General features: G+C 38.0%; 6 protein-coding genes across 15 annotated transcripts in view; 3 read left to right on the top strand and 3 right to left on the bottom strand.

Moving 5' to 3' along the window:
- Positions 1-3803, top strand: part of vps13a (vacuolar protein sorting 13 homolog A) — a 37793-nt gene extending 33990 nt beyond the window's left edge. For 4 of the 5 annotated variants that reach the window (XM_067520748.1, XM_067520749.1, XM_067520747.1 and 1 more), the window contains 4 exons: positions 1908-1993; positions 2165-2288; positions 2366-2440; positions 2566-3803. In XM_067520748.1, coding sequence (XP_067376849.1) covers positions 1908-1993; positions 2165-2288; positions 2366-2440; positions 2566-2616 — 336 coding nt within the window. In that variant the 3' untranslated portion in view covers positions 2617-3803. Of the gene's footprint in view, positions 1-668; positions 1871-1907; positions 1994-2164; positions 2289-2365; positions 2441-2565 lie in introns of those variants that run through there. The other variant, XM_067520751.1, reaches the window with a different exon arrangement.
- Positions 3804-3951: 148 nt separating this feature from the next.
- gna14a (guanine nucleotide binding protein (G protein), alpha 14a) lies at positions 3952-13085 on the bottom strand. Of its 2 annotated transcripts, none has more exons than XM_067520760.1 (7): positions 12688-13085; positions 6978-7162; positions 6379-6533; positions 5966-6094; positions 5734-5863; positions 5495-5648; positions 3952-5247 (listed from the first exon to the last, which is right to left on the bottom strand). In XM_067520760.1, the coding sequence occupies exons 1-7, from the start codon at positions 12809-12811 to the stop codon at positions 5057-5059; spliced, it is 1068 nt and encodes a 355-aa protein (XP_067376861.1). In that variant the 5' UTR covers positions 12812-13085; the 3' UTR covers positions 3952-5056. The 2 variants fall into 2 exon arrangements, with proteins under 2 accessions (XP_067376861.1, XP_067376862.1); XM_067520761.1 differs by having other exon boundaries at positions 12655-12776.
- A 1541-nt stretch (positions 13086-14626) lies between these two features.
- LOC137135924 (guanine nucleotide-binding protein G(q) subunit alpha) lies at positions 14627-37537 on the bottom strand. The gene is made up of 7 exons (XM_067520754.1): positions 37118-37537; positions 28077-28261; positions 25166-25320; positions 24467-24595; positions 21007-21136; positions 20053-20206; positions 14627-19058 (listed from the first exon to the last, which is right to left on the bottom strand). Exons 1-7 carry the CDS (start codon positions 37251-37253, stop codon positions 18868-18870), a joined length of 1080 nt encoding a protein of 359 aa, XP_067376855.1. The 5' UTR covers positions 37254-37537; the 3' UTR covers positions 14627-18867.
- Positions 37536-48989, top strand: wdr31 (WD repeat domain 31). 4 transcript variants are annotated; one of them, XM_067520758.1, is made up of 11 exons: positions 37536-38398; positions 40350-40430; positions 41841-41912; positions 42385-42517; positions 42799-42873; positions 42982-43126; positions 43506-43606; positions 43787-43854; positions 45447-45588; positions 46425-46587; positions 46724-48989. In XM_067520758.1, exons 3-11 carry the CDS (start codon positions 41866-41868, stop codon positions 46924-46926), a joined length of 1077 nt encoding a protein of 358 aa, XP_067376859.1. In that variant the 5' UTR covers positions 37536-38398; positions 40350-40430; positions 41841-41865; the 3' UTR covers positions 46927-48989. The 4 variants fall into 4 exon arrangements, with proteins under 4 accessions (XP_067376859.1, XP_067376857.1, XP_067376858.1 ...); XM_067520756.1 differs by having other exon boundaries at positions 40342-40430; XM_067520757.1 differs by lacking the exon at positions 40350-40430.
- Positions 48984-54722, bottom strand: bri3bp (bri3 binding protein). The gene is made up of 3 exons (XM_067520762.1): positions 54375-54722; positions 52486-52588; positions 48984-52374 (listed from the first exon to the last, which is right to left on the bottom strand). Exons 1-3 carry the CDS (start codon positions 54549-54551, stop codon positions 51953-51955), a joined length of 702 nt encoding a protein of 233 aa, XP_067376863.1. The 5' UTR covers positions 54552-54722; the 3' UTR covers positions 48984-51952.
- Positions 54723-55316: 594 nt separating this feature from the next.
- On the top strand, positions 55317-117653 carry stpg2 (sperm-tail PG-rich repeat containing 2). Of its 2 annotated transcripts, none has more exons than XM_067520753.1 (14): positions 55317-55406; positions 57001-57101; positions 57566-57733; positions 59562-59729; positions 63314-63429; positions 64231-64342; positions 68690-68797; positions 74704-74863; positions 76321-76484; positions 76739-76831; positions 105732-105897; positions 108012-108127; positions 114076-114267; positions 114601-117653. In XM_067520753.1, exons 2-13 carry the CDS (start codon positions 57063-57065, stop codon positions 114232-114234), a joined length of 1569 nt encoding a protein of 522 aa, XP_067376854.1. In that variant the 5' UTR covers positions 55317-55406; positions 57001-57062; the 3' UTR covers positions 114235-114267; positions 114601-117653. The 2 variants fall into 2 exon arrangements, with proteins under 2 accessions (XP_067376854.1, XP_067376853.1); XM_067520752.1 differs by having other exon boundaries at positions 55318-56595.
- The last annotated feature ends 26526 nt before the right edge of the window (positions 117654-144179 follow it).

Below are 144179 nucleotides of genomic sequence, written 5' to 3'. Positions count from 1 at the left end.
TCAAAGCCTTTGCAATACATTGAGAGAGATTTTTGTGAAATTTTTCCACAATTTTTAGACGCTGGTTGTCACAGATTGGTGAACCTCTGCCCATCTTTGATGCCAGTTAACCTAAATAGTTGTCAAATGCTCCACCATTTTTTTTTATTCGCACCGCTTACTTTTCCAGCCTTTTGTTGCCCCTGTTCCATTGTTTTTGAGATGTGTTGCTGCCATCAAAATCAAAATGAGCTAACATTTTGCATGAAATGGTAAAATATCTGTTTCAAAATCTGATATGTTGTTTCTGTTCTTTAGTGAATAAAATATGGTTTGATGAGATTTGAAAATCATTGCATTCTGTTTTCATTTACGTTTTACACATTTTCTCAACTTCTTTTGAATTAGGGTTCCAGGGCATTTTGACTTATTGTTTGGTAACGTCATGTTTAACCTTAAAACTTGGATGCATTCACGGATTTGACCCACTCAATTATAATGACATTGAGAAAAATTAAAGAAAGGTAACTGACTGATGTAGTCAAGTGAGGTTTAAAAAAAATAACGTTTGCACGTTTGACTGTGACTGACCTCCCTTTACATCAGAGTGAGCCTGTGCCACCAGAGTAGAATCAGAAATTGGATCTCTCTGCTCTGACCTTGACTCTTCTCTTTTGTCATATCCACAGAGGAGATTGGCCTACAGTGAATGGCGTAAAACTGGCTCAGAGGATGAGCGTGATGAGGAAAGCAGCTAGAAGTGAAAGCTGTAGTGTAGCCTTGGTGTTTGTCAGTAGTGTGGGCTGCAGTTTGTTTTCTGTCTGCTGTCTGTCTGTTAGGGGGCCGCTTATTGACTATTTAAACAAACCAAAAAAAAAAGATCTTTGAGTCATTTGTTTTTAGGTGTTTTAGTGATAGAGTAACTTTGTTTTCTCTTTTATTTAACTCCATCTCTCTCTCTTTTTGCCATACCTCTTTCATATGTTTCTCTCAAGCACAAAGAAACATTATTCATATATTCATTTAGACATGTTCTGTTTTCTTCATTAATCAATGTTTCATTTATCATTCTGCTAATCACTGCCATTTTGTTCTCAATAAACTGTTCACACACAAAAAACCCTTTGTCTTTGTTTCATCCCATCTTCCTTCCCCACACCACAGCATCCACTTTCATTACAGTAACATGGCAGCTCATATTTATTTACACTTACAAGCCACTTTATTAAGTAAACCCGTTAAATTGCTTGTTAATGCAAATATCCAATCAGTGCATTTAGGTATGTAGCATGGTCAGTACAATCTGCTTCAGTTCAAAGCAGCAAGAAAACTAGAAAAATGTTGCAAGGTCTGATGAATCTCCATCACTGATGAGACATTAGCATGGAAGGATTAGAATTTGGCTTAAACATAAAGGCATGATCCACCCTGCCTTGTATCAAAAGTTCAAGCTGCTGGTGGTGGTTTAATGGTGTGAGGGATATTTTCTTGATAAACTTTGGTATCAATTGAATGTCATTTATATGCCACAGCCTACCTAAATATTGTTGCTGACAATGTCCATCCCTTTATGACCACAGTGTACCCATCTTCTCATGGCTACTTCCAGTGGGATAATTTGCCATGTCACAAATCTAAAATCGTCTCAAACTGTCTTTTTTTTTCAACATGACAATGATTTTACTGTACCAAAGTTTCTAAGGAATGTTTCCAGCAACTTGATGAATCTATGCCACACAGGCAGTTCTGATAACGAAAGGGAGGTCAAACAATATTAGCAAGGTTTACCTAATAAAATGGCCAGAAATTGGACATTAGCGATTGAAAACAACTTTTCTCTGAACATTGAAATTTGGGGATTCATGTTTCAGTTTAATTTAGAAATAGTTTTGTTGTGTATAAATATTCACCCCTTTACGTTCTTTCAGAAAATTGAGAATGGACGTTTTGCCAAGTACAGATACTTCGCTCATGCCAAGGTCAATGATTCAGACTTCCTTATGATCACCAAGAGGTGAGTTTTTTTGGTTTTGTGCACTGATATTTGAAATAAAACTTTTTTTTTTCTTTTTTTACAATGTCAGAGTTTTTATCTAACTTACTGTATACTATATCCTATACTGTACTTATCAGGTCTCAATGTTCATTTGCTCATTTTAACCCTTCGTTGTGATTTCTGCTGCAGGGGGATATTTTTCGTGACCAAAGGCACATTTGGCCAGCTGACGTGTGAATGGCAGTATCTTTTTGAAGAGTTCACCAAGGATCCCATGATTGTAGAAGGCCGGCGACTTCGCATTGAGGCCAAGGTTTGAAGTCATAATACATAAAAAAACAAACATAATTTGGCAAATTAATGCACTAAATCTTGTCGTGTTGTTTGCAGGAGAGAGTAAAATCAGTCTTCCATGCAAAGGAATTTGGGAAAATCATAAATTTCAGAACCCCTGAGATAGCCAAAGTATGTTCCAGACATTTACTTTTTATTTATCCACATCTTTATTGATGATAAATTTAAGAAATGCCAAACTGTGAGCTGTTCTATAGTCAATGATTATTCTAACTTTGGTCTTTATTTTATTTCAGTGGGTTCTCACCAAATTGGAGGATGCAATGGAGAATTTACCTAAATACTAACTCATCAAGAAGAGTGAGAAATTATAACAAAAAAAAAACAGACACAGTCTGTGTGTCAGTGCCTTTGTTCTTCACTGCATGCTTATTTTGTTTACCTATATGTGTGAGTCTCTCTGAAAACACACAACTCATGCTAGACGTTGACTGATGGTGTGTTTGTCTGGCAGTGTAAGAGTGAGTGAGTACTTTATATGTGTGCATGTTAACAGAAGTGCTATGAATAAATGGCTGATTTAAATTAATTTACCACAGACACACTCAGAAGGCACTGAACCAAATATTCTCACTCTCTTTGCTCTGATTGCACTCAATTGTGCATATGTATAATGAATTTATTTTATGAAAAACAATGCTAAGCCTTTGAGTTCACATCTTGTAATGTCTGTTTGTGTCTGAAGTGCTGGTGACATTAGAGCATTTTCAAATTCTTAAACCTGTAAGTATCCATACTATGGCTCTGTTTTCCACACATTAAGTCACTAATTTCATTCTCTCTAATTGACCATATCTGAAGTTGTATTTGGCTGCACAAACAACAATTAATGTACACTGTACTCTTGATAGAAAACAGCCTGAACAACATTAAGGTCAAATTAACTACAGTTGCTGTTGCACATTTAATGGTGAACACTGTTTATTCTAGCAGATTATGTAAAAGGGAAACTAATTTAAAAAGTTTATAATACACATTCAAAATGTGCACACTTAAAACTGTTGTTTCATTTTTTTTATACATAAGACTGTTCAGTATATAATTTAGAGACGCATGCTATTTTTATACTGTACCTATATGTAACAATCTGCTGTATATTAATCTCATACAGTATTCCATCTGTACATATGCATCTTCTCTCAAGGGTCTGTATTAAGGCATTAAAGAATTCTGTGATTTTTATGTTTTTATACCACACGTATGCAATGAATGCTGAGTCGATGAATTATACTGAGAAAGTTAAATTTAAAAGAAATGAATGCTAGTTATGAATGTTGATTATGTTTAGTCGCTGTTTACTTGACTTACATTTTAAAGGTTTGCTCTTGGTTTGAGGTACAAATGAGTTAATTATAACTAAATATTAAAGTTCTATCCATATTTATCGTCTATGTTTTGGGGGAGCAAAATATTAATAGCTGAGGCTTAATTTTCTCCCAGCTGTTTCCAAAAAAATAAAATATTTCAGTTTTCATTGCTATGTTTTATTTCTCGTATCCAGAAATTTTTAAGAACACAAATTGCACTCTTTACTATTTAACTACAATTGTTACAGGTTACATTAAATAAATATAATTTCCATTTCTCCTGAGGAAAAAAAAAACTTGCATAGGATTTCTTTAAAGCATGCCTCACATTATTTACATCTACAGTAACAAGATGAGCTCAGTGAGTGTGCTGCTTGTCCTGAGGAAAGACGGGCAGGGCAGGGAAAGGAAGGAAGAAGTGAAACATTAAGTCATTTCTACATCATATGATATCACAAAACATGGCTAATGGTAAGGTTTAACAGCTATTGCCTTTTATATTGGTTATCACTCAAAATAGACAGAAATGGGATCTAAAATGTAATAAAATAAGTAGTCTACACAATGTATTTATGATGCAATCTCACATTGTCACCTCTACTGGGTAGTTACATTCACAGCACATCTCTATATAATTTAAAAACTACATTATAAACTACAAACTGAAAAAAAAAGTTGCATTTTAGACAGCAACTGACAGATCAGCAGTTTCTCTTTTGTCATGTTCGTGTACTCTTTGGTTGGATTGTGCAGATACAGTTGGGTGCAAAAGTTTGCACTATTATTTTAAAAGTATTTTAAAAGGTCCAAAAGGGTTAAAAAAAAAAGTGTTTTCATTAACATAAGATTTTCACATTGTACAAATGTTTTTCCATCCGAAATTAAAGTCAATTTTTAAATATTTTTCAAGGGAGGAGCAAACTTTTGCACCAATGTAGTTTATTATTATTATTTTACTATACTTGTCTTTTTAAACAGTCTGATATTATTTTGTTTGCACAATTAAGTTAAGTTTGCATCCCTGCACAGTGAAGTTGCATGTAGGGGGAAGCAAACTTAACCATAAACCTAACATATCAATAATGCACATACTGTGCAGCTAGTACAGCTGTTCTTTCATCATCAAAAGTAACGAAAATGCTCAAGGAGAGAAAATTACAATAGCGCAAAAGTTTGCATCCCGCTTTATGAATTACAAATCAACCATTTCTGATTAGGAAACTTTTGTATTAGCTTGATGTGTATTAAATATGTATATGATTAAAAAAAAACTCAGACATTTCAAAATAAGGGGATACAAATTTTTCCGCCCAACTGTAATAAACCAGAAATCTTTGAATGTGTGTGTGTCTCATGTAATTCAGTTTTGGCTTTACTCGTGTCTTCCCTTCTACCCTCCTATCGTCCTCCTCCTTTTTTGTTACACCAGATTGAACTCCTTCAGGTTGTGTCTAAGGATGGTGTCTTTAACTGCCACGAAGACGAAGCGGATGTTTTCTGTGTCTGTGGCACAGGTGAAGTGAGAGTACAGCGTCTTGTCCCTGTCCGGGTTTTGTTCTTGGTACATTTTCAGGATAAACTCTTGGGCTGCTTCAATATCCTGCTGAGGGCCTGCAATTCAGGGTCATTATTATTTCACTGTGTTATCAATGAGTTTAAATTAATTGTATAATCTAAATTAATTATAATAATCTACGACCAAAAGTTGCAGCTCTTGCAGCTGAGGTGGGAAAATGTGCAAAGGCTGATTACTTATGATTGAACAGAGCATCCAAACATCTGTACACTGACATATGACCTAAGTCATACCCACATATGGATTTAAGATGATTCCTGACTAACAAACTAACAAACTAACCTGTGAATTCAGGGAAGTAGGTGACTATGTGAGAGTACATTATCTTCTCCTTGAGAATGTCGGTCTTGTTGAGGAAAAGTATGACCGATGAGCGCTGGAACCAGGGGTAGGTGATGATGGTTTTGAACAGAGCTTTGCTCTCCTCCATGCGGTTCTGAAATAAAGTGGCAGAATAGAAAGATCAAAACACATCTTAAGGGCTTAAAGTCTGCTAAGCTGCTGTTAAACTGAGTTCTCACCTCGTTGTCGCACTCAGCCAGGACCTGGTCGTACTCACTAAGTGCCACCAGGAAGATGATGGAGGTGACATTTTCAAAGCAGTGGATCCACTTCCTCCGCTCTGACCTCTGACCCCCCACATCCACCATTCTGACGTACCACAATAGTACGCTGTAAGTCACTGTACCTAACGCTGATTCTAATGTCAAATATTTGAGCTGTTAAAGACTATGTTGGTATTTTGTCTCTCACCTGAAGATGACATTCTCCATGTCAAAGGGGTACTCAATGATGCCCGTGGTCGGCACTCGGACTCTAAGGATGTCCTGAAGGTCGGGGATGTAGGAGGGCTGTGAAATCCGATCCAGGTTGGTGAGATAACTGAGATGTAAAATAGCAACAAGATTGAAGAGAAAATAACAGAATTAAATGATTTTTGTGTATATTTAAACTGATAAACATCCAAACAGGCAGTGAAATTAAGAGGCACGTGTGAAATGCATGTAGTCTGCTGTGCCCTGCGAATGTAGTGGCTACTGACATTACATTTCTGATTGTGGGATCAATAAGTCAGTTATAGAAGGGAAGAGAAATCCAAAAGGAAATCATCTGGCTACATTACAGTAGTTCCCATATTAGAAAAAAAAAGTGCATCTAACTCTCACTATTTGGTGGAGTCGGACAACTGGTACTCCCTGCGTCTGTCGTAGGACTCCTGTATTCCTCCATCGTCCCACAGACTCCTAACAGCCATTGCAAGGCTTTGATCGAACTCCTCCACCTTATCCACCTCCACCTCCAGTAATGCATTTGCATGGCTCTGTGAACATACAGACAATAGGATAAAATGTGCTACCTTCTCTTTGTGGAAACAGATCATGCATCCACCCTGTCTCTTAGAAATTACATTTATATTGTGGGGAAAATAAATAATGTCTCTTGATGATTTGGACTTTTAAAAAACCCTCTGTTTCGTTTTATTCCCAGTATAATGACATTAATTTAGTCACATATCATATAGAGACGAGCTGAGAAAAAAGTATCTCATTAATGTTTGTAGACTATAAAGCATTTTTAAAATGATAAAAATACATTAATAATTATTTATATTTCCCATAATCAACAGATTTCTACTGTATTAAGCTGGGAAAATAAGGAGATGAATACTGTGTTAATCCTGACAGAAACAAGAATGATCCATGACTCCAGGGTCAAAAATAAGTTTGCACCTAACGCAGCAGAATCAGGTGGTTTCTGTCTGTACCTGGTTCTGGGTATCACAGAAAGCTATGTTGAGTGTCTCCATGGCGCGGATCATTGCCTGCATGGACATGCAGATGTTCTGGTAGACCAGTTTGGCGTAGCTCTTCTTGTCCTCATCCGTGTATCCACCTCCATGTATAATCCGCATTTGTTTGATAAACGTGCTCTTTCCACTTTCCCCAGTACCTGTTTGATACAGCAACAGTTAAATACAACACATACAAGAGAATTTATCCCATGCTTTTTACATAATGTGGAAGGAAAGCATGTGCTGGATTTGTGGAGACAGGAATGGAGTGTTCAGGTTGAACTATGAAAAGACTGATTGCCTTAATGGATGGTGACAGACAGACTATTATATTTTATTTGTCTGCTGTTTGGAATAAATGATGGTAATATCATGGGCTATTTGTTGGCAGCATGGGTCAAGAGCTTAGAAAAAAAAATCATGTTTACAACCACAGGAGGAAAAAAATACTTTGTTATCTTAATAATTAATCAAATTATCTTAATTTTAATTATTTTAGTTTATCACACAAATCTTACAATATCTGGAACTGAACGTATTTTAAAAATACTAGTAGAGAGCCTACATTAAAAGTAAAAGCTACTTTATGTAAAAAAAGTACTTACTTTATAAGCACAATATTTTAGAATTATAGTACTCATATGTAATGTGTGACACTTCAATATACAGCATATCAAGTTATTTATATACCTATACTTGAAGTTTGAGCAGAACGATGAGACATATTTTATAAAATTGATTTCTACGTATAATGGTAATCTGCAAATTAGTGGATATGTGTACAAGGCCCTTAAATGTGTAAAGTAGAAGTATGGGGTATCGTAAAATGCCAAACGTACTGTAAACTACCAATATGAAAATGATAATGATATGACATGAAAGTGCAGTATTTGAATAAATGTCACCACTGCTCATATACATATGAGTGAGTTAAAAGTTCACTTGCAGCTTTATTGAAACACTAATCTGTCTGTTTCTTCTTGTTTCTGAGAGTCAATTTGACATAAATACTAAGTAAGCAAACTAGTGCCGGGACAACTCCTGATAGCTAACTTGTCCGTGCCGGGACACACAAGCAAACTGAGCGATTTGAATGTATATTTGACTGCCAAAAAGACGTAAATATCTGGGCACAGTAAGTGAATGAATGACATTCTTCCTGTTTCACTTAGTTTAAACTTAAGCATCAGAAATTGAGCCCATACAGAGATTAAAACCTCAGAATCCAATAGCAATCAAAAGACAGAAATTACAAGTGATACTTTTCCTGCACTATAAACGTACTGCTGTGCACTGCAAGTAGGTAAAAAACTACTGTATGTGTAGCAAAGAAGAGTAAACTTTCACTCCCACCATTTTTATGGCTGTTCACTTATTCCAACTGTGTGTGGCCACCACAACCACTTTAACATCATTAACATCATTCAGATCTTTGGCTCAATGTGGGGCTTTTAGTACAAGCTACTTTTGTGTTCAAAAGCAGAGGAAATAATCCACAATGCTGCTCTGGTGCAACTGAGAATAACGATGCCTGTGTATGATTATTTGTTTGTGTTGGGCCGTGCACGCACTTACACTCAGTTGTCAGTTTAATGGTGGAAAATACAGAAACCTGTTGTTTCAGAATGCATTCACCTTCTAATGAGGACTTGTTTATATATATTATTTATATATATTTTTCATCTAAGATCAGCTTTTCCATAATTACCTAGTTAACAAACGTCTGCTCCCCCTAGTTCCTATTAGGGCACCATCACCCTCAGACACACACAACTGCACATGAACAAACACATACATGCACACATACACATACAGTCATGCGCATGCAGTCTCTGTCATGTTCCTCTTCAGTTCTGACAGCACAAGCTCCTAACTTTCTCAGTCAAACCACATCATGCTGAATCTATTTGTTTAACAAATGTGTGTTTGTTAACAGACCTTAATATTGGAAGTTGCCATGTTTCCGTGCACGAGCCGTGAGTGTGTGTGTGTGTGTGTGTGTGTGTGTGTGTGTGTGTGTGTGTGTGTAAGACAGTGTGTGCTAAAGCGTGCTAAAGCTGTGTGATGATTCTCAGTGGAGCCTTCGGTTTTATGGGTTCCTGGCTGTTTTGCATGGCATTATGAATACTTGAGGCTTTACATCTTAGCAAACAAGGCTTAGACAAATTGTCTGCATTTGAATGTAGCTTGTTTACAAGTCAAGTTTCTTGGAGATGAGGTGGAGTTGAGCAAGACAGGAAGATAAACACTGTGATGGAGGCAAATCATGATTCTGCACGTTGTTGGTTTTACTTATTCAGAGACAGATCGTCCACCTTAAAGGACAGGTTCATAACTTTAGGTCTGTCCTGAAACAACTGTGAACACTTAAACAAGTGTTTTGCTGGAATCCTTAATATTATTAATGAATATGTAATATGTTTATTTACTGGCAATAAGAGGCTTCAACCTTGCAAATGAATCACGTATGACTCAATTAATATCATCCATCCTTTTTTAGTACAAAATTCACTTGCTTTGTTTATTTTCTTCACCTTAAAAGACAAAACATCTAACTGACTTGAACTTTTTGTAGATACATACTAAACTTAACAAAGTCAATCTGTTTAAGGCTTATATTGATTTTAGACACGCGTGAACATGTTTTTACACAGAACAAGTGTGAATGTTCCCCCATTGCTACCATTGACGGGGCTTCGGGAAGAGATCAGTCGAAGAACAGTACGAACACACACAGTGTGTTTATGTGGGCACATGACTGTTGTTTTAAGACAGAACTAAACATTCTTGAACTTGTTCATTAAATGAGGTCAGAGGTCTTTAAGTTTCACATTTCAGGTCTCAGACAGACAGTTACCATTGACTCATAATAACATATTGATGATATAAAAAGTTGGACATGAGTATATGAAGCAGCCAGTATAATGTTTAAAAATATGTAAGCCACACAAAAAGAAAAGCTACCAGCTGAATATGAACACAAAGTAATAACATAGCTCTGTTAGCGAACCACATTAAAGGACGTGGTGCATAAATTTTACTGCATTAAATGCCAATGTTTATTCTTTGAAAATGTATGAATGAATTATAAATGAATGAATGTTTGGACGTTTTTCATTGTTTGGTATCTTAAACTGGGAGTTTAAAATACCTTTTCCCAGACTTTTAAGTTGCATCATGTAGTAACAAGTATTTCAGCCCTTGCTCTATAAGTTGTGTTCATTGTCGTAGACGTTTAGTAGCACAGTAATAAAACGTTGTGTAAAACACTGTAGCTGTGCTAAAACACACGGTGTTAGAAATTCTTGTTTCTGTTGCATTTTGCCAGCAAGTGTGGTTAAAGTGGATGTTTCTGTTCAAATTGTTTTGTTTACCTGCATTTGTGTCTTTGTGCCCCTCTGCACAACTGCAGTGTGGGGTTTCGCACTGGAGGTGATGAGTGCTGAGCATACACACAGTTACAATCTGAGTGGACATGAAATCTTCATACTACAAATACAGATTTGACCACAAACACAACCTCACTTTTACACCTGCTTCCTTTTTGATGATGTGATGTATGAATGAATGTGGTGTTATAGTCTGTGAGATAAGAGCTACTATCACATGTTACACACCGTCATCCCCCTTCTTTTTGCAGCTGAAATAATAAGTGAATGTGAATGAGATGATCTTTTCTTTCGGTTTCACTCCCACGGATTCTCTCCTTGGACCTGCCTGTGACCATCCTAATAAAAATCCACTGAGATCTCAAGTCAATCTGATCTGAGAAAAACATCTCATTGTCAACGATTACAGATTACTCAAAATCTCTGTGTAACGATTCATTGGAGTTACCTGCACACGTCGTTCTAAATATTCAGCAACACATACAGTGTAGTTTGGACCAAATTATTCCTAGCAATAATTACCTCCTGTCGTCTTATTGTAAGAATTCATCTTTGTTGCCTAAATATTTAGGTTTGATAACTTAGTGATCGTTTTTTTAGTTACACCTGTTCCTGCCAACCACCTGAGTTTATCAGTTCAGCCTCTGTTTAATTCTACCACCATATTGTTTCTGTGTTCACTTTACATTCCCAGCAGCTCTTACTGGGCAGCAGAGAACTGCATCACTATACACTGCACCTCAATCTACACAATGTTCAATTATAGTGTCCGTTTCTAATTATAGTGTCTGTTATCACACCCATGATTTTGGTACAATGAGCCCAGAAAAGACTATTCAGAACAAACAAAATGGGATTTATAATGAATATTTGTAAAGCCACCGCGGCCAGCAAACTGATCCTCTCTTTGGCTAGAAAGTCCCTTTTGAGAAAGCGGTGAAGGCAAACCTACAGCCCTTATCCTGCTCAGGGATGAATTTGCATTATTTTTGCATGAGGCACGTCCGCAGCAGCTAGTTATGGCTTTCCAGCACACCTCTGACCAAGGCCTAACAGTGACTCGTGTCCCTACACTGCTACAGTAAAACAGGTGTCCAAAGCACTGACAGACGCTCTTTGGATGACATGATGCAACTCCCAGTTTCCACTTTCCCCTAATCTCTCAGCATGTTTCCAAAGTGAACAGAGATCATAGCACTGGGTTCAAACTTTAAAGTCTATCATCAAAGCTCTTAAAAAGTCCTTGAGCAAGACAGTGACCTCAAGGAGGGGAGTTTAAACTGTTTAAACATCTCCACAGGACTAGTGCAAAATAAAATGCTCGGACACTGACACTCAGCTGCACTTATATAATTGACACACTCATTCTTCTTTATTATTTCTTCCCCTTTCCCGTCTTCCTAGTTGTGACGTTATAGTTTGTCAGAGAGGACGAGAAAACGCCCACATTTCCCCTTTTGGTCATAATTCAAAACACAAAAATCCTCCAACAAGACTGTGAGAATTTATCTGGAAATTCATATGTTGTCTTCTGTATCCGTTTAGACTAGAGGGGAAGTGCCCCTGTAACACATCAACATAAATCTACCTGTATGGGATTGCTTTTAGTATTCATGTAAAAAGTAAAAACTAAACTAGTCCAGCAGAAATATGAATCAAGGATGCACAGTCATCACAGTGCGTAAAACCAATGTCACCACTACTGAGCGCAGCCACGCAAACGTTGAATGTTCGAGCTTAGTCGCCTCATCCGGAGCCTGGAAAGAGGAGTGAGGAGGAAGGAAACGCAAGGAACAGCTAGATATAAAACACATGTCTAACCACACTCGCCTCTATGGATATGACAGCCAGTCCTTTCACCTATAAAGTGTAACTTTAGTACGAAATCTTGAACATTCTAGTTTATAACGGACGCAGCTGTGTGTTTTCATCACCTGCTGTAATGCCTGCATGTCCAGGTGTGGTCAGGAAGCAGCGAAGTGCAAATTCAAAGCCATCTTTGATGACTCGCTGCCCCCCTACTATTACCACACGGGGGGGGGGGGGGGAATCGTTTATTCGTTTATCCCACATAACAGGAAAATGGCATGAATTTTTGTTTTCCAATCAGACTTTTTTATGAGCTTAGAAAAATGATCTGTGGGGAAAAGGTAAAGAATGTGCACACACTATGTGCACACAATCATTACCTCTGACACTTTCCTACTTACTCTGGGGCCACTAAGAATGGGCCAGTCTGGTTTGTTACAAACTCAGGTTACCTTTCAGACTTGATCCCGGTCAGTGATGCTCACCTAACAGCAGCAGCTTCAGCTCTCTGCGAGAGTCCTTCTTGTCCCTCCGCAACTGCTTCTCGATCTCCTCGTTGATCCTCTGGTTCTCTCTCTCTTCCGCCGATATACAACATCCAGCCATCATTCAAAGCGACCACCGCGCTCCCCAGCGAGCCCCCTGCTGTCGAAGTGGAAATCCTGTAGCCGGTGGAGACGTCTGTAGCGCTTCTTCTCCACTATCCCACCCCCCGCCCCCCCCACTCACACCGCGCGATTTCAAAAGGAAAATGCGCAAAGCATCTTTAAAAGTGATGCCTCCTTTTTCCTCTTAAGTCCTAATGGGAAAAGCAGTTTCTTGAGAAGTTAAGAGAAAGTTATCAAGAGACCTTGACCCTCTGTGATCGGGCGCTGCGTGTGGTCTGAGGCTTTAGGAGACTTGTTGAACTTTATCCAACCACCCATGAGGGCGTGGCGCCAGCTGCAAATAGAAAGGAATAAAATGGGAAGTGAACCTCCGCAGCAGACAGAGCGTGTCACTTTACACCAGACAGACGCCGGGCAGAAATAATGAGCAAAAAGTATGAATGGTGAAGCTAGGATGCTACGTAGATTTAATAACAGAAAGATTAAAGGGTGGGGGGAAGAGGTATGTCTCTTTTAGAAATCAACTGGTGCTTGTAACATGATTTTCACCTGCTCATAGCGGGTGAGGTTCAGTTTTTACGCATGGGATATGTACAACAGGTGGTAAGGGGTGGAAAACCCTCCACTGTTCAGATCGTCTACAGAGAGGAAGTTAAATGTGCGCCTTTAGTGCGTCCTCTCACACTGGCGTGTCCTTAATCAACCACTAGGGGTCAGGAAGGCAAAGTGTGAGTGAATAAAGGAGTATCTGAGTTATAACCTACTGACGAGGAACTTTACATCTTTAATACAATTGGGTTTGAAGGGGATGAAAGCCATGTAGTCAGGTTTGGTTGCAGTTAGATAATTCAACGGAGATATTAGTAAAACCGTGACACACATGAGTCTGTGAAGTGTGTTTGAGTTTAATAGATTCGTGCTTGGAATCAAGTCAAAAAAAAGATCAAATAGAAGTGAGATTAGTACATACAAGCAGACTAGTATCAAGTGATGAGAGAGGTGTTCGGAGATGTAAGGAAAGCTCACGGTTATGAAGCTACTCACAATTACAACTAATGACCCTCTAGGAATAATACATAAATGTGACTGTGGAGCTGAAATGTGTCACACACTGAGGATGTGTGAATGATAAAACACTACAGTAAGTGTGAATGTGTGTGAGCTCTGACAACGACCAGTCTTACTTATTCGCATTTTAAAAGGTGTAAATTAATTACAACGGTGGAATATGGGTTATAGCTAATCTTCACAAAACAACTAGAGGCAGTGTTTGGCTTATTATATAGCTGCTTTGTGCAGTTTGGGCTGTTTTCATGTCAACACATTGAGATTGTAGCACTCCATCAGCTTAAGGTAAAATACACCCATTTCAAATGGATAATGTGCCTTTTATCACTTCTTTTCATTGCATTGATGTACACATTCAAAGGTCACCTTTGAATGTGTACATCAATGCTCCAGATATGTATAAGCAGCACATTTCTGAGGTGTTGTTATTTTTCTTGAAGTTGTTGACTTGAATTACATTCAAAGGTTACGTCTACTGTAATACACTTCAATTATGGGGCTAGTTTCAACCAGTAAAAACCACTAAAGCCAGCTGTCCTGCCCTGTTTTCTTTTTTAAGGGAGCTAGTGTTTTTTTTTTTTTAAGAGCTAAAAACTTCAGTCTGATGTGCTCGGGTTCTTAACTTGTTAAATGTTGCAGTAGTAATAGACCTGAATAAATGAACTCAGCAATAATATAAAGGCAATAAATCAACCATATTACATAAATCATACTAATACTGTAGGAAATAAAATAATCAGAGTCGACATACTGTTGAAAAGAAACATGTTGCTTCATTCAGAAACATGTTGAAGGAGTGTGAGTTTATGGATACATGAAACATTTTACACCATAATATTTGGAGATCTTCATAATAACACCATTTCAAAATTAGTCGATAAACTTCGTATCTTCAGGATTTGGAGGCAAAGAAATCCATAAGGTAGGCGAGCTGAAAGCAATCAAATGATGTGTCTGAGACTTGAGTAGAAGAGCAGTTCATGGAGTTGTTTTCTCACAATCTTGGCCCGACATTTCTTCAATATACTGTGTGCAACACTGTGCAGCTCTCGAACATACTGCATGAAATCTGAACAGCAGCAGAGGTTTCCAACAATGTGTGTCAGCAAGTCAACACCAGCTGGGAAAGGGAAAATCCAGCCTGAATATAACCCATATGTGCTCCCTCACGCTAGTGTTGTGAGCATGAAAAAAAATCACCCACGAAGCTTGGGAACAGTCATCTTTGGCTCATATTTAGACGACAAAACAGTTTAGTTTTAAGAACATCAGATTTGGTTGGCACTCAACATTTTGTCATTTTTCATCCATGTTCATGAAGCCTCTGCTCTGCTGGGTTGAATGCAGTAAGTAAACGGTTTAAACCAGGATTTTCCCTTTAAGTAACAAGGACAGTGTAAATAGACCCTTTACAACAGCAGGGACACAAGTTACTTATTACTGCAAGTGATCCGCAACACTGATAAGCTAAAACTATAGTCCAGCTTCATAGAATCTTCTCTGGCAACAAGCAGAATTACATTAACACCGTTTGGACATTCAGTGAAATATGTGATGACAAATTGGCCTCAAGTTTTCCTAATAGCCCCTGCTGCCGATAAGTGGTTATTGCAAGATCTTCATTTACTTCAAGTACACCATTAATTAGACTGGAACCTAGGTAAAAGTGGTTGCTGCCTTCAAAAAATACAAAATAATAATAGTTTTAAAAAATTCTTCCATCCTTCTAAGCATTTTCACCAGCCAGCTGAAATAAAAACACCAGGACTTCCAAGTGAGGGTTGGTCACCTGCCAAAGTGGCTGCCAGACCTTAGCCAAATGTGGCAAAAACAATCCACAGGTGGCTGGTGGTGGTTTTGAGTCAAGATTGTGACATCTTGCAAGCGCATTGTGCCCATCCTGATGTGTAGGAGCACTGCTATTTAATCACAGTCACAACAGACGGTCCAATGCATTATCTAATGCACTGTGGTGTGGGGTTTAAGACATTAATCTGATGTGACAACATTATGAAATCAATAGAAAGTGTGTTCTGGTTACAATTCACTCACTATGTGCTTATGATGTCCTGTATTGATGTCATACTGGCTACAGTACATGAGCTACACTTCCAAGCTGTTCCCAGGGCTTCTCATAGCACAGAATAACAGAGAGAGAGAGAGGGAACACCAAGCCAAAGCCAGACTATCCTCCAGCTGCACAATGGGGCATTATTGGCTGCACTAGCTTCACTGCTCATAAAACACAGGTGCCTTACATGGGACTTCAGAGGCACAGCTTATTCAATAAGGCAATATGTACATGTGAACTGTTGTGTATATTCACCTATGTTGTTATGTCATAAATAAGTTCCAAGTAATACTATACATTCTGATGGTGTGGTGGCAATCAAGATGGAAATTAAGTAAAAAAAGTAATTTTAAAAAAGCACCTGTAAATGTACCATGCCAATTAGGCCAAATAAGTGGGGTTTTTTTTGTACATTTGTGTATACAGGTGAGTCACTGACACAGACTCACTCTGCAAATCTAAGTTTCTCTCAGGGTGGAGGCTCATTTCAGATGGGTATAAAGGGCGATGGTGTGCACATCAATTAGAACAAGCAATCAGATGATTACAGCTCCCTGTAAAACGATTAACAAAACTCTACCTGCCATTAAACTTAGTCTAACACTACTGTTTAAATACAACTTGTTGCCTACAAAAGTGGTCGGTGGTGTGTTGGGAAGTGTTCAGGATCACAAGGTGTGTGGTAGAGTAAAAAATGTTTAATATAATCAATACTTATCGTGAAGCTGTGCAGTGAAGTTAAATATAAAGTATTAAGAATCAGTAAGCGATGTGATAACAGTGCTCTGTTCCTGAAGCCATTTAAAGAACTAAACTATTACAATTAGCCCTGTTGACTGGGTTCAGTCTGTAATTTTTCATATAAAAGTTAATTTTGCAAAACGCCTACTGTAAGTATTGGCATATCAATCAATCTGTAGTTGGGTAATAGTATTTCTCGTTATGCAGGGCTGAAGCTGAACAATGTTTCTTTGCTGAAAAAGTTAACTAGTGAAACACAAAATTTACATTCTCCTCTTTAAAAAAAAAGAAAACAAACAAAAACATGTAAATAAAAAAAATTTTCTTCCAAAAACAAATTAGACATACAATACAATTACATAGATACATACTTCCAATACCGCACATTCAATCTGCCAAAAAAAATAATGATTACAAAGCCAACAAAGATGCTGCCATATAGAGAGAGAGAGAGAGGTAGAGAGAGAGAGAGAGAGAGGTAGAGGGAGAGAGAGGTAGAGAGAGAGAGAGGGAGATAGAGGTAGAGAGAGAGGGAGAGAGAGAGAGAGAGAGAGAGAGAGAGAGAGAGAGGTAGATAGAGGTAGAGAGAGAGGGAGAGAGAGAGAGAGGTAGATAGAGGTAGAGAGAGAGAGAGAGAATGTACAATGATTATAGCATTCATAATTGCACTATGCCTCAATAAATGTAAATTACAGGCTTATGTTGTAGAGAATTGGGGCAAAAAAAAATACTCAAAGTAACTTCATAAACAAGAAGGGCTTACTTTGGTACAAACTGAACATCAACACTTTTCCCTTCCACACAGGGATTAGCCAAACTTCATTCTCCACCGCTAGTGAACTACAACAGTCAAGACAGCCGGGCTCTGGGGCGGAGCGGGGCGGTGGGAAGCTGACTTTGAATACTTCAAACTTGCAAGAATCAGTTGGTCAATCAACAAGTCAGTCAGTCTGCTCCTTCAGCAGCCGGCAACACTTTTCATTTCATTAAAGTAGTAAACAGCGCAAAGCGGAGTCTGGTGCTTCAGTTTTGGCATTGGCAATAAATACACATATTACCATAATAAAAAAAGATTAATGTGGCACAGTTGAACATAATTATTTAACACCATTGTCTCATAAATTATTACCTTCTCAGCTTCCTTCACTGTGGGTAAATTGACCACCAATGTCATGATTCACCGTGACATGCCTGAGCTGAGGTCTCTGTGCGCCTCCTCGCCTTGTCGTTCAAAGCTCAGATAACACTTTTAAAGCCAAACACTCTCACACCTTTGAACTATAGGGTTAAGTCAATGGTAGAGAACCGTCATGTGACCACTGCTCAAAAACACATGAGGTGGGCTATTCCCCCAAAATGTAGCCATGTGCTTCCATGGCCACACATGGTACGGCTCGTCAGATGGTACCAAAGTTAATGCAATGTAATAATTATTACTAATTAAAGTGAATCAATATGAAATAATTAAAAGAAAAAAAATCACAGTTCATGTCTACTCATCACTTGCCAATCAGTCCTTTGAAGAAAATGAAAGCTGTTAATTAGACCTCTGTCACATCATTTATCGTTGGGCAAAAAGGTGAACGCCGATGACCAAGCTTCATAATAAACGGACAGATAAGGAGGGAGGCTCAAAAAAGGGAACAAAATCTTTTTTTTCCCTGTCTTATTTATAAAAAGGCAGGTGGGAGGGAGCACATGGCATTTGTTCCAGCTCAGATGTATTAGACTGATGGACAAAACAAGCCTGCAAACCTCGAGTGCACAAAGTAGTTTCGTTCTTCCAAAGAAAATTAAAATAAAAAGAAAGAAAGAAAAACAAAACGTCACAATGCGCAAAGCCTATAAATGAGGATTGTTGCTGTACATATTCAACAACAACAATTCCCCCCCAATGTTTCATGAACTCCTTAAATAGCAAGATAACATTTACTTTGCTCTCCTCTTGGGACCAAGAGATGAACAAATGGTAAATAAATTAGTAGTATGCAACCATTAGATTTTTTTTCTCTTATTTCTTTTCCCGTGTGTGTGTGTGTGTGTGTGTGTGTGTGTGTGTGTGTGTGTGTGTGTGTGTGTGTGTGTGTGTGTGTGTGTGTGTGTGCATGATCCATCTTTTCACAGATTGTGTCAGTCAGTGTGTGTTGGGGGCCGACAGCTGGCACCCATTCTTCGCTCTACACCAGGTTGTACTCCTTTAGGTTGAGCTGCAGGATGGTGTCTTTGACGGCAGCGAAGACAAAACGGATGTTCTCTGTGTCGGTGGCGCAGGTGAAGTGAGAGTAGATGATCTTATCGCTGTCTGGATTCAGGTCCACAAACATCTTGAGGATAAACTCCCGCCCAGCTTGGGCATCCCTCTGTGGACCTAGAGGAGGGAAATTTTGCTTCTTCAATATGTACCTGACACAGAATAAAAGGAGTTCTTTTGATCACAAGCTTTTACTTAGGTGGTATAATGTCCTGTGTGTCTGGAGATGGCGATTAACTAAATACATTTACTCAAGTACTGTATTTAAGTACTGGAGTACTTCCATTTCATGCTACTTGTATTCCAAATGCTTTTCTTTTATAGCTTTATTAACTTACTTTTTGCAGATGATTAATGAATTTAAAATCGACTTAAAGCATTTTGATGCATTGTTTCAGATCTGCTTGAACTTTATCAGCTGTGCCAGTATTTTCCCCACAGGTAACTTTGGCCCTTTTTTTTTTTTTTTATTAAATCCTTTGACTTCTCTTTAGCCTAGTGTTCACCTCATGGAGTGCAACTAATGTAAATTCATGTTATCAACAGCATCAAATTCAGTACTATATAAAACATGATGTTTTGATAATTGTACTTTCGCAGTCCAAGTATATTTTAGTGCATGCACATTTGTACTTTAGCATTATGGAGGAACTGAAATAGCACTTCCTTGCACTTTTACTTGAGTATTGTTATTCTATCCCCCCTGCCTTTGTTCCCTTTCTCCATGTGGTCACTAGACTCCAACTCAGATCCCTGGTGCAGATGTGGACATTTACACAATGCCATTTTAGCACTCGTCCTGATCTGTAATGCGCTCCACTATTTCCTGCATCCAGTCAAAGAGACGAGCATGCAGGACTTGAAAATTGTGATGCAATTGTGTGGGGGTTTTTTTGTTTGTGTTTTGATGTTTCACCATATAATTCATTGGGTTTTTTTGAAACAAATATGTATGGTGAGAATGTAGTGAGTACCGATACTCACACCACTGATGTCAGTTATAGTGTCCCTAAGAGATTTGTTCTAGTGTGTAAACTAGCAGCTAAAACAATATTGGTGCTTGATTCAAATGTTTGAACTTTGCATTATTCACAGTTCTGCTTATACTAACCATCATACTCTGGGAAGTAGTCAACCAGATGAGAGTACATAATCTTCTCCTCCAGCAGGTCTTTCTTGTTAAGGAACAGAATGACTGAGGAGTTTTGGAACCATGGGTACGTGATTATTGTCCTAAACAGAGCTTTGCTCTCCTCCATCCGGTTCTACAGAGACAGTGTTTGTGTGTGAGGAGAGAGAAACGGGGTGGAGAAAGACAGAGAGAGGGAAAAGAATGAGAGAGAGACTTAATCACTTAATTAAACACAGTCTTTCATACTCATTAAGTACAGATTTTAATAAACGTTTTGCTGCACCAGAGGGAGAGCAGTAAAGATGAGAGAGAAGGACGGCCGTGTCGCCTTTGAGGGTTTAATTGGTCCCTTGCGCTTGATTTCAGCGTTTAATTGAACAAAACAACTGTCCTGAAAGCAAGCTTTAGATGTCACATAACCAGCGCTGCAGTGTGAAACAGAACATCTCCTGTGTTTTATTAAAAAGAAACGCTTATGACAGAACACAGAGGACGTGCAGCTGGTCAGTAGTCTCTTTCTTCTATTGGAGTAACAAAGGAAAACATATGGACATGGACATAAAGACAAACAAACACTCATAAGAACACACACCTGCTCATTAAAACGCGTCAAGAAACTGACACACATGCTAGAAGAGATGAGGCCAGAAGCAGTATTCAAAACAGCTGGTTGATCATTTACTGCTTTCCAAGGGAACAAGAGGTGGAGCATTGCCAGGCAGGAGAAGAATTGGAATTCTATTGTTTTAAATAAGGAAGAGCTTTTCATCAGAGCCAATACATCTCTCGCATCCCAAGAAATAATGATGCATTTTAAAAGGCAAAACTGACTTTAAAAACATGAAACTAAACATTACTTAAATATAACCAATAAGTAGAGTAGTTTGACACTAAACAAGTTGCTCGTTCTTTGCTATTTGTGTACTCATTCACCTCATTATCTGATTCCACCAAAACCTGGTCGTACTCGCTGAGTGCTACAAGGAACATGATGGACGTCACGTTCTCAAAGCAGTGGATCCACTTCCTCCTCTCTGACCTCTGACCCCCAACATCCACCATCCTGTCATGAAAGAGAAAAAAAACATTATTTACTGCAAATGTTTGCAGGCCTGTTTGACATAGCATCAATTATAACTCATTTGAGAGTCTTACTCTTAGCCTTTCACACGCAAACTGGAAAACTCAAAAACCACTATTATTTGTTATCGTGTACCGTCCTCCAGTCCCTTATTCAGAGTTTTTGATAGAATTTTCTGATTTTCTATCTGATTTAGTGCTTAGTACAGATAAAGTCATTATAGTGGGTGACTTTAACATTCATGTAGATGCTGACAGTAACTGTCTGAGCACTGCGTTTAATTCATTACTAGATTCAATTGGTTTTTCCCAAAATGTAAATAAACCCACTCACTGTTTTAGTCACACATTGGACCTTGTACTTACATATGGCATTGAAACTGATAATTTAATAGTATTTCCTCATAATTCTCTTCTGTCTGACCATTTTCTAATAACATTTGAATTTACAATAACGGACTATACAGCAGTTAGGAAAAAATTCCACTACAGCAGATGTTTATCTGAAAATGCTGTGAATATTTTTAAAGAAATTATCTCTTCATCTTTTTCACCACCATGTGTCAATACTATGGTGAGTAGCCATCTTACTCCTGTAGAAATTGATTACTTAGTTGACAATTCTGCAGCCTCATTGCGTATGATACTAGATACAGTTGCCCCTCTGAAAAAAAAGGCAGTGAATCAGAGGAGCCGACCTCCATGGTACAATTCACAAATGCACAGCTTAAAGCAGGCGTCACGAAAATTAGAGAGGAAGTGGCGTTCCACTAATTTAGAAGAATCCCGGTTAGCCTGGAAAAACAGTTTAAAAATGTACAAAAAAGCTCTCCGTGATGCCAGAACAGCATATTATTCCGCACTAATAGAGGAAAACAAGAACAACCCCCGGTTTCTGTTCAGCACTGTAGCCAGGCTGACTAAGAGCCATAGTTCTGTTGAGCCTAGTATACCCTTAACTTTGAGCAGCAATGACTTTATGACTTTCTTTACTGATAAAATTGCAGCCATTAGGGAAAAGATTCACCAGATCCTCCCTACAAATATTACAGATAGATCTTCATGTACAACAGCTCTAGAATCATCAATAAGGCCCCAATCCATCTTAGACTGTTTTTCACCCATAGATCTCACTGAGCTAAGTTCAACTATCGCCTCCTCAAAACTAACAACATGTCTTTTAGACCCTGTTCCAACCAAATTGCTTAAAGATGTTCTACCTTTAATAGACACTTTCATATTAGATTTGATTAACCTATCTTTAGAAACTGGCTATGTACCAAAGGCTTATAAAGTTGCTGTAATCAAACCATTACTTAAAAAACCCTGTCTTGATCCAGGTGATTTAGCCAACTATAGACCAATATCAAATCTCCCGTTTATCTCTAAAATCCTGGAAAAAGTAGTTGCAAAACAATTATGTGATCACCTTTACAGGAATAATTTGTATGAAGACTTTCAGTCAGGATATAGAGCTCATCACAGTACAGAAACAGCACTGGTAAAAGTCTCCAATGATCTTCTCCTCGCTTCAGATAACGGACTTGTGTCCGTACTCGTCTTACTAGACCTTAGTGCCGCATTTGACACCATTGACCACAACATTTTATTACAGAGACTAGAACATGGATTTGGGATTAAAGGAACCACATTACATTGGTTTAAATCTTATCTGTCAGACAGATTCCAACTTGTTCATGTTAATGATGACTCTTCTTTATGCACCAAAGTTAGCTATGGAGTTCCACAGGGCTCTGTGTTAGGACCAATACTTTTTAATCTGTACATGTCACCTTTAGGCAAAATTATTAGGAAACATTCCATAAACTTCCACTGCTATGCAGATGATACCCAGCTCTATTTATCTGTGAAACCAGAAGATACTAACCAATTAGTCAAACTTGAAGCATGTCTAAAAGACATAAAGACCTGGATGTCCTACAATTTCCTACTTCTAAATTCAGACAAAACTGAAATCATCCTCTTTGGGCCTAAAAACATGAGAAATATGCTGTCTAACAATATAGTTACTTTAGATGACATAACTTTGGCCTCCAGTACTGCGGTGAGGAACCTTGGAGTTATTTTTGACCAGGATTTGGCATTTACGTCACATATAAGACAAATCTCTAGAACAGCCTTCTTCCACCTACGGAACATTGCTAAAATTAGAAGCATCCTGTCTCAAAGTGATGCCGAAAAACTGGTCCATGCATTTGTTACTTCTAGGTTGGACTACTGTAATTCCCTACTTCTGGGGTGTCCTAATAACTCCCTAAAAAGCCTTCAATTAATCCAAAATGCTGCAGCAAGAGTGCTGACTGGATTAGGAAAGAGAGATCATATTTCACCTTCACTAGCTTCTCTTCATTGGCTTCCCATAAAATCTAGAATAGAGTTCAAAACCCTCCTCCTTACATACAAAGCTCTTAATGGTCAAGCTCCATCATATTTAAAAGATCTCATAGTTCTGTATCGCCCGATTAGACCACTTCGATCCCAAAATACAGGCCTACTTGTGGTTCCCAGAGTTTGCAAAAGTAGAATGGGAGGCAGAGCCTTTAGCTATCAAGCTCCTCTCCTGTGGAACCAGCTTCCAATCCAAATTCGGGGAGCAGACACCCTCTCTACTTTTAAGACTAGGCTTAAAACCTTCCTTTTTGATAAAGCTTATAGTTAAACTGCTCACTCAACCTGAACTAGCTTTTCTCTATACATTTACTTGTCACCACTGTATACCATTAATTCTATATCCTACAACCTGTACGATGCTTTGTTGTTGCTTTTTTGTTGTTTTGTTGTTGCTTTTTTGTTGTTTTGTTGTTGCTTTTCTTGTTGTTTTGTTGTTGCTTTTTGTTGTTGCTTTTCGTTGCTCTTTTCTTTCTCCACTTTCCACTCACCCCAACCGGTCAAGGCAGATGGCCACCCACCCTGAGCCTGGTTCTGCTGGAGGTTTCTCCCATTAAAGGGAGTTTTTCCTCTCCACTGTTGCGTAGGGCTTGCTCAAGGGGGATTTGTTGGGTTGCTTCTACATACTTGTGTAGTCTGGACTTTATTCTGTAAAGTGCCTTGAGATGACTTTGTTGTAAATTGGCGCTATATAAATAAAGTTGAATTGAATTGAATTGAATTGAATTGAATTCAAACGTGCATTTTCACTTTTTCATTTGTTCAGTAAAATGAAAATTTTCTGTAAATTAGCCACAGTGTAAACATATTATATTAAATATTATCTGCAGCGTGATATTTTATTTATATGTAATCAGCATATTGTATGTGTGCTTTATTCTCATATCCAGAACTGATATCCTACCTGAATATGACACTCTGCAGGTCGAATGGGTATTCAATGATACCCGTTGTTGGGACTCGAACCCGTAACACATCCTGCTGAGTGGGAAGGTAGGATGGTTCAGCAATCCGGTCCAACGCGTTCAGGTAACTACCGAGGCAGAGAAATAAGATGGCCTAATGAGGTTTTGTTTGTCATTAGAGACACTTCACTGCCTCATTTACATTTAGTAATTTGGTAAATATGAAATTGGAATATGGAATATCCATCAATCCTATTTGAGTTGCAGAAGGGGTTGGAGCCTATCCCAGGAGTCATTGGGCAAGAGGAGACCTATCCACCCAGGACCACCCGAGTCTCTCTCTCTCTCTCACAGAGACATAGACAGACAACCATTCACGATCACATTCACACCTACGGGCAATTTTAGAATCACCAACTACATGCATGTGTTTGGACTGTGGGAAGACCAGAGCACCCAGAGGAAACCCAAACAAGCACAGGGAAACAAGCAAACTCCACACAGAAAGAACACGGCTGACCGTGGCATGAGCACACTACCTTATACCTGTGAGGCGCTAACCACTCCACCACCATGCAGTTCAAATACGGAATTAAAAAAAAAGAAAGTTTTCTAGTTTCTGAATCTGGGTTCAATTTATTCTCCTCCTTTAGGAGTTTAAAATCTGCATTTATTGGGAGGGGTTTCATTCTGCTCACTATTTAGTGGAGTCTGAGAGCTGGTATTCCCTCCTTCGATCGTAACTCTCCTGGATTCCTGGGTCATTCCATAAGCTCTTGATTGCATCTACGTAGGGATTCTCGAATGTGGTGACCTTTTCAACGTCCACCTCTCTGACAATGTTGGCGTTACCCTGGTGGAAAGAAAAAAGAGAGAGAGAAAAAAGTGCTGTAATTCACTGAGTCTTACAAACAAAAGCCAAACCTGATTTATCACCAATTCATCATGGATTTCTGCTGATCTGAAAACTGTGACAGACAATCAGCACACAACTTAAGTGCCACTAATTATCAATGGTTTATTTTTTCACTCACGTATTCTATATCAAGTCATTTCATTGCACCCCCAGGCCAAGCATGGACTTAATATCTGAACCTCAAATCCCATTGGGCCTTTTTAAAAAGGGGAAGGTTTTGGCGCTCCAGATTCCCATTAAATCATTCCTCTGCCCCAGGACTAGAAATTAACCTGTGCCTGAGTACTGAAACTGTAAGAATGCTTTTGCATTGCTGCTCTATATACCTCATGTTTTTTAGGTTTTCTTTTTCTTTTTTTTTTGCAGTAGCATTCTGGGGGAGGGGAAAAATCAAAATCAAAATCAATCATTAGCTTATTTATCATTACGCAGGGCACCTTTAGCTATTTCCATCTTACTTCTTATGGTTCTAATTGGGGGTAAATGAATGGTGCTGGTGCTACCCTGATATTAAAATATTCTTCTCCCAGATACAGTAATCTGTAGGGATACTTATCCAGACAATGTCTTCTGGAGTACGTGGGGATGTAAAACATGTCATTGTAAAATATTTAAATGTATGTATCATTCTTTTTCTACATACAATTAGATTGAAATTAGATTTTTTATTTTGTAAAAAATGCCAAATGTACAGAAGCTGACAGGTGCTAAATCAAACTTGAATTGATTAATTTTAAATTCATTGTGATAGCATAAAGAGGCAAAAATGCAGAAATTGTGTCAATCTTCAAACACATATGTACCAAACTATAAATGTAGAATTCATGTATTAAAAAAATAAAACAAAACAACCATCTCATTCACAACTTGACATATTGAAACCATATGAGCTGAGAAAGCAAGAGCTATTTATGACTTTATGAGTGAGCTATTTTTATAGATGAGCTTGATAAACCTACTATCCTTAAACAGTGACATTTATGATACATGCCCAGAAAGACAGTGTAAACAAGATCAACTGGTTTCAATTTCACTTCCTTTGTGATCTCGTGAACTCCTTTGTTAAAAAGGTAAATACTTCCTATTTAGTCTTTTATGAATATGAGAGCACAGGGATGTTGGGTACAAAATGAGGCAAGCAGTAACTCTGTTGCAACTATTCATGATACAGTTTTGTAGGACAACGCTAGTGCTGTTGTTATGAAGTGCGAAAGAGCTGGTGGCAAACGGAAATTACTCTACAGTAAAGTGTAGGGATGGGGAAAACTAATTTAAATAACTGTTAAAAACGAAATGATTAGGTTAAATATCAATGCACTTGATGTTTATTGTGTTTAAAGTGGGTAAAGCAATAATGAAAATGCTGGGCTGAAACAGCACATTCATTTCCACTCTTAATGAACATGCACTCATTGGATGGGAAGTGAAAGCAAGCAGACAGTAAGAGACCTGAGGAGTGCATGCCAAGTCAAATGCCATTTTAAAGCTGTTTACACAGTTATCTGATGCACATATGGCAGAAAGGCATTTGACTGGCTGTTTAAGTTTCTGTGTCTTGCATACAGATGTGATGTGTTTACATTACCAATTCCATGTTTGATACTGGTCCATGGCCTAAATGTTGTATTTCTAATTAACAATTTTTCAACCTTCTCTTCCCCACAATCTCCTAGTTTCAAAGATAAAGCCAGCTATACACTGGTATAAATAAAGGCCAATAGCGTGGCTCTATCTGCACATCTGCCTCTGCTTGATAAATAAATTGCAGCAATTGCAACTACATGCTACTGTGTATTAACAGAAAGTAAAATGTCAAAGGATCAACGGCTATTGACTTGTCCCTTCAGGGGTCGCCACACCAGAACGTGTTCTGCAAGGTGATTTGGCAGGAGTTTCTCTTTTTTATCCTTTACATAGGATATCCTTCCTGCTGCCACCCTTCTATTTTATCTGGGATCAGGACTGGCACCTAAGTAGCCGACGCACCTGGTGGGGTGGGATTCGACCCTGTGGCCTTCTGCATACCAACCCGATGCTTTACGCACTGACCCACAAGGCCCCCTAGTTTATTAAAATGCGATTACCTAAAAACATTCTTAACAGAGTCACAATATCAACAGTATTAAAAGGTGTTATGTTCATATTACCAACAATATTACATTTTTATCCACTTTTCTGTGTATTATTACATCGGCCCTGGCGGCTCAGTGGTAATACACTTTCACCTGAAATGGTCAGTTAAAATGGATTGCAGGGGAGACGACTGCTACAATCCACTTCTAATAGTTCCCAAAGCTGTGCCAATACAAGGGCAACACGTACAAGAAAAAAAAAAAGTCAAATTGATGGAAAGCAAGGTCATCTTTGGATGAGTAGTATAGTACAGGTCAGTCTCTTGTGTATTTATGAAATGTGCATACTGTATAAGCACACACAGGTTGGACTGCATGGAACCACATAAGCAAACAGACACACACAGAGAGTGACAATGTTCGAGTGCTTTAAGGACACAGGAAGTGTCAAAAAAGACAGGAAACAATTTTGGATGGCTGTTCCAAATAAGATAGACAGTCGTCCAAAAATATACAAGTACACTGTCGCCACTTCATTGCATCTTTCTCTAAAGCTATGCAAGTCTTCATTACAGTTGTCATTTCAACATGGGAAATTGTAGTAAAAAGGATTTAATTTACCTTGTTGTGCTCATACTTGTAGGGGATCTTGAGGGTCTCCATGGCCCGGATCATGGCCTGCATGGCTGTGAAGATGTTCTGATAAACCAGTTTGGTGAAACCCCTTTTGTCCTCATCAGAGTAACCAGCACCGTGGATGATCCTCATCTGTTTGATGAATGTGCTTTTCCCACTTTCCCCAGTGCCTGAGATAGTAGACCGGGATACAACTTTATTTATTTTGTAGGTTTGTACAGGGCTTAATTTAACCAGACAGCACAGCATCTACACTCCTAAAAAAACATCTAGTCCTTTACAACTTTCCTGAACCTCTATGGGCAAAACAAAATTACAGCAACAATCTTGTTTTCACATTGAAGCAATGAGTAAATTAAATGAACTTGCGCAGCTAGTGGACATCTATAAGAGTTTCATCAGAGGTCTAGCTGGTCCCCCTTTCACAAACCAGGTGCCAAATATTGTACAAGAAAGCAGCTCTTTCTGCAAACATCATCTATAAAGGAAGCTGTAAGAAGTCGTGATGTAAAAGTTACCAAACGAAAACATTAATTCTAAAATCAGCTAAAAGGCTCAATAGAGCTGACAAAATCTGCAGAATTGGATGATTCTCTATAGAGTCCTTCAATCCTTCTCACATAACACAATCAGTTAATATTGAAATACTGAGTAGTGCAGCTTTAATGTTGTGTAAAATCAAAGCAATACAAAATCTTAGAGTATGTTTTAATGTATTTGACAATTAAAGCCCTTTCACCGAAGCCCTTTTGTAAGATCCTCTCTCAGAAGACACACATGCACACAGGTATGTACACAGATGTACAATACCAGAACACAACATACCATATGTACTCATTCACTCATGCACTCAGTCTAACACGCTCACACTCACACACAGTTATGCACTGGCTACTTTCCTCCGAGCCCGTTTGCTTGGCCTGGTGACAGATCAAGAACAACAACAACTCTCTCCTCTCAGTAGTGATAGGAAGTAGCTGGGGGTGTAGTTTCTCTTTAGTTCATTGAGAATCTTGGCAGACTAATCAAACAGTTTAACTTTACCTCACTGCAAACTCTTGAAATATGTTTTGACAGCAAGAAGCGTACATGTGTGTTTAGCATGTCATCAGCTAAGAGACGTGAGCTGCATTCCCCAGCCTGGGTTATGAACGCGTTGATGTGTTACACTACTTTGTACTATAGAATATAACGTAATTAAGCCAAAAAGTAAATTAGCCACATAATAATACACACTGAGCACTTGAAAAGCTACAGACTTTGCTCTTTTCAAAGGCTGCAATGCACAGAATGCAATGAGTAAACTGGAGTTAGCACAATTACCCTTGAATTGACCCTCTGCTAGGCATCGAACCTTTACTTGGAAAATACTTCAAAATTCATGTTAAAAGCATTAAGCAATGAGGAAATGGAAAAACACACTGTGCAGACAAGCATTTAAATATTTGTAGTCTTTATGGAAAGTTTTAATTTTCAGCTTTTTAATAAGATTGTGGAGTATAATTTTACTATGTGTATTAAATGGTGTTACAAACATGATTTGACTTAAAAACACACTAATAACTATAGTTTATAGAGTATACGCAGTATGGATTTCTTTTAGACAGATCAAGGCAGTTTAAATATACTAACTCTACTAAATGTCTTGAATGTCAGTTGCTCCATACACACCAATGCTACAGACACTGTGAGTGAGTGAGTGAGTGAGTGAGTGAGTGAGTGAGTGAGTGGGTTGGATTTGTCACCACCTGTTTACCACCTACCCACTCACACTCTGTCCACCTATAATTAACTATTACATTAACCTCAATGACAATTGGTAGCTAGCAGACCACAAATAGTGGTGCAAGAGAATTAATGCCTTACGGCCTGCACCCTAAAAATAGAGAGATTCAATTTTTTAAAACAGGCAAAGTGGAACAGTGAGTAATCTCAAAAAACTTAAATTAGTTTTGGATTTGTAAAGGCACAAAGGATCTGGGTTGCTCTGTGTGGAACAGTTCTAAGCTCCTCATAGCTGTTTAAACCCAGAAAACTGGCTAATTATTCAAGACAACAAATTTCTCCAAAATAATTCAGTCTAGATGGACCACATCTGAGTCTTAATGGACCATCTTTAATAAGCTATGCCAGCAAGAGACACTGAAAAAGAAAGATGAGTGAGTGTTGGCCATTAGAGGCTGCTGAGTCACTTTTCAATCCAATGCAGTGACCCAGGACTAACCAGTGTTTGAGGTCTATGTAAATGGATCGACATTACATCTGAAGTGAGTGCATCTGATTTAGCCCCATGTCCGGAAACCAAGCCCCAGGACGGCTGGACACAGAGTCAGATGAGGGAGAAATGAAAAGACGAAAAAGAAACTAGGCTTCTTCTCATTTCGCTGTTTGTGTGGTGCATTCATTTACTCATGTGATACTCAGGACATCTTAAACTGTCAGATAGCAAACATTCACAACCTATGCCATCACAAACTTAACACAATGAATTGTGGGAATCAAAAAGGATCATGTGCCTTTAGTAGCTTTTGCTCTTAAAAGGCTTGTTCTCTGTCCACCCAATAAGACTTGGAAGGTGTGCATTTCCACAGCCACTGAGTGTACCACAGCATCATTTTCAGCTAAATACAGATACAACCAGAGCAGAGTTTTTAATCCAAATGGGATAAAGGATGCAAGAATGCCAATATGGTGCTTGAACATCATAAAAAATGCATTAGTGAAGAATAGGAAATGAATTCACTGCCAAAAGCTTAGCAGCACCTCAACAAGGGAGATAACACACAGGGCCGTGGGATACCACCATATTCACTTTTACAAATGCATTAGTGTAAACAGCAATGCATTTCCATCCACAGTCTTTAGTGCCTGTACAGTGGTTGGATGTGAGAACATATTATATTCGAAACATCAGACTGACCCCATGTCCTTATACATTGCCAGATCTTCTACCTCACTTTCAAGTTAAATGTAAAGTGTAAAATTCTGCAGTAAGCACTTTAAGTTTAAAACCGTGTGCAAATAATTGTAATATACAAGTCCAAGTATAAATCCGTGGCTAGGCAGACATGTTTTAGGTACTTTTTTCAGACCAGGGATTGACTCATGTTAAAAACTCTTTATTGCAATCAAAAAAATCAAGTAGAATAATTTTGAACTTCATCTTTTATGGAGCAGTTGCAACTTTTCATTATTACTTTCATAAAGAAAGTCACTCCTGTAGGTGTCAAATCTATTCAATGCTATTGGCAGGTCACCTGAAGCCAGCAAATATCTAAGAAAAACACGAGACCACAAGACAGAGATGTGAACTCAATTACAAAATGCTGCAGTGTGCTCACATAACCAACTAAGCAGCATGCTGAAGTCCTCAACCAGGGATCACACTACAAATACCCATGTTTTAGTGGGATTTCTTTTAGCTTAGGACAATTAGATGTCAATAATGCACATAAGTGTGACGACGATTTTATTCCAACAATGCCATTGTATCCTGTTACTGCTGATACTGTGACAAGTGTTTGACAAAATGATGTATTATGACCCTGTGTAGTGAAACTGGATCATATCGTAATATTATAAGAATGTTTTAAGTTTACCTTCCCATTCCTGAACTTTCTATTGCTGCACTGTTGTCTAGACTGCATTAATACAAGTATCATATGACATCTTTATTGCGCCCTCCAATCATTACAGCAACGTTTTTGTTAAGAGCTTGTTAAACGCTGCAGTGGACTTCAATTCAGTTGCAGCCTTGAAAAGTTCCCACAGTTTTCTATGTGTGCGATAAGAGTGAGTAGGTTTGCTTTAGACAGATATTTTGTAATATCTGTCTTACAGCCAAATATGCAGAGGCACTTTGTAATGCTGCAATGATTGTAGAAGCAATGCAAAACTTGAATACTTTTTTTTTTAAGCAATCATCCCATTTTATTCTCTTCTGTGTATGCAAGTATGTAAATGTGTAAAGGGGGACAGGCATTATAAACTAGATCCAATGGTGTCATGAGGATTGGAGCTGGGCTGTGCCACTTTTGTAATTGAGCAATTGTAACTTAATTTAGTAAATGGAGACAAGCCTAATAATTATTCTGATTTAACCTCTTTGATTGCCAACAGATGTTTGAGACCTAAATGCTAAATACGTGAAAGCAGATAACTCTGAATTGCACTCTCTCTCCTATGAGGGTAAAATTTAGGCCACCAACTACTGATGTTTTTTGAATTTCGGATTAATATACAAATTATTTACTTGATTAATCATTTTGAATATAAAAATTAGATGTCTGTTACAAAAACACACCAGGTGCCACTCCTGTTGGCTAAGAACAGGAAACTGAGGCTCAATTCACAAGAGCTCACCAAAATAGACAATAAAACATTGCGTGGTCTGATTCTCAATCACTGATGCGACATTCCCACGGCAGTGTCGAAATTCAGCGTAAACAACTTGAAAGCATCAAACCATCCTGCTTTGCATCAATGGTTCAGGCTGCTGCTGGTGTAATTGTCTGAGGGATATTTTCTTGGCACACTTTGGGCCTTTGAGTATCAATTGAGCATCATTTAAATGCCACAGTCTACGTGAGTATTGTTGCTGGTCATGTCCATCACTTTATGCTTCACTTTAAGCTAAAACCTCGAAATGGTTACTTAACATCACAATGATTTCACTGTACTTAAATGGCCTCCACAGTCAGATGACCTCAATCTAATAGAGCACCTTTGTGGTAGAATAGGAGATTTGCACGATGGATGTGCAGCTGACAAATCTGCGGCAACTGCGTGATGCGACCATGTCAATGTGGACAAAAATCTATAAGAATCGTTTTCAGCCCCTTTTTGAATCTGTCACAGTGAATTAAGGCAGTTCTAAAGGCAAAAGGGGGTCCTATACCATGCTAACAGAAAGGTGTACTGAATAAAGTGGTTGGTGGGTGTATATCAAAGGAAGGCATAAAGTCTACTTTCAAAAAATTGTTGGGTTAATGTAAAATAAGCTACTAAAATATGTGATTGTCCTAAGAGGCCTGTGCATGTGATCTTTTAGTTGTTTCACTTCAGTGTGTCCTGTATATACAGTAAACATGTCCCATGAGGCAAAACTTTGTCGCTACAAGTATTGTATTCATGATCCACACAAAGATTAAGCAAACATGGACGTCATGCAAAAGATCATGGGAATGTGGTTAGTTGATCATAGAAATTAAACAACAAAGTTTCTGTTACTACAGCTGACTTTGGAGTCAGCGCATCCTTTAACACCGACAAGTTTCAAAACATCCATGGTAACAGATATATTATCTTGCTTCGATTTTTAAAAGAATGCAGTTTTCAATGTCATCTTGTAGATCCTGTTGTGCTTTGATCTCAACAAATAAGTTCCGATCACTTCTGTGGTAATACCAATAAAAATTCACTGTTATGCTTCTTCCCTCTTGGCTTCCTAAGAACTCATACTGTTCACACTGAACTTCTCATGACTCCTCAAGTCTGGAATCCCAGCTAATGTTACAGAGCCTCTTTTCTACCCAAGATCAATGGCCCTATGTTAAAATATTTCTCTGCTTCTAGCTGAAAAACTCCTCCAGATGACATCACAGAGGAGTTTTTTATTATTAGCATCATAATAATAATATCATCTAGGGCAACTCTGGAAAAGGAGGTTGAACACCATTATAAACTCCATAGCATGAGCAACAAAATGCCTAAACTCAACTTAAGGTTCCTCCAAATTATGTCACCAGGAGGCATTTTTTAGCTAGAGGTAGAGATATTAGGATATCCTAATGGGAAGTATAATGGCAAAAACTCAAAGTCGGTGAAGGCGTCCTTTATTCTGTCTATAGTGATATGTATCATATTAATATCTAAAAAGTAATACCTCTCCAACAAGGCCTAACTATCAAACATACACTGCTTTAAGAGAATGTCCCCAGGTCCTAAAGTCAACCGTAGTTACATAGTGATTGGAGGTTTTAATTTCAGAACACATGACAAGTGAAAGAGAAGCGTTCTGCTTTATGTCAACAAAAAGTTAAGCTCCTTTTAAGCATTGTCTGTGGCTCGCAGCAGTTCAATCAGCTGAGAATTCACGTGTGCCAAATTTTGTCCTACAAGACATCCGAAAGACCCACACTTCACCTACTCAATTTGTTCTGGGTTAGCAGTGACTGGTCTCAGATCAATTCTCTGTGTTAACTGTCTAATTTCTCTGTCGGAAATATGAAGATGAAGATGTTATCCAGCTCTTCATATTTAGAATGCCCCACTTTATTCATGTTGTGAAACTATATTTTAAGCCTTACCATGTGTCTATCAATCTTTGTCAAAAGTCTTTTAGGTCTTGCAAGCATTCGGAGCATGCACGTTTTTTTTTAGTTTTCTTTCCAAAAATTACCTTGACATAGACTTCTTTAGTAATGCAACAATAAAGATTATTATTAGCTTTGTCCGTGCTTAATTTAGCATGTCCACTTTGGAAAAGGCCTGGTACATTCGGTAACATTGTATGTTAACATATAACCTATAATGTATAATAACATGTAACCTTTGTAAGTATGGCATGAATTGCTAAATATTTAATGCTGATACAGTCAGTTTTGGGGCAGTACACTGTGTGGTTAATCATTGAATGCCAAAGGAACTAGACATTAGGTAGTTGTTGAGATGCCCCTACTAGCATTTTTACTAGTTAGACAAACATCAGTTGTAACAAGACATTTCCTATCTTTGCAAGGTCTTTTATATGGCTGACTCATTAACTAACATTCATTCACTCACTCATTACCTTGACACCTTCTAATCGTAACACTATCAAACCTCCTCCCATCTACAGTGTCACTAGTACAGATCCTGGTCATTAGTCCTGGTTTAAATGAGTCTTCATTTCAGTATTCCTCCCTTATAATTTTACGATGCCTTTACTGTATGGATATTAGATATTGGAGGAGGGATTACAAGCTTGCAATGTTTTCTAAACTGGTTTATTCATTGTCTGTGTTTCATAGTTCACACTCCCTGTGGAAACAAAGCAATTAGTGGGTTTGAAAGATTAGAAGTGAAGTTTAAAAAGCCATGAAGATTTGCAAGAAACCAAGTGATCGACAATTTGAACGATTAAAAAAAACTTGGCTGGAGAATTTTCTGCTCAGGTCCCACAAGACATAAAGCAATTAGTGAGTTTGAAAACCCACAAAACACTGAAAGCATATGGGTTAATGGAGCCATGTAGAGAGCACACACACACACCCACCCACACACAAACATTTGGTTAACTCAACCAGTAGAAGTGGGAGTGATGGCATCTATGTGTTACATACACAAATTTACAATTTCACTGGGATCATAGAGGCTTATTAAAATATTCAGTAAGTTCCAAGTCCCACATACAAACTGGTTAATTTAGCCAAAACTGTTTTAGAAGCTTGTGTGTATGCTGGTCTACAATGTACAGTATAAGCAATCTCTTCTGTTCACAAGGATACCGTACTATACCAGGCTAGTCTTGACAAGTTTCATATCCCTTTTCCTGTTTATGTGACATAATTTCTACAAAAGACAAAGCAAACAACTAAACCTCTCTCCAAAACCTATTTATGAATGGTGGACCAAGTAGTTCTCATTCCCTGCAAATCATCTGACATCAATTGATGAAAAGTCTCATTATTTTTGTGGGGTGTTCTAATCAGCCCTTCAACTCCACATGCAAAGATATTAATTATAAACAGTTTGTCAGGGGTGTGCTGCCAAACCACTGTGACATATAATAGCCCATATTGCTAAAAATATGCATAATTATTGCAAATTCTTTAGATGGGCCATCAAATGTTTTGTAGCATGTAATAAAAGTGACTAATAATTGAATAAATTGATTTATACTTTCTTATGAGAGAACAGCAAAACACTTAATTTTAACAATAAACTGTTTAAATAAGCTGTCTGAATAATGAGCAACCTGTTGGGTATTAACCAAGATTATGGGGCAACAACAACACAATTATTCATCCTACCACAAAAAAACAAAAACAAAAAATCTCTCATGAGGTAAAACTAGAATCTAAGGGTCCAATCTGCTTTACACCATCTCCATTGATTTTCGTAGGAACTTCGTGAGGAGGACAGCGGACGAGGAAGAGAAGGTTCTTGCACCACTCTCCACACCACAGCCATCACATCTAATGGACTTTTCATTGAAAATCTAATTAAAAAGGGATGGTGAGTAGATGACTTGTCTTCCTCAAATTTCTCTAGTATGACTAATACTTTAAGACAAAGAACCCCCATTTCACAACTTCACATTGACTACATGCACAGATACCAAAATAATTGGAATTGTTCTAATATAGCATTGCACTGTACTACATGGTTAGGTCCTAAAAAATAAGTACAAGATCAAAACATCAAATTGCTGCTAATCTTAAATGATCTTAATAAGCATTAAAGTAAACGAATGCATCACTTAATGACTGATACATGAGCATATTGTCACACATATATTACAGGGCTGCATGCTCTGAGCCTCGATCAACAGACTGACACCTGTAGCAGTCATTGCGAGGTTAAGTGTTAAGCCGCAATACTGTCTTTGATTGCTCCCAATAAAACGCTAGACTTTGGCCCAACCAATATTTGACACCCATAAGCACAGCACCTGGACGGCCTCTGTAGGCCTGGCTGCACAGGTCGCCGTCAGGCTTCATAAAGAGATGGAAAAGCACGGCACATAGTTGCTGGTCAGCATTTGTTTCCACGATATTAACCGGTCACAGTTATTCAAATCAGGTGGTTTCTACTCTGGGAGCCATACAGGCCTGGCTGGGCAGCATCTCCTCCCTCCTCACAGACATGCCAATCTGTGCAACCGACTCACAACAACGAGATATTTCACCCATTCCTAAACGTCACTCAGGTGGGGAGATCCCCTCCGCTACCGACCCCACAAAGGTACCAATGTTGAGAGGAATTTGCGCTTTGCACCGCTCAGCCCACACTCTCCCTCCCCATGTTTCCCCAGCCAAGCTTACCGAGGAGCAACAGTTTCAGCTCCCGGCGTGCGTCCCTCTTATCCCGGCGGAGCTGCCTTTCGATCTCGTCGTTGATCCGTCTGGCTTCTTTCGCCTCCTCGCTGAGGCAACACGCCATTATGGATTCCAGGGTCATTCTCTTTCCTTTCCTGAAACACGCACTGTTCCGCGTCCTCCCCCCTGTGTCTCACTATTCCATCCAGATTTCAGATCCGTCAGAGTAGAAACCACCCCCCCCCACCCACCCCCCACAGAGGCCTGTGAATGCTAAAAAAAACGTCCTCATACAGTCCTGCGCGTGGGGAAATAACGCGTGGACGCCTTAACAATGAGTCTGAACAGCGCACAGATTGTGGTGGAAAGGAAAATTAGACATTTAAAAATAATTGACCCCCCCTCCCCCCGTTTCGGTTTGCTTTCTGTGGCTTCCCGACAGTTTCCAAACAGTGATCGAGGCGATTTGACTTGGATATCTGTGCAATCGTTAATCGTAATCTGCTTTTCCTTCTCAATATGATCAACAGATCCTTTTAAGACACATCCTCCGTGCTGCTCTGGGTGATCTCGTTAAGCTTTGCCATCCGTGCCCGGCCACCCTCTCTTGAAAGTCTGCAATGTTGTTATTTTTAAATACCCCCCACCCCTTTTTTTTGTGTTCAAGTTATGGTCCACGGATGAGGACAAGCGGAGAAACACATGAATAAAGCTGCCCCCTTATTTTCCAGTGGCTCGAGTCCCGGGCGTGGTAAGGTAGAATATGGCGGAGTTTCACTCCAATACGCTAAGCTTGGATACTGTACAGTTATCTCTCTCTCTGTCTGCTCATAAAACCAAGAAAGCCACACGGAACATAGCATTTCACTCGGATCTCTTGACTGTCGCCGCAAAAACGACGTCCCGGTCTGTTCTAAAAGGAGTCCAGGTCCATAGCTCAGGAGCTGGATGAGAAGAAAGCAATAAGCGCCGTGTTGTTGTCTTCTCCCCCAACAAATCTTTTCCTTTTCCTCAATTCTCTTCATGTATTTTTATTACAGAGGCCATCCACTCCTCCGCTGGCAGGCTGACGTCGGCCTCCCGTCGACTAGGGGGTGTGTGTGTGTCACGTCAAGTAAACGCCACACAAGTGTTTTTTATCGCAACCTGTGGAACAGAAAATGTGCATGAATGGGACACGCTCACCCTCCGTGGGCATGGACGTGACTGGCGGCACTTCAGTTTTTGTGCTGAATTTGTGAGTGAATTGGGGCCTTGAGAAGAACCATCGCAGTTTCTGGAAATATGGTGTGTTATGAGGGAAGGCGGTTTATGATTTACTTTTCAGAAAATGCATTTTTGTAGATGTCAGTGGTCGCACGATGAGGTCAGTCTGGTGGCGCGCAGTGTGGAGTGAACACAGAAATATGTATATTTTCCAGCTGTGAAGGTCATTGTGTATATTTATTTATATTTGTTTGATTTCTTTCAGAGACTTTTTTAAATTAAAAGCTTACTTATAAGCTTACTTATAAGCTAATGTACTGACTGTACTGTTGGTTTACATCTCAGTCCTAAAAATGAACTTGTTGTGTTGATTATTCACTGACCATCTAGTTGTATGAATCAGAGAGGTGTGGCAGTTGTTCCTGGTTACTTCATTTTTTAGTATTTTAGTACTTGAATGATGACCATCTAGTGGAGGTCATGCTCACACATGCTCTGATGCTGCAGGCATGGTGTACACCTGGAGTCCTGTAAATCTTCCCTTTGTCAATGTAATCTTCTGTCTCTTTAGATTTGCAAATTTGCAAATTGGAGTTTTATTGTGTGGATTTTGGACCGGGACTGTGTAATTGTCACATGTAGATCATTCCGGTCACATTCCAAACCCGAGATTTATACAGTGTTTTTTTTAGTGACATTATTCCCAAAATACACTTACACACTTAAAGACTGAGGAAAATGAAAATGTATAAATGGAAACAGGTAATATCACGTGCCCACACTTGTTCCATTATATTCCATTTCCATATTACTTGTTCCATTATATCATATTACCATATTGTGTCAACACAATATTGTGTGAACTGGTATGGGCATTTAAGCAGGTCTTGAACCTGCAGTGGACTCAGACCTGATCTATGAGAACAGTAATGAGCTTGGGTACCAAGCAACACAATGATTAAGTTTCAAATCTATGACTGTAGAATAGATGTTGACATGCTTTATAGGTCAGTTTTGGTTTAGAAGCTTTTTTTGTGTTTAAGGCCCGCCTGGAACCATACCACTTTTGTTTTTTGGTCAGTGCTGTGTTCCACATGTAATAATGATTCAATCAATGATTGTTTCTTTACACTACTGTGCTTTAGCCTCTTACTTTGAGAAATAGCAACACACCAAAAAAATTGGCAGTCGCAGAGCAAAGTTTACTGCTTTTTAGCGGCGTCAAAAAAGATCTGATATATGCCTCATCTCAGTGAGCTCAGCCATGTGTGACATACAGTACATCTCTGGGTCTATAGGTCCTCATGGCAGTGTCGGTGAGGCAAACAGATCTTGTACTATTAGGTCTGACATGGGATGAAGTGAGAACACTTATATAGTAAAGTAAGTCAAGTACTGCACATGTAAAGTGAAGGAATCAAGTCAAGGGGAATTATTCCAATAAACCCCAAACATTTTATTTTTTATTATTCTTCAACAGACTAACTTAAGGTGATGTATTCCTAGCTTTATAACTGGACAGGTTTGACATGTGCAACAGTTGATGTAATGTATTTACAAAGCAAATGGGCAAGTATATTTGGATTAGCCATATATAGTCATCTTTGTTTACTTTTGAACATTTAAATAACACTGTTTATTTGTAATTGCACTATGTATTTACAGTCAACCTTAGCATGCAGTAAAATGCCCAACAGTATAAACAGATTTTAACTGTAGTCATACTCACTTTAACAATTTGCTGGATGGAAAAAGTTAGAATTGAGGCCATCTCACATAGGTATTGAACAGTGTTGATTGTAACCTAACTAAGTGGCCCATTTACACCACTTAAACGGGGGCGTCCCAGTGACTCCCTGCTTAATTGCATTTAATGTACGTGTTTTAGTTAGCTTACAGTGTCGAAACTGGTCTTATTTTTCTGATTGTATCTACCAAGCAGTCAAAATCAGAACTACAGTGAAGAAAAAAACATGATATGAGAGAGCAAATTGTTAAAAGTGTTTAAGAAGAATTAATGTTAGTTGTCCAGGGACCTATCTGACTCGTCCCAGATTTGCAGCCTTGGGAGCCATTGAACCAGCCAGCTCTCTAGATGGAAAGACAGTCACAGGTCAGTAACATTTCAACCTATCGAGTTGTTCAGTAAAGCCTTGTTTAAAGTAGCGCTTCCCCTTTAAACAAATCTTTCATGCCTTAGGCGGTATGATTCCATCACTATAGCTTATATTTTTTATCAACTAAAAGCATGCAAATTTCAAATTATATAATATTTTCTTGGTTGGCATTGAACAAACATGCTATCCTCAGTCATATGTGTTATACATATGTGTAAGTAGTTGGACTCCCACATCTTCTATTCAAAAAACCCAAAGTTACTGTGTAATAGATTGTTTGTGGTTCTTTTACTAGTGTATTTGTGATTTTTCTTAATTATTTTTCTGAAATTAAGATTAAAGAACTGAAATATACAATTTTAGTTAAACAGGCTAGCATTGGATTGCTCCCTGTAGTGCCCTCATGCAGGTTACAATCATACATGAAGCTCAAAAGGTAAAAAAGTCCATTTGGACTGTTTAATTATTTGTAACAATATTCAGATTTGAATAACTCTGCATATTTGCAGAGTATAATATAAGAGTATAATATAATATATAATATTAACTAGTAAAGTCGACTTTTATTTTGTACAACCTGTCGTCAGACTACTTCCGTCTCCGCGTCACGTGTCACGTCTCCTCACCTAGATACGAGAAAGCGTCGCTCCGGATTGAGAGTATGTTGTTGTTAAAAGACAAGTTTGTGCCATGCGGTTAAAGCAACATCCTGTCATGGCAGTTTGTTGGAAATGCTTTTTGGTCGCCTGGACAACGGTTCTGCCAAGCGTTGACCTTTGTACATCTTTGGTTTTGGTGTTAGTAATGTAGTGATCTAGCAAGAATTGGATATCTTGGCTTGGCAGACACAGATTATTTAGCATGCTAGCGTGTTAGCGACTCAGCCACATCATCTCACCACGACCACGTCTGCTTTTGGCAGGTAAGAAACATTGCTACACTTCTTTACAAGAGTCGGGGTCATCAACCAATTTTTTTACGGGTTCGGATCTAGGGCTAAAATTATTTTGTGCTGTTACACAATGATCGCCAGCACAGTTCGTGGCAGGTGTTTTCCAGTGACTAATTCTATGTGACAGTAATGATGCGGCGCTAATAGGATTTGAGCCCGCTCCTTCCTGTAGTTGGTCTGAGTAGAACGCCAGGATAACTAAGGAGGAGCTTAGAAGCGTCAGTGAGTGGGGTACTGTTGTTTTTCTTTAGAAAATTTAACTTTCTTTGATTATTACAAATCATGAATAGAGTATAATATAATGAGCTTTTGAACTGAATTTGTTGGGTTGCAACAAGATTTTTGGCATCTCCCCTCATCCCTCCTTACAGACAAGAATAATAGACATAGCTGCAATGGAGGTCATGATTTGTCAGACTGTAATACTATTTCTTTCTGTGTGCTGTAATCTCAGTGTGGCTGCAGGTTTCTAAGCAGCCATGGGCAAACTTCAGAGCAAGTTTCGCAAGAGATCTGAGCTCTACAGGTGAGACGTGTATCTTATTGAAACACTTATATAACCAGGATTTAATTACATAGTCAGTTTACACTTGAGAAGAACAAAAAGTACAAAAGAACATGTCAGTATACATACTGAAGAAAATTAAATAAATTGTAAACAGAAGAGCCATATACATACCACTGTAGGTAGTAAGTCTATTTAGGAAGTGTCACACACAAATGTGGCAACAAAGTAATTTGCTGGGCATTGGTTTTATGTCAATATATCTTGAGCAGATTTACCAGTGCAGCCCATAGAGGATGTGGGGATAATACAGAGATGCTATGTTTGAGGCTGAAATCAATTACTTTTACTTGCACTGATTGTAAAAAAAAAACAAAAAAAACCAAATACACATTTTTCAATAATAACAATATTTAAAGCAAGTTTTGATTAAAAACATATTGTAAATGTCCGGTATGATAATAATGAACCAATATTGGTGTTTTCTATTCAGGGCATCTCAGGGGGAGAAGGCAGAAAATGCCTTTGACAGTCAAGTGGTGCAGTATGACCCTGCCCATCAAGGGTCCACCAACACTGTCACAAATCTCAGCCCAGATCTGTGTGTATCTGGTGGGAGTGACCAGGTAAATTACATTTGTGTCATTCGAACATTATTCAACTAAATTCTGTACAATCATTTTATTGACTGTATTTATTATTAATTTGCAAACTTTTGCCTATTATTTAGAAGGTTTTAGTTGTTTTAAAACAATTAGAGTTTTGCAACAAAGGCCCTGGCTTATTCAACTGACATACATATCGGGTGTTAATCCTCAAACATATATCAATAGGTGCACAAATGTTTGTGTGTATATGCATGTATATGTATATATAAAAACATATTGTATATTTTATGCTCCTATAGGCTGTGGTGGTGTATGACTGGCAACATGGCCGGATGTGTCAGTCATTCCAGGGTCACAACCGGGAGGTTACCAAGGTAACATCAGTATTGCATATGTGAAGCTCCCCAGAGCTGTCACAGATTTCACACGTACATATCTTCTTGTCTTGTCTCCCCTTAATTCTGCTTCCATCTCTCTGCCAGGTGGTGTGTTACCCAGGCAGTACATGGATCTTTAGTGCTTCGCGGGACAAGACTGTCCTAATGTGGGACCTAAACCAAGGGGATGAGCCTATTCAGGAATTTTGTGGTCATGAATTGGTGGTCAATGGACTTGCTATCAGTCCTGGTATACAAACACACATACACACTTACACACACACCTACACATACACACACACACACACACACACACACACACACACACACACAGATTTGTGTAAAATGAGTAAATGTGAGTAAAAGTGTCATTTATTAGGTAAAGTTGTCAATCTACAATTCATATATAAAGCTTACATAAAATTCAAATAACAAAAAATGCCACTACTTTCACCTGCCCAATGCTGATAAATATTTTGACTGGGGTATTTGTTCATCTAGATATTTTCATTGCAAAGAAACTTAGTACCAGTAGCTGAAGATATGAGGTAATGTATTCCTAAACAGACTGACTTCTATCAAAGATTATTGATGTTCACATATCACACTGTTTTGACTGTGGTTTGTAGATGGGAGGAAGTTGTGCACCGGTTCTCGTGACAACTGGATGTGCCTGTGGGATATAGAATCTGCAAAATGTGAACACAGACACAACATCTCTAGAAACCTGGTGAGAATATTAGTGTGTTTAGGTGCACACATTGGTGTACTAAGAATTCTTTTAAGCATGTTGACTTGCCTCTGGTGTGTACCAGCACATTAAAGAAAAATAATTTAATTAATTAGATTTTTACTTCCTGAGTTCAGGCCCTGCAGGGTTGAAATGTTTCCACTTTCTTCTCTTGTCTAGGTGACTCATGTATGTTGGGTGCCAGGCAATTCCTCTATTGTCCAGACATCTGAGGATAAGACCATAAGGTACTGAAAGATTTGCTTCTGCAACTATATTGTGTACTGTAGCAGATGGACATGTGCCATCTGTAACATATTAGAAAATTGCACTGATGCCACTCAATTACACTAAACTGAAGGAATGTTCCTTATTTGATAAAAAAAATTACAATCATAACTAGAAGTATAAGATAAAAGCATAACTTAATGACAGCTTTAAGCTTTTGTTGTGCATTGTTGTGATATAATGGTAGAAGAGATGGAGTTTGTTCTGTCCTCCCTATTTCGTATGCCACAGAGAGTGGCAGATTAAATCCCATACAATCCCAACAGTTCCTGTAACAGTTCAGTCAAAGGTGAGTTCAAGTCCCAATCTGGCTGAAACATTTGGACTGAGAAATCATTTCACTTAGTTCCTGTCTGTAGCACTCTCTGTAGTAGTCCCTGTTACCCTGACCTGACCCATCTCAAAATTATTGCTAAAATTCCAACATTATAATAATTCAAAAATAGGTTATAGTTTAATTTCTTCCTTGCAATATGTTTGGGGTTCACATGCTTTCTGTCATCTATTTTTGTCTGTATCTTACAATATCTTACAGTATACTCCCCTATACATCAAGACATTACATAAAATCATTAACTTAAGCAACAGTTTACAGTTTAGCCAATTATTTATTGTTAAGTCAATAAATAATTGCCCTAAAGTGTTAAATAGCCCTAAAGTGTTAAAAACAGGAGTGAGGGGCTGGCTTGTGCAGGTGAAGAGAAACTGAGCTTGATCAGAGATTAGAATTGCGATTCATACATACAACGTATGATAAAACGTATAAGAATTTAGTGAAAAAAATTTTTTGTGGAGAGGACACCAGCTATTTTTTTTAACCATCTCACAGCCTGGTGAATGTAATACCACTTATCAAATCTTGATTCTTCATTCAGCCTTTTGGAATGAATCATATGAAACTGTTCCTGTGTCTCTAAATAGGTGATCATATTTATATGATATTTAGATTTTAAGGTAGATTTTTCATCCAGCTATATTAAAATAGGTGTACAATAACTTGGGTGTAATTAGTTTGTTGTCTAAAGAATATGCTGGAGATCAAAATTTGCAATTTATGTTATTGCAATATTGTACATGGTCCTCTGAGGGTCGTAGAGTGGCCTCCATACAGTCCACACTTGAATATTATAGTAGACATATGGGATCACCTAAACAGAGGCAGACATAAATGACAGCCTCAGTCTAAAAAAGGACTCTGGGAAGTGCAGAAGAAAATATATTAGAGCTTTACTTGTGATTTCTCCCCAAAAGAAGTTAAAATGGGCTAAGTGCAAAGGGAGGTCATAGTAAATACTGACTGTTCTCTGTAGAAGCCACTTTGTTCTTCTGTTAATATTGTGTAAATATGTACTGTATTTTCTGTTTGGATCTTAGTGAAGAGACCTAGAATGAAATATGGATTGTTATTGCAACTTTGGTAAAACCACATAGCTGATGGTGGCTGAAGACTTTTGCACAGTGTTGTCATAAAGTGACTTTAATGTTTACAGCATATTCGCATATATACGTTGTGTATGCTTATTGTAATGTGTTTGTTTGTGTATGCCTACAGAGTGTGGGACAGCCGTACCTGGCAGGTGATAAACACTTTTCCAGCAAAGCAATACATCCAGACCCACTGTGACGTCTCTTCAAATGGAAACTACTTGGTGTCCAGCAGTAACGGCTTTGGAGGACAGGGTTGTGAAGCCACGGTAAGACCATTGAAGGTGTTTGTAGCTTCTGGATGGTGGATATAATTGAGGCTTCTCAGTAGGTTTCCTATTGTTTGGGTTTGTGGGTTAAGTGGAATGAAAAGTATTGGTTTGTGGCTCGGTTGTTGTGAAACCAGGCACTGATGAAGCAGAAAGGCTGGTTGCTACAGTTGTTTTTCATATTTCTTAAACAAAACTGTGATTAGACATTGCCCTTGTGCAGATGGTTTTTCCCTTGTGGGGTTTGGATTAAACTAGTTTCCTGTCTAATCTGTCTTTAATAAGAGACAAGAGTCAAAGATGGAAAACATTGATCTGGTCCAAGAGCACCTACTGTATTTGGGTAACCATGAAAATTGAAGTTCTGAAGTCTAGACCAGTAAAAAGTTAATCATTATAAGATGTTTTTTTAGAAAAAGTGATGTGCATTATTAGACTTTACTACACATAATGTCTATCATTTCACACGGTGTTACTTCTCATTGTAGAAATTCAGAGTTTATGTGAAAAAGGAACAGCCTTCACCTGTCTAAAACACAAATTTAATCCAAGTGGGAACAAGCAGAGCTTATACTTTTGGCGTTTTTCATCCTGCATTTGATTAATATTTGCTTATTTATTAATACTAAAGGAAGCTTTGTTCTAAAATCGAAGACCCAAAGGCCTAGAGAGAGCAAATTTAGTTTTATGAAACCAGATTTCCAGTAGTTCTCTTGCTCGATAAAATTTTAAGTTGACTTTGTCATGTCACAATCTCTACTCTGTTCACTTATGTAGATATTTTTGAATCTTCTGACAAAACCATTTGTTCTCAGTAGACTTGTCTGTGTTATTAGCTCTGGGACCTGCGTCAGCCTGGCTGTAAGGTTGTGGAGTACAGAGGCCATCTCCAAACCACGGCTTGCTGTATGTTTCTGCCTACACCACCTGGTGGCACAGCTCGGGTAGCAACATCCTCCCATGACAGCTCTGTCAAAATTTGGGACCAGAATACAGCAGGTAATCGCCCATTAATAAAATAAAATAAACACAGAAAAAAATACACACATATGGGCACATGCACTGACACTCTTTCAAAGTTTGGTGTCTTTACACTAACTCGCCCCCAACCCTGCTGTTGCTATATTCTATTCAGCTTGTTTAGGGACGTTGTCTGTAGATGGTGCTGGTCCACTAGTTTCTCTGGCTCCAAGTGACTTCAGTAATTTGCTCTGTGCAAGCTTCAACGCCGGCCTCCATCATATCCAAGTGGGCCAGGGTTCACACCAGCCTCAGGGCTCGGGGGAAGGTTTGGGTAGAGTGGGTTCACTGGACATTAGAGTTGTGGCACGTTTCTGACAGTCTAGAAGAGCCTCATGTGACTCATAACACTGCTGAACAGTGAAAAGCCAGTGATTCAAAAAGCATTATCTCTGGAAAAGGACATCATTTTAGTTTGTTTTTTCTTTTAGAATTTTACATATTTCTGTAGATATTTTTGACTGCCATTTTGACTGAGATCAATGATGAAATGACGACAATATGGAGAATGTACCTTTTGTCCTACAGAGCCATTAGTTAATGATCATATCTGATGGATAACCAGTGTTATACACTGCTTCTGCTAGGTGGAGCTGGTTTTGTATTGTTATGTGTTAGAAAATTGGATGCACTAGTTAAGAATGAAAATCAGCTATTTGGTCAAATACAATTTCATAATAGTTTCATATACTTTTTTCCTAGATTAAATTTTGTGGTTGCAGTAAGACTTGCAGTCTTGTCAAACATTTTATGGAAAATAGTTTGTAATGTAGCTTCAATCTATGAAGTGTTGGACTAAGTGAAGATTTAAGGCAATGAATAAACATGGATTGTTTTAAAGTAGATTTGAACTAAAATCATTTTTGAAGATAGAGAATGGGATATTTTAAACTGAAGGCAATGTTTTATGCTGATATTTATTAAGTTGTATATTTCAAATTGAAAAGTACTATGCAAAATACTAGATTAATTCCCTTTTTAAAAATATATTGTTTAATGGACAAAGGGGAATAAAAAAATATTTCAGGTACAAATGAAAGCTGCTCTGTGACCTGTCACTGTTAAACCATCAACCAGTTTCTTTCGAGTATTATTTCTTTAATTGATTGAGGTTTTAGGAGATTTATTTGTGTATTTATGTACAATGTACAATTTAAATGTCATATTACCAAGCCACTGGCCGTTATCACTGGAACACACTGACCAAGGCATTCCATGTAAAGGGTGGACTTTCCCTACCCAGGATTTTCCCGTTTATATTGTTCAGTTCACTGTAATAACAATGTTCTTTCCTGTTCCTCTGGTCAAAGTGTAACTTTGTTGGTAGGTTCTTGTGTTTTTCTTAGCACACTTTCTTTTATTATGAGAATCAGTGTGGGAAAAAAATTCAACCCTTCTCTTGAGTTTTGTTTGTACCTCACATTAAAATGTACAAGAGAAGACTTGCAACAGTATTTAAGCTTCTTAAAGGTGTCCCGAGTCACAAGATATTTCAGGAAAAACATCCGAGAAATTGCAAGCTTGTCTCACCTAAATAAATACAATAACGTTCTGCCTCAACACACTCGGGGACCCTTAAACCTTTCTGAGAATAATCTATGGACTGTCACAAGTTAAATCAATTGAAAGACAGTTCATCTGGTGTAAACAAAACACAGAATTCCACAAAAACACCACCAGACCTGTGGTTAAGCACAACTGTGATAGTGTGGGAATGCTTAATCTGGGCAATTTGCTAAAATGAGGGAAACATGAATACCGCTATCTAACTGGAAATCCTTAAGAACATCCAGTCATAAGTCTGTGTTGAAGGTCAGTTTTAACTACGTAATGGTTTAAGATATTCCACAGCGTATGAGTAAGTCAACCTAAAAAAAACTGAACTTGGTTTTAAGTTCATTGGGCAGCTACTTTTTCACATTGATTATTTAAGCAATTATTATTCCAAACTTATCTTTATTTAATGATACATTTTGTGTGAAGACCTGAGACTATTATAAGATACACAGAAAAGGTGATGAAAGGATGGAGTCAAAGCACATTTATTGATTTGACTAATATATATGTACGCAGAAAGGCATGTGAACTAGAAAAAGTTAGCTTCTATTCCATAGTCACATTTCTGGGCTTCCAGCAGACGAATGGCACTCGGAAGCCCATAAATATGATGACTCACTGGTAATCTTTTGCCAAGTTAAGTGAAAACTAACTTGTATTAGTTACATTGGATTCCTCTGACGTGTAAATGGTGACTGACACATTTTTAGTCTTGTAATAATTTAGATGCTTACATAAAAAACATAAATACAAAGTACACACACTTTAAAGAAAATCAAATATGCATTGAAATACAAATAAATCACGAAGTGAAAGACTTTCAATCATACTCTGGTGTTTAATTTATTCAAATGTGGACCTCATTTTCACTCCGACACAAATTAGAACCACTTCATCAACAGGTTTTCATAAAGACACACACACACAAAGTAGACATCAGCAGACAGGCAACAGTTTAACAGTTGCCACATCTTTGAAGTACAGAAATAGATAGAAAATGTCTAAAAACTTTAACTAGTGAAATGAAAAACAATCTGCATCTACTCCAAATTAAAGTTACAAAGAAATAAAAAAATATACATTATTGGCACGTTATGAAAGGCAAGCTACATGGAATAAGATGATGCAGTACATTAAATTAATGGAATGAAATCATTCAGAGTATCCTTTTAACAGACAATAAACATACAGTTTTATAGATATAGTAAGCACATATAGCATATACTGAAAGGGGCTAACAGAAACATCTAGTGCCATCTTTCAGGATTTAAGTGGTAACAAGTGATACACAGGTAGGTCTATGCTGTATATTTAAAAGGATGGCCAAAGGCTCTGAGAGGACCAAATCCTTGTCTTTTTTTCACAGTATAAATTATAAAATGTAATAAACACCACTCCAAATCCTGAATCTTAAGTACTTTTTGTGTTTTGATTACAAATAATGATTGAGAGCAAAACCTAATAAGATCACTTGACTCCAATTACTTCAGTGTCATGATCCATTTGGGAAACTGAGTAAAAGCATCTTGCATCAACACCTACATACAATTAGACATGCTGTGATTAGTGAAACAAACAGGACACTAGCTACACACTGTAGGGGCAAAATACATGCTATGAGCCACTGGAATACAGCCTTTTTTTTAAAAAAAAAAAAAACTGCTTACATTGCAAATGATGAAAAAAAAAAGTTCCATCTTACACACTTCCATCTTACACAAATTTTCTAGCATGCCAGACCATAAGATAAACAAAAGGGTCTGAGTGTGAACAGCCCAACAGCCCTTGTGCACAGGTTAATTGCAAAGGTACCAAAAAACACATAATACAAATCTTTGACTTAATTAAGTTATTGTTAATTTATTACATCATACATCACATGTTGAAAATGTTCTCTACTTAGGCAGTCAAAAAAAAAAAAAAAAACACTGCATGCTAAAAAAAGCCCAGAATTCTTCTTTAGGCTGCCTAGGATGGATTTGCTGCAGTGGACAAATGCGGGGCGACTGGGCAAAAATAAGATCTTTTAAAACTCTCAGACTTACAAACAACTGATACACATTTAACAAAGCCTGAATTCAAACTATGTCCAACATTAAGGCATCAAGCCTTAATGTCAAAGACAGAGATGAAAGGCAAGACAAAAAGCCTAATGAGAACCTCAACTAAGCCACTGCACTGAACAAGTGAAAAACCAACATGTACTGTAATTCTCAAAAATTGCTGGGGACAGGTTGAGCCTTTGTGTGTGTTCCTGTTATTACAATAATGCAACACCTTCCCTTTTGCCCAAGAACACTGACCCCTTACTATCACTAACACTCTTATCTGAGAGTCAACAGTGAAAACACCGGTTGTTCATTTTGGCTTCTGTGATGTCCAGCAACATTAGTTACTAAATTGTGTCTCTCTCTGTCAAAAGGTTTGGGGAAAAAATATCAGATGTGAATCAAATGTCCATGATTTGCATGTTACATCAGAAACATTAACCAACAAAAACAAAAGATTTGTCAGAGTCTATAATAAATAATGACTTGAAATATATTGTGACAATTATTCATTTACTAATACTATAATTGAATTACTGAGAGAAATACTAACATGACCAAAGCTAGTACAACAGTTTCAACGTAAGCATGATCAAATAGAGTTGTAAATTACATACTGTATTCCAGTCCCAATGACAAAATTTCTAAAAATTAATGTGCACTATAAGTGAAATTTGAAAGAACTCCTTTTGATGTTTGGGGATAATTTGTGCTTTTACACAATTTTCCCAATTCAATTTTTGGACCAGTAGTAACAAGTCCCACCCTTACAATAATTTTATGTTTATATCAAAATGACAAGTATGCACTTTTAACATGATGGTAAGATTCTGACATTGATTTCCAACTATATCTGAAGACCTGTTAAGTGACTGAGATCAAGACATGAGTTTAAAATACTTTCGGGTGTGATATCTGTGGTGGCTGGGTCCCTGAGATATTGCTGCCTGTCTGCTATTTCTCCCAGTCTGATGGTGAGTGTTTAATACAGTACGTTTCCACTTCACAAGTCTTACACACACATACATGCATATGCACACACTTTCACACACATGAAGAAGAGGTCCTGATGTCAAACTATTGTCACTATGGAAAGTGACTTGATGAAACTACAATATTTCAACATTTTGGATAGAAATGGAATAAATACTTACTATGGAGAACTACCCAACAAATGGATAATTTTTAATTATCAAAAAAAAAATTATGTTTGTCCCTGTCCCCTGGATCACGGTTTCTACGCCTCTCTTACTCGAACAGTTCAAAATAGGGAAATATATAGGTGGACAAATGTGTGAGAATTACAAAAATCCAAGGAGACATAAGCCAAACATAAATAAAATATACTTATTCATTAATATTATCCAAATACAATTCATTCAAACCAACTTGGGAGGTTCTCAAAAACAGCTGAGGTGTGAAATTGGGCTATCATTAAGAAAACTTTGGATATTTCTCATCTCCCGACAGATGTAGCCTTAAGAAAACACAAAACGTTGGTTGACTTGTGTAAGCTCCAAGTCATCTCCCCACAGGATTTTTAGGTACCTTGTAACTAAAATCAATTCATGCTGTTAAAATGCTGTTTTCATTTTTTTTTTCAAAATCTGTTCTGTTTTCAAATCTAGTTGTGTTCCCCATCTGAAAATAGTGCTGCAGGAAGGAGCACCCTGATGTCAAATGTACCCATTTCTACAATAACCCCCCTCCCTCCCCCTAATCCTAGCTGCCACCTAAGTCTACTGCTCTCCAGTGTGCTCCAGGCTGTCTATAACGCGGCTCAGCCTGATGTTAAGCAGCCTGATTTGAGTGTCCAGGTGATCAATTTTCTCTTCCAGTGAACCTGCCCCACCTCCACGACGCCAGTAGGCTCCCACAGGCCCCGTCATGAAGTACACAGCCATGATGAAGCAGAGTGGTAGCACAGCACGCTCAGGGTCACCCTCAAACTTCTGCAGGATGTACAGGCAGGACAGGGCGAAGAGGGTGACACGTGCAAGCCAGAAGAAGCGTCCAAACACAGCATGCAACAGGTAGAAGAAACCCCCCAGGAACATGGAGAGGAACCAGTAGGCCAAAAGGACAGCAGCTACCAGGAGCAGTGCACGTGCCGGAGAGTGGGTGAGAGATGTGGGGCTAAAGTAGTGGGTAAGGTTTGAGGCTACAGAGGAAGGAGAGAAAACAGGAAGTTAACACCAAGTTAATTATTAAAAAAACAACTTGTGACTTGCTTTACATAAGTTTCCACCGATTTTAACATTCAAGGACTTACAGTCAATGCCCATCACATCAAGCAGATCTGACCAGATCTTCCAGATAGTGTCTAAAAACGAGTCCACTCCATGGACAAATCGCTCTGTTGTTTTGGAAAAAAACTATGGAATGAAAAAGAAGAAATAAGCATGTTTAACAGCAAGACTGTTACCTACACATCAGAAACTCAGTCTGTTTACTGAATGAAATGAATAATCATTTAAAGTGAAACTCTCACTGTAAAACACTTATGGGAAAGAACATCACTCTTTATGCCAGCCAACATCTGTTTAAAAACATTTAAATTAAAGCCCCAGTATGAGCCAATAAGGGGTTTGCTCTGCGTTTGTTCGGTTTTTCTGTAGTTATTGTGTTTTGAAAGGTTAGGTAGATGAAGAAGTGTATGTATAAGTGTACTGATGATGTCTTTAACGACATCACATGGCTGCCTTTGATATGTTTTGTGCTTGAAGTTTGCCTAACCAGTTGTCAGGGAAACAATGCTTTGTTTACATCTGCTGGAGCTAACGGACAGACATGGACTACAAGTTAGTAGTGGAGGGCAACAAGGCAGTATTGAAAAGTTGAGTGTGTAGCTATGGAAGTACACGGTTTCTTACCGTGTTCTGTGGAACTATTTTAAGAAACGTTTTCCGTGAAATGACTTGTTATCTGCTCATCTGGAACATGGGACTCAATAAATGTTCAGTATTTGTCATACAACGATCTCTGGAGTGGATAATTTTTGGACCACTGGGAAAGAAGCCTGCTTCTACAGCCCCGTAACTGTAAAAATTGGTCTGATGGTACAAAGAAGAGAGGTCAACCTAACATTAAGAAGACTGCAGTGTCCTAACAATACAGTTTTGCTATAATGACAATGACCAGGTTATCCTCCCATCTATTGTGCTATATTTAGTATTTTTAAATGATTAAGGAAAGCAGGCCTTCATTACTGTGTCGCTATAGCTGCTAAATCTGGTCTGCTGTATTCTGAATCTTACGGTGTGGAAAGGAACTGTCAAATTTTAGGAGGTTATGTACCAGCTACCAAACCTCTGAAAGAAATATAAAGTCTCTCATATCTATCTCTCTATCTATCTATCGATATAGGTAGATAGAGAGATAGATATAGATATCGATAGATATATAGATATGACTTTTGTAGATATGTCAAACAACTCCTCCTCCTAGCAAGAAATACTCATATTTCAAAATATGGACATATAAGTAAGATATAGATACGTGATAAGTTAAAAAATGACAGTTGCAATGTTGTACTCCTTGAAACATACAGTACATGCAGACATATTTTTTTGTGTCTTGTTCTATTTTTTTAACCAGTTTCTTCTACTAGCTTCTGTGCAGCCAGAGCAAACATCAAGCACGTCCCTTAGGTTCGCTTTGGCGGGTACTAACAGGAAACACCACCAGACCTCAAATCACAAGGAAGTACTGCTGGACCAATGATACAAACTAAATAGTTTCTTTAGGACCAACTTCCTAATAATCTAAAAAATAAAGTCGATATACAGAAACAGTTGTTATGACCTAAATCATCTGTGCAATGACATTAGATAACAATGTCATATATTGACCGACTGAATACAATGAATGAGACTGGTTCCGCATTACCACGCGTTGATAAAAGGACTACATCTACTAAAATATTCCATACTTTTAGACTCACAGTAACGCCACACTCCTTGACATATACAGTATATTTATGAAATGTGTGATAATAGCTAATTTTTCAAAATGGCATCAATAAAACCTGGTGACAAGGCCGCGGCGGGCTTGTTTCCTGTTGGCCAGGCTCAGACCAAAAACCCTTTCTGGCTAATAGCTACCAGCTAGCCGTTGAAACAAACCGAGATGCTACTCTGACAAAACAAGCCCCACACTGACCTTGTACAAGCCTCTAATGTTGTCCTCTCCGAAAACAGTGCTCAGAGTCTGGTAGACGCCGTTAGCTGCCCGTCGGAAGCTGTTTTGGTTGCTGGTTCTGCTCCTGCCCGCTTCGGCTGTGCACAGCAGAGACGAGAAAAGCACCAAGAAAACAACAAAAAACCTAATTCCCTTCATGGCACAAAAGATGCAAGGAAATCAACTAGAGGACTGTTTAAAAATGGCTCAATTGAACGAAGAGTAAAACGGATAGCTGCCTAAAGTAACACCGTTTTGGTCGGGTGATGACAGATGCTGGCTGTGATGGTGGCGATAACCCGTGTTGCCTCCACGGAATCCTCGTAAATCCTAATTTTTGAACCTTAGTTTTTCTTTTTGTTCTTTTGTACAGTATTTCTAGATTTATAAGAATGTCGACGATATAATAGTAGTATGCATTTGTTTGCTGCAATATGTTGTGTCTGGGGCTTCACCAAACGTATTATCTTATTTTCGGATTGTACCTGAAGGCACCCCTCGTCCTCGTTTGAATATGAGTAAGGCCAGATTCATCTAAGGCTTGCTGCTGCCCTCTACTGGTACACTGTCTACAAAGTCAAACAGTCAAATTAGGCTACTAGAAACAAAAGATTTGTCAGTTTTAGTGTAATCCAAGTCTTCATGTTTAAACATTTCTAGTCACAAATCATTTTGAAAGCACATCTCCCTGGAGTTCACCTTTATAACCTGCTCTGTGTTTTGGGAATATGGAAAGAGTACTTTGAAGAGTTGATGAATGAGGAAAAATGAAAGACAATGGAGAGTGGAAGAGGTGACTAGTGTGGAGCAGGAACTAGCAAAGATAAGTAAGAGGGAAGTGAGGAGGGCGTTGAAGAGGATTAAGAGTGGAAAGTCAGTTGGTCCTGATGACATACCTGTGAAGGTAAGGAAGTGTCTACGATCTTGGAGAGTGAGAGGATGCCTTAGGAATGGAGCCGTACTGGTGCTAAGATCAAGGGAGATGTGCAGAGCTACTACAGAGGAATAAAGCTGGTGAGCCATACAATTAATTTGTGGGAAAGAGTAGTGGAAGCTAGGCTAAGGGCAGAGGGGAGCATTTGTGAGCAGCAGTATGGTTTTATGCTTTGAAAGAGTCAAACAGATGCAACATTTGCTTTGAGGATGCTGCAGGAGAAGTACAGAGGAGGTCATAAGGAGCTGCATGTGTTTTCGTAGATTTAAAAAAAGCGTATGACAGAGGGTGCAGAGAGGAGCTGTAAGACTGTGGTGAGGTGTGCTACCTTCTGCTTACAAGACATGAAGAAAAAAGTTTCTACATAAAGATGTAGATTACTGTTACTTCAAAGAAATACTTGCTTCTGAGGTTGCTTTCTCCTGAGTTCCCAGTATCCAAATCATAACAACATTGTGTGGAGCATTCTAACAGTGCAGGAGGGAATAGTTTAGGTCGGAAAATGGTGAAAAGAGCTGTGGTGACAGGAGTGTTACATACACTTTTAAAACTATTCATCTTAGATAAATGAGCAAAATTGCTAAAATGTGTTTAAAAGAATGAAAAAGAAATATGTAAATAGCAGGTGGTGTTTTTAATTACAAGTTCCATTCCCATTTTGTTCACCCACTAGATGGTAGGATTGGACTATGTATTTTGCACCTTGACACCACTAAGCATTATAATGACATTAATATTAATACTATAGCCTTGAAAACATTCTAAATTATCAACACCTGATGAAGTGAAATTGTACTGTAAAAGCAGTAATGGTAATATGTCAATGTTTATTAGACTTACAAAAAGTGATAGAAGTGACACTGCAGGCCTAAATTTTGGTTCCCAATTCTAATTTAATCCCTTAATCTTTTGTTTGACCTTAGTCGCTGTGTAACTGCGGCCTGTAACGATTCGCGGTATCCAAGCAACGACGCACGCAAAGTAACGTGGAGTAAATTGATCCAGTACTGAGAGTACAGCGGTAAAGCAAAGTCTTATCCTCGGCACGGAATACATTTAGTACAAGGCAGTGCTTCAGCTTTGGTCCGACTATAGTGAGTGTCTGTAGTGTAGAAGTGAACTTTATTGAAGCTACCAAGCTATTTTAGACAGGTTGAGTTAAGATGCACGGACGAGCTCCTAGAGTGACCCTCCTGACAGCAACCAGCACTTCTCCTACAGTTGGCCCCGGATCGTACGACGTCACCCTCGGCAATTATAAAATAGCAGGTAACCGTAGGAGACACAGGTACAGCCCGAAAATATTATAGACTGGTCGATGTAGCTTAAAATACACGTGCTTTCTATTGTCCTCTAGAGAAAATGTTTACAAAATGTAAATTAACCAAACCATAAAAATTAAGATAACTAGCTACTCTAGGTAGCTGTATTTTAGCCAATTACTTATGCTAACGTTACCTGTAAAAAAGTTAGCGTTTGTTAGCCAATTTAGACCGATGGTGTATGGAGTCAAAACTGTATTGTTCTATTCATTTTCAGAAAATTACAGAGAAACATTATTGTGTTTATGTATTTTTTTCTGCCCACAATACTATTTATATAATTACGTGAATAGAATAGAATATAAAATAAAGCTAGGAGCTGTTTCCCAATGAACCCTTTTATTTATTGCAGATGGCTATGCACCTTTCCTGTCCCTGACCAGTAGACAGTCAATATTCGAGTCCACTGATAGGATGCCTGGACCTGGACAATATGAAGCCTCACCTACTAAGGTAACATAGGTTGAAGTCAACCGTTTTATGCAAAAACCAAAAAAAAGTCAAGACCTTGGGTGGACTAGTGATGAAAGAAAACGAAAATCGTTGTAAATTAATTTCAAGTGGGAATGTGCATGAAAAGAAACATAAATAAAAGTCAAAATGCTCTTAAGAAGGATAAAAGTGGTGTTGTTAGTTATTTTTGTTATACCTCTGTAACAAGAAAGATGCCAGCTGAGGAGATGTACCCTGACAGGAGTGTTTGTGGATCAACCAATTTGACCAAAAATAATTTGATAGTTTCTCTTATAACATATAAAACAATCAATACACCATTTTAGGATTGCATGAGACAAAATGAAGATGAAGATTATTATAGATGGTTTAAATACTTATTAACAAAAGTACTTTATAGCGTTGAACAAAGATTTGTCATTTCCTCTCTTTGCTTGTTTTCCTTCTGAACCCTAAACTCTAAGCTAAACATCCACGGTGGCTGCAGCCTTCAGAGCCGATCGAAGCGTTTTGATGAGGTGATGTCTAAGGTTCCTGGTCCAGGGGCCTACAATGTGCAGACTGCTCCAGGAAATATGCCCAGGGCAGTGACAGCTGATCCAAGACAGACTGAGAAACTTGGCAGAAAAATGGTAGGCATATGGGTAAAGATACAGTACATAGGCAAAAAAAAGTTCTGAAGTTAATGACATGCATTTGGAATAGTTTAGATCTTTTTGTGCCATTACTTTCATCTACATTAGGCTAGAGTTTGCACATTGTGTATCCTGTATATAAAGTTTATATGAAAAATTGCACCGCTACCCTTCTGTTGCTCGCTGTGAGTTGCTCTTCCAGCCCTGTTACCCATACACAGACAAACCCACAAACATTTATATAAGTAACTGTTAACAATAAAAGGAAGTAACAATAAAAACACAATAACTTGTAAAAGTCTTCTTACCATCGTAATGTTCTTTTTCTCTGCCATTTGTCAAACAGACTGTGGTGACTGCCAGTAACCTAAAGATAGTTCCTTGTCAGTAACTTAGCTCCTATCTTTTGAAGTTATACCATCCGCTGACTGCTCAACACCAACCTATGGGAATTACAGGCTGCTATTTCAAAACCTTTCATGGAAAAACTTTCTCCACACTGGTAAAATAGTTAAGGCGCTTCCTTTGGAAAACACCATCTGCTGTATTTGCTGTAACGTTTGAAAACTTTCTGGGTTTAGTAACACATTTAATATATCAGGTGAAACAAGGGCAAATACTGTGAATACAATGACATACAATATGTCATTCATTGTCATAATAATATTCTGTCACATTTTGCAATATAAAGCTTTAATATGCACAGCAGTAATTTATCATATGCGAGATAGGCTTTGTAACCTTGATCATTGTGGAGATGCGAACATACAAAGCCATAAGAGAGTCTTGAAACAATCTGCCACTTGACTTTAACTGTTAAGGTAACATTTTCTATGTGACCCATAATGTGTTCATAAACACAGACATTTTAATTATCAGCAGGGATCAGGAAGTTAAGTTTCAAACCTGTGCTGTTTCCACTTTATGTTCTGCAGTTGTACTGTTAACACCTGTGAGGGGTGGGTGTAGGCTGGTTGGTAGGGCAAGTGTTCATGGGTCAGTGGGTAAACTTCCAGCCCTTCCCATGTGTCAACATGCACATGTCCAAGTCGCTCCCTGTGGGTTGTATGAACTCTGTGTGAGTGTGAAAAGCAACATTGTAAAGTGATATTTATATAAGCACACCATTTACCAACATTTAGAGGTGTCATCGGAAGCAGTAAGAGAGACTGACATTATTCTGTGTAGAGACTGACACACAGTTTAAGACAAAGTATCTAAAAAGCAAGAAAACCTCATTTTGCACATCAGTGTTGTTGCACGTTGTTTGAACTTTGGAGAAAAGGTGTTGAGTTCTGAATAGTGTAACCTGTCTAGCCTCATCAGCACTAAGACTGTATTAATAAAATACACTGAGATCATTAAGTTCTATTCTGCTACTATGTCCATACATATATAAATGCAGACAAGCTGCAAGTTTATCTTTATTTGATTAAAACCAAAACCATTGGTTAGCCAATTTCTTATGGAGAAACTTTCACCTTCACACCTGATCAGAGTCAGAGATAAGTCTCAGTGCTCACAAGCTTCTACCTTCTATGTTGTATATAGTAGTTTTCATGAAAAGATAGCTGACCCCTAAGCAGATATTTTGCTATTCTTCCACTTTAGTTTATTTATTCCCACTTTCTCTTTTGTCCTTTTGTTTCTTATAATCTACCTCCCCTCACTTCTTCTTTCTCTGTCTCTGTCCTTACCTCAGTCTCACAGTCTATATGCCCCAGGCAGTGCTCAGCTACTTTGTAAGTTGGGCATAATCTCCATCACAAACCGTAACTTCTCTCCTTGTCCTCCCTGACTTTCTTCTGCTTTTTTCTCCATGGAGTGGCTGCAGGCTAAAAGTCTCCAACTCGTTCATCAGTCAGATATCCCATCCATACCTTCCCCGGGCCAGGCCTATGGCTATGAGAAGGACGCCTTGGGTGTGCTCCGCAAGCAGCAGCCCCCTCCTAGAGACACAACCATGGGGCCAGCCTACTACACTCCACTGCTGGTAAGAAAGAAAACACACATACATGCTCACTCCCATTGAAGTTTGAATGTACATTCATCAGAGAATGTGAAGTGGTCATTTGTGCATGCATGTGCTCTTTCATTAGTCTGGGAGTGTGTGTCTGAGTGTACTTATTCTGCCTGCGAGGCAAGGTCCATTAGTGTTAGGCAGATCTAATGCACCACTGAACCCCCACCCCACCTCAATCAGTTGGCTCAAAACGCATTTCCATAGCTAATGAATGCAGCTGCACTTTAAAAAAGCCACAGCGCACCATTGCTCATCCATTTTACATGCCAACAAAGAGAGCTATTAGTAATTATTCTTCAAGCTATATTACAATATTCACTTAAAATAATGCACATGCCTGCTGGTCTGGCTCTCAATTAAGTCGTTTTTCATCTGTTAATGACCAGAGGAAGTCAACAGCGTCCTTGAGTGTTGGCCGAGGTTGTGTCAACACACCGGCACAGGCACAGAGGCGTGCTGTGATTTAGGGCTATCAACAGTGCATCCATCCGCTGCTCTTTCATTTTGTCTCAACTTCTGTTGCTCTCCCTTTGAAAGTTCAACCCCCGTTTCTGTCTGTCTCATTCCCTCTGTCTCCCCATCTGACACACTCATTTCTTTAAGCTCAAACACTTCTCCCACCCTCCATTCAGCCTGAGTTCAAAAGTGTGGAAAGGCGGATTTAAGTGGTTGACTGAGGACAAAACTTCAAAGTTGCGAGAGCAACTGTGAATAAAAAGACATCAGACAGAAATCATATCAACACAATTTGTTTTTTGTCTGAATCTGAGAAATTCCTCTGACCCTATACGTATCAGTCATGTATTAACAATTATATTACATCTTACTACAGATACAACTTAGTACAAAAAATGTAGAGACAGGTATATCAGTGTTATAAGCTATATTGGTACAGGCACATGCCATTGCTATGAAAAAATACTGTGCATAATAAAAGCACTGGGACTAAATTAGACATAGGAACACTATTGGATATTTAGTTTGTTAAGATTATCTTGTACTAGATCTGGCAGATGATGATAACACAACTAGGCAGATGGTAAAATGGAACAAATACTGCGTTACTGCAAAAATGTCAAAAGACTCAGAAATGGAATAACTTATTTATATAAATATTTTACTGTCTGGACAGTCAATTAGTTCCTCCAGGAATTTGAAAATGTCACAATAACAACAATTATTTTATTCCATGGTAAAATCTGCGTCACCTTATAATTTAAAACATCACTGAAACATGCATTACAATTTTTTAGAAAGCTGTAATAGAATCAGACATTTTTGGCTGCCACAATTACAGAAATATTTTCAATGTTTATCTTGTAAATTACCTGGGGGCAGCAGTGGCTCAGTCAGGAGAGTGGCCGCCTACCGACCATAGGGTCAGAGGTTCACCCCCCCGCTCTTCCCGACCACATGTCGAAGTGTCCTTGCGCAACACACTGAATCCCCCAACAGCCCATTCCAATCCCCAGCTTTACAGTGCCAGTCCTAAGTGGTCCTGCTAAAAATTGTGGAGGGTTGCTTTAGGAAGGCCATCTGTTGTAAAAGCTGGGCCAAATCAACATGTGGACAAATGATCCTCCTTGGTGACCCTGAACTCAAAAACAAACAAAAAAAATCTGAAAATGTGCTGGCCCCAGAAATCAGTACTCTACATAAAACTGTTATTTGGTGTGAAGATGTCAGATTTTGGAAAGACTGCCCTCCTAACTGAGTCTGAATTCCAGACCAGTCCAGATTCAGACTGCAAGAGCAGCAGTTTCAGCCTGCAGGATCCTTCCCACACACGACCCTACACCAAAAACACCGTCTTTTTTATTCAGCTTTTTTATTCTCATTTAAATAATAAGTAGCCTGCCATTTCATCTTATCAAAGCTGAATGGATATGTTCATCCCCACTAGCTGTGTTTTTGTTTTGCTTTTGAAAAGCTCTCCTTGACATAAATAGGCGATTTGTGCTTGTGAACTCAGTGCCAGTTGCGTTACAATCACAGTGCTTCTGTGTGTTTGTGTGCAATGCAGAACAGTAATGTGTCTCTCTTTAAGCATGTGAATATTCTTTTTTCCTATCTCCTCTCCTCAAAACTGGATTGAAGGTTCACAAGGGAGAGAACCACAGATCTTGTCCTTCAGTCACTGTTGAAGTTGAGATAAGTAGACAGATACCATATGCAGTTAGAAACTTTTTGAGAGTCTCTATTAGTCCTCCTATAACCTTTCTTACAAGGTAGACAGTTTGGTCAAGGAAAAGTTAGAAACAAAACCAAAGAATTTTATGTGCTTTGGTTTTTGATTCAGTTTTGTTATTTCATTACTGGTTAATTTTAGTACAAGTGTTTTATAACATGAGGGACAAGCAACAGACCTTTGTTAGCATCAGGAACTGCATGTAATCTAACTGTAAGCGTTTTATGAAAAAATGACTTTTTATAACAGTAACAAACAAATTACAAGTCTCACACATCAAAGTGCCAGGTTTTCTTCACATATCAGATTTATCAATTCTAATACAATGGAAGCTGTGTGCATAGCAGTGGGAATAGCTACAGTATATCAGTAGGTTCACTTATGATATTCAAGATTTTAGTGATCCCCTGACTTTTCCTCTAGTGCAATTTTTAGGGTTAACTGTTTTATTGTGATTGTTAGTATTATTATATTTTTAATCAAAATATTTTAACAATATGGATGTATTTTTGTGAAATTTTGAATGAATTGTAATGACTTTGGTAATCCATTGACTATCCTTACTGCCAATAGCAGTTCAAAGTTTTTAGATATCCTGTGAGTTATCTCGACAGCTACTGAATTAATTAGCTTTATCCTAATGACTTGACTTCTGTCATTATGGTATAGCCATACTTTTTTGTTAAGACCTTTATTGATTCATTAATACCTACAAAACACAGTTGCATCATATTTGTCTGTTGAACAAAGTTATCTATAGGTTACTCAAGCATTTAGGTCAAAGCACTGAGTACATGTCTAGGAGAGTGCATGCTTCAGAGAGTGATTAGTTAGTCTCTATTTGTTAGTCTTAAATAAATGACACACTTCGAAGAATTTAAGACCCCGTAGTGGCATTTATTTTTAAAATGTTTTTTGCAGCAATCTGAGATATACTTTTAAGTCACACATACAGTATCTCTAAAATGTGTAAAATGTGCTGGCCAGCTCATTTCCAGACATAGCCTCTCTTGGTTGTTAAGCTTTGGCTAGAGGCAGAGGAAGCAGGCTGTAAAACTCAGAGATAAGAAAGGACTGAGGGTCCCCCCTAGATCTCTGACATATGCTGGCATTTGGCTGAACTTCACATTTCATTCAGCCCCAGCTTCATGAGCCCTAACTAGAAGAGAAGCCAGATAAGTGTGAATGAGTCAATTCTATTTCCTGCGTCTCTGTTCATCATTTATCATCTTGTCTCATTCTCTTCCATATCCTCTCATCTTATTTCTCTCTGTCTTACTTTCCGACCATTCCTTTCTTCTATCCACTTCTCATCTCCACTCTTTTGTTGTTTTTTGGTTCTCTCCTGTCCTTTCTCTTTCTCCAGTCTGAGATGAGTTCTGCTCAGAAGTACAAAGGTGTCCACTTTGGTAGTATGACAGGCAAGAGAGGTCAGGTGACTGTGGAGGAAGGACCAGGACCAGGACAATATGACCCTGAGATGTGAGTATCATATGTGATCCCACAAAATACAATAAGCTTTCATTAGCAGTAACATAAGAACACATTTGTCAGCATCTGTGAAACATGTTAATTTGATGTTCTCTTTTAAAGATAGATGAGGAGTTCAATGACACTAATATTGGCACAGAATTCATAAAAGTTTAATGCCAGCAGTTAGTATCTTTGCTCAACTAAAGAAGACTGTATATAACGGGAAACAGTATAGCCAGCTAGTTGGCTGCAATGACACAAGGCTAACCAAACAAATATATGGCATCAAACATTATTTGTGATTCTGATATATTTATATTTATGAATGAATTGCAATAAAATACTAAATGAAATATTTTTGGAGCATGAATAAACCACCAAAGATTTAATAAGATTTGATGCTGCTGGACAAATCTAAACTCAGCAGTTCACTGCCCTTGAGCCATGACAGATGTTTACTGAACAGAGAAGCTGTTCCATCAAAGTGAAATGTTGCTTTCATCTTACAGTCAGTGCATTATGTTTGACATTTTTCACATAAAATTTTTGTTGATAGTCACTGAGGATGAGGTGTAGTACATGTTTCTAAACATGCTGTCTTTACACTCCCTACAGTTAGAGCTGATGTTGTAGTTTCCTCTTCTTTCACTTTTCCATAAACATCTCCTTTTCTTCTCATTTCTCACATTGTAGCCCTTCTCCTTCTCTTCCCTCTTCTGCTTTGTATGTTTTAACTCTGCTCTCTTTGTATATTTTTGTTCGTCTGTCTCCTATTCTTAAAGACACTGTCATTTTCTCTTTATGCCACAGAGTCCCACAAACTCACTATGAGAATGTGAATCTTCAAAAGGAACAAAAAGGCAGAACTGAACTTATAATCCCTCGCTACCACGAACTGGTGCCCAAGCAAGAGGAAAAGAAGGTGAGTGTTTGTGTTAGTGGATTTTTGTGTGATGCTGGGCATGTGAGGTTTGGATAAATGATAACTCGGCGATAAACGTATAACAAGCCTCATACTAAATTTTTTGACTTTAAGAAAAGTCTTCATCAGATTAATGACTTGTCCTTAAACTGCAGAAATTGTTCACCTATGTGTTCTTACAATGACGAATCCGGTTGTCGACAACCGGATTCGTCATTGTAAGAACACATAGGTGAACAATGTAAACAAAACAAAGTGCATTGTAAACAAAAAAGGGCATGAGACTGCAGGGCATGTGCACACACAGCAGTTTTACATTAACTGAAAAGAAATGTTGAGGAAATCAAGAAGGGCCACATGAATTCTTAAGATGTCGAAGTACTTCAACTCCAAATGGAAAAACCTTCAGTAGTTCCTGAAAGTTCCTGCTTTGCTGCAGGATGTCAACAGAAAGTGAGCTATCATATTAGCGTAGTGTCAGTAGTGGATCTAAAATAACACACACATAAGCACACACAGATGCATGGAGTGCTAATACTTGTTACTTAAACGCTGTATCTGGAGAACAACACACTAGTGTTGAAATTGTAAAAATATCAAATTTTAACCTGATTTTAACATAGAACTGTAAAAATAAAGAAAACTAACTGTTTTGAACAAATATGTCAGCACTTAAATGTGTGTAAGTATGGTCTTGTGTGTGTAGATTCTGTTCTTACTTTATAAAGAAGATCCCAAATAAGAAAACGGTGATGAATGTTCAGAACAAAACTATGTAAGTGGGTGTTACAATGGAAATTTGTTGCTTAATGGAGCAAATTGTCCCTTAAAATGAGCTTAGGTAAGTTGCTCAGCATTGGCCACTATGGCCACAAGCAGCAATTTTTGCAGCTTCAAAAATGTCAGTTAAAGTCACAGGCAGTTAGAACAAGTGGATTTACATACTGTTTAACAATAACCACTAATTTTGTAATAGGAAACTGTGGTTAAACAAGTCCTCCTGAGAACGCAACCTAACATGAGTTTGAATTAATTTTTATTTTGTTAATCTTGAGTTTTAAATTTAAGCGCAATCACTCACTGGTATCAGTGCTCACAATACCGTTTTACTGATCATGTTAACCACAGCAAATATATTTGACTGGAAAAGGCTACAAATACAGATTTGTTCAAAAGTACTTCCGAGTAATTTCTGTTTGCATGCACTATTTTTGGCTTCAGAGTTACTGAAACATTTAGCAATAGGATTTTGATTCATCAACATGTTTTTAGGTAAAGTCTTTTATATAGGGTATGGGGCAGTTGTAAGCAGTTAGAGGGCGTGTTAACTTTTTTTCACTGCACTGTTTAGATTCTTCCCACTGTATGATTTAAAATCTTCAGTCAAGATACATACTAAATTATGCATTTTTTAGGTACTAATTAAAGATAAAATTATGAGCTCTCTCTCTATCCAGCATTTGTTTTATCAATGTATCTATTTGCCTATAGAGGGCAGTAGAACATAAGCTGTGAACCCCCACCCCCACCCCCCTCTCACAAACACTCACAATCACACTCACACTCAAACATACACACATACATACTGATACTCTGGAGCTGGTTGAGCGGAGGGGAGTTACTCACCTGCATATGAACTTGAGTGTGCTGGCAGAGTAATGCTTTGTGATGCCTTATTTCTCCGTTCGGTGGGGTAGAGTGGGTGAGGCTGAAAAGTGTGAGACTGGATTTGTGGAGAGAAATGTGAACATATGCCTCCTGTTAAGGACTCGTACCTATGCCTTTTTCTTTTCTTCTTTACCCTCTTGAACATTTTAATCTGATGTCTTTTCTGTGTTTTTCATTTCACTTTACTCATCAGTGCATAGTTCGTTGCATTTCACCTCAAATGTTTGACTTCTCTTGACCCAATATAAAATAATACAATTAAAGAATTAAATTTAATTATATTATTTATATTGTATTTTATCCTGAGATGTTAACAACTGTGCCATTTTTGTGTGCCCGTATGTGTGGACCATGCTAAATATAGGCCCCTTACCATGATGGATGCACATCTATCCATCATCATTAGTACCTGATTCCTCAACTCACATGTGCTCTCCAACACATACACTGACTGGATGGTTCATTAACCATAGTGGGGACACTCTGGACAAACACTTTAACTTCTTCAAAATCAGCAGCCATTCTACCTCTAATGGCTCGAGGCTGGTGGTGTCCCATAGAGTTGAAGAGTCTGTAGGTGAGATTTTGCCTTAAAGTAGAGACTCTGCCATCGCAAGAGCAACAACTGAGCAAACCACTTTAACAAACTATTATTGTCTGTATCCCTGCAATCAAAGGCAAAGCAAATGCGGTGCTTGATAGTACACTGTAAATATGAAGTTCACTGTCAGTTCATCATGTTGTGAATTTTGTGTTAATATTGTCATGGATGTTATTGTGTTATTTGAAGTGCTTGTTATTTTTAGAACTTGGAAGCAACACTGTTACCACAAGGGGAAAAGGAAAAGAAAAAATAACTTTTCTTTTGTCAGTTTCTATTGTCTAAATGTTTGTGCATAAATTATATGAACGGAGACTGCGCATAAAGTCTCATGGAAAATGTCTTGGTGAACATCTGAGTACAAATTTGAAGTAGAAAACTCATCCTGTGTTCCTAGATAATCCTTTACATATTGTGTCTGACACTGAGATTATGCAGTCACATTTAAATACAAGTACATATTTTGGCCCTGGTCCTAACGCAGGGTGTTCGTGTGCATGTGTAACTGTAATGTGGAACCATTGAGCACTGTGTTTCACAGTTCTTACAATCACTAATCGTTTATACAGAATCATGAACTTTCAAATGTGGAGTACAAAGTACAAACTCCCCCCAATGACCCCACTCCCCTACAAACTCATCTCCCCTCCTCATCTCTCCGTCACATACAAGCATTGAACTGTGTTCATGTCACACACTGGTCCAAGTCCTCATTCATTTTACTCATTCATGTACTGAATATTATACATTAGCTTATACACTGCACTGTCCACTGTTGTTTATTCCGTTATGCATTATTCTTAATGTCCACTGCACTTGTAAATAAGTGTTTATAGCTTCTCCTGAAACTTAACATCTAATTACACACAATCACCTGTACATCGTATCTGCAGTACTCACATCTGTATACTATTTGTTCATAGTGCTTACACATGTATATTATGTCCATAGTACCTCCATGTGTATATAATTTGTCCATAATACTTCAAAATGTATGTTATGTTCATAGTATATCCATGTGTATTTTATTTTGTCCGTAGTACTTCCACCTCTATATTACTTCCATCTATATATTAGTCATGGGTACATGACATGTCCATAATAGTGGCTATCTTGTACATACTGTAGACACTATATTTTACACAGCTTATTGCACTTCTAGTTTGGTACTAAACTGCATTTTGTTGCCTTGTACTTGTACATGTGTAATGACATTAGTTGAATCGAATCTAAAAAAAAAGGGTGAGATCCTTTATATTGAAAATAATGTGACAAGCTCTTAATCTTATTTACCCTTATTTGAACTCATATATTTGCACCTACACATATAGCAGTGAATTAAATTGATGTATATAACTTCAGATTTTAACAACAAGAAACCTTTAGTGTTCATAAATAAAGACTGAACTGTCCTAAGGCAGGGGGGAAACATATTGTGCTTAGGTTCACTAGTATTCCTTCTCAAGATTCTGGTACAACTGCTAACAATCTCCATTCTGCTGTACTGCAGAGCTAGTTAAATTACCTCTGGTCTAGCAACCTACAACAATGTCCCAGCTCTGCAGTAGGGGATGTGGAAAGTATGAGTATGTGTTTCTTTATCTCTAACCGTGTTAGGTCTAGCGTTTTTAGCTGGTTTGCGAGTTACAGTAATTACTGCATTGAAATGTTGCAGTAATTTTGATTTAGTACATGACATGGTATAGGAGTATGAAAAGAGCAATCTTGCACATGGTTAGTTCAATTCTGGTCTCTGCTGTTTCTAAACATGGATGAATTCATTGTAGAGTAAAGGAAAATGTTCTCACATGTTGCTCACACTCTTGCTTAGTTTCATTTTTGTCTTTCAGTTTGTTTTCTTCCAAACCTCACCTTCCTGAGCTCTACTTTTATTTCAGAAAGTGAAAGAAACATCAAAGCATCTTTTTGTTCATTTCTCCTTTTTCCTCTAAGTGTCTCTTTCTGTTATTCTGATTGACACCACTACAAGAAAACCAATTAAACCAAAGCATGTAAGTGCATCCTACTACAATTGCACTTGATTTACTCAATATCTCTCTCTCTTTGCTTCCCATCAGGGAGTTCCTGGTCCAGGCCAATACCACATCAGAAGTCAGTTTGACAAGTCTGTGAAGTCTAGTGGGCAACTACCAAAGTTCACTTGCCCCTTCCTCTCCCAGGCTGAGGTACAGTGCACACAGTATTCAGCAAAGTTGGCGGCTCTGTGTGTAGCTTTGTCTGTGTATTTCCAGCTGAATCAGGTTGTAGGGCAGGCTCATTTTCAAGTGATTATAGCACCAGGGTCTATTTCAATTATTGTGGTTTTGTTTTTTTGCCTTCCTTTTGCATTGATTCAATGCCTGTGTATATTCAGGTCAAAGTTAATTATTTATAAGTAAGTATATAGGTTAAACTGAGGCAGTAGAGCTTTGTAATGTCTTACTGTTATACCTATGTTTTACATATATATTTAGTTATATAAGAAGGCTTGTTGAAAAAACTGTAGCGATTAGAATATAAATCCCAGATAATCTATGTTGCTTAGCTCTTTATTCAAAGGGGAAGTGTTTGCCTAACAAATGCTCCACTGCAAGTACCCTGAATGTTATTTTACTCAAGTAAACGCACAAAGTAGATGCTCTATCACTGTATTGGTCTATAGACAGAGAAAACACACTACATGTTTCTAATGTGCTCTAAACAGAGGAAACAATCAGACCATATTCAAAAGCTTTCTCAGACATAATCAGCTGAAGACAAATATATTAAATTTTCAATTTCTCATAGGGGGTTGGATTTTAATATGGAATATTTAAGATTGAGTTATAGATCCAAAACCCTAAGACCGACTGTGTTTTTTTAATTGACATGCTGGGATTGGAGGGTTTCTTCAGATGGGGGTGAAGAGGAGTTTATTAAGAGCCTCACATGAGCGAAGATGAAGGATGTTAAAATGTGTGTCTCTTGAATACTTCTCTCTGTGGCACTGCCCCACAGATTCACTTTGTGAAACTTTCAATTATCACTCTAACTCACCCAATGTGACGGTGTATGCTCTCTCTCTCTCACACACCCACACACACATACACACACACAGAAAATTCACGCAAATGTGTAAATTTTATCTGCACACGGATATAGATGTAGTAATTAGATTCTCTTTTTGTTACAGTATAATGTAGTATATCTCATACAGTATGATGTAGTATATCTCATACAGTATGATGTAGTATATCTCATGAAACTCTGAAAAAACACACTTTTCATGGAAAGTAAATTGCTTAAGGGTCAGCTTAGGGTTGTGATTACAATAACAGTCAATAGAACATATGAGTCTGTAAGAGAGAACAGGAAACCATAATACACATGGTCCCCACCTTTAAATTCCGCCTTTTTTGTTAGAAAAAAGTATTTAACTAAAGTTTGGATACCTGGGGTTTGTAAACCACTCTATGGTACCATATTGTTGGCACATATTTTAGAGCTCATGTACAGTTGCACTCAAAAATATTCAACCCCTCATTGAAAATACGCTATTTGGGTGAAATGTACAAATTTACAAATTTCAGCTATATGTAACGAACACATCAAACAAGAACAACTTAAATATCTAAACACAGCTAATGTTACAAGTGGTTCCTCCAAATTCAACACAAAATGTCACTTTTACAGTCAACTGCAGTCTGAACCCCCTGAATAGAATCCTCCATTAAGAACACAGGCTTTCAAACCAGGTATTATCTTAAACCTCATGAAACTAATCAAGGACTTCATTTGGCTTCAACGGCTTTAGTACTTGGAAAGGGAAGCTTGGGCTTCACTGCAATTTTCAACAAGACAGTAATCCCAAGCATACCTCAAAGTCACCAACGCTTGGTTACTGAAGAACGTTTTTTTAATGATTTTTAGGAGATAGCCTCTAGAGTACCCTAAGTAACATCCAGCAACGTGTGTCTTCCACCACTCGACCACCTTTTCCGCTCGGCCTCTCGATTTATCTGGGCTGGGGACCAGCACCAAGGCGGTTCTTGGTGGCTTGGCGGTGCCACGCCTGGTGGCGTTGGGATTCGAGCCCCCGCCCTTCTGCATCGCAAGCCAATGCTCTACCACCAGGCCCAATTCACATACACACACACTTGTTACCTCAAATTACCTTAATGATGTCTGAAACACAAAACATTTTACTTGTTTCCTGGTCAGAACAACTGGTGCAAGATTCTGGAGAGTTTATTTGATGCATGTGTACATATGTGTGTGTCATAGTGTGCTCTGACCTAATTTCCCTGGCCACATGCTGTGTTAGTGCGTCGACTTACTGATGTCGTCAGTGACACCCACTGAGGAACGTCTGTAAGTGAATGTGTCTGTGTTTGCGTGTCATAAGCCATCTCTAATGCAGAACTGAAAGCGACAGTTTTCTTAGATCTTCGTCTCCCTGAGTCCGGTTCCATCTGACACAGTTAGCCTACGGAGGGATGTAGAGGAAACAAGGGAAGAAAGCAGTAAAGGAAGGAGGAAGGGGAAGATTAGAGTAACAGCTGGGATCCTCCAGTTTTTCACCTCTTTTACTCTCTTTGACTTCCCAATATCCCAATATCAAAGCATCAATCTGGCACCTGTTTTTTCCTTGATTCCCCTTGTCTTTGCTGCTCCACTCATATCTATTTTTCCTGTTTGTTTGCTCCCATTATTTTCTCTTAGTCCCCATTTTTAACTCCTTTCTTTCATCCTTGCAAGCTTCTCCAGTTTCCCTCATGTGCCATTCTATTTTCTCTTTCCTTTCTCTTTCAGGTATGGCTGTTTTCTGTGTCTCTACTCTCCCCATACTTTTAGTTTCAGTTTGAGTTCTTAAGTCCCTTCTTTTTCCCTATGGAGTCCACAACATTTCACATTTAATTGTACTTTACAAAAGGCCTTTAAACATTGGGTGCAACACCACTGAATAAAGTTGATGTAATGTGAAGATTAAAACAAAATATACATTGTTCGGTAAATACAATTTAATGTTTGAAGAATGGTGACAAATGCTTATGAATGCCATTTATAATTAAAAAATTGGTAAAATACACCCTAATCTCTGGTTTCCTTAGAATCAATGTATGAATATAGTTGAGACAAGACATAACTAGCATCATCAGCAAGTTAGTTTTTTTTCTGGCTTTTTGGGATACAAAGGAAATGTGGAATTGTGAGGATGTTGCATGGCCCTATTCAGCAAACGAGCTTTTGTTGATTCATCCCACTGTAACGTCACAGTTGATCCTTCATAGCTGTCTGGCTAATCACAGCTAATTCCCACAATGACAACTCTTATCTATGATACATACAGTATATCAAACATGAATCTGATGGCTTAAGTGCAGTTTTACGCAAATGTGATTATTATGTGATATATTATACTAAAAATTTGATTTTGCCAAAGGGATTCAGCTGAAACAAATTAGACAAAAACAATTCTTCACTGCTTCACTTGCACAAATTGACGGTTTGGGTATTGTATATTTTTTGGACGCATTGCTTTAATTGCAGCAATGCCCGTGCACCTCCTATAACAATTGTTTTGCTTTGTTTGTTTGGTGCCAGAAGAGCACGAGGGCACTTCATTACTTCTATGGTTCCATCACTCTGTGGACTCGTTAATCCACATTAACAGACATTAAGATGTTCTGTCACCACAGTGCCCGTAGAGGCACCTCATTTTGAGAACATTTTGTGTGTATTTCTTTAGCATGTATTATTATGTGTGTTTGGAAAAATAACAGCAGGAAGAATTAAAAAACTTTCAAATCCCATCCTTGTGAAGTGCCAACAAAGCTCAGTCAGTCAATTTGAGATGGAAAAAAATATGCCCATGAATAAGACTTTACCAAAGCCAGTAGGGCAGATTTGGATTGCCAGATGGTCACAAACCCCATCTCTCAGCTGACTTTGAAGAAATACAGTTTGTTTTGGCCTTGAAACAGCATGTCATGTAGTTTATGGTCTTCTCTTTTCTTCTCTTTAAGTGCTCTCTATTTCTAACCCAAGCATTTCCTCTCTCAATCATTTCCCTCTCCTCTTTCCATTTCCTCCTCCAACTACACCTCTTCACTTGTTCTTCTCTTGCTGTCATTGCCCCTTTTTACCTAAAAGCTCAATAATTCAACTGTGCATTACTAACACAATTTTCATTACCCCGGAACTAATTTACTATAGGCTGCATCTTGTTTAAATGGAAAGTGCAAATCAATGATTGGAATGTTTCCAACAAATGGGTTATATTTAAGATCGTTTTTATAGTTTGAATCTGGAGAATTGACTAAGTGTGTGTGCGGCAAACTTTAATTATTTGTTTTTCTGTGTTGTCAGCTTCTCTTTCTTTCTATCTCTATTGTTTCGCACATTGGTCCATCTTTACTTGACCCCCCCCACTTCATTATCAGATATCATTTTGCTTCCTAGAATTTTGTTGGTTAGTTTGTTCTACAGAGCGGGGAAGAAAGGTGATGCCTTTCCTCATTTTTATAAATGTATGTTTAGAAAACACTGTAATTATCTCAACCAAAGTTAATAGGATGCATAATTACACATTATATACAGAGGCTTCCCCTCTCTCTCTCATTCTCTTTGTCTTTGCTTCATTCCTTCTCACTGTTTCTACCATTTTTTCTGTTTGTCACTTTGTGTGTGTTTGTGTTTGTGTGTGTGGCAAACTTTAATGTGGTCATGCTGGTATTTGAAGGAATCAAGTTCTTTTCATTCCACCGTAACATTAAATAAAAACCACATAAATAGTTCAGTAGTGAGATGCTGAAGACAAATTTAGAGCTACACTGAAGCACAGTTCAGCATCAGTGATTTTGACAGAAAAAGGAACTTATCTGCTTTGGTCCCTTGATTGCTGGTGTTGTTATAATAGGCAATCAAATAAACACATTTGTTCCCACGAAGTGAAGCTGCCAAGCTATAGCAGTGCTGAATCAGCTCTGATATCAGCAAAACAGTCAGAAAACACATACCTATGCAGACATACCTGATTGTGTGCATCATTAACTTGGAGTTAAAGATGCTGTTTACCTCATCTCATCTTCTCTCTCCTCATTACCAGTACTTTGTTCTGTCTGTATGCAGTTTGCTCTTATTTCACTTCATACCATTTCTTCCATGTCTTTTTTTGGGGGGTCGTGTTGTCATTTTTGTTTTTTCTATTTTTAACTTGGATTTATGGAAAAGAATAAAACAAGATATTGTCAAAGTGGCAGGCTGGTGTTATGGTATGTTAAATGAAACAAAGGTACAGCTGAGGTTTGAAAAGTAAAGATGTGACTGATCAAAGCTGTGCTGTGTCTGACAATGTCAAACTGACTCTGAAATGTTCTCAAATGGCCACTAAGGATAAACAGTTTTAAATTATGGTTTAAAAAATGTCTTCTTATCACAATAATTTAAAATTGTGGATATGTTTATCATCTATCTAGCAGTTTTGCCTTCTGGTGTGCATTAAGCAGTCCACAGTGAGTATGTACTGAAATGCTGCTCTTTTGTTTTGTGTTAAGTTGTCTTTGCTGGTTTTGCTCTGACAACAATGCTATAAAGTGTCCTATTACTTGTTGTACTTGTAGAGAAAGCAAATATTTACAGCTGTTTTTATTTTCTATATAGACGCTGAGTCAAGACAATAAATGAACTGCCACTTAAAACAGTGCTGATCTAAGTTTGATAAATAGAAATTGACAATTGTAAAATTTTGGTATTTGCTAGGGTGTAGACTTAAGATGCATTTCTTTCCTGCCTTTTATTTTCTGTTTAATCAAGGCCATTTGTAGCAGAAACTTAAAATGACCAACAGATACATATTACCACTGGGTAACATCTAACGGCTGTAGTGAACATTAGACCATCAGAAAGAGGTATGTTGGATGGTCATAAAACACAGGACTTTTACACAGGAAGTTATAGTCCAGTGCACAATTTCAGCAGATGCCTGCTAAACATTTCAATGGGTCGTATGAGATGGTAGGGAGAAAGTCGGAGTTTACGATTGTGAAATTGTTGGTTATGTCTCTCACTCTATTCTACATCCATCCCATTCACTTTCATCTCTGTCCGTTAGAGGTTCAGCCCTGTGAAAGAAGTGTCGCCCCCTGTTGGTGTATATAATGACCCACGCTGTGCCTTGGAGATGGTGAAAAGAACAACAGGAGTGAAGAAAAGCCCATTTGGCATCACAACAGCGCGTTTCGCCCTTAACAACAAAACATGCTCCACACCAGGTCAGTATGTGTGGTTGAGTGTGTGTTCTAATCTATTCTGTGGTAAATGCTGGTGGAATTTCCTAATGTAGTTATTTTGTTACACATATGTTACAATGTTGCTTTAGAATCAAATACATAAATATAATGGATGTAGCTCTTAAAATGAATACCTGAGACATGTGTCTTAATACCAGCACTTGATTGAAACCTTATAATGTCTGAATACAACATTTGTTTTTATTTTAGTTGGAAAGCCTCAATCGTGTTCTTTTTTCATTTCACACAGTCCGTGTTCTTTAAAAGTTCAGATTTTAACTTGACGTGGCTATTACAGTCAATCAAACAGGTAGCAATTAAGATAATGAGCACTACTTTTCAGCTTGTATTAACATTTTGAAAAGAACTGAAACAGGAAGTAAAACATGTTTGTGCTTGTATTGGCCACTGAGTGGGTTACTTGGAATGTCTGGATTTGCATTTAGATTTTGTAATTATAGCCTGAAAGTCTAAAATACCTTTAAAATTCTAGATTTAGTTTCATTTCATAAATTAAATAACAGCTCACAATCTAATATAAACCAAAATTGAATGTGTATTTATTTGGATTAGTAAGGCATAATACACTGTATTAAACTGTAAACAGCCATTTCTGAAAAAAAGAGTTCTGCTCACTCAAAACTCTGCTCACGAGATACGTGAATCGACCTCTGGTGGTCAGAAACTGACATGCATGCGCAAATGTAAGTGAAATGTGAGCCATGCGTACAAAATAAACCATCTCTGATCAAATTTTTCAGTTTTTCTAAAAAAAAAAAATCCACATTGCTGGTGGTAAGGGTCAGCCTCCAACTGTCCTCTCAGTAGAGATTGTACCGACTGTGTATTTGCATTGTGTTACTTTGAAGTTTGTGTAAGCTTTTTTTAAAATATAGACATTATCGTTATTGATATGAATATTCTGGCAAGTTTAATGAAAAAATACAAACTTAACTTCTTATTTTACATTTTGCCAGTTATATATAAGTATTTTTTATTTGTTTCCTCACATTTTATTATGACTGTGTTTACTTACTTTCTTTACTGTTTTTGCAGTATATTTTTGTTGTATATTTTTTAATTTGTTAAAGTGTGAGGTAGAGTGTGCTGGACCTGCCCGGTCATAAAGTATATTATCATAAAGAATAATGTCCTGTAGTGCAAGCGTAATTTTCAGCATGAGCGAACATGAATGCAGTACATACTGCCAAAACTAGATACTAAGCCAAAGTTACACCTACACTACACGTGTCTGATGTCTGTGTCTTAACATCAATTCTGGGAGGATTAGACGGAGCCAACAGGTATTGGTCTGAGGAAAAATAAGCACTACAATTTTCTTAGATGATTTTGTCTCAGGTTAGTGAAAAGAAGAACTATATAAAAACATATTTCACTTAGACACACAATAATCCCCCTCCTGTGTGTCCTCTGTCTAGGTCCAGGGTCCTATAATGTGTTTGATTATGGTTTAGCCCAAGAGAGTTTTAAAAAGGCACTTTTTGAGAGAAACAGGAAGGGAGGTTTTGGCTCCACTGCTCAACGCAAGTTCCTCTTTCCCAAAAAGGAATCCCTAGAAGCCCCAAGTCCAGGACAGTATGAGGTAGGAAAATGAATTGATTCTTTTTAGTCATTCATTTACCTCTTGACTCTTTCTTCTGTTACTTAGTCAACTTAAAGTCATATATGTACAGATACTAATTAGGCTCAAATTAAAGGCTCTTGTTACTCATGCCCTGCATTTTTTATTTATATATATATATATATATATATATATATATATATATATATATATATATATATATATATATATATATTCATACTTTATATGTTTAAATGCTGTATATTTGTGTTCAGACAGAAAAAAAGACAGAGGAAAACTACAAGAAGCAAAACACAGCAGTTTTCAAATCAAACACAGAACGTCTGGCACAATCACTGCTGGCTAAAGTAAGTCTCCTTACTTTGCTCCCACTGCTTCTTTGTATCCCAGTTTTCCTTGGAGTTGTCTTGGTGTCACTGTCAAGTTTCTGATGTAAAACTGCTCAGACCTACTTTATTTAATAGTCCAAGATGAAGACCTTATTCCTTTTAAATATGGTGGCCAAAACATTAGAACCACATCTTCCTATAGTGCACTGCAGTACAGCTCCACTACCCACTTTGACCTCAATAATAAATGCATAGTAAAATTATCACCTTTTTGACAGTTTCAACTTAAACATTGAAAAATATTAAAACCTCGTAAAAGTATTGGCTTGCATTAAACTGCACAGGTGCTCATAATGTTACGCCTGATGTGTATGTCAGATTTATAAATTGGCCATCACAGCAATAATATATGATCCATGATGCCAAAGTTTACCTTTTCCAGTGGTTAATTTTCCTTCCCTATCTCTTTCTACTAAAGTTAATTTATGCTGAAGTAAGCACGACACAATTCAATATAGTCTTCTTCTCTGTTCCTCATTTTCTTTCCTGTGATGTTCTTAGTACTGGTCTGCTTTCCTGACATCTCAAATTAATGTTAAAAGAAACCCTATAATATACTTGGGTTCATAAATTGGACTTTCCACCTAGAAATATAAATAATTTTGTTGCACTTTTTATTACATCTTGGTAATAACAGAGTAAAATAATAATTTGGTGTATATATATATATATATATATATATATATATATATATATATATATATGAAGCAGAGCTAAAAAAGGCAAAACTACTAATAAAAAACTAAGCTAATCTTGTTTAAACCCGCCTTTACTGTCTAGCATTGATGTCAATAAATAAATAAAAGTGGTAGTTTTACAATTAAAAAAAGTGACCACGTTTGGATTGTAAAAGCTAAATTTTTTTGCCCTGTATGACACAGGATGGTGTTTACTTGCATATAAATGATGTGCTAATGAAGAAACAGAGGAACAGCTGGATGTGAGGGTTAGCAATTCAATCTTTCTGACTGTAGTACAGAAAAAAAATTGTTCTCAGAGAAAATTATGTAAATTTCAAGCTAAAGTGTAGGCTACACTATTTTAATATTCAAGATACACAATTTGTATTCTCAAGTACCCTTCTGGGTACCAGCTGGTGTTTACTCTGATTAACTCCAAAGGTTAGAAGTGTTATCTAAATCTTGAGGCAAAGGTCTTCAGAATTGATCTTAACACTGCAAGCTATGCTGCTTTATAGAAAGAGTTTAAATGGTAATGCAGCACTTATCACAGAGGGCAGAAAAGTGTAGGTGTGCTTTTCCACATTGTTGTGTTTATGTTGTCTTGTAGCTTTCACGTGTGACTCTCCGTTATGCACAACTGATATAACTAACTTGTTAACAACTTTTTTCAAAGAAAATAACAATATTCAGCACAAGAATTTGTAGATTTTCCCCCTTGTGTGTTGCTCTCATACCCAAATCAGTGATGTGTCTGTCTCTGCCGCGTGAGTTTGTCACTCTAACAGCGATTACAGCGATTACAGTATATGGTCTGTAGGTCTTGCTCAGCTTACACTCAGAGCTATAGTACCCTGGTGCATGCAGAAATCATAATTCCTACCACACCAGTATTCGTGTATTTGTACATCAACAAGGTACTAGAGATGAGGATATATCCCATTGAAGAGGCATGAGAACAGCAAACTTTTCCCAAACACAAAGTTTCAAGAAACCTAAATATGGTGCAGTTAATCTGACTTTATTAAGCAATTTCACAGATAATTACTGTTCAGAATTGATGCCTGCTTTCAGTGTTTATATGGGAGATTTTATATTCCCTGGGAATAACCTGCTGGTGTTTTTTGATCTTTATCAGGCTGAAGTTATTTTAATAATGGATGAAATATTCAGCTGGATGACAGTTTGAGTCAGGAAATGAAAAAAATAAACATATAAAAAAACATGAATGACAAAGGGGAAATTAATTTCATAATTGTATTTGTTTTAGTGCTGTTTTACTCTCAAATTTATCCTAAACAAGATTGGGGGCTTCCCCACCTCACCTATGTCTGGTTAGTTACTAACACATGATCGCGCTGTTCGTTTATTAAACAGAGATCTTTTTGTATGACAGCTTCAGATTAGTTATCATGATTAGATTAGTTTAAAGTAGACTGTTCTAAACAACACTGAACTCTATGTTGGACACACACTAGCCTATGAGAAGATAATAATAATAATAATAATAATAATAATAATAATAATAATAATAATAATAATAATAATAATAAATAAGTCCTAGCTGACAGAATAAAGGAGGAAACAGCACAGTAACAAAAGGAGAAAGAAAAGAAACAGCAGATTCATAAACTGCACCAATTAAGAATTTTCACTCCAAGACATCAATCCATGGTGATAATGTTTTTTTTCTGCCTCTGTATGATCTTACAAAAAAGTTAGTTCTTTTGTCCAAAAAGCCAGTTGATCTGACAAATCTACACACTGTGATACAATCATTCAGCATATTCACCGTTCAATTAACGTAAAATCGAAATAGTCTGATAATGATGAGCTCATTGACAGCCATGGGAGGTTGTTGTCGTAGTTTAGCCAACAGCTGACACCAGCTTTTATTTTTCAAAATTTATTACAACATTTTAAAAGGCTATGAACATGAGCCAGCAATGGAAATCAGTCACTCATTGTCTGGCAGAGATTGGCAAGAAAACTTAACACACCATTAGTCCTAGGATGAAAATTAAATATCTTTGAGACTCACAGACCCAGACCCTAGGAAGACCCAGACCCATACTGGGTCTTGCAATTTAGCAGGGCAGTAGACTGAGATCAGCGCAAATCTCTCGGAGCTGAAAACGTTGGGACGCATTCAAAGACTGAGTTTGGAGGAACGGACAAACTCAAACCTAGTGCATGTTCAGGTCAGTTTTAGAGACCTGCATTTTTATAGGCAGACATGCGAACCGTGAGCACTTCAGGAGAAGAGAGAGATGCTTTTAAGTGAATTCTAGTAATAAACTATGAGGAAACTAACTGCATACCTATTTTTTTAAAAATCATTTGTCTTTGGGTGGAAAAGTCACTGCAGTAAATGTCCAAATGAAAAAGGAGGAGCTGCTCCAGCTGTTCTGACACTAAAAACATGCACAGTAAAACATAACTGCAGCCCATGATAAATAAAAACTAATCCAAGTAATTCACGTAACATTTAACAATATTTACACACAATGTGAATTTCTACCGCAGCAATGTGAATTTCCACTCAGTGTTGGACAAATGGCTGTGTAGTTTGTCCAACACAGGTGATTTGTAGAACTGTGCTTACAACTACAGAAAGAGAGGAGAACTTATTTTAATAAATAATGAAAATACAGCTGATTGATCCCTGGTTTTTGTTCTTTCATGGAACAACGATGGAATCAAACTCACAAATCTGGCATTAAAGGGCTGCACTTTACAACCTCGCTACTCCATTAGAGTGATGGACAAGTGTTCACATGTCTATAGGTAAATGTATCGATTCATTCATTAAAGACATTGCAGTGGGCTGTAATTCAAATATCAAATGTTCCCTTCAAAATATTTTTGTAGTTCATTATGACAGGGTGACTAAACATGTATTAAACAATAATGTAATCTCATCTCGACCCACATTACAGAGACAGAGACACAATCCATAGGAAATATTATGGCAATCACATCATCTGACAGAATCAACATAAACATAAAGTTACGACAGCAGCTGTGTGATAGATCAGATTTAAAACTAGTTTTCACCAAGAAGTTGTCGATGCATCCATAGACAGTAGGATTCATTTCTGTTGACTGGGTACGAGGGCGAAATTTAGCAATGCCTGGTGGCTAAAAAGAGGAACTGTAGGTATAATAAGCCTTTTTCTGAACTAAACACACTGCATTCCTGATGGAACAACCAGTAGGGTACCGCGGACACACCGCACACAAAAACCATGACACTTTTAATGTCTACATCTGTACATTCATTAACCTAGGAGAGGCAGAGAATGTTTTTATATGCTCTGTTGTAACCTGGTTACTACTGTATGTCTCTGACCTTTTTTTTTTTATTGTTGTTGCCCAAAATGCATGATTTTATGACAGATTTTATAAAAAATTGCGATGCATGTTGTGATGTTTTTATGCTGTTTTAAAATACAAGGTTGCACAGTATTCACAGGGTTAAATTAATTATTGTGATTGCAACATCACAAATTCCTGGAGGGACTTATTATTCATAGAAAATACCATTTAAATGCTTAGTGTTTGTGTGTGTGTGTGTGTGTGTGTTGGAGAAATCATAGTGCAGAAATATGACAGACTGACAGAAAACTACTCTTTTAGTCAGTTTTCATTTTAGTCAGACATTTGTTGGAGTTATTTAAAACATAAGTATATTATCCTATGTATGTCTTTCCTTGTTGTGACAGTCTTCTTCTGCCCATAATGTAAGCATGCATAAAAAGTGGATTAGAAGCTGAGTTACATATAAACATGAATACGAAAGGGGTTTTTCTCTAATCCCTATTATATTTAACAAAGAGTAATTCAGCAGTATTGCTCTAGCCTTAATTGTCCAGCATTTAATGACCAGGGATAGACTATTACATCTAATAGAAATCCCTTTTGTTTGTGGGTTTTTTTTTTACCAAAAATTATTTTAAAGTCTCAGCATTAGTAGAGCATACTTGTGAAAATATTAGAAGCTGACCCAAATTATGTCTCACCCAGACAATTTGTTTTCACTTCTTAAAGTTGGGACACAAAGCCCTGCAGGTTTTAATTCCTGCTGTCTAATCATGAAAGGATTTAGAACTCGGACACCAAGTGAATGCAGTTTGGCAGAACATAAAACCAGCAGGAGGAGAGGGACTGAGAACTACTGCTACAGTGCAAAAAAAAAAATCTGACTCACATGAAATTATTATCAAATACACTTGCATCAATAATAAGCATAATGATGTTATACCTCAGCAGTTGCCACTGGAAATCTATCTTGCCTATGTGATCAGTGATCAGGGCCAGCTACATCTGGGTGAAGGACAGTTGGTTGCTTCCCTGTTTCACCCTGCTGTGCCCAGCATAGTAGAAAAATAATGTCATAAAATTAGATAGTGATGATGTCCTCAATGATGTTCACAGTTTCAGTATTGTGAATGGAAGTTTGGATAAACGTAATCATGTTGTGTGTATTTCATATATTTGCATTATTGTTATTGGTACGTGATTTATTCACTCATATAATGTTTATCAGTCACATTTTATTGCATATCACAAATGAATTTTAAGCAAATGTGATGAGACTCATTAGAAAACTGAGAATGATCCATTAAGAATTCTGGTGCTGATCGTCTCTATAATAGCCTCAACCTCATATATCTGTCTGCACTGTCTGCCATTTTTCATGGCAATAGCTCTGTGTAGTTTTCTGTCAGGCTGCAGTATATTGTGCTGATAGATGATCTGGATCACTCACAATCATTTGTGTGCTAAATCCTCATGAAGACGGTAAAAAATTGATTGCCATATAACAAACAGTTCACATAACGTGTATGTTTTTACATTATAAGGCTCAGTTATGGATCTGTATGCAGGTGGTCTGCAGGTTCAAGTGATCAGTGGTAGACTTTTATAGCATGCTGGACACAAAGGGTGATTAAATATTTAACAGTGGATTTAACTTGGTTCAGTTCCCAGTACCATAACCTCCAGCTTGGTTGTGTGTTTCCACAAACATAATTGGCTGACAAGGATTGCAGTATGCAGGGTTTTAAACTTTCAAAACTGGGGGAAAACAAAGACAAAGACACAGAAATGCCTGAATGTTTATTTGACTGCACTTTAAAGACATACTTTTATGTCCAGATTCGCCCACTCTTTTTGTTTATGCGCTCTTTTCTTTTCCTAAGTGCTTTGTGAAGAAGATCTGAGGGCACTTGAAATGGCTCCACACAGAGCCTCCTTTATGACCAGTTAATGAAAAATCAGCCAGGGACGTTGTAGCTGTAACAGTTAGCCACATGCCATGCTTGAGCCTAGGCTGTATCCCTGGTTACTCTCCCCCACTGAGACAGTTATTAAAAAAGTCTAATTAGGAAATACAGTCATGATAATCAAAAGAGACAAGAAAGACAAGACAAGAAAGAGAAACAAGTAAAAATGCAGGAAGTATGTCTTTAGTATATATTTTATGTTTGGTAGTAGATGTCTTCTGTACTCGGACATAAAAGTGTCATCTAGCAGGAGAGGTCGATATTGTGTGACTTTTGCGATCAAAACAATAAAGGACGTGACATGTCAACTGAATGATAAAAGCTGTTTTGTGCGGCACATTAAACACAAAATGAGACCTGTTATGTGACTCCCAGAAGATATTTATTTGACGCAATCAACATGTCATGTTACACACTGAATATAGTAATTTATTGTATTTTTTGAAAGCTTTTGTACTTTGTTGTGTATTAATAGTGTATTATTTGCTTATGTTAGTCTCTTCAGAAATTTGCAATGGTGCCATCTTGGCCAGATCACTCTTAGAATAGGATAATTGCCTTTTTAAATAAATGCTTATTAAATAATAAAATACATTTATTTTGTGTGGGAATGTTTAGTTGCATACTGCAATTGGGGTTTAAGGGGGCTTCACATCTGGAAAGTTGTCTTGTTGTCTGGCTTCATCACTACACATATTACGATGAAAGTAAGTAGAAACAGCTAATTTGCAGCGTTGTTTTTGCCTTTTACACAGAAATCACTTAGCTGGTTTCCAGATAATAGCGCTTACTTTAATCTTATTTTATCATGAACTTTTAGTTTTGCATTTTGCCACTCTGTGTCATTATTGTGCAGAAATTTGCTTATTCTGTTACTTTGATATTACCAAAACATCCCCTTAATCCATCACCTTTCCAAAATTTCCAAACTATTACCCCCTTTTATCCTGCAATTACCAAACTGTAATGTACTGTTTGACCCATTCATTTTATTGATGCTATAAATATCAACTCAGTCTATTTCCAAATCTGCTTTAAAAGAGTTTAAATCCCAAACAGTGGTTAAATACTTATTGAATAACAGGCATGATGTGATGTATTTAGGTGGATTTTTCTTATCTTCGTGTGGCCTCAAAGGATGACAGTCCAAATCGAACATACCTCAGCTAGTTCAAATATTTGAAGCTATGTCAGATCTATACTTTAGCTAGTGGTCTGGATCTGATAGGAGTTGATTACCTGTCTCTGGAGAAGAAAGAATCAGCCATGTTGTTGAAAAATGACAGATTTGAAAGGGGTGATGTTTATGGGTAGAGCAGAGCTTAAATGATGTTTTGCTATTCTGTCCCCTCTAATCCGAAGCCTTTTTCCAGTAGCATTTCTCTTAATCAAATTTCAGCTTTCTATTGTTTTGTTTTCTTCCTGCTCATCTTTTATTCCCCTTTTTTCTTTCTTCCATGTTTCCTTTTACTTCCCTACCTAGTTTCCAATTACCCCCACTCCCCCCCACCCCCCTTCTCTCCATCCGTTTGGTCCTTCCTCCCTGATAATGACCTTTCTGTTGCAGAGGTCGTGGGATACCCTCAGGCAGCTTTGGGAGAGAATAGGTGTGGAATTTTATTTGGACCTACGTATTTTTTTAGCCTAAGGTGGTGGAAGTCTTCTCCCTTCTATAGATCAGTGAATTACTGGTCTGTCTTTGTGAAAGAAGAGATGTTTGACTGGGTGTTTTGTCTGTTACTTTTCACTAAAACATTCCTGCTTTTGGCATCTGAGTTGATTTTTTGGTTGCCAGTTATGATTAACAGAGGTCCTGGTGGATAGTTACTGTTACATTGACTGAGTGTGACTGCCTGTCAATGAGAGACTTCCATGTTTAAATGCTAGACGTGTTCTCAGCTGATTCTGACAGGTTTACATTTTGTCTATCTTGTAAGTAAGTGTATCCTTTAAGTGTATCCTGTAAGTGTTGCATTGGTGCTGTTCTTTACTTCAGGGTCAACCCTATGAACATTGTGTTACATATGTGAGAAAAACTAACTCTAACGTTTCCTTCTTTGTGAAAAAGGCTGCACTTGGAAACAAATTGCTACAAATAGGTAACATGACAATAAAAGCTAATTTAGGCTTGTTAGATTAGCAGTAGAAGTTTAGGGGCGGCTGTAGCTGTAGCATTCCCACCCCTAGCTGTGCAGTGCCGGTCAAGCTTGGTAGAAATTGGAGAGGGTTGCATCAGAAAGGCATGCAACGTAAAACAAACTGTGCCAAATCAACATGCGGACAATGATCCAAGGACAAAAAAAAGTTTAGCAGTAGAAGTTTAACACAAGACCTATTGCACCTTGTTATAATGTGTGAACACAGGCGGTTGTTTTTCATGTTCTCTCTGTCATGCTGACATTCCATATTGTGGTTTGTCAGTTACTATAATCTTCTTTTCCTTTCGGCTGCTCCCTTTCAGGGGTCGCCACAGCGAATCATGTGCCTCCATCTAACTCTATCCTCTGCATCCTCTTCACTCACACCAACTAACTTCATGTCCTCCCTCACTACATCCATAAATCTCCTCTTTGGTCTTCCTCTAGACCTCCTGCCTGGCAGCTCCAACCTTCTACCGATATATTCACAGTTTCTCCTCTGAACATGTCCAAACCACCTCAATCTGGCCTCTCTGACTTTATCTCCAAAACATCTAACATGAGCTGTCCCTCTAATGTACTCATTCCTGATCCTGTCCATCCTCGTCACTCCCAAAGAGAACCTCAACATCTTAAGCTCTGCTACCTCCAGCTCTGCCTCCTGTCTTTTCTTCAGTGCAACTGTCTCTAAGCCGAACAACATTGCTGGTCTCACCACCGTCTTGAACACCTTTCCTTTCATTCTCGCTGATACTCTTTTATCACACAACACACCTGACACTTTTCTCCACCCGTTCCAACCTGCCTGCACTCGCCTCTTCACCTCTTTTCCACACTCACCGTTGCTCTGAACCGTTGACCCTAAGTACTTAAAGTCCTGCACCTTCTTCACCTCTGCTCCCTGTAACCTCACCATTCCACCTGGGTCCCTCTCATTGACACACATGTATTCTGTCTTGCTGCGGCTAAGCTTCATTCCTCTGTTTTCCAGAGCAGACCTCCACCTCTCTAGATTTTCCTCCACCTGCTCCCTGCTCTCACTACAAATAACAATGTCATCTGCAAACATCATAGTCCAGGGAGATTCTTGTCTAACCTCATCTGTCAGTCTGTCCATCACCAGAGCAAACAAGAAGGGGCTCAAAGCCGATCATTGATGCAGACCCACCTCCACCTTGAACTCCTCTGTCACACCTACAGCACACCTCACCACTGTCTTACAGCTCTCATACATGTCCTGCACCACTCTAACATACTTCTCTGCCACTCCAGACGTCCTCATACAATACCACAGCTCCTCTCTCAGCACCCTGTCATACGCTTTTCTAAATCTACGAAGACACAATGCAACTCCCTATGACCCTCTCTGTACTTCTCCATCAGCGTCCTCAAAGCAAATACTGCATCTGTTGTACTCTTTCTAGGCATGAAACCATATTGCTGCTCACAAATACTCACCTCTGCCCTTAGCCGAGCTTCCACTACTCTTTCCCACAACTTCATTGTGTGACTCATCAGCTTTATTCCTCTGTAGTTGCCACAGCTCTGCACATCTCCCTTGTTCTTAATAATTGGTACCAGTACACTTTTCCTCCAGTCCTCTGGCATCCTCTCACTCTCCAAGATCTTGTTAAACAAACTAGTCAAAAACTCTACTGCCACCTCTCCTAGACACTTCCATACCTCCACAGGTATGTCATCAGGACCAACTGCCTTTCCGCTCTTCATCCTCTTCAATGTCCTCCTCACTTCACTCTTACTAATCTTTGCTACTTCCTGCTCCACACCAGTCACCTCTTCTACTCTTCGTTCCCTTTCATTTTCCTTGTTCATCAACTCTTCAAAGTACTCCTTCCATCTTCCCATCACACTCCTGGCACCTGTCAATACATTTCCATCCTTATCTTTAATCACCCTAACCTGCTGCACATCCTTTCCATCTCTATCTCTTTGTCTGGCCAACCTGTACAAATCCACCTCTCCCTCTTTAGTGTCCAACCTAGCATACAAGTCCTCATATGCTCTTTGTTTGGCCTTTGCCACCTCTATCTTCACCTTACGCTGTATCTCCCTGTACTCCTGTCTACTCTCTTCAGTCCTCTCAGTGTCCCACTTCTTCTTAGCTAACCTCTTTCTCTGTATACACTCCTGAACTTCCTCCTTCCACCACCAAGTCTCCTTGTCCGCTTTCCTCTTTCCAGATGACACACTGAGTACCCTCCTACCTGTCTCCCTGATCAAAGTAGCTGTAGTAGTCCAGTCATCTGGAAGCACCTCCAAACCACCCAGAGTCTGTCTCAGCTCCTCCCTGAAAACTAAACGACATTCTTCCTTTTTCAACTTCCACCACTTCGTCCTCTGCTCTGCCTTAGTCCTCCTTATCTCCTCACCACCAGCATCATTTTACACACCACCATCCTGTGTTGTCTGGCTACACTCTCCCCTACCAATGCTTTACAGTCACTGATCTCTTTCAGATTACAACGTCTACACAAGATGTAGTCTACCTGAGTGCTTCTCCCTCCGCTCTTGTACGTCACCCTATGTTCCTGCCTCTTCTGAAAGAAAGTGTTTACTACAGCCATTTCCATCCTCTTTGCAAAGTCAACCACCATCTGACCTTCTGCGTTCCTGTCCTGAACACCAAACCTGCCCATAACAGTCTCATCACCTCTGTTCCCTTCACCTACATGCCCATTGAAATCTGCACCAATGACAACTCTCTCACCTCTGGGGATGCTCTGCATCATTTCATTAACTCACTCCAGAATTTCTCCTTCTCTTCTAACTCACATCCTACCTGTGGGGCATAACCACTCACAACATTGAACATCACCCCTTCAACTTCCAGCTTCAGACTCATCAACCTGTCTGATACTCTTTTCACCTCTAGAACATTCCTCACAAAATCCTCTTTCAATATAACTCCTACTCCATTTCTCTTCCTATCTGACCCATGGTAAAACAACTTGAACCCTGCTCCTAAGCTTCTAGCCTTGCTACCTTTCCACCTGGTCTTCTGGACACACAGTATGTCCACCTTCCTTCTCTGCATCATGTCGATCAACTCCCTAGCCTTCCCTGTCATAGTACCAACATTCAAAGTCCCTACTGTCAGTCCTACATTCTTAGCTTTCCTCTTCTCTCTCTGCCTACGAACACACCTTCCTCCTCTTCTTCTTCGTCTTCGACCAACAGTAGTCCAATTTCCACCGGTACCCTGTAGGTCAACAGCACCGGTGGCGGTCGTTTTTAACCCGGGCCCCGACCGATCTGGTATGGAAGTCTTTGTCACGATTCGCATGTTTGATTTGGCATGTGTTTTACGTCGGATGCCCTTCCTGCCACAACCCTCTGCATTTATCCAGACTTGGGACTGGCACAAGAAGACACTGGCTTGTGCCCCCTTGCAGTTGCATTTTTGTCAGTTACTATAATATATAGTATAAAATTGCATTTCAATTTGTTGAAATATTCCAAAGTGAAATAATCTGAAGTGAAATGATTATCACCTAAACTTAGTACTTTACAATATTGCAATGAGTTAAACATGGATCCAAATATCATGCCTGAAAACCTACAAATTAAAAATAGAAAACGTGTCTTTTACCAACATACTGGTTCAAAAACAATTTTATTATATTGTTACCTAAACGTTTTAATGAAAAAGTGGTCTTATATAGCTGACTTCTTCTATCCTAAGTCACAAACCTTTGCATTGAAGTGTGTGATAACATTGGTGCTTTGCAGCAACCTGTTGCATTGAGTAAGGGTTTGTATTACAGTAGGACTGGATGTATATCCCGGTAAGTTATAGTGATGTCACTTGTTCAGATCAAATAACAAAGACATTACCATTCATTAGACACTGTGGCAACAAGTTTTCGTGCTTTATGCTAACTAGTTATAGTTTACTTACAGGTCCACTGCTTAAATGTTCTTAAAGCCAAGCACTAGAATCAGTAAATGTAATGGATGGATGCATAGAAGATTTGCACCCAAACAACAATACATGACAATATGTAATTATAGAAGAGAAATCTTTAAAGTTGACTTAATCAAGTCATCTACTCATATGAGACACTGATTTTTTTTTTTTTATTATTTTTTGTCATCCTTTCGGCTTATCCCGTGAGTTCAGGGTCACCACAGTAAATCATTTGTCTGCATCTTGTTTTGGCACAGTGTTTACACTGGATGCCCTTCCTGACGCAACCCTCCCCAATTTCTACTGGGCTGGGGATGGGAACGGGCTGTTGGGGGTTCAGTGTCTTGCCCAGGGACACTTCGACATGTGGTCGGGAAGAGAGGGATGCAAACCTCTGACCCTATGGTCGGTAGGTGGCCCAACTCATACAGATGTGATACTTTTATGAATTTCTTATAACATTCAAATCACATTAATAAATAAAAACCCATTTTAATTTTTATTCTCATATAATCACCAAAAATTTTACAATATAAATTTCTTGTTCATAGAGGTCTGTTTGTTTCATAGAATTTGAGACTGATGTAACTAAGCAATAATGTCTCTGCCAGTAAAACAATTTTGAGTTTTGCTGTTTTGCTCACAATGAAGAACACGTTATAATTCTTCCTCCTGAGTGTAACTGGGTTGATGGAATCAGACAGACAATATTAAAACATGGCTTTTATTACATGTGCAACGGAGAGTGATTGGAATAGGATTTATAATACGTCAATAGTGTGATAATAATAATGAAAATCAAATATAAAAAAAGGTTTCACATCTGGAGACATTTTTCACATCTCACGGTTGCTTACAGAGGTAATAAACTGACTTTCAATGCCATGGTAACATTATAATTTTTTTGATTTCCTCATTGTGCACATGCGCTATTTTTGACAGTTGCTGCCAGAACTGAGAGACTGGTATGTGTGCTGGGATTACAGTAATTTAGCTGTAACAATAGTTACCTGTGAAGACTGAATTTTTTACACTGTGTTACTATAGTTGCCTATAGTATGGGATGTAGTGCCATAGTTACATGAAAGGCTCAGCCATCATTATTGTGCACCTCCTCAGTAGGAGCTATGAAGGCTACTGTATGTGGACACTAGACATCTTTCCCTTAAACCTTTCTGTTCCCAGTTGCCATTTAAAAAAAATCATATTCAGCCACTGTGTTTTTGCTCAAGCAACACAGACAGACATCATTTACAAGGTTTGACGCAGGCAAGGAAAGCCTCATTAATGTCAGTGACAAGTGGAGAAACACCATATTGTTGTCAGAAAAAGATATCACACACACACACACACACAAAGTGACAGAAGAGATGAAACTGAATGGTAGAAGCAGTGAAAAGGAATGAAGCAAAGACAAGGAGAATGAGAGAGAGAGGGGAAGCCTCTGTATATAATGTGTAATTTTGCATCCTATTAACTTTGGTTGAGATAATTACAGCGTTTGCTAAACATACATTTATTAAACTGACGAAAGGCATCAACTTTCTTTCCCGCTATGTAGAAAACACTAACCGACAAAACTTGAGGAAGCAAAATGATACCTGAGAATGAAGTGTGGGGGGGGTCAAGTAAAGATGGACGAATGTGTGAAATAATTGAGATGGAAAGAAGAGAAGCTGATAACACAGAAAAACAAATAATTGAGAAAAGGAAAGGACAGAACTGATGAGAAGAAGTAAGACATAACTGTTTGTGGCTCTAGAGATAGAAATACACTAAATAAATAAGTACCATGAGTCAGGCAAGAAGTGCAACAGTTGCATGGAAAGTAATGCCATGGGCAAGATATTCTTGAAATATGGGTAATAGGAAAATATGCAGAGGCCCATGGTTTGTCACTTATTGACTTTTTGTCTGTGTTTCATTGCATTTTTATGATATATCCATGGACAGCTAATGGCATGTCATGGTGCACCCTCTGTTTATGGGAGACAAGGGAGTTGGCTGATGAAAGAAAGGAACAAAAACTGGAAAATGGAGTTAGAGATTTGATATGGATTTTACTGTCAGCTGTCAGGGTAACAATGATGATGTGAGTCCCTGTGAGAATTCAAGCTCAGTCTCACACAGACAGTGTGTATACAGAAAAAAAGTGGTTCACAAAATGTGCACAATGTACACATATGCAAATACACATAATTATACAATCATTCCTATAATGTACATTGTACACAGTATACATATACATGCTTTTACATGCATACTAATAAAGGCGTACATATGCTGTACTGTTAACTATAGTACCACACAAGAGATACACACATATGCACAATTAAGTGACTGAATTAGTAATGTGACTTCCACCCTGAGGCTTCAGACAGTAATGCTCCCATCATGCTCTGCTCGATAGTCTGCTGAACAATTCATAAATGTGATAGAAAGAAGGGAGGGGGTAGACAGGGGGGGTAGTGTGGTAGTGGTTAGGTTGTGGGGGGTGCAGAGTAGCATTGCTGACATATTTTATTGACTAGTCTTACTAAGTAGTCTTACTAACATGCTCTTTTCTGTCTCTGCCTTTCTCCTTCACCTTGCTGACCTTCATTTGCTCCCTAAAATAAACAAAATAAAAAAAGGAAATGGCATTCAGTGTTACTGATTTTGTGCTCATGAGTAAGTCAAATTGCTGTGTAGCTGTGGCTGTGTGCCACACTGTGCAGATTTACCAATATACCTGTCGGCACTACATATCTGTCGCTGGATGTCCGCTTGCACACCGCTTGGAGTCACAGTAAGTTATTACTGTGATTAAATTTGTTTAGCGCAGCCTTTCAGCAGCAACAACTGCAAAGTAAACATTTTGTTAATGTTTGATTGGCCAGTGCAGGTGTTTGCTGGATAGTATTGTGCCAATTTAAATCAGGTTCAATTTTATTGGTCATGTTTTTCGTTTTAGTTGCAACAACCTTGTATGTGAACCCTGTATGATATGAAGCTACCTCAGGTTCTGATTGAACTCTGAGTTCTTGTGAATTTGATCTATGTACTTTTTCACCAAGTTTGAGTGCAACATCTGTCTGAACACAAGTCTTAAATGATGTATGCAACATAAAAAATGGTAACGCAGCATTATTCTGTGAACTCTCCTATGTGTCTCAGAATGGATTTACCCTTTAGAGCAAATAGTAGAGTCGGGAGTTAAAGCTGCAGGTCCAGTGATTTAGACTGATCTACCATATGTCTATCTGTTACTCCTAGACGTATTTTGTATGGACAATTTTAGCCCATTGTCTGTGTCTCCTAAGTGCTTCGATCTCTGCTTTTCCCCTTTCCTACTTTACCTTTCATCTAAATTGATGTTAAATTACGGTCCATTTAAAGATCTGTGAGTGTCTGACTGTTCAAAAAAATTTTTTTAATTCAGACTGTTTGGTGGATCCAAGTGAAGTTTGATCCTCAGTTCATATATTGATCTGATAAGCTAAGAGAGATAGAAGAGAGAGAGAAGAAGCCTTTGTAATAGATGATCAACAGAGAGATAAAAATCTAAAAGTCTGGAGTTGTGTCAGTGGCTTTTAGAGGCTATAGTGTTCATAACCACTCACAATTTAAGAGTTGTAATAAATAAAGGATATTGTAAAAAAGTACTACAACTAGTACACCTGCTGCTGCTAATAATAATAATAATCTTACCTTGAGTGACAGAAGTAAAGACCATGAGGTAATTAAAATCCAAACTAGTTTATTCTCTAGGTGCATGAGTTTACTCAACAAATGATACAGTACAGCAGTTTGGAGATTATCCTCCCAGTAGAAATGGCAGTGTCATGTGTTTCGCAAGATTTTTTACATTCAAGCAATAAAGCTTTAGGTATTTCTTGCTTCCTAATGTATTAGCGGCCTAGAGTTGATTTTATTACCATGATTGTTCCCTAACCTTTTTTGTTCAGTACACAATCAAAAAGTTTTGCTGGCATATGAGATCCATAAAGGTGATTTTTGTTTTTTGTTTTGTTTTTTAGCAAAATTCATATTGTCCAAAAAAACCCATAATTTTTGGTCAAATTAATTAGTCATAATCAATTTGGATTTGAAAGTTCACGAGTCAGGTTATTTTTTTACAATACTTAATTATGGGCCGGGTAATTGTACCCCAATAAAAAGTGGATAATTCTCTATCCATAACAGCATGAATGTTCCTGATTTAACAAAGCAGTATTTTTAACCAAATAATTATCTTTTCCAGAAATTGGAAATTGAAGTCTTGATGTTCAATGCTGTTAGTGGTTTTGCCCCACAGGCAGGATGTCAGTTAGAAGAGAAAGAGAAATTCTGGAGTGAGTTAGATGAAGTGATTCAGAGCATTCCCAGAGGTGAGAGAGTGGTGATTGGTGCAGATTTCAATGGGCATATAGGTAAAGGGAACAAAGGTGATGAGAATGTGATGGGCAGATTTGGTCTTCAGGACAGGAACACAGAAGGGCGGATGGTGGTTGACTTTGCAAAGAGGATGGAAATGGCTGTAGTGAACACTTTCTTCCAGAAGAGGCAGGAACATAGGGTAACATATAAGAGCGGAGGTAGTAGCACTCAGGTAGACTACATCTTGTGTAGACGTTGTAATCTGAAAGAGATCAGTGACTGTAAAGTATTGGTAGGGAAGAGTGTAGCCAGACAACACAGGATGGTAGTGTGTAAAATGACTCTGGTGGTGAGGAAGATGAAGAGGACAAAGGCAGAGCAGAGGATGAAGTGGTGTAAGTTGAAAAAGGAAGAGTGTTGTGCAGTTTTCAGGGAGGAGCTGAGACAGAATCTGGGTGATAAGGAGGTGCTTCCAGATGACTGGACCACTGCAGTTAATGTGCTCAGGGAGACAGGTAGGAGGGTACTCAGTGTGTCATCTGGAAAGAGGAAAGTGGACAAGAAGACTGGGCGGTGGAACGAGGAAGTTCAGGAGTGTATACAGAGAAAGCTAAGACAGGAGTAGAGGGAGATGCAGCGTAAGGTGAAGGTAGAGGTGGCAAAGGCCAAACAAAGAGCATATGAGGACTTATATGCTAGGTTGGACACTAAAGAGAGAGAGGTGGATTTGTGAAGGTTGGCCAGACAAAGAGATAGAGATGGGAAGGATGTGCAGCAGGTTAGGGTGATTAAAGATAAGGATGGAAATGTCTTGACAGGTGTCAGGAGTGTGATGGGAAGATGGAAGGAGAACTTTGAAGAGTTGATGAATGAGGAAAATGAAAGAGAGTGAAGAGGAGACTAGTGTGGAGCAGGAAGTAGCAAAGATTAGTAAGAGTGAAGTGAAGAGGATGTTGAAGAGGATGAAGATTAGAAAGGTAGTTGGTCCTGATGACATACCTGTGGAGGTATGGAATTGTCTAGGAGAGGTGGCAGTAGAGTTTCTGACTAGTTTATTTAACAAGATCTTGGAGAGTGAGAGGATGCCTGAGGAATGGAGGAGAAGTGTACTGGTGCCAATTTTTAAGAACAAGGGAGATGTGCAGAGCTGTGGCAACTACAGAGTATTAAAGCTGATGAGCCAAACAATGAAGTTGTGGGAAAGAGTAGTGGAAACCAGGCTAAGGGCAGAGTTGCATTTGTGAGCAGCAATATGGTTTCATGCATAGAAAAAATACAACAGATGCAATATTTGCTTTGAGGATGCTGATGGAGAAGTACAGAGAAGGTCATAGGGAGTTGCATTGTGTCTTCGTAGATTTAGAGAAAGCGTCATCAAGGATCGGCTCTGAGCGCCTTCTTGTTTGCTCTGGTGATGGACAGGCTGACAGAAGAGGTTAGACAGGAATCTCCATGGACTATGATGTTTGCAGATGACATTGTGATTTGTAGTGGGAGCAGGGAGCAGGTGGAGGAAAATCTAGAGAGATAGAGGTCTGCTCTGGAAAACAGAGGAATGAAGCTTAGCCGCAGTAAGACAGAATACATGTGTGTGAATGAGAGCGACCCAGGTGGAACAGTGAGGTTACAGGAAGCAGAGGTAAATAAATTGCAGGACTTTAAGTACTTAGGATCAACGGTTCAGAGCAACGGAGAGTGTGGAAAAGAGGTGAAGAGGTGAGTGCAGGCAGGTTGGAACAGGTGGAGAAAAGTGTCAGGTGTGTTGTGTGATAAAAGAGTATCAGTGAGAATGAAAGGAAAGGTGTTCAAGACGGTGGTGAGACCAGCGCTGTTGTTCGGCTTAGAGACAATGGCACTGAAGAAAAGACAGGAGGCAGAGCTGGAGGTAGCAAAGCTTAAGATATTGAGGTTCTCTTTGGGAGTGACGAGGATATACAGGATCAGGAATGAGGACATCAGAGGGACAGCTCATGTTAGATGTTTTGGAGATAAAGTCAGAGAGGCAAGATTGAGGTGGTCTGTACATGTTCAGAGAAACTGTAAATATATCGGTAGAAGGATGCTGAGGCTGGAGCTGCCAGGCAGGAGGTGTAGAGGAAGACCAAAGAAAGGATTTATGGATGTAGTGAGAGAGGACATGAAGTTAGTTGGTGTGAGAAAAGAGGATGCTGAGGACAGGGTTAGATGGAGGCACATGATTCGCTGTGGTGATGAAATGAAAAGAAGAAAGATCTTTGCCAGAAATCCTATATAGGCAGTTTTGTTCATCAACATGACCCAACATTAATCATACCATTGTCAGCTTTTAAAACAGGGTTATATTTCAACATTGATTTGTAATGGTTTGGACGCCTGTCACTTAACACTGTATATGGATTGAATATTAATACCTGCTAAAGGGACAGATGCTCATTCCGGACATCAGTTATTCTCTACTTCAGTTGTGGTAAACCTAATCCGCTGTGCTGAGTGATAAAAAAACTGGCTAATTTTTTTATATTTTATAATAGCACCAGTGCAGTGCTCCAGTTTGTCTTGAGTTACAATGACACCAAGGTGATTGAGATGTATAGTAAATGTTAAATGAAAGTAGAGACCATGTAGACAGTAAATGGAGAGAGTGTCGAAATAAGGTTGCATCCATGAACCACAGACGGAAAGACAAGAAAAAGTGAGTCTTAAAATGTGTAATAGGGCACAGATGGAGAACTTGTCTGTGTAGCACTTTTGGATTTTATGATGTGTGGATGCTCTGTAAGTTATTGCTTGGAGGAAAAGATCACATACGCTTGGTGAAATTCTTTGTCTCTCTTTTCCTCTCTTGCTGTGAAGTCCTGGTTATTGTTATCTCCCTGCTGTCTTCCTGCTATAAAAGAAGTGAACTGAAAAAAACCTCCTTCCTCAAAAAACAGCGTGTGACACAAAGTAAGACATTTTACAAGTGAAGGTGGAAAAACGCTAAAAGATTTCTCGTACATTCTCACATCTCTAAAACATGTCAAGGTTTACCTACTGTATGCTTTATTACCACCACGTGTACAGTGTTTCCATTTAGAAAAAACGCATTCCATACCTATCCTGCCTACAACATACCACCTTTTTGAATGAAAAGCCTTGTAATTGGATGGAAAAAAGCAGTTCTTTTATCTTTATAACTCTTACTATATGCACGTTTAACAGTGGTACAATATTTGAATTTTTGATGGTGTGTGCAGACACAGTGGCCTCTAACTTCACATGTTTTCAGTGCTTTCGTCATGTTACATGTGTTTAAATATATGGATTGTATACGTATTAACATAGAATACTCTGTTATTGGCTGAAAAATGGCTACATGGTAATAGTAACATGCAACCTAGGGACACATTTTGAACACAAGGAAATAAAAAAGTATACATGCAACTTAGTGGATGGATACCTGAACCAAGCCTGATGGGACCCTGTCAGAAACAGAGAGTTTGGTTTCGGGTCCAGACAGAAATTTTGAAATCACCTTCTGAATTGGACTATAGGGTCAGTTATGTAAGAAAACTAGGCGTATTTAGAACTATACATGCACATTAGACTCCATTTATGTTTCTTCCTTTTTCTAAGTTGCTATTAAACACTAAAATAATGACTCTATTGGTTATGTTGGTTATGGTTAAGTGCTTACACCATTAAAAAAACTTACACTCAAAACTCATCTGCCTTGGGCTCGGGTCGGGTTCATACAGAAAAATGCAACCCATTGCATGCTCTAATGCTGATGCAGAAGTATACCTTGCTTACATTTACATTTAGTCATTTAGTCATTTTTCTTGTGTGTATGAGCAACTACATGCTTTGACACAACATCAGTATTTGTTTGGTTGATTGATTTTCGACCTCATTCTACAGCTACAAATAGCTTGATTTCCGTTTTCCAGTTATTTCATATTGTAGTTTTAAGGTTATAATGATCCAAGCTGCCACCATAGGTTTCCTTTCAATAAAACCTAAGCATGAATCATTTGACCACAATATCTCAACTCAAGGTTCTCATTACATTTTTTCTAGAGCTCTGTTGTCAACAGATCTCTCTGTGTTCGTCACTCTCTCGCTCTCACAGTCAGTCTGGAATCCAGTGTCATGTTTAAGGAGACAGAGTAGCACAGACTCACTTTAGGAAATATTGTACAGTCAGGTTGTGGGTGTTATACAGTAATACCTGACAGAGATACACATATTCACACCTTGAACCTGCTATGTACAACCAGAGTCTGACCTTCTGGCCACTGAGCAAGTTGGGATTAAGAGCACTGCTGAAGGGCATTGCAGTGGTGTTGATGGGGAGGCTCTGCATTTCTTTCCTGTTCAATCTCCCCAACCTGCCAGTCCAAGGGATTGAACCTTCAAGTCACAAACTTGCTTCTCTAACCATTAGTCCACCACTGCCACATATCATTAGGTAAATAAAGCCTTTCAGGTGCACCTTAGCTGTCTAGTGTCAAAATTGGGTACATGCTCTATAATCTGTCAGATTACATTTATTTTGACCTGCTACTTTATTTCCTTTGTTTTTGTGTCTGTCTGTTTCGGCCTGTCACCGCTTCTTTCTCTGCCCCACTCCTCATGGATAAAGTAGTCACATGTAGTAAGCAGCTGTGTCCAGTGTGTTCATATGCATGCTTACATGTACATTTCTATGTCCAAAGTATGGGCTCTGCCAGCTGTGCCAGCAGGTGTGGGCACTTACCCATTTTACGCAGCAGCTGTGTGTTTTGTGTGTGTTTGGTTATGGCCAGCTGTTTAGTAGCAGGTGATGATTTTAGGAGCCAAGCAGACAGTCAGCCAGACATGCAGCCAGGGGGACAACAAGGAGAGGTAAGCCCAGTAAGATGCAAAGAGTACTAGGCTGGGCATTTACTCAACCAGGCCTTTTGGACCTCTGCTGGGTATCTAGTGGTCCAGGAAAGCTCCAGCTATGGGTGTCAGGCTCGCTCCCTGCTAGACTCAACTAACATTTTAAAGGCTACGTAAATCAGTAAAAGGGACACAATTAAATCTACAGTATGTAACTTGTATGTTTGTTTACTAGAAATATGCTCCAAAATTTATCTTATTCTGGAGAGGTGCTTTTGATGCCTTCAGTTAAGCCATATTTATGGTACACCTCTGCTAGCAGTGCAGAGACATTTGTTTCTAGAAGTATTTGAGCAATCTTGTTCTTCAGACCAATCAGAGATTTTCATTTTTTCTCCTTGATGAGTAAGTTTTGCAGAAATCTTGTTCACTTCCTGAAGCACTGGCAGCAAAGCAGAGCAGGGAGAGCTGAATGGACCAAAGCAGATCAAGTCTCATGGTTGCACCAAGTTTCATATTGTAGCTTTAACTCTTTGTTTGGTTCCACACTGATGTTTCTTAGAATTGGATGTGTCAGTGTACATGTAGATGCCACACGAGATGAAGGGAAATTAGAAAACTGGGACTTTTAGGTTAAAGTAGGCAATGAGCACTTAGGGATAAAGAGAAATATTAGGCAAAAAAGTGAGAGGGCAAAAACAAAGCTGGTATAAAACATAATGTCAAAGTGGAAAGAAGAGCAAGATAAAAAAGAAGAAAATAGGGAACCAATAGGCAGTATTACACAGTATTATGATAGACAAAGATAAGAAATAAGAGAGATAAAAAGACATGACAAGATTATAATAAGCAAATGAGGCAGAGATAAAATTAAATAAGGAGAAGGCAAGATTAACAAGACTACAAAACACGGCAAAAATGTAGCTGTCAGCAAATTGTTAGACTAACTGCTGCCTATAAAGTGCGAATGGTGGGCGAATGGGACCCATATGGTTTCCCTCTGTCATTCCAACTATATTGACGACCTGTCTAAAACCTCATTAAGCCCTTATGACACCAGCCATACCTCTACTACTAAAATCATACAGATGGTTATCAGACTCTATGATGAGACACCAGCTGTGCTTATGACACAGAATGACACAGTCTATTCTGGGCAGAAAACAAGCAAACAAATGCTGTTTTCAATTCATTTAAGTACTGGCACTCTATTGTGGCACATAAGCTAAAGTAACACACACACACACACACACACACACACACACACACACACACACACACACACAAAATTAAGAAACAAAACAAATGCTGCTTAGTTTTTCAAAACAGTGCCACATAACAGAAGTTTTCATTGCCATATTTGTAATAGCATTGCTTCACATTGTCTGGTTAATTGTAAAGAAGTATTTGGCATAAGCACTGTTATACAGGCAGTACAACAGCACTAAAGGCTGGAAGTATGAGAACTTTTTCAAGTTAAATAATGCAGTCAGTGCCCACAGATTATTTTGTACTCTAGGAAAGAAAAGTATCTTACTCCTGACCCCCAAATTCAGGACACATAAAACAGCAGAACAAAACCTGAAGTTAATAACTGAAAGGGAGAGAATTCTGACAAATTACCCAGCATGTGTAAATTTACTTGTGTGGTGCACCAAGCTGCAACCAGCACTTTGTTGTAGTGCTTGTGTACACTTTTTAATAAGCAGGTTTCCCTTTCTGCCAACAACTGTAAACCTGGAACAAATGGACCTCAAGTGACACCTGATTCAAGAGTCAGAGTCTAAGTATTATTTATTAGACTCTGAATAAGGATAAACCTGTTCATTACTTCCACAGTCTGCTTGAAAGACTAATGACTGCAATAGCTAGTTTACAGGTGTGCTGCTCTTTAAATAGTAAGTACATTTTCACACCTTTTCGAATGGAAATAGAAAGTTACACTTTAATTTTAAGTTTGCAGAACTTTAACTTAATAACGGAACAACAAGTAAAAATGAGTCCCTAAATTCATTTATAAATAGGCCTCAGATGAAATGTCAAACCTTAATTTCAATGAATCAGATTGTGTCAATTATGTCTCAGTTCACCTCATACCTACATATTGATTTTGATCTGAGAACATTGTGATAGCCCCTCTCTCTACAGACTTTCACACTGATTATCCTTGCTGTTCAATTATTCCTATTGTGATAAATAAACTAATTAAAATTGACAGGAATAAAAATTATAAAAATGTATCAGCCATTCCAGACAGGGCACAACATTCTTGTACATTTTAATGAATACATGGTGTAGGTGTTTGTATACATTACAGAGAGGTCTCTCTGTCTCTCTGTCTCTCTCTCTCTCTCTCTCTTTCACACTCACACTCACACTCACACACACACACACAATATTCCTCACCAGAAATTCAGAAATAATTTTAAATTACATTTTAGAGAAAGTTTTGAATAGTCTTTTCTTTAGATTTAATTGTTTAATTATATCACTTGAATCTCTCAGTATTGTTCAAATTGATATTATATATCCATATGTCCACATATGTTAACAAAACACACAGGTCCTAATTTATTCACATGACTGTTGAAGTTGTGAAAATGTCAATACAAAACAGAATGCAATGATTTGCAAATCATATCAACCCATATTTTATAGAACAAATAGAAAAACACTTTCATTAACATAAATAGAACATAAACAACATATTGTTGAAACTGATATATTTCACCATTTCATATAGCAGCATATGGCAGCAAAACATCTTAAAAAAGTTGTAAAAGGGGCAACAAAAGGCTGGAAAAGTGCTGCTAATCAAAAACAAATGGAGCATTTGATAACTAATTAGCTTAATTGGCAACAGGTCAGTAACATGACTATAAAATGGCTATAAAAAGAGCATTTCAGCGAGGCAGGGCCTTTCAAATGTAAAGATGGGCATAGGGTTCACCAATCTGCGTCTAAAAATTGTGGAACAATTTCAGAAAAATGTTCCTCAACGTAAAATTGCGAAGACTTTGAAAATCCCACCATCTACATTATAATATCATCAAAAGGTTCAGAAAATCAGGAGGAGTCTCTGCACACAAGGGACATAGCCAAAGGTCAAAACTGGATGCATGTGAACTTTGGGCCCTCACTGCATTGAAAACAGGCAGGATTCTCTTCTGGATATCATGCATGGGCTCAGGAACAATTCCAGAAATCACTGTCTGTGAACACAGTTCACCGTGCAATCCCCAAATATAAGTTAAAGTTGTATCATACAAAGAAGAAGCCATATGTGAACATGATCCAGAAACGCTGCTGTGTTCTCTGGGCCAAAGTCATTTAAAATGGTCTGAGGATAAATAGAAAACTGTGGTCAGACGAATCAAAATTTGAAATTCCATGGAAACTGTGTCCTGTGGACTAAACAGGAGAGGGACCATACAGTTTGTTATCAGCAGACAGTTCAAAAGCCTGCATCTCTGATGGTATTGGGGTGCATTAGTGCCTATGGTGTGGGCAGCTTACACATCTGGAAAGGAACCATCAATGCTGAAAAGTACATAGAGGTTTTAGAGCAACATAACACGCATGGTTTCACAGGGGAAGAGTCTTGGTGCTGAACTGGGCTGCCTGCAGTCCAGACCTTTGACCAATAGAAAACATTTGACATGTCAAAAATCCAAAAATCTGGCAACAAAGGCCCAAGACTGTTGAGCAGCTAGAATGGGACAACGTTTGTCTCCTAAAACTCCAGCAACTGAGCTCCTTACTTCCCATATGTTTACAGACATTTGTTAAAAGAGGAGGGTATGCTACACAATGGTTAACGTCACCCTGTTCCAACTTTTTTGAGATGTGTTGCTGCCATCAAATGTTAATTTGATGTAATTTGTTAACATTGTGTAATAAATGTAATTAAAATAATTTGAGAGTTAATATTTACCATCAAATGGGTAAAATTTCTCAACATCAGATATGTTGATTATGTTTAATTGTGAATAAAATATGTGCTGAAGAGATTGCAAATCATTGCATTCAGGTTTTATTTACGTTTACACATCTTCCTAACTTTTTTGGGAATTGCGGTTACATTTAGACTGTAATAGTATTATTTTCGTAGTATCGCTCTTCCAGAATGTCCAAGAATGTCTTTAAAAGTAAGTAGAGGATGAGGAATTGGATGCGTGGTAACACTCACTCACAAATAAATATTCTATATGCTATGCCTGACCATTAGTCAAAGCTCTCACTATACATAATAAAACCAATCATTGGTATGGCTGCTGTCAGGTGCACTTGAGTGGTCATTAGTGTGAGGTGTGGGAGAAAGGTCATAATACAATAACAAAAAAATCTCCCATTTTGTTTGCATTTTATCTCTTTTAAGGCTAATTATGTACCTGAGAATGTGCTTTATATTTTGTATATTTTATTTTAATTTAAGGATGCTACAGTAAAATATTTACTTATCCTTGTAGAAATGCACTTATGTAAATAACAGACATTATTTTATAATAAAAAGCATAAGATATCTTTATTTTTAATATTAGAAGAGTGAAGATCAGTACAGTTTTTTTGGAGGATACTGGTGTTTTCATCCATATATGATGGGTTCGAATTTCTTTCCCAGTTCTCTCCAAATTGATTACAGTAACTTTGATTTAACCACCCCAAGCTACAGGACCGAGTATTTGAGAATTTTCCACCTCACAATACAGTTAACCTTCGAATAAAGGACATAGATGCATGCAAACATGCTGAGCCTGCTTTACAGTTACAAATAAATACTCAGCAAATATTAAGGACAGTTATACTATTGGAAAAAAATTCCCTGTGTTTGATCAAGGTTACTCCCTTGAAATAGAAATTTCTCCTTCTGCTGTGTACTGCACCCAAGCATTATGTCAAACAATAGTCTTGTGAAGCTGCACAGTTTTGTGACTATAAAAGGGCTTTGCCAATTTTATCAGTCTTAGACAAATCCTTGTACAGTGGTAAATTGTAAATGGTAAATAGTCACTTATATAGCACTTTTATCCAAGGCACTTTACAATGTTGCTTCCCATTCACCCATTCACACACCAATGGCAGTGGCTGCCATGCAAGGTGGTCACCTGACCCACCCAGCCGTACAGTGTCAGATCTGACCTACAAAAGCTTATTTATTCATCAACTACTGTGCTTGTAAACCTTCGAAGAGAGGACAGTTTTGTACATTTTTCTGTTCCCATTTTGACATATGAGTTAACATTGGCTTTCATGTGTATACTGCTGTAGTACTGTCTCTAGTAAGAAAATTAGGATGTACAGAACTGAATACAGTTCACGGATGCATTAAACATGGAGCTAGGGAAGAGGCAGGCTACACCCTGGACAGGTTACCAGTCTATCTCGGGGCCAACACAGAAAGACAACCATTCACCAACCATTTACAATCACTAATTAACCTAATATGGATGTCTTTGAAGTGTGGGAGGGAACCAAAGCCAGCACAACTCCACACAGAAAGGCCTTGGCCTGAGATGCAAACCTGCTACCTTCAGAGCACCGTGCTGCCCTCTATCAGCTTCTATGAATCGCAAAACATAATGTTTATATATTATATATAATATATAATATATTTTTTGTCTAACATTGGTTCCATTAGGTCAAATCTGACAATCTATTAGTTCTAGCTTCACATCAATATTAAATTTTAGTTTTTCTATATAACCGAACACCTGCCTGCACACATACAGTATGTGTGTCTGCCATCTACAGTATGTAAGAAGTCTGAGGGATTTTTCAGACATTGAAGGTTGTTATGACAGAATCTTGAGGAAAATGTGTGTTTGTGTGTATTTCTGTGTGTATCCAGAAAGATAGGTATTGAGCTGTCTAAATGTTGAGGTTGTGTAATTAAAGTCAATCCTTGTGCTGTCAATAGATGATGACTGCTACTGGGAATAGTGGTTTGAACCTTATTCAGGTATTTTTAGGGACTGTAAGGCTCCTCGACAGGTGTGTGTGCACACTATGTTGTACAATGTAAAGTGGATTCCTCAGCACTGTGAGATGGATCAGTGACAGATGTGTGGCTACAGGTGTGTGTGTGGATGTGTATAGACCCAGCATGAGAAAAACTCCAAACAAACCTATGGAACAGAGTAACAAGTGACATAAATTTTCCTCACCATCACTATCTTTATCTTTCTTTTCAGTGAGGCAACAGTTGTTTTTAGCATTCTACAGAATGTGTTTGTGTCTGTGTGGCTGTAAATTCAATACAGTATGTGTGTGTCTGTGTGTGTGTGTGTGTGTGGGGGGGGGGTTTGTGCGTTTGTGTATGTGTGAGAGTGAGGTTGTATTGTTGTGCACATGTTGGGCTTGCCTCCTTTTCCTCCCACTGACTCTATAATGAAAAGTTAAATGTCCACGGTTAGCAGTGATTAAAGATGGACGGCTACCTAGGAGGAGAAGGAGAAAACAGCAGTTGGGAAATGACAGTTTGAGGTAAATGACAGCTCTGCTATGTTTAGGATAAATGGACCGTGCAGCTATATTCAGCCTTCACCATCAATTATTCAAAGACCTACCAACATCTCCTAGCTCAGGTTCATCTGCAGCAGTGGTAACGCAAGTTTCTAACCAGGTGACATGTTTCCTCCTTTTCTCATTTCAGATCCCAGGTTCTATGACTGGGATACGTTACATGTTCCATTAGCAAGGCTGCTTCTGTGAATTAGCACATAATTATCAGCAGTTATAAACAACAGAGAGTGCAATGAACTGCACAACAAGAAGGGTATTTATCTGATTTTATCTGTGATATGGATAAGTTTGTGGAGAAACAGCACAATGACAGCTGTGGGCCAAGCAGTGATTTGTAGCATGCATAAGATATTTGTGTGTGTGTGTGTTTGTGTGTGTGTGTGTGTGTGCCTGTGGTTGTCTGCATTTGCATGTAGATGATGTGACATGTAGTGTATGTCCTTTCATGTATATGCTGATATTCATGCATGAATGTCTCTACATGGGTGATATTGTAACAAGTCTGACAGTATGTTCACAACAGATGGGTGAATCGATTATATATAATGATTGTGTGTCTATTATATTGTGGACTATGTCTCAGTTGTGGAATGTCATAAAGAGACCTCAGAAATGCCCCAATTTGTGTGTAATTGTGGGTTACAATGCCAGAGTGCAATTTGTTGCATTATTTCTTTTGCCATCATTTGTTTTTTTTTCCAGCATTAAGACATAATGTGCAAAGTGGAGTTAGATTTAGCCTGCCGACTTTAGAGATTATCTTTTTTTTTTTTTTTTACTAAAATGTTGCTACGACCGACCATAGATTGTCATGACATTTAGTACAGTTGTTCTTGTTGTCCAGAGAATGAATCCTAGGTAAATGTGTTCCTATTGCATGTTTATGTTAGCATTTAGCTAATATAAACAGTTTTTAGGGGAGCATTATATTGTTTACATGCCATGCAGAAAAGTTTTTTCATTCTATGTTTTTTCTATAGAGTGCATATTTTTTCACACTTAACACTGGAACGGTTAACAGACTGCACTATTTAGTAAATAGAGTTATAGTAGTTATTTCAAACACAGCTTTAGTGTTAAGCATTTGCCCTATTTTCTTCTCCTCTCTTGCCCCTGTAGGACTCCCCTCCACCCAACAGCTACAACGTGAGTCAGACATTTGAGAAGGCTAATGGCAACTCCCATTCCGAACTTAGAAATGAAGGAGCTAAGAGACGACAATGCTGCTTCCTTTCCGCTGCACCAAGAGATAACATCTTTCTGCAATGTGACCCCAATATACCAGGTATCACACAATAATCCATCCAACCTGATCACAATGACATTTTTGAAAAGAACAAAATCAACGCATCGGTTATGTACAAAGGATTTTCTTTAAAGTTAGAGAAATAACATGGTTTAGTTTAAAGGTAGATAAATGTGCTTTTATTTAAGTCATCATTGAGGGCATCTATCTATCTATCTATCTATCTATCTATCTATCTATCTATCTGTAAAGCTAAACTGAGCATTTGGAAACTGTACAGCTTCACCCTTTTGCCATAATGCAGTCCAATTAACTCCATCTCTGTGGGACTCTAACCTAATATTTACCTCAATTACACTCCCATTGAAAAATGTTGTTTCAAAATTGATAGATTCATGACTTACTTGGATAATTTATGACTAGCCCCATTTCACCAAGGGACGCAACCCACGAGGCACCCCAAACCGTTTAACCAAAATCCAATTTGCATATAAATAGATTTGGACTGTTTGCAGTAGTGTTTCTTCTTGGTACATTCACACACACTGAATCAGATATGCAGACGCAAGCATATGGACACTCACTGACACATACAGGGCTACGTGGAGACACACATTGACATGTGCATAGTAATACACACATACTGTATACTGTACAACCATTTTATCAGTTATAGATTTTGCATTTATGAATAGACTTGTATATGGAACATTAGAAAACATTATGTCCCTTATCATGCTGGGTCCCCTGCAATCAGGCTGCTGATGATGGTAAGAGCAAACTCACACACACACACACACACACACACACACACACACACATCGACTTACACACTTGTCAGACTGAACCCATGACATTACCTTAACCTAAACCCAGACACCCAATGTTGTATGGTTTAGTACATGGATGGGACCAGCTCATGCTCCTGAACATAGCAGTTGCTCGTTTTGGAGTATGTGTTATTGTGTAACTTTGAAAATCACACTCTTTATGTAGTCACAAGCTAACTGCATTCAGCAGTAGGATTAGACAACCAGCTACCAGATTTTATTGTAAAAACCATGTCAGACCAACAGTAGCTTCTTTTTCTTATTTTATTTATCACATTTCTGAATGCACTAAATCCAATCCATAGCCCTGCGGTCTTTTTAAGCATTCCAACATTGGTTGTGAAAATCTTTTCGGCTTTTTGACTTTTTAAATACAAAAAAGGTTTATAGAAACAGTTAAAGCCTTGGGGCCTACCTTTTTTATTTTTAGAAGATTTCCTTTTAATTGTTTATTTCAGAAACACCAATGCGAGTATACGCGTGGTTGTTTTTTATTTGTCAGAGCATTTTTGCTCAGTCATAATCAAATAAGCTTGTGTGTTTGTCCAATGATGTGTACTGTATATTCATAACATGCGCGCACTGTTTTTAAAAGAACCTAACAGTAAATGATTCATGATTCAAAAGGAGCAAACTAGGTGGGGAGGAAAAGATCATTTTAAAATAACCTTGAGAACAATAATTTAGCCAAGTATTAATGCAGTGACATTGATTTACATTAGCAGCACATGTTCATTACCTGTCACAACTTTTCTGTAGACCTCTTAGTACAGCATATAGCCTAACATGAACAGACAGAAAGTTACAGATTTCAGCATGAAAATTACCAAAGTAACGACCAAATATATCAATTCAAATGATATATCTATCGTAGGTAGCATTATTCACATTTTTTGCAGCAGAATAATATGGGGCCAAAACATAATGGGTAATATGTAGGAATATGTAATTGTGAAGCAGAAAATATTAAGAAATGCCATAAAACATTTAGCTCACATTAAATCTCCTGGATATCAGAATTGGTAATTACCACAACCAAACACTGAAATTCCTCCTCTCTCACGTTACAAACATCTCCATTTGTTTTAATTTATAACAAGGTAAAAATTCTGCTTTCTACCTGGCAGCACACATGTTAAATTAAGTGTACTGATTATGAAACAAAAAAAAATTCAAAAATACCCATTTCTTCTTAATAACAGACTTAAGTTTATCTGAATAGCCTCATTTCCTAAAGTTTACCTAAAGCAGAAAAATATTAAAGGATGTATTTGAAGCTCAGGTGAGGATAATATGTGTGTTTGTGTGTGTGTGTTTCATTAGGCCCAGGCCAATACAACCCCAGTCTTAAGTCCTACCCCCAAATGGCCCTGATCTCTTCCAGAGAAGATCGATTCAAAGTCTCTACAAACACCAACCCTGGACCCGGCACTTATCAGGTGAAGATGCTGTTAAAGTTCCATTTCACTTTTGTAAAACATTCATACTTCCCACCAAACTCCCATTCTATGAGACAACAGTATTCAGTAACAGTGAGTACATAGTATGTGTGCTTGTGGTTTTGTTCGTCCTTGGGTTTTATTGGATTTCTATATGACTAAAAATAAGATTGTGCTGCAATGTGAGTCAGTGTACACAGACCTTGGTACTGTGGAGGGTGTACAAGAGGCCATAAATATGCTGTATGTCTGATATTATCTCATATTGTAATCATCTGGAAACCTATTGAATTTCTATCTCTGACCTTGAGAAGTATGGAAAAAATTGATTACTTTGGAAAAAAAACTTAACTAGGTTTTTGTGGTTTCGTCCAATGTCTATTCCTCAGCCAATGCAACATGAGGCTGAATGATGCAGCTTTTCACTCTTTGGATGAGTTTTTTCTTAATTGACCTGCCTTATTAAGTTAAATTGGGAAAAGTGAGTGCAATTTTATTAAGTTTAATGTTGTTTAATCCAGCCACCTTAGACTACCGAGGGAGATAAATGCACTTTTTGGTTGAAGCACAGAGTTGTAATGAAACCTACCCAGAACCTAATCTCTCTCTGCTCCATTTCACTGTGTTTTGATAGGAATTACAGTTTTGGGTCATAGCCACTGGTAAATCTGTGTGTGATATGATTGAAAAAACTAATGTAGCTTCCAGTCCCTGCTGAATTTGACTGGTGAACATCAAAGACAAAACCACAGAGTTTGATTTAAACTTCACTACACAGTTCATCGGCATGTTCATGTCCATGACTTTAATGTTTTCACAGAGCTCTTTCTTCTCTTGTCTCTGTCGGACTGTTTTCCCAGTCTGTCTGGTGTCTCTGTGAGGATTTATCTCCTCAATTCTTCTCCTCTCTTGTCTTTGTGGTTTACTGTGTCGGTCCTATAGCAAGATAGTCACACTATGATTATTGGGCTGACTATAGATTGTATACTGTAAATAGATTGGGCATCACAACCATTCTAGTTCACTTGGTGATGACAGTCAAAAAAAAAATTTTCAGTTTTTATGATGGAATATGTCATGACTTAAGTAATGTCGTAAGAGAAATGGCAGCCCAGAGACAATAGCACTTTAAGAGATACTTTAAGGAATTAAAATTTTATAGCTGTGTTTTAGAGCTCTCAAGTAATAGGCAGGAGGGTGGATTCTGCTAAACCAGAATTATAGCACTTAACAATAGCAGTGGGTTGGTAGAAGAAGCTGAGGCTGAAAACAATGTTGACAAGAGCAAATCAGCACAGTAATGGTGAGAAATGCACCAAATGCCAGATTGGCCATAAGGTAAACCCACTTGAATATCACTGGACAATATTAGTCAGTTGGTGGACAATCAGCTAATAAATAAAGCAGCTTTACGTGCTGTCCGGACCTAGAAAATGCTTCATTGTACTTGGTAGAGTGGTCACCTACCGACCATAGGGTCAGAGGTTTGCGCCCTGCTCTCCTTGATCGCAATAATAATCTCCTGTGGTGACACTGAACTTATGGCATAAGCCAAAAGGAAAAATACTTGGTAGCTGTTTATGGTATTGTGTCATTTTATATTTTTGTCCACCATGTTTCAATCAGTAATTCAGAAACACCAATTTGTATAATACAGTACAGTTCAGCAGCAGTACATATTTCTGCTCCGAAAACCTAGAGTTTATTTAACTATTACGTCAAATAGTCTGAACAAAACATTATCATGTTGATAAAGGAGGATTTATTACAGCACTGTTGTATTAGACTGAGTTAGTTTTAGCTTGGTGTACATATTAAACTGCCAACTGAATCTGTGTAAGTGGAAATCATCATTATGTATAGGGATGTTATTAGTTTCCATAATCTAAGCATAAACAGCATGCCCCACTGTGTGAGTGTGGCAGTGTGTGTCACATTGTCATTTCTAAACCTTAGGAACGTAGGCAGAATGCAGCTCATATATTTCCCACATACAGCATGTTTTTATGATCTCTGTTTTTTTGTGTAGATGTTCATATGCTCTGTGTTGTTTCTCTATATCTGTTATCCCCACCCCCTCTGCTTCTCAACCTGTCTCTCTGCTCCATTTGTCTGTGTTAGAAGATGAAACCATAGTTGAGGGAATTTTTCCTCTGAGTAGCTACTAAAAACTGTTGAAGTATGTCATATACTCCCCTCCTCTCCTCTCCTCTCACAGAAAATGTATTCATTTAAGACATTAAATTAAAGCAAAACTTTGGGCTTATCAAGTGTTTGTCTCCAGCCACTTTACACAAACCAAAGTATAGAATTAAAATTAGGTTCCTAATGCTCTCAAAGTAAAAAGGGGATATTTTAATGAATCTTTGTAGCCATGTAGTATACGTGATCATGTATTGCACATGAAAACCAGCTAGTTTTATTAAAGTAAGATAATAAAATATGCTACGTACTGTCAATAGGGCCTGGGTCATGGATACTTACACAATACATATTACCTACAGATAATAAGTATTGTGTCACACATCATTAGGTTACGAGGCTTGTGAAAATGATTTTTAAAACCATATTGTGACTTTTAGCTACAAGAGCGAGTCACAACCCAAAACACATGGATCCTACTTTTCCTAAAATGCAACCTAAATGTATGTTTCCTAAGAGCGTTCCTGCCTACGAATTGCCCCAATTTTTTATACTCCACACCTCCAGTTTGTATTAAGACTTTCTGGTTTAATTCAGTCTCATGTTGAAACACAGAAATATGGGTAATTTTGTCAATCTTTAATAACTACCTACAAAGCCACTTGAAACATCTTTCAACTGTTCTCACAAGCTGAATACTACTCCTCATGAGAATAAAAGTGAACCTGAATAGGAAATTTGGTAGGGTGCACCTTAACATGTTTCACAAAAACTATGCACATTTTAATATTAATAGATCATTCCACATCTCTTTATATTACTATTACAACATTGAGACACGTTTGTGTGTATATGTGTATATGTTAAATCAAGTATATTGCATCAGTGTTGTTTTTAGCCTTTTTGTGACTTGACCAAAAGCCATGTGGAGTGCATACTTATGTGTAAAGACCCTGTACACTAACAAGGAAACATGTTGTGATTCATGCCTTGCAGAGACAGATGCCTTTCAGTTAGAGTGAGACATCTCGCGGTTCAAATTAGCCTTAGGAGCTTCAGTTCTTTTCTTTTTTTTCAGTGGAATGCATGTCTAAGCTCTCGTCTCAGTAATTAGCTGTGTGATTGTGAATCTATACGACACCACAGGCCATACAGAGTTAACGATGGTGTGAAGTCGTGCAGCAAGGAGAGAGATAAGAGAGCGTGGAAGACAAGCCAGCTGAGAGCAGGATGATAGTGTTGTGTGAGAGGCGGGAGGGGAGAGGAAAAATGAAAAGTGGGGGACAGAGGTGAGACAGCGATGGAAAGCATAGAAAAGGAGAAGCAAAGAGACCGACAGCAGCAAATTGTGCAGCTGAAGAGGGTAGTTAAATTCAACAGCTGAAAAATGTGTTCTGAGGGTCTGCAATCGGAAGCACACAGCTATACGGGGAAGTGCAGCTACGTTAGCATCAGTGTGCGTTCGTATATGTCCATCCATATGTATTTGTAACATCACAAAGATATCTTCTTGAGTGGCATTAGGCGAAGGTAAAAGGTATTGTAAGGTATCCACTTCAGTTAAGCAGGCTTGATTACAACCCTGTTCTTATTGGTTGAGCTTCATTTAACATAGAGACGAGTGTGGATAAAACACAGGAATATAAATGCACACAGGGATCGGAAAGCAGAAACAAATAATAATTAAATGCTGTGATCTTTGCTGATATATAAACCTGCCAAGTGCAGAGCACATACAGAGCCAGAAAGAGGAGAAGCTCAAGTTTATTTGATATTCATTATGAGTCAGAACAGAAGGTGTCCTTAACACAACTGACATTTAGTCAAGCCTTCCTCAGGGTGTGCTGTTCATGTCTCTACATGTGCTTCCTGAATGCAAGACTTTTTCTACTTCTACGTTTTATGCTACCAAGTGGGAAATCACTTGATCTCTTCCTGATGGGAACAGTGAGGCAGTAATTCTTATTTGAATTCCTTACAACCACTGGATACAAAATTTCTTCTTTTGTTTTATGTTTAGTTTTTTCCACATGACATTTGCTTGGGGCAGCATGATGGTAGCGTGGTTAGCAATGCCGTGGCCAATCATGACCAATCACATTGCTTAATTTCATCCTCTTTAAACAGAGTTCATCTCCTCTCTGGTTATGACACACCTTCACGATGTCACAGGAAACCCGTGGACAGTTACCTATAGGGAACTTACGCTTACTGGCCACTTTATTAGGTACACCTGTACAATCTAATGCAATCCAATACAGCAGCTCTGCCACCTCATTCATTTCAAATAGAGTGCCCATAATATTAGAACCACCTGTTCTTATAATGGACTCCTTTACAACTCCACTAACCCCTTCGACCTCAATAATAAACAGAGAGAATAATTACTGCTTTTCTGACAGTTTCAACTTAAAAACTCTTATAGCATTATAACAGTTATAAGAGAAAATTATAACATTGTAAAAGTATACTTACTGTCAGAAAGGAATACGAATTTTGAAAATTGAATTCATATTTTTGTATATTTCTTATGTTTACATGAAATTTATTAATGCAGTAACCATGTGCAGTTAAATGCCCCCATATTGGCATATATATAAGCACAGTTTGCCTCCTTTGGTTTGCTGGCATGTATATATGAATGTATGGGATGACACGTTGTTTTCGCTGTATGTGTCATATAGTGTGTGTTATGGGAAAGACACTGCATACTGCAGTCTTTCGAACGTGTGTGTGAACACTTGTACACACCTGTGTATATAACCAAGTGTTCGCATCAAGATCTCCCTGCATAGATCACCTTTTCTCTTTCCCCTCTTTGACCTAGTGAAACATCAACGTTAATCCCTCATCATTGCCATGCCGATGGTGTCATCACTTCCAAAGGCTCTTCCCCATCTCCCCCGACCTCCTGTGCAACCCTGAGGGTGACCTGGAGTTGAACCCACAACCCCTTTTTTTTTTTCATAAGGATCAATATGGAGATCTGAGCGGCTGTGCCTATGTGCCTAAATCCCGCTGTGCCACCTCTGGCATACTGATGGGTGTATGTGCCGCGGGAGGTTGGCGGGTGATGGTGGGGAGAACAAAAGAGAGAGAGAACATTGATAACATGTAAGAAGTGGATTCTCCAGGCAATATCTGGGTGGAGTGGGTGTTAGATTAATTGTGTGTACATACAGCTGACGTGTGGATGTATAAATGTCTGCACTTCTTCCTGTTATTGTGTGTGTAAAAGTGAGAAAGATTTCTTTGCTAAGGTGAATTTAAGGTCAGCCAGGTAGGTTTTATTTTTATACTGTTAACTTTATTCATGTTCCTTTTAGTAAGGTACCGACAGATCATTATTCTAGTTGCTGTGTTTCTCTGACAAAGAGTTGAGCCCAACTGTTTGCATGTGGTACTTGATTGTTGGTTGATTGGATTTGTATTTTTGCTTTTTGTGAGTGAGTACGTTTATTGTCAATCAGTCAGTTTATTGTGAGCCTCTGTAAAGCAGTGTCACACCAGACCGTTGGTCTTAGTAAGCAGGCTCATACATTGTCAAGGGGATAGAGTTTATGTGACATTTTACTAGTCTTTTCAATGCAGTAAAAAACAGAGTGATTGGTGGAAAACATAGAGAACTGTTGATTATTTTAGTTTGTCAACCATACATCACTCACGGTACCATCATTTATTCATAAATGTAGTCATTCATTCATTTGTTTCTCTTTTTTGCTTTGTGTGAAACGTGTGAGTACTCTGTACAAATATTTATGGTCCTCATCATCCGTCATCCCGTTTGTGTGTATGTGTGTCTGCAGCTAAGTCCAGAGATCATGAACACAGTACTGAAGGGGACCTTCAACGTAACACTCAACAACCCTTTGGGCCACAACTGTTCCACCCGTGTGGCCCCTGGTCATCTAGGAGCGCACAAGGCTGTCACATCCCGCGCCTTCACTGCCACCAGCACTATTTAGAGTTGCTTGTTGGTTAAAGCTTAGAGGTGAAAGGTGAGTGGGTTAAAGGTCAATTTTAAGATTTTTTGTGTAAATTTATGATTATATCAATTTTCAATTTGATTTTTAGATTTTGACTGGGCTTGTTTTAGTCATTGAATTGTAACTTTACTAAACTTATCAATAAATCATACATAAATGTGCTAAGAGCTAACTTTCAAAATTAATCATTTAAAATACACCCTGAAAAGGTTTTCTAAACAAGCTGTTTTTAGAAGAATTGTGATAACAACAGTCATCACTCATTTCATCATTTTATAACCAGTTTGATTGTCTGTTTGTATTATGATTAGTCATAATATTAATAATAATTCATTTTATTTATAGGCACCTTTCTCAACACTCAAGATCACGTTACAGACACAAGAAACAACAAACAAATTAGCAAAAGTAGCATATAAAAAAAACAACATAAAGTAAATAGTTTGAAAAGAGAAGAATGATTTTGATTATTGATTTCTGCTCTCTGTCAAATTTTGAAAGCAGTCTGTCCAATGTCTGTTTGTATTTCTGTGTGTGTGTCTTAGACCAAAAATTTGCTATCAAAAAACAGCACAAAAGCACACACAGTAGATTGCTGGAGCTGTTGTTTTAGGGATTGTCTTCAGTATTTCAAGTGTTAAAAATTTCCCACACATTTAATTTCACAGCTAATTTACTAATTAGGCCCACTAATAACTTTTTACATTTCAAACAGGAAATTGATTGCAGCAAAATGGTGACTAATTTAAGTTTAAGTTTTTTATTCAGTTTCACAAGGAAAATGTTCCTACTGTACAGTGAACCCTGCATTTACAGTTGATGGGTCACTTATTCTTTACTTTCACTAATGACAAGTTTGAAACACTGATTCAGCTGTTTTTATGGCTCAGTTCCATCTGTAAAAAACACTTTGTGAATCAATACCAATTAAAAAGCTATTAATATGAATATTGCCTGAAGTGCATATTGCCTGAACATGTTATTCCTAAAAAGGACATGTTGTCGACAATGCACTTTGTTTTCTAAAGGCTGAAATTGAAATTTAACATACAGTATATGAGACTAAGGTTTACTGCTTGTTAAAGTACATTTGTACTTTTGTACTGTATTTGTTTTATTGGCTAATGACAGACAGGATGGGAAAGGGAATCCCATTCCATAAGCTTCACCTAAAATCAGAAAGTGGATGTATAAAGTTAGTTAGACCTAATTTGTCAGAAATCATGTTTTATTTAATGACAATAAACTGGTGCATTAGAACATTAGAAAAACCCTATTAGAAATCCTAAAGATTTGTGGCCATACATTATTGCTTAGTATGCATAAATCATAAGTCCATAATTATGTATATGTGTACTGACTACCCAGGAACAGTTGAAAAAGTCATATAGAAGACTCATAACTGTTTTTGATACAATATCCTTATATGGTTTGCTCTGTAATTAAGTTAGCTTAACGTTTTTTCTTTACAAAACTACAGCACACAAGAAGACATCTGTAACAAAAGAAATGCAAGAGCATACTGTTCATTTTAGGTGCAGTAATAATATTGTGGATTTAAAGGTTTTTTCTTTTTTTGTGTTTTTAATTAAGCATGATCTCATGTGTGACCACAGCATGTCATATTAGGCACACTGTATAATACTATGATGTTTTGAAACACATAAGAAGAAAAGGTCAAGAACAACGGAGGCAAAGTTAGAGAACATATGATATGGTCTTATCTATCTTATCTGAAGTATTGCTTTGAAACAGTTCCCATGTTGATATATCTTTTTAAATTTGCCTTTACGTATTATGACTTTTGAATCACAGAAGTTGATATGTGTCAGAAGTTCAAGCTTTCAAACTGAAAAAGAGAAGCAGGTAAAGTTGGAAGAATAAAAGGGAACACAGCTCAACGGTTAATCGAAAAAACTTCCTGACCTTGTACATGTGGTATCAGAGATGGTTGGAGGTGGTGAGGTGATGTATCTGATCCAAAGTGTCAGATAAACCACTGTTACTGGCTGTTACCACTGGGGTGTGGTAGATTTATGCTCCTTTTCTCTGCTGATCACTCACCATAAATCAGCTGCTTGTGGCTATGTGAGAATACATGTCGTCTTAAGCTTTACATACAGAGAAAAGAAGCAACAACATGTGTTGAAGCATGAATGAACATGCACATTTGGCACTGTAAAACCAGAGCACGTAATTAGGAGTTCAATGAATTACTGCCCTCTCACGACTTAATGTGTAGGATCCCTCTTTGTCCTGCAATATTTAAAGTGTCTTTCTGAATGGTCAGGGTAACACCTCGTCTCTGATTGTTCCCGAGGGCCTTTTAGCCTAATGAGGTGTTTACCCCCATCATTATTCAGTTGGGAGCAGACCACAAGGAGAGTCGGATGGTAAGGGGAGGACAGGAAAGAAATAAAATGGTAATAGCAAAATGGAGACAAAGAAAAGATAAAAAAACTGGTTAAAGGAAAAGAGATAAGTGGAACATGGAGAAAAAAAGGGATTATATATGGGCAGAGGAAAGATCAGAGAGTAGAACGACAACGAAACGAGAGACAGAGGAGGAGAGAAAGGAAGGGGAAAGAGCCTGGTGTTATTTATGCCTCCCTCGGCACTCGTCTTTACCTTTTTTTTGCTCCCTGTGAGCTGTTTTACATCAGCGATCTAATTAAATCAAATAAATCACAGTGCACGCACGCACACACAGCAGCTCTTCCTGATTCTGGGATTGTGAATTTCTCCTCCCTCTACCCCCCTCCACCCTAAATTGAATAAATCTCGATTATGGTGCATTACACGGCACATCATTCATGTTGTTTATAGGCCTAAAATATGCAAACAGACCAGGGGCATAAAAGTGATCAATGTTCAAATGGGCCCTTTTTCTGGTCTGTTCTCATCTCTCATACTGCACCAAGCACCATCACTTACAGATGTCTTGTGTGGGACGAAGACATATTGTATTGTGTGTCCTTACATTGTCCCCTCATGATGGCTGTTTATATTGTCTTTGAGCCTAAGCATTGGATAGACATTTTTATTACCTCATTTACTAAAGCGCTCTGTCTTTGCTGTTGAGCCATTATTAAATCTAATTAGCTCTGCCAAACATTGAAGCTGTCCCTGAGAGAACCCTTGATGATTGTGAAATAGAGGTAAGTTGATCTGTTTTCGGTTTCGGTGGGTTCAAAAACATGAAACACACGCAAAAGACTTGCATCTGCTAAAGCTGCAGTTTGTTTCCAGGAAATAACGGCTTTTAGGAGATAATTGCTCTGGCATATGTTGTCCGAAGATGCTGGTAGTAAATGTATAATTTTTTGGCCAAACCAAGCATGAAATTAATATTCATATCCATTATAATTTGCAACACAACAACTTTTCAACATTTAAAAGGGGCAAAACTACACAAATTACTGTAAAACATGACTGTAGTGGGTTTATTTGATTCTTTTACAATATCTTCCATTATATGGTAGTATAGCAAAGAGACTTTAGTAAATTGTTAATAATAGCTGCCATTAAGTCATTGGTAAGACACAATAGGTAAAACTAGTTTTATTAATTCTCCTCTGACCTTGAAACTCATTTTGTCAATAGATGTAAATGCAAAGTGCTATGTTTAGGCACAATCATCTTGAGATGACAGCTTCACACTTGCAGATACAGCTTGGTCGGTACCCAGATTAGCCGGTGTGCCTTTAATTAAAGGAGATGTACAGTAGTGCAGCAGAATCAATGTGGAGGTTAACAAGTGCTGACAAGGGCAGAGGAGACAGCGAGGCTTAATTTAGATACAGCAAGAAGAATGAGGCAGGGTTACAGTCCAGTGGAAACTCCTCCCCGCATCTATTCGCCTTTAGGCCTGGAGCTGCTGTAGATAACTCTTTCCTTAATGTAGTGCACAAGTATATAATGGCAAATCGTGTGTTTTGAGACTTGCCAGGTAGCTCTTTCAGGCTTCAGCACATTGTAAATGAGATTTATCAAACAGTTATATAAATTCTTAAAGTAATTGTTTCAGTTTAGACAAATAATGTTTCCTGCTTTTGGTGATTTGTGTCCCATAATTTACCCAGCCTCACGGGGCTCCCACTGTCACTATGACAGTGTCACTAGAACCAGGTTTACAGCGGTTTAGTCCTGTCTAATACAGTTCCTACTGTTTGTCTTTTTCTTTTCTTTTGTCAAAGAAAAACTCTTACAAGGTGTTTCACACTCCCACAGCTGGTCGTAAAGCACAAAACAACTAGAATCTTTTGCAGACGACCAGTGCGTAGCTTCACAGGACTTTTTGAAATTTAAGAACCTTGAACAGGACACTGCAGTAATGCAGGAAATAGTTAATTTGTTAAGTTTGCATGCTTACACTTTCACAACCATTCCTCAAACCAATAAATACTATAAAGTAAATTTTAGAACAAAACATCTTTTATTTTAGGTAATTATAGAAGTGTCTGGCTGATGGAGTTTTTCAGTATGTTTACAGATGTGTCAAATTAGCTTACTCTCACATTACACCACAATAATTATTCACTTTCAATGAGGTAACTATCTTAACATTTATGAAAACTATAACTTAACAATGCATTGTGACACAGCATGTAAATAGTCCACATGGACTTTATGTAGCATAAATCACAATCAACACTTATGCCATCATTTATGTCATGCACTCTACTTTCCTCTGAAAATTAAAAATAAATAAACAAAACAAAACAAAATCCACAAACGTAAATACAACATTTTATCGTTTCCCAAAACAAGTGAAATAGCGCCCCTCTGGGTTGTAACGCTGGATCAATGTTAACCAGAGTATGTGGTCAAACACGGAGCTACACTCTTAACAAGTGTGAAGACTCGGGTTCAGTTTTGTGTTAATCAGACGTGCGTCAAAAGTTTGAGACGCCACAGATTTTAAACTTATTAACTCTAGAAAAGAAACTTGATTTTATACTGTGGTCCTACCACAGTCATTAAAAAAAAGCAACTTTTAGTCTTTTAAATTGCGAGTGAACTTACCAGTGTTGCTAATGCTAAATTCTTGCGTTAGCTACCAGGCTACAGTAACGTTAGCTAGCAGCGACAAGGAGCAGAAACGAGCTGCGGGGAGCTGTTTGTCTTCAGATGGACCGCTGCGTTCCCTCGGAGGACGGACGGAAGAATGGACGTCTGCTTCAACATACGTGAGTTTGTGCTTCTGCGGTATTTCCCGCTGCTTTCTCTGCTGCCTGTGCCCACTTATCTCCATATTGCTTAAACGTGGGAAAGTCATTTTTATCTTTTAACCACAACACTACACGAGTAGCTTTATTAGACATTATTTTATGTGACAAGCAGATAAGTAAGTCGTGTGTTTGCCACATTCCTAGGTTAGTTTTTCATGGAGATCTGGTACTAATTCATACCAGGGTCACTGGGGGTCTGGAGTCTATCCCAGCTGTCATAGGGCGAGAGTCGGGGTCCACCCTGGACAGGTCACCAGTGTGTCTCAGGGCCAACACCGAGAGACATACACAGACAGACATGACCTCCCATGCTTGTCTTTGGACTGTGGGAAGGAAGTGGTGTACAGTGAGGAAAGCCATGCAAGCATGGGGACAACTTTGACCATTTAACATGCTAACTCCAAGCCGAAAGGCCGCAGCTCGCTGGGGATTCGAACCAGGGACCTTCTACCTGTGAGGTGGCAGAGCTAACCACTATACCTGTTGTCTAATAGTTTATGATATTAAACCACAATTTAGATAGTAAAATAACACAAAAGGTCACCTTTATTTTTCTTAATAACCTGTCTTTTCCATCTGGCCCCTCAACCAGTTTATGCATTTAATTTTTTTCTCAGTAAGTGAAAGAAAGGATAAAAAAAAGGAATATAACTGCAGCTGTATTTGCATGTCAGCAGACGCTGTGAGATAGTATTCCTGTGTGCTTTCAGCCACACACTGAGGGCTTTTCCTCTGTGTGTGGGAGTGTCAGAGTGTGTGTGTTATTGTGACATATTGAATCTATCCCTAAGCTCAGTTCGCTCCAGTGCAGCAGGGTCCTCGGGGCCACTCATCTATCTTCTTGGTGCTCGCTGTTAGGCGAAACTGTGGTGATCCTGATTGGCAGTCGTTACTAGACCCCTGTGGGAGGACACGCGTCATTGGTTCAGAGCAGATTTGAGGGTGGGTTAAAATGAAGGATAAAGAACTGAGTGTGCATCTGTGCATTAGATTGATGAGACGAAGGTGTGTCCCAGTTACTTTGTCACTTTGGTGTGATTCCTGGACACACAGAGAGGGATGTTTGAAGCAGTGACACACGTGCATCCACAATCTACATTTAAATGTTGAGTGAACAGTGTGTGCGCAGTTTTGTGTGGTTTGCTTACATATGTTTGCATACCTGTGTGAGCCTGTGCATTGTCAGCTTGCGTGTGTGTGTGTGTGTGTGTGTGTGTGTGTGTGTGTGTGTGTGTGTGTGTGTGTGTGTGTGTGTGTGTGTGTGTGTGGTCTGGGTGTGACTCTCTTTATGCCTTTTTAAGCAGCGAGGCACTTTAAATGGAAATGTACTTGACATTTAGGAGGAGATGTAATCAGCGCCCATTAGAAAGTAGCTGATTTCCTCTTTAGAGGTCCCTCAACATCCTCTCTCTCCCGCTGATTCCCTTTGCCCCACTCTTTTTTTCCATCTTACCACAGTATATCATTTCTTTTTTGCACTTTTGATTTATTTCCATTTCTTCCACATTCTGCTGTCTGGCCTTCCCTCTCCCTTTTCAATCTAATTTATCTGTGCACCCTCTTCCTCTCTCCCTCTCTCCACCCTCTCCTCCTCCTCTGTCTTTCCCGATCAGGGCATTGTAGTTCAAGAATAGACGTCTGATTTCATTTCCACATTTTGCTGCGTTCGTCTCACTGTCATTATCGAGCCTCATTCTCAAACAGATAGCAGGAGCATTGTATCATAGCAAATCATGCAAAGCAGTGAATCACTGGAGTCTGTAGACATGAGGTTGACACAGCAATACAACAACACACAAACAAATCTAAATGATTATGAAAATGATGGTCTCTCTCATCATTATGAGTTAGGACATTAATGTAAAATCTATTAAATGTTGATGCTGATGAATTTGTTAGTGCACATAATTATAATATTCATTTACATGTTTTATTGTGAAAACATGATAGAATGCAGTTTAAAGGTTCATCCTTAGTTTTTAATTTCCTTTAATGTTGCTGTTAGACTTGCACAATCGATGTATGTGTCTATTTTGGGGAGGGTTTCAATAAATGAACCTTAATATGCTGAAGAGGCAGAAACAAGAAAGAAAACTGTGTGATATGTCTAAAAAGTCATATTCTGATATGTTATCCTGATATTCTGAAATAGGTACACCTTTACAGTCTAATGTGTTCAAATACAGCCGCTATGCAATGAATTCTACTTTTAAACTGATATAATTTCTTGATTTTTAAGTTGAAATGATCAGAAAGTTGCAAATTTTTATATGTTTAATATTGAGATCACAGTGGGTGGTGGAGTCATTTTTGGAGATGGTTCTAATGCTTTAGCCTGCTCATAAATTTTAAATAGGGTGCCCAAAACATTAGAGCCTCTTTATATTATGCATGTTAAGGTAGGGGTTAAGTACATTTAAATATTTTAAAACACAAACTACAGTACTTGAGCTCATTCACCTTCACTCTCCTTCGTGTGTGTTTGTACAGTTCGTAGAAAGCTGTCTCGTACTGCAAAAAAGAAAAAAAAGCCTGATTTCTGATGCACCAAAAAAAAGGTAGAGTATAATATGAAATGATAGATGCTTTTTGTCACATGATATATATTATCCAATTGCCCAACTCTATCCCATCTTAAACAAATCACCACACTCAAGCAGCAAGTAAAAAGGAGGAGTCAGTTTGAGTGATGTGCAACTCTGCAAAATGGTTTAAGATTTGGGAGGTATGCACATTGTGTGTCGTGTCTGTCATTGTGTCTGTCCTATGGTTAACCATTGTCCACATAGATGTTTGTGTGTACCTACAGAGAAGCAACATTTTGCCTTTAAGCAGAACTGTTGTCAGTTGTTCTTTTTAGGGCTACAGCTGTTTTTGTTTTATTTTCATTATCAATAAATCTAATACACTTTTTCAAACAATTCATTATTTACATTTTTTTTAAGTGACAGAAAGTATAGAAAAATACATCTCACAATCTGCTATACCTAAAGGCAACATATTTATATTGGGGTTGTCAGTCGGTCCAAACACAACAACAATAAAATTCAGAATTATAAATGTGGGATAAAAGTCAGAGCTCAAAATTGTGTTTGGGTTTAATTTCTCTTGACTTCACTTAACCACTTCCGGGATAGTTTGTTTCTTTCTGAACTTGTGTGCTTCTCTCTTTATGACCATATGCTGTGATATATGAGTTTTTTGTTTTACTGTTTGTTTACTTCTCTCCCCATCTCACTGTCTGTCTTTCTTCATCAGGAGATTGTAGTTAAAAGAATAGAGGTCTGATTTCATTTGCACAGTCTTCTGTGTTCATCTCAATGTCATTATCAAAGCGTCTTCTCAGACAAATTGTACCCGAGCTGTGTTGTGACAAATAAAAACACAAACAGTATCCATATTTGCATATCTAGATTGCCTTTTACTTTACAAACTTTTACTTGGTTCTCCACAGAAAGAAGGCCATTAACATTATTTCTAGATTGCTGTGATACAAACATGTCCTTTATTTTAAGAAGGGCGGCCAAAAGGCAAACATCTCATTTTTAAACATGACTGAGTGCATATGTGTTTTGAAGTTTTGTATATGTGGGTTGCCTTGTCAAGGCAACTTTCATCTGCCATTCAGATAAAAAGCTCTTTTTAAATGCTTTCAACTTAGATTGGTGGCAGATGGAACTTATCAGCCAGAACTTGAGTTCATTTCAGGTCACACTTGGAGTCAAAACAACAAACAACAGTCATGCTATTCAGCGAGGGATGCGAGGGAGAGTGTCTGAATAATAGAAATGATGAAAACAGGTGCGAGAACAAATCTTATTAATTAATGATAAACTAGCACAGAGGTGAGTGTGTGTCAGTGCAGTGCAACTGCCTCAACTAGAAAGTGGAAGCATCGTTTGATTTCAGATCACAGGGTGAAAAGAGTTTAATGAAAAGAATGTGAGTGGGAATTAGAGCAAGCATTGAGGGCAGCTGCACGAGGGTAACGGACAATATAAAACATCAAATGTCTGCAAAGTCAGGTCAGCTGAATCTGTATTTGGAGAATTTGTTTAGAATAATGTGAGGCAAGAGAGGTAAGAGCTTTATTATTAGGTGTCGACTATAAATGCTAAAGGAAACAAGTAAAGGTTTTTTTTGTCATGTGGAGATGATCTTAACTAAAAGTTGAATTGATTTACAATCTGTGCCTATCGCGTGGTAACACTGTGCAAAAATGAAGTGTGAGGCAGATTGTCATAGGGCGTTGCTGTGGAAACACTGCTCAAAAACAAATTCAAAGTTAATCCATTTCTATGTCTTTCTGTGTAAAATTGATGGACAAAGATGGCGTGAAGGGCTTCAAGGCAACAAACAGATTGAAGGTCAAAAAAATTTCATTATTTTACATCTAAGCAATGTGTAAGATGTGATTTTCTTTTCACCCTCTCTGATTATTTAATTTTGCTGTCAGCAATCAGAATGTTTTTTTTTCTCAGCTGCACTTGGATTTCATCTATGAATGTATTTGTGTGTATGTGCTTATACAATCATATTTGACGTTGATTTCAGGATTAACAGTAATTAAACACTCCTTCTCTGACCATAATTATGAAGCTGGAAGTACTGACATGAGCTGCTACATAATTTACATCAATGTCACAACAATGCACTTTCTAAGCCTTGATTTTTGGCACATGGTGTTTCTGTTTGAAATGTCTTTTCATTTCACTCAGCCTGTAACCCTGTGATTTTTGGCTGCTGTTGTGACAAAGATTAGATGAATGCTGATACAGTTTTGTCTTTTATAGAAATGTATCTTTTATAAACAAATAAATATTAATAGAATAATGAAATCATTAATTATGTGCTTTTTTGAATGCTACATTTTGAATACATTCCAGTATTGTTTTGACATTGCACTTTATTTATTGGTAAAAATGTGCTTTTTAATAAACTTCCAGGCTATCCCCTTTGCTTTGTATGTGTGTTTATTAGGTGTTATCAGTGTATCAGTGGCAACAGTGATACACATACTGTAATATACTGGTTCAGGAAGTGAAGCTGCCCTGTGCAACTTTTGGAAATCAAGCTGGTGGTAGCATGAGTCAAAATCAATCCATTACACTCCACCCAGCCCTTTGGGTAGTCATTATGAAATACAGTAAATAAAAATACCACTACACCTATTTAATAACATAAAATGTTTGGCAGAAGAAAGTTGCTTTAAAAGCTGAAGAATCTAAATATTATTTTTAATGTCTGAAGCTATTATCATTTACTATCTGCAAAGATTCATCTTATTTAAACTTCACTGTATTTATCCTAAATTTTACTCTAAAATTTAACTGAAAATGCAAAGAATAATGACTCAAAACTGAAGCTAAACAAGAAGAAGTTTAAGGTTTTGTTGTTGTAATCAGTTGATCCAGCAGAATAACAATTGAGACATAATCAGGGACAATGATGCATAAAAATAGGGAAGAGTTAAAAGCAAAACAAACAACAGATGCCAGTTAATATTTTGGCACGACTTATACTTGCGTGCTGAGGCAAACACAGAAGCAGTGTTTTTTGATTAATGAGAAATATGTTTTAAATAAAACACAACTTTGTTTTAGATTTAATGGATGTGAAAATATAAACTTTTAGTATATCTGCAGTAACCGTCAGGCTGATTTTTTTGTTTTAGCTAACAAGACAAGGTATTGACTGAGTGTTGAGAGTTCATATATCATCCTAAGACTAGTGTGTGTGTGTGTGTGTGTGTGTGTGTGTGTCCTTGTATGGCATTGTGAGGACCAGTTTTAGTTCATCAGCCCTAGTTTTACAGCATTGGAGTGGGAGTATTTGGGGAAAGAGAGAGAGGTAATTTTGCCCTGTTCTTACTATACCTTCAGCAGCAATATTGGGCTTAGCACACTTAATATTTGGGTGAAGGTCCCTTGGCAGGTTTTACGTTTGGCAGATGTTTTTAACATCCATCAGCAAGAAGAACTGTGGTAGGATATTTGACCACCCTTCTATCTTTCTCATTCGGATAAACAAACAGACATATTAAATATTTATGTCTTTGCTCTAATAAGGAGCATCTTTCCTTACTGATAATTAAGGGCACATGAGCCACAATTTGTAGAAACCACATTTATTTACGTTGACTGACAACTGCAGTGTTATCTCTAGTAATCAGTAATATTTGCACATTTGGGTGAAATATGGATATTTGAAGTATTCTGAGTGATAGGATGAGAGACATAATAACAGCAGAAACGGGCTATGCTGCAGTGGTAATCTGTGTGACTGAAGCCATTATAAGTGTTGTAAATCTAAGCCGACTACAGCCGATTTTCAGAGACACCTTTTAAGTAACTGCTCATACCTGCATTTATTATGTGAGGTAGTGGAGGAGTGTTGTACATGAGTAGTTCAGAGCATTTCTATGTAGTAGTTGTAAATTCAGCATGTAAGCAGCAGCACTCAGTTGATAATGACATCCAGTATAATGTAAAAAATGAACTGCATAGCAGTCTTCAAAACAATGAAAGGTAGTGTGGCGAGACTCTTTTTCACATGATTGGATAAGCCTTTTATGCTAGAAGCATACCAAGCCTAGATGTGCCCCATTCCAACTAATGAACCATCTCCATTTTTCTGTGTTCGGCTGCAGAAAAGAATAGTGAAAAAGCAGCAAACCGGACAGATGTAATCTTAGTGAAGAGCAACATATGGTCTAAAGTGGAGAACGAAAAGCATTTAGTCAGGGAATAGATACTTCTGGTATCTGGCCAAAGAATTCCGGTTAAATGCATTTTATATAATATAGGATCGGTACGTCATGAGGACACAGGCAGAGATAGACCGGTTTCTTATGGCTGTGTTAAAGCATGCAGTGCTTGTGGAGTAACAGCCCTATAGCTTTGGGTCAGTTAAGATTGATATTTTGGATTGATGTTGGTCGATGCCTGGCCACTTTATTATTGCTTCGGGAAGAGACTGTGCAATATTATTGTGGACAGCAGACATGTTCCACCTACATGATAAATATGTATTCTAATATGCCATGATGTCAATTTTACAGCAAACTTTTTGAGATGATGGATGAGTCCAGATTTGTCTGTAGTCCCTGAATTAACTTACTGGAAAGCACTGCCGAAGAATAAACAGAACACAACACATTCATACAAACATTTATGGTTAATACTTAATTATCATGTCAGATGTTTTGACGGACGTAAAGAAACAACCATAGGGAGTTATAAAATGTTTCATTTTATAAAGAGACAGGTTTCTACAAATGTCACAATACATTGGAAGGATAGTGGGTGTGACTGTCATCTGCAGGCAGGCACCACTGATGGTGAATGAGAGACATGGCTGCAAGTTGAAGAGCTCCTACTGGTCATGCACTCCTTGTAGAACAAGCTGATGCACAAAGAGAAATGCTGAATTATTAATAATTATTAATTATGAAATTGTGAAATTTGACGAGGCAATAAAAGACACAGATAAGACCTAAGATTACTTTATCTCTGTAGCAAACTTAAAGAAGTGGCAAAAATCTCTAAATTCCAACATTCACACTGGATGCGTTAATGTTACCGTAAATGTTACCGAAAGCCAGCGGTTCTCAAGTGTTTAAATCAATACAAGTTATGTACGATTCATTTATACAAGTAGCTACGTGTAATAAAAATCATGTCACATCCAGTTGCAAATATAGTGTTAGCTTTCAAAGAAATCACATAAACCCAACTGTAAGGTAGCTCATAATACTGTAGGATTAGGTGCACATTGCTGTGGTGCATTAACATATAATGACCACAGAATACTTAAAACACCTCATTGATGTAGTCTGTGCCCTACTGAGTTAATTTTCTAGTTTTCTCTCAGGATATTTTTCATAGTTTTCTTTGAGTTCCATGTTTTGTCATGTATTATTCAATTTTTCAATTCAGTTTAATTCATTTTTATTTAAATAGCTCCAATTTACAACAAAATCATCTCAGGGCACTATACATAATAAAGTCAAGACTGCAGATTTATAGAGGAAACACAAGTAATGAAAAGCTTGCTTTAATGGAAGTAACCCCAAACAGAACCAGGCTTCTCTGATGTTTTAGGTTTGTGCTGTGGTATCGTTTTAGCTTCCTGAACAAGATTTTACAGGTTGAAAGAAACTTCAGCCTACACAGCATTGCCACACATGCTGAGCCTGTCAGTTTCCAATGATAAAACAGTGCCATGAGGCTGAATTATCTGATTAAGTCACATACTAGTGGAAAAATGCCGAACTCTGACTGAATTTCAAATTTTTTTCTTTTTTGCACAAGACACACAGCAGTAAATAGTTTTCCTTCTTAGTTACAAATTAATTCATTGTCTTCTGAATAAAAGATTTGGTGGTTCATTCTCTAAGAAATACTTGGTAATTATGGTATTATTCAGAGCACAATAGCATTCTTTTAAATGCAGGCGATGGAAGGGTTGTGATTAGGGAGACAAGAAGAATGTGAATTTCTTCATTAGAACGGATAGTTTCTTTACTGTGCAAAGTTTTTCATTCCTAAAAGCCTTTCAATCAGAAGATGGAGAGGAAGATAAGAAAAAAGAAGGGGTTTGTGGTAGAAAGAGCTTTTACAAGAAGCCTGACATACACAATGTAAGAACAATCAAAAATGAGAGCTTAGTGGGAGATGGCAGTAAAAAAAGTGAAAACCAATTCTCATTTGGCAGGTAATTTGTAAAGATTTTAGGGTACAAAAGTCTAAAAGAAAAAACAAAAAACAAAGGTTGTCTCTCCTTGTGCTGCTTGTTACTTTATTACAGCTAGCAGAGCCGATTAATAAACATAATGCATTTAACCAATTATGCTAGATTTGATCTGGCTGCAGAGCTAATTCAATAGAGATCTATGGTGATTTACGAGGGACAGTTTATTGTTGTTCTGGGATGGGAGGTCCCATCGGAATAAGGAGCTTAAGGAACCTCTGGAAACATCTAAGCTGACATCTCTCAGTGGAGCACAACACTACAATTGCCTTACAACGGTTGCTAAGCTTTTAAACAATTTTTAAAATCAAAGCAAACTTTTACATTCAGTTTTTAGTTTTCTTTCATTGATATTTAAACCCAGACACCTATCAATCATATCTAGACCACGCACATACAAAACTGTTGTAAGGAATGAAAAGAGGGAATTGATGCCAAGAAAAAAAGAATAGAATAAAAATGTGGTGTAATAAAAAATTCTAATGATGTCAAAGGTGACATTAAGGCAAAACATAATGAAAAAAAAAAGGTAATGTTTGCTTGCTGCTAATAAACATGACCTACTGACTGTTAATAATAAAAATCACTAGTTTAAGAACTTCTGAAGAAGTTTACACAGATTAAAATTTTGCCTTTAAACTTACCACCGACAACCAGTAAGAGCACTTGTAAATGCTGCTTATATATAACATGTAATTGTTTACTTTGTCAGGTGAGCTCACAGTGGAGGTGGATATCCTGAACATTCACCCAGGCATTTGCTAATCCAATTTCTGATTAGGTTGAAATTGGGTGGAGCTTTGCTAAAATCACCATCATTAAATTTGATTTTATAGTGGACTTGTGTGTGTGTTGGTGTAAGAGAGAAAGCTAGAGAGAGAACCATGGCTGGGCAAAGAATGATCAATGGAAAGGGTAAAGACTCTAATATCTCTAATATAACATTTTAATCTGTGTTAAAGTCATTACTATTATTAACATCTGATCTATGTTTGGCTTTTGTCTCTGGATTTTCATGGCAGCTAAGGTCAGACCACAGCAGTGCTGATCTTAAACCCTGGGGGTCCCCAGGCAGGTATGCTTGTTTCATTTGGCTGATGTTAACACTAAAACATTGTATGTACTGTATGCCACAGGTTGACTGTCCTCCTAAGTAATGGTATTTAGCTGTCAGACAGTAGCTAAATTGTGCTTCACTTAAAGGTTTTTTTTTGGTGGAGCCATGGTGCACTGTATAGTACCTTGGTGGGAGGTATTAAAGAATTTGTAGTTGTCATATGGCATATTTTGAAATGACCAATACAGCAGGAACAGACAACACATGCAAGGCCCAGTTTTCTTTAGTCTGTCTATACTACCCCCACCTTTACTCTTCCCTTCATCTCTTTTAACGTTTCTAAATCATTTAGGTGTTATCATTTTCATTTTCATCTTCCTTCCTTCACAGGCAGACCTCACTTGCCTCTGTTGAATTCTCCCCACCCTCCACACATCATTATTTCTGTTTTTACTCTTCCTTTGCCTGGCTCTGTCCCCTCCACTGTCACACACGCGCACACACATACTCACATTCACTCGCTCACTAACACACACCTACCATTCAGTTCCGCCAGCTTGTCGAAGTGTGTCTGATTGATTACTACCCAGAAGGCTTGGCTTTGTTGATGTCAGAAACAGGACAGGTACCCCAGACCATGAGGGGCATGGAGAAGATTGATGTCTCTCTCTTTCACAATTCCTTTTCTTTCCCTCACTTTCTATCTCCATCTGTAAAGCTATTCAGTCAGACGCACACTCACTTATCCCCACTCATCACCATACAAACTGTTACAGCGTGCGTAGCTAATTCATATATTTTCTCTGCTGTAAATACAGCTGTCAGTTGAACATTGTAGTCACTCAGATTCATGCATGGTAGTTGGAAATCTATGGCTATCCAGTCACAGGCAGACTTGTAAATTATGTGTAGTTTCTTTCTTGCATGTAAATTAACTTTCTCTTAGATATGGACACAACTGCAGAATACACAGATAATTGTAACTTATTTCTAGGGTTTTCATCTAAAAGCTGACGAGCACGCCAGCAGGAGGCTAGTGCTAGCTCTGACTGTTTGAGGCAGAGCTGTCAGCACCCCAGCACAAGAGACACTCTGACATTAAGTACTTATAAGTCTATACTCATGGCTTAGTAGGCAGTGATCTGCGATGATGATCTAATGATTACAAATGCCTGCTGATGTAGCCTCTACATTTGGAGTGGACGAGTTCAGAATATTAGCTGACTCTAGCAGTGTAATGGTTTTCCAAATCTAAAATTCGGTTTATGCCTTGTTTTTTTTTCCCCTTGGGGGTCAGAGGGGAGTGAATACAAAAAACATGGAAAACATTTATGGTTTTATTAAAGAAATTTGTAACACTAAAACCAAGAACACTATACAACATGGTCCAGAGTGTGTTTTGTCTACACCACAATTATTGAATCTATGCTTGATAACCAAAAACTTCCCACACTGCTGACCTGGAAATCTGTCTTTAATATCATGGTTATGTCTTCCAGGATCATGACTCAGTGTTTTGAATCATAGTTTTCATTACACCCATAGCTTTAGCTGAAGTGAATGAGAGCAGCAGTTCATATAAAGTCAATATAATCAAGTTTTATTGTTAAAGCTCAGTGTGTATGTACTGGTGAACATAGGGTCTGGGTGAGTAAAGGGCTAACTGTTACATCTGGCAGTTGGTATGTGTTTTACAGTGTTGTATAATTTTTTACCAACTAAATTTGTGTGTGAGATGGTAAAAGAGTCAGGAAGAAGAGGTAGAGAGAGATGGAGAGCATTGACAGGAAAAAAACACAAGAAAAAAATCTATTATATTCTGTATTCGGTATTCTGTTTATTGTGAGGTTTACAAGAAAATGGAAATTGATGAACATTAATAACTCACTAAATATTGCTCAGTTAATTCTCACACCATCCACCTAATTTGAGTCAATTACCATATATATCACAGTCCTGTGGCAGATGGTTACATGTAACTTAGAGGTCATGAGTCCTTTTCAGGGATGCTGAGCAAGAGGCAATGCTGGAGGCTGGAGAAAAGGAGCTGAGAAGATAACGAAGAGAGAAGAGGTGTCAAGAGGCAAATATTTCTATGTCTAAAGTGGGTTTCTATCCACATCTAGCATACATTGTAACCCAATTTTGAGAAAATCTGTTAAAGAAAATGGGGCAGCACAGTGGTTAACACTAGCGCCTTACAGCTATTAGGTCCCTGAATCACTAACCAGCTGTGATTTCTGTGTGTAGTTTGCATGTTCACCCCATGATTGTGGGGTTGTGGGTTTCCTCTGGCTACTCCAGTTTCCTCCCACCGTCCAAAGACAAGCATGATAGGTTAAATGGTGACTATAAATTGCTTTTGTGTGTGTGTGTGTGTGTGTGAATGATTGTCTGTCTGGCTGGCTGGCTGGCTGTCTATATCTCACTAACGCACACAGACCATTAAGTTCCACAACTTTTATCTGTCAGCCAAATGTAAATCTGTTTTGTAATATTAGAATATTAGTTTTGTGCAAATTGAAAATGTACATGTAAACTGGTGGATGGAAAACCACCTTAATACCACACTGGCTCAGTAGCTCTCTCCCTCTTTCTCATCGCCCTCACCCCTGGTTAAACTGTGCAGGTGGCATTAATGATCTGATGTGGGATCTGCCCTTTACTACCCCAACCAGCTGTAACACAGCACTTGCAATAATAATAGCTGATGTGGGACCACCCATTGTTCATTCTTAGCCAGGTGTCCTAAACACATGGAAATATAATGATGTGACCAGGGAAACAAACCTTTGACACCTTGACCAGTTATCTGTGCCAACACATGCTTTCATACCACCTACTGTATATAAGCCACATTCAATGAGTGTGGTTGAGCACAAGCACACTTGGAAACTGATGAAAAATGCAGTGTTGCCTTTAGTTGAAGGTTGGTAAATGTGATAAATGAAATATGGATTCCTACAGTAACTGGCTCTATAGGGACTGCAGCTGAAAATATTTTCAGAGATTGGTGTTTGGTGCTGCTATTTTTGCTGCTATAAATACATTAGCCATTACAGTTGCTATACTACTTGGAAAAAATACCACTACTGCTGGTACTAGTATGACTGCTATTATATTTTCTTTGAGTGCTTTTGCCTGTCACTATTAGGGGTGTTGGAAATGTTGGTGGAAATGAGTATTTGTAGATTTTTGATGGCATATATACTTTTTTGAATATGCTATTGTCAAAGACTTGATGTTACAAGCTCAAACATCCTTATATGAAAATGTTAAAACAATAGCAAATTATCAGATTGCTATACATCAAAGAGAAACAGTTAATTGAAACTTATGAAACTATATGCTATGCAGTCTGCACCTACCACCTGACAAGGAGATGTCAGTTTGGAAAGGTTCAAAAACATCTCTCAACTCCATAACAAATATTAAACAAGAATATTTTTTATGTAACTCCAGCTCTCAGTTGGACAGTACAATGAAAATGTTGCCTGATTATTAAAGTTTCTGGGAGCCTCAGGTAACACACCCTACATGGTGTTTACTACTTCAGTACTATGTGTTAACAATATTGAGTAGATCTTTGACTAAATATGTAAAACCCACTGTAATAGATTTCAGTTATTTATTTGCTTCCTGTATGAAATGCGGCTACTGTATGATAAGAATTTGATCAGACTATTTCTAAGCACATTCAGGCTTGTGGCTTAGTAGTACTGTGGATAGGGGAAGAGGGAACAACTTTGCAACACCTGGTTGCAGAAAGTACACCTGCTGATTGGATTTTCTGAGACCTGGATTAGGGTTAAATAACAGCACCACCAGTAGGGTACCATGAACATAGCGCACCGAAAAAGTATGACATTCTGAATGCCTGTATCAGTACATAGCAAAAAGTTGAAAGTGGAAAACATTTGGGTTTATAGTCACAATTGTATTTTATGCCACATTTTTAAAATGGCAAGGAAAAAAAATAGAGCCTATAAATAGGTCAGACTTGCCCAAAGGATTATGATATTGGAGTGGGGGGGCAGGTTCCTCTCTACTTGTCCCTTAAATTTTCAACACCTTTTCTCACCTAGCAACAGCTTTGATCATTACAAACATTCATGAAGTACACTGAAACCAGTATGTGTCTGTATTGGTCTTTACTTCATCCATCTTCTTGTTCATGTTATACACCTTCAGCAAACATATTCTTTACAGGAAAGTTCAATGCGGAAGGAATAGAGGGGTTTTCTCTATACTGGCAAATCTCTCTCCTATCTCTGTCTCCCTGGGTACATTGTGCACAATTGCCAAAATTTCGTTCTTCTCTTTTTATTTGTTGTACATACATGACATTAAAAATCCATAGACGCTTAATCACTTTAAGAATTACAGTAATCTTTTCGCTAAAAATGTCTTTGGAGTACTTCTTGTCTTCAATTTTAGCATTGTGGATACAGCAGCTGCTGCCTGGTAGCTCCCAGCCTTCATTAACTGAGCAATTTTTGGAAAGAACCATCACTGACTCCAGTAGTGCTGTGGTGCATTGCACTCCAGTACTAAATGTGTAGTGTCAAGTAAAGCATTCAGACAAAGTTAGCATGTTAAAGTACATGTGTACTGGTGTAAATGTGTCTGTGAAACAGATATAGAGCCTTGGCTCTGTATGCCTTTATGTGTCGTCATTTGGAAATGTTATTTTATTTCCTAAAAACATTTTCATAAATATTTAAAAGCCTTCATCTGTCTGTCACTCCTCATTTCCTTTTCTACTTTCTTTCACTCAATGTTTATGCTTAGACAAACATAGCAAGAGCATTACACAATTGTATTGAAATGAGACTGTAACTTCAAATTGCCTCCTTCATCATGGCCAGTGATGCTGCCAGGAGTCTCTCTTTATGCCCCTCAAACCCCCTGCAGAGCTAAGCTCTGTGGAGTAAATCCTCAGACCCGTCTCTCTCTCTCTCCGATAGATTACAATGCCCCCCCTCTCTCTTTCTCTTTCTCTCCCTCTCTCTTTCTCACTAACACACACACAGGTTCACTCCTTCCCATGGATTTAGACTGCATGCTGTGCTCTGTTCCATATTCATTTATCAACCTTGAAAATTTCAGTTGTATAGTTTGATAATAAAATATACACTATGCAACTGTTACATTTACCAGAACGTACATCCGCACTTCTACATTTGCATTTCTGCAATGCAATGCTGTCTGTTACCCTAACCCACAAAAATGTATTTTTATTTGAAGTTTAGTTGTATAGAAATGTTAATTTCAGGAGATAAGGTTGTAATATAGACCTATTTTCAGATGATCTACTTTCAGATGATCTATGTATGTCACACAAATTGAAATTAGTAGTGTATGTCATATTTGATTTCAGAATAACAGTTTATTGGATGTTCAAATTTGGAAATCCCCACTGGACCATATTCGTCTCCCAGACATGAAGCGAAAAATTTTTTTTGAAATTTTGTGGTTTAAGTTGTAGGTGTGATACACCATAAAAAATAACTTAAAGAAAGGCTTCACTGATTTTGAATTTGCTTCTTTTGGTTCTAGTTTGGATAGCACATGTACATAAATGCCATTAAACTTCGCATTGACTTCCCTACATTAAAATATCTTTCTACTTCTAGCTGAAAAATGCCTTCATTAGACATCACTTTTAATATAGGGAAGTCGGAGGGAACTTTTAAAGCATTACTGTACATTTACAGTCTAAACTAAAGCCAGAGAGCAAGTTGAAAATTGGTGATGTTGCCCTTTAATTTTTGCTAAGGTTTAACAGCTGCAAAAGATGAGACATCAAACTCTTAATTAGACTACCCTTAAAATAAAATATACTAATCATCCACTGGAGATCACATTTTCTTCACAAACATAATGAAAATGATAATTATAGAGATTATGACAGATAGTGAACAGGATGATAACACTAATATAGCCATTGATTAAAAAGTGCTTTGAAACAAAGTTGGGTCACATTCAGTCTGGAGGTATATAGTAACAACATGTATTGTAAATTGTCTGTTTTTGTGTAAACAAGAGAATTTACTATAAACTGTGGTTTAAAGGAAGCAATGTAGTTGAAGGTTGGGTAACAACCCCTATATAAAAGAAAAAGAGAACACAGATGTCTTAGTTAGAAGACGTATAATGCATGGATACATGGGACCATTTTTCATGAACACTAACTAAAATATGAATATGTGTGGCTGTTTTAGGGCTCTGGAGAGGTAGGGATTTGGGTTAATTATTTGGACTGATTACCTGAAATGTGTCAAGGTAGACTACATTTAAAATATAACCAACCTACTTTTCCTTACTTGTATTGATACTTTTCCATTTGCAAAAAAAAAAAAGGCTCTTAAAGAAGTTGAAACTGACAAAATTAACTGACAACTTCCATATCCTACAATAGATACATTTATTTTTTATTTTTTACATTTTATAAATAATACAACAAGTCAAAATGTAATTGTCATAAATATTACGTCTCTTAATATACTGTAACAGCAATCTTTTGTAGCACACCTTTTTATGGCATTTACTGCAATCAAGGATTTCTTTTGCTTTTAATGAGACTTCTATACGTTTCAACTAATAATGTGATCCATTCTTCTTGAGCAAATGACTTCACAAGTTTTAGCAATTTGCATAGATGTTCAGATCAGTTGAGATCAGGACATACTGCCACTTTAATAAGGTCCATTGTTTTCTCCTGACCCAGAGTTAATGCCTTGATAATCTTCTGATATCTCGTGCCCTGCACAGATCTTAGGCGCACTGTGCCAGACACAGCAAAGCCAACCCCATAGAATAACTGAGCCTCCTATGTTTTACTGTGGGGATGGATTTATTTTCTTTGACACCTTCATTTTTTTCTTTTGTGAACATAGATAATTTCTTCCAGAAACCACGTGGCTCATTTCCAGTCAGTTTTCATGTTTCTCTAAAGTGTTCCTGTGTCTTCCTCCATGAATCACATTTTCTATTAAAAACCAGTGACAATGTTGGCTTCTTTCTTTTTTTCACTATTTAGATTTACTTTCTGATTAATCTGGGGTTATTTCTCTCCCTGTAGAAACATCCATGAATGTTGGCGACAGTCCCATGGACCTAAAACTCAATGTTAGTAACTGTGGTAACAGGAATATCAAAGTGTTTAGATATGGTCTTGTGGTCTGTATCATGGCGTGCTTGGCAATACTTTTCTTTCTAATCTCAGAAAACCCATTTCTTTCTCTTGTCCATGTTCAAATGTTGCTGTTTGGTAACAGCATATGAAACTTTTGTTTATGTAGCTCCATAAACGTCAAATATATTTGTAAACAGCTGTAATACATTTTAACTCTAATAATACTAAAAGAAACTTAAAACTACTTTTAAGAAGTACCAATACGTTTTTGGCCAATTAAGCAAATTGTATTTGAGCTTTATCAGCTTTATCTATTAAAGTGGTGACCTAAAATATTTACAAATAGGTTTTTTATAATAAAAACTGTTATTCATATTAATAACCAGAGCAGCAGTGGCTCAGTTGGTACAGTGGCAGGCTAGGTTCGCTCTCTCACTCATGTCGAAGCCAGGTAGAAATCGGGGAGGTTTGCGTCAGAAGGGGCATCTGGTGTAAAAGCTGTGTCAAATCAACAAGCGGACAAATGATCTGCTGTGGTAACCCTGAACTCACAGGATAAACCGAAAGGACCAAAAAAATAACCTCTGCTGGCTAACATGCTGTGAAAGTAGCTGCTGACACTAAAACCATAAACATGGTTAATGTTAGCTCCTTTCTATTGGTTGCCTTTGAATGTAAGTAGCAAGGTTTATTACGCGGTAATATTAAACTTGATGCTACTGTATGGTTTTCACACCGCTGTTTAACCGTATAGCACAGTTATTACTATTGAGTAGTGCGAAAGCTAGTCATTTGCTTGTTACTATATGCAGAGAAGGTAAGGGTGCGTTTCTCGAGCTCAAACACTGCAGGGACACAAACTGGAGCACAAAGTGGAGTAACAAGAAGCTTGGAAAAAATCGTATATTCGATCGAATGTTGAATATTTATTTTCCAATCTGTAACGTTACAGCCCTCATTCATAGAAATTAATTTTGTTACGTTTGTGTTAGCAGACTAGTTTTATATAGTCTCCAAACACGTAAATAAAATATTAAGTCATGAATGAGCAATGCAGGCTGCCAGATGGATAGAATGGTAAAAGCCAGTTTTTCTCTGGATGGGCAATTTAAATGCAATTTCAAACCATATTGTGAATGTGATCTCCCACATCCAGGGAAACACTGTAAGTTGCCAAATTTCATCTAACCATATGTGAAACAACAGCGGAATCAGCAGAGGGAGAGGGCTGTCACTGTTGTCCCAAAGGACAGTAGGTGATATATGAGGTGTTCAATTGTTGGCATACCTTACTGTTACTTATTATTAAATTATTCAATGCTGTCATTTGACAGTTCATTTTTGAATTTTTGAAGATTTGTTGATGAAAGGGTCCGGAGTCTCAGAAAAGTTCATGAAAGTGCATAAAATGTGTATCTGTCTTCCTTTAGCAGTGTTGTAAACAACAGAAAGCCTCAAACAGCCATATGTGAATGACCGGAGGGATAAGATGCAGAAATAGACTCAAGGTGTCATCCCCGAGGGCTGATGAAGGAGTATGCAAAAACTCTTACTAGGAAAACAACATATTGCTTCATGTTTTAATTGGAGCAAGTTAATGGTCCATGAAGACTTGTCTATTAGTTACTAAGACAAGCTGTTCTGATCAAAAATGTGTCTTTAAGTGTGTATGCCTCCACTTAAAAAGTTTAGTTTTCTGAATCTTTGGCCAAGTGCCTGTTTAGCATCAAGCCTTTATGGGAAGGAACTATTAGGCTTTTTGTCCTCTACTGCAAAGGTTTTCTTTGCCCAGATTACTGTGAAAATACATGTAATTGTAGATAATAGAAAAGAGTGAGAAAAAAATTGCTGCTGTTTTAGAGGTTGTGTCTGGGCAGGGAATGAGTGTGTGTGTGTGCGCACAAGTGTGTGGTAAAATTGCTTACTTAATCAAATTGTGTTTATTTAAAGAGAAGGAGAAAGCCAGTGTGATATAAATACAGTGTGTCTGTCATTTTTATCAGCTGACACCGTGGTTAATGTGAAAGCATTTATTTGTGTGCATACACTCACACAAATAAGGAAGTGGGAAATGAGGCAAATCGATTAGGGAGACATGTATCTTGTCTTTACGGAGAAGTTAATTTTACACCTCATTCAATAGTGAATTAGTGAATTATTACATTTTCCTGTAATTTAATCGCAATTTTGTCATTGTAAGAGGAAGCATTATTAAGTTCTTCTTTTATTTCTGTTATTATAAAATTACAGATGTATGTTATACTGGCGATCATGTAAACCAAGACTAAGAGGCTACAGTCATGCTTGTGGCTTTGCTCAGCTCAATGCACATTACTACTTATGCTACATGCTCAAAATGAGAATTCTAATTTTTCAATGCCTTGGACCAACAGTACAATAGAGTAGATACATTTACAAGCTAATAAGAGTTAAAGAATCAACAATCACATACAGATCATACTGTGGGGAAATTCTCTGTCTATACCAAATCATTATTATAAAGGATACATTCTGTTCTTGTGTTTTTCTGTTCAAAATGTGTATCATGCATGGCTAATAACTATACAAGATAAACAACACTGTATTGATAATAAAAGCCAAATGATTACAAAGTAAGGATAATTTTTATGGCCCGTGATGTGATTGGAAATAGGCCTTTTTGTTATAAGAATTATTTTGCACAGATTATGTGTATATAGATTTCCTCATATTTTAAAGGCATTTAGCTTTCTGATTGATGTATTAAGAGACAGAGGGAAAAAGCAGAATAAAAGTCACAACATGAGTTAGATGGAGAGAAAAATCTTAGTCATTTGTACTTTGAAGGGGGCATTTGAAAACTACATGAAAGTCAAGCAAGTGTGAAAAGCGAGTGTAAAGAAAAAGAAGAGCCACAAAGCGATAAAAGCAATGACGGAGGACAGAGAGAGTAGACTAAAGGTCTAACGTTTGTATTTAATCCTCCTGCTGTTTGTGTCTGCAGCTCTCACAGGAGCACTAAAGCTTCCAAGGCAAGACGTCTTTATTACGGTGTATCCCCACACCACATTTAACCTGCTCAGTGAATCCTCTTCCTTATTTCCTTCTCTGCATGTCTTTGTGGATTTTTTCTCTTTTTGTTTCCCTTTCTATTCTCCCACAGCATCCCTTTAACATGTGTTTTGAGGTCTTTTCATTGTAACAATAGATCAGAATGGGTAGTACTACAGGCCCACTTACTTTGATCTATTCTATTCAAGCAAGGCATTTATGCAACATACACCCCCACTGCAGTCATCTCGATTTTCAGTAATGTTGGTCCGAGCCAAGCCTGGCAGGAAAACATATCTGTTATCCCTTTTTGTATGTGTGTGTGTGTGTTCAGCTCTTTCCCCTGTTCAGCAATGTATTGTCTACGTATTTCCTGTGCATATGTGAGTGTGTTTTTATATATTTATGTTCACGTGTGTGTGTATTGGGGAGTGTTATTGGATTGTTAAAGCCTGAGTGGTTGTGTGTAGATCAGATGGTCTTTCTACGGAGCTCACGGATCTGTCTCTGTGTGTTGTGGCTCTCGGTAAACTTAAGTGTGTGCAGAAGAGAGATCTCTTTATTTGAAGGTGAATAAAGCTGGTAAAGTAGTTCTGTTTGTCCTCAGTGGTCAATGTCAGCCAATAGGCTTTTTAATTCAGATTGGCAGGTTTTAACGAGTGGGATGAGGATCACTAATATAATGCAGAATGGGTTTTAGTGTTGTGTAGTGTTGTTGTCTTAAAAAGGCAACCAAATGACTCATGTTCAACTCAAGTAATTCAAGTTCAGTGCAAGTTTGGCCTTTTCAGAGTTTTCCCTCGTAATGTATTTGGTGAGGCACAATATGTGATTATTAAATACTTTAATCAACAATGTTCCAAATCAAAATATGTTGCCTTGAAATTAATCTGGGGCTCCTATGAAAATTATTACAATGCCAGAAGCATTTTCTACATTCCCTGAACTAACTATCGTTAGTTAGTTATTTTTGTTAAATAAAGGAGATTAAAATTTCAGTTTAAAAGTTTTAGGTTTAATTATTTTAATTATAATTATACAGTATAAGGATTGGGTGAATATTTTTGGCCCTAATTCTAATCAGATTCTTTAAATAATAGGTGCTGATACTGATCTGATACTCATATTTAGTTTATGATACTTGAAGTATAATCTCTTAGGAGCTACTGTACAATCCAAATACTGAAGGCTCTGGTTAAAAAATAATAAACATTTATTTTTCCACATGACTTAACTAGAAAAATGAGACCTCTGTAACTGAATAAGATAAGATAAATTTCTATAGCTCCAGGGTCCTGAGTTCACTTGTGGTTGCACAGTGGTGGTTTGGGTAGGATTCGGTATTGTAAAAAAACTTTTTTTGATACCCATACTTTGACTTCAGTAGAAGTTCCATAATCATGTTGCATAATCGATATTATTAAAGCAGCACAGTCAATACACAAAAGTATTGAAGATCGGCACTCAGCCCTGGTAGGTAGTAAGTATCTTATCTCTTACTCTTTGTTTGACTCTGCACAAAGACTGGCTACAGAAACTATGTAGTGTTTAACCATTGAGTTACACACAGGTTTAGTTCATTAGTGACTCCTGAAAAGCCCTGCTGTCATTTTAAGCACAGTGGTCCGTACTGGCCGGCACCAAGAAGTGACAAGCTAAATGTTTGTACACTTCCAGTTACTAACGATACATAGCCAGCTATTAGCTTATTTATGTATTCTGTGGGCATTGTTTGGCCATGTTTCTTTCAAGTGTTCAGGAAAATAACAATAAATACTTATCATTTGAGACAATATTTAAGTGACAGCACCTGCAGTTAAACTTTATCACTCTATCATCAATTTTTGTGTCCTGAAGAAGACACTACGTGATCACTTCAGGAGTAGCACAGTTTCTAGAATGATTGACAATGATCTTGTGTCATGTAGACATATACAGTTCTCTCACAAATACATTTGTGCACCCATAGCAAATATGCACATGCAGTAAAGCTCAGGAATGAGCATGCACACACAGTCACCCTCTTTCACACACACAGACAGACATTTATGTGTCCCTGAGGTAGTGTCCTTGCCCTCAGCTGCCACTGGCTAATGTGTCACTCTTGGAGGTGGTGAAATCTGGTCATAGATGCTGGCACTTGCCTCAGGTTAAACAAACACTCACACAGAGACACAAGCATGCATACACACAAATGTGCTAACTTGTCCCTGAAGGTGTGACAAAAGGACAGTGAATCAAAGGACGCTGAGAAACAGTCATCTTTGACACAGATTGACTCAGATAGCCATGTTTTTCCTCCTCTTCATTCCAACTCAACAACAAAGAGTAATTTTTACATTGTGTTTTTTCAAGTTTTATATACTGATATACCCTCTGCAGTTCACAGTTTTAGCTCTTATGTCATATTTACAGTTAAACAACATCCAAAGTCCATCGGACATAGAATTTGAAGAATGAGAGTTTTATTGTAATTTAAACTTAATATTTGGTTGCAATCCCTTTATTCCAAAACAGCATCAAGCCTGTGACTCATTGAAATGACTCATGCTTTTATAGGCTTTTAATTCTAACTTTTTACTGCAGCTTCCTTGAGTTGTTGTTGTTGTTGTTTATTTTGGGTTTCTCTGTTCAATCTCCTCCTCAGCAGATGAAATGCATGTTTAGTTTGTTGATGTGCATGTAAGTGAATGTAAGGTTTTAGACCGTGTCCTACACGGTCTAAAACCTTACATTCAGAGTCCTTTGCTGAATTTGCAGTGTGTTTTCAACCTTTGTCCTGTTGCATGATGACGATTCTCTTGATTAAATTTTCTTTGTGAGACAAAATGTTTCCGTACACAACTGAATTTATCCTGCTGCTACCACCATGAGGTATATCATGAGTAAAGATTATTGAGTCTGTTCCAGAAGAAGCTGTGTTAGCCCAAGCCACACTACCTCCACTGTGTTTCACAGACAAGCTTGTATGGTTTGGATCATGAGCAGATACGGTCTTCCTCCAAGCCTCAGCCTTTCCATCATTTCGGCAGAGGTTAATCTTGGCCTCATCATTTCATACAACTTTGTTCCAGTATATCTATGGCTCATCTTTGCATATCTTTGCAAAATTTCAACCTGGCTTTTTGATTCTTAGTGCGGATGAAGGGTTTGCATCTTCATTTTTGACCTCTGTATTTCTTGCCTCAGATGATGTTGTTTTTTTGCTCAGCACACCAGTGGTTTCTTTATTTTTCAGAACATCCCCTAATTTTTGTGCAGTGCCTTCGGTGGTTTCCTCTTCTTTTAACAAATTGAGCTCTAAATGCCATCAAACAAAAGATTACAGAAAATACATACAACTTGTAATTCATCTTAAACCAAAATGTCTTAGTGAACAGTAGACACAAACGAATTTTTTTTGCTTTGCCAATACTTTTGAAGTGGACTGTACAGTATATGTGCTCAGCAATGCATTGGTATGACTTTATAGATGTATTTCATCATATTTCCTATATTTGGGCCCCTTATGATTGGACTGCATGTCAAAATGTGATGTTTAATTACTGTACCTCAACCACATTCATATTCAGTGACCTTCAGGTAACAGCAGAGAACGGTGCTGCCTAGTTGTGGGTGTGTGGGTTGATAGAAATTGTCCCTCTTTGTCCTGGAAACCAATTAGAGCTTCCAAGGCTCTTTTGAATAATTGTACAGTGTTGCTTAAGGTCACAGTTAGACAACTTCGATTCATCATGACTCCATTTTACTTTGACTCTATACCCACAGCATTATCATTACAAATAACTGAAGGTAAACAAGCATGTAACTCTCCATTACCGTCTTCTGAAGTCCTTCAGAATCCCCGCAGATTAACTTGAACACAGACACACAGCAAGTATGCCCACACATCCAAACGTGGGAAAACAAATTCAAGTTACAAATATATATTTTTCATCTGTTTATTGTGTAACAAGTAATCTTATGGTGAAGAAAGTTGCTCCAGGGAGTTCATTTTGCCATTTGTGTATCTGTGTGAATTAAGAGCTGAAAGTGCTGGTGTAGCTATTGCCAACCCCCATATCACCCCCACTCCTTTATCCAAATGTGTAGAAAGAGGCAAGGTGGTGCAGGCATCAGCAGTTTAGTAAATCTCTGCATGCACTGAGAAATAGGGGGGACCTGAGGGAAAAGGTCAAAGCAATATAAATTTGACATGTAGATAGGAAGGGCTTTCTCACCTTCTGGGGGTGTTGCTGTTCTTTCCCACAGTTTTGCACATTACACAGGGCTGTATGCTTTGTGAAAAATGCATTTGCTTCCTCTCAAATATACTTTTGTGTGTGGGTTTTGTTTTTTGTAGTGTGTGCATAAGGTATGCACAAAATTTGGCTTCATTTTCAAGGCCATTTCATCTCATTCTACTTTTTACCTTCACATACATTACTTACAATCTTACAATAGGAAATAATTACCTGGCTGTGAATTCAGGAGTTACAGCGGATTGTCCACTAATCACAGGTTTGGTGGCTCCTGCACCGGCTCTTCTAGTCCACGTGTTCCATATTGTAGGAGCAACTCCAAATTGATTCCTGTGTGTTGATGTTCCTGAAATGTAAACCACTTTGGATAAACACATTTATATATACTTTTTTTTAGTTCAATTAACACATTTAGCACTAATTATAGAGTTGCTGTATGTTACACAATGTTATAGTTTACTTTGTAAATACAGAAC

Source organism: Channa argus, chromosome 11 (genome assembly GCF_033026475.1).
Source record: "Channa argus isolate prfri chromosome 11, Channa argus male v1.0, whole genome shotgun sequence".
NCBI classification, from domain to species: Eukaryota; Metazoa; Chordata; class Actinopteri; order Anabantiformes; family Channidae; genus Channa; species Channa argus.
This window is presented reverse-complemented; position numbering and strand designations above follow the sequence as displayed.

Excerpts from the sequence above, each read along its gene's own strand:
- wdr31 (XM_067520757.1), top strand. The coding sequence starts at position 41,866 with ATGGGCAAACTTCAGAGCAAGTTTCGCAAGAGATCTGAGCTCTACAG. Across the intron at positions 41,913-42,384 it reads AAGAGATCTGAGCTCTACAG|GGCATCTCAGGGGGAGAAGG; the intron begins GTGAGACGTGTA and ends TTTTCTATTCAG. Across the intron at positions 43,855-45,446 it reads TCTGAGGATAAGACCATAAG|AGTGTGGGACAGCCGTACCT; the intron begins GTACTGAAAGAT and ends GTATGCCTACAG.
- stpg2 (XM_067520752.1), top strand. The coding sequence starts at position 56,490 with ATGCACGGACGAGCTCCTAGAGTGACCCTCCTGACAGCAACCAGCACT. Across the intron at positions 56,596-57,000 it reads CGGCAATTATAAAATAGCAG|ATGGCTATGCACCTTTCCTG; the intron begins GTAACCGTAGGA and ends TATTTATTGCAG. Across the intron at positions 74,864-76,320 it reads CAAAACATGCTCCACACCAG|GTCCAGGGTCCTATAATGTG; the intron begins GTCAGTATGTGT and ends TCCTCTGTCTAG.
- bri3bp (XM_067520762.1), bottom strand. The coding sequence starts at position 54,551 with ATGAAGGGAATTAGGTTTTTTGTTGTTTTCTTGGTGCTTTTCTCGTCT. Across the intron at positions 52,589-54,374 it reads ACATTAGAGGCTTGTACAAG|TTTTTTTCCAAAACAACAGA; the intron begins GTCAGTGTGGGG and ends TTCATTCCATAG. Across the intron at positions 52,375-52,485 it reads TGATGTGATGGGCATTGACT|CCTCAAACCTTACCCACTAC; the intron begins GTAAGTCCTTGA and ends CTTCCTCTGTAG.
- LOC137135924 (XM_067520754.1), bottom strand. The coding sequence starts at position 37,253 with ATGACCCTGGAATCCATAATGGCGTGTTGCCTCAGCGAGGAGGCGAAA. Across the intron at positions 20,207-21,006 it reads TGGTGGAATCAGATAATGAG|AACCGGATGGAGGAGAGCAA; the intron begins GTGAATGAGTAC and ends CTGTCTCTGTAG. Across the intron at positions 19,059-20,052 it reads CTACTTCCCAGAGTATGATG|GTCCACAGAGGGATGCCCAA; the intron begins GTTAGTATAAGC and ends TCCCTCCTCTAG.
- gna14a (XM_067520760.1), bottom strand. The coding sequence starts at position 12,811 with ATGATGGCTGGATGTTGTATATCGGCGGAAGAGAGAGAGAACCAGAGG. Across the intron at positions 5,864-5,965 it reads ATGGAGAATGTCATCTTCAG|AATGGTGGATGTGGGGGGTC; the intron begins GTGAGAGACAAA and ends GTGGTACGTCAG. Across the intron at positions 5,248-5,494 it reads CTACTTCCCTGAATTCACAG|GCCCTCAGCAGGATATTGAA; the intron begins GTTAGTTTGTTA and ends CCTGAATTGCAG.